The 144,179-nt window shown below is 45.6% G+C and overlaps 1 protein-coding gene across 1 annotated transcript; it reads left to right on the top strand.

The window, feature by feature from the left end:
* The first annotated feature begins 21,937 nt into the window (after positions 1-21,937).
* LOC147991468 (uncharacterized) lies at positions 21,938-22,670 on the top strand. Its single transcript, XM_087538639.1, has 2 exons — positions 21,938-22,100; positions 22,182-22,670. Exons 1-2 carry the CDS (start codon positions 22,019-22,021, stop codon positions 22,664-22,666), a joined length of 567 nt encoding a protein of 188 aa, XP_087394765.1. The 5' UTR covers positions 21,938-22,018; the 3' UTR covers positions 22,667-22,670.
* The last annotated feature ends 121,509 nt before the right edge of the window (positions 22,671-144,179 follow it).

A 144,179-nucleotide genomic window follows, 5' to 3' on the forward strand; every position in this document is an offset into this window, starting at 1 on the left:
TAGATCCCCTATACTTGTGGGTCATCAAGACTCTTTTCTGGCGCCGTTGCCGGGGAGTGAAGTGCCTTTGGTAGGTGGAATTTGGTAAGGAAAAATTTATATAGTGTGCTGAAATTTACTGTCACTTGTTACTATGGAAAGTAACCCTTTGAGGGGCTTCTTCGGGGTATCTTCACCCCGATCGGTAGAGCAAATAGTTGCTCCTCAACCTACTGAAAATGTTTACTTTAAAATTCATTCGGGTATGATAGAGAAACTGCTAGCTAATCCTTTTGCAGGAGATGGAACATTACATCCCGACTTACACTTAATCTATGTGGATGAAGTTTGTGGATTATTTAAGCTTGCAGGTATGCCCGATGATGTTATCAAGAAGAAGGTCTTCCCTTTATCTTTGAAGGGAGATGCATTGACATGGTATAGGCTATGCGATGATATGGGATCATGGGACTATAAGCGATTGAAATTGGAATTTCACCAGAAGTTTTATCCTATGCATCCCGATGATGTTATCAAGAAGAAGGTCTTCCCTTTATCTTTGAAGGGAGATGCATTGACATGGTATAGGCTATGCGATGATATGGGATCATGGGACTATAAGCGATTGAAATTGGAATTTCACCAGAAGTTTTATCCTATGCATCTTGTTCATCGTGATCGTAATTATATATATATAATTTTTGGCCTCGCGAAGGAGAAAGCATCGCTCAAGCTTGGGGGAGGTTTAAGTTAATGTTATATTCATGCCCCAATCATGAGCTCTCAAGAGAAATGATTATTCAAAATTTTTATGCTCGACTTTCTAACAACAATCGCTCCATGCTCGATACTTCTTGTACTAGATATTTTATGATGAGAACTATTGAATTCAAATGGGATTTATTAGAAAGAATTAAACGTAACTCCGAAGATTGGGACCTCGACAAAGGTAAGGAGTCAGGTATAACACCTAAGTTTGATTGTGTTAAATCTTTTATGGATAGCGATGCATTTCGTGAATTTAGCACTAAATATGGACTTGACTCTGAGATAGTAGCTTCCTTTTGTGAATCCTTTGCTACTCATGTTGATATCCCTAAGGATAAGTGGTTTAAATGTAATCCTCCCATTGAAGTAAAAGTAGTTGCACCTATTAAAGTTGAAGAAAAGACTATCACTTATAATGATCCTGTTGTTCCTACTGCTTATGTTGAGAAACCACCTTTCCCTGTTAGAATAAAGGATCATGCTAAAGCTTCAACTATAGTCAACAAAAGTAATATTAAGACACCCAAACCCCCTGAACAAATTAAAGTTGAACCTAATATTGCTATGGTTAAAGATCTCTTGGCTGATAATATTGATGGGCATGTTATTTACTTCTGTGATGAGACTGCTAGAATTGCTAGACCTGATACTAAAAATAAACATAGACCTGTTGTAGGCATGCCTGTTATTTCTGTTAAAATAGGAGATCATTGCTATCATGGCTTATGTGATATGGGTTCTAGTGCAAGTGCAATACCCCATTCCTTATACAAAGAAATTATGCATGATATTGCACCTGCTGAGATAGAAGATATCGATGTTACCATTAAGCTTGCCAATAGAGATACTATTTCACCAATTGGGATTGTTAGAGATGTTGAAGTCTTGTGTGGGAAGGTTAAATATCCTGCTGATTTTCTTGTTCTTGGTTCCCCACAAGATAGCTTTTGTCTCATTATATTTGGTAGACCCTTCTTGAACACTGTTAATGCTAAGATAGACTGCAAGAAGGATATCATTTCTATTGGTTTAGGGGATATGTCTCATGAGTTTAATTTTGCTAAATTTCATAGACAACCCCGTGATGAGGAATTGCCTAGTAAAGATGAAATTATTGGTCTTGCTCCTATTGCCGTGCCTCCTACCGATCCTTTAGAACAATATTTGCTAGACCATGAAAATGATATGTTCATGAATGAAAGAAGGGAAATAAATGAAGTATTCTTTAAATAGGGACCTATTCTGAAACACAACTTGCCTGTTGAAATTCTAGGGGATCCTCCTCCACCCAAGGGTGATCCTGTGTTTGAGCTTAAACCATTGCCTGATACTCTTAAATATGCTTATCTTGATGAAAAGAAGATATATCCTGTTATTATTAGTGCTAACCTTTCAGAGCATGAAGAAGATAAATTATTGAAAACTCTGAAGAAGGACCACGCTGCTATTGGATATACTCTTGATGATCTTAAAGGCATTAGTCTCACTCTATGTCAACACAAAATAAATTTGGAGAAAGACGCCAAACCAGTTATTGATCACCAACGGCGGTTGAATCCTAAGATGAAACAAGTGGTAAGAAAGGAAATATTAAACCTCCTTGAAGCAGGTATAATTTATCCCGTTGCTGATAGTCAGTGGGTAAGTCTTGTCCATTGTGTCCCTAAGAAGGGAGGTATCACCGTTGTTCCTAATGATAAAGATGAATTGATCCCACAAAGAATTATTACAGGTTCTAGGATGGTAATTGATTTCCGCAAATTAAATAAAGCTACTAAAAAGATCATTACCCTTTGCCTTTTATTGAACAAATGCTAAAAAGATTATCCAAACATACACATTTTTGCTTTCCAGATGGTTACTCCGGTTTCTCTCAAATACCTCTGTCAACTGATGATCAAGCAAAGACCACTTTTACTTGCCCTTTCGGTACTTTTTCTTATAGACATATGCCTTTTGGTTTATGTAATGCACCTGCTACCTTTCATAGATGCATGATGGCTATATTCTCTGACTTTTGTGAAAAGATTTGTGAGGTATTCATGGATGATTTCTCCGTTTATGGATCCTCTTTTGATGATTGCTTGAGCAACCTTGATCGAGTTTTGCAGAGATGTGAAGAAACTAATCTTGTTCTGAATTGGGAGAAATGCCACTTTATGGTTAATGAAGGTATTTTCTTGGGGCATAAAATTTCTGAAAGAGGTATTGAAGTTGATAAAGCTAAAGTCGATGCTATTGAAAAGATGCCGTGTCCCAAGGACATCAAAGGTATAAGAAGTTTCCTTGGTCATGCTGGTTTTTATAGGAGGTTCATTAAGGACTTCTCAAAAATTTCTCGGCCTCTGACTAACCTATTACAAAAAGATATTCCTTTTGTCTTTGATGATGATTGTGTAGAAGCATTTGAAATACTTAAGAAAGCCCTGATTTCTGCACCTATTGTTCAGCCACCTGATTGGAATTTACCCTTTGAAATTATGTGTGATGCTAGTGATTATGCTATAGGGGCTGTTCTAGGACAAAAGTTGATAAGAAATTAAATATTATTCAATATGCTAGTAAAACCCTAGACGGTGCCCAAAGAAATTATGGTACTACTGAAAAGGAATTCTTAGCAGCTGTATTTGCTTGTGATAAGTTCAGACCTTATATTGTTGATTCTAAAGTAACTATTCACACTGATCATGCTGCTATTAAATACCTTATGGAAAAGAAAGATGCTAAACTTAGACTTATTAGATGGGTTCTCCTGCTACAAGAATTTGATTTGCATATTATTGATAGAAAGGGAGCTGAGAACCCCGTTGCAGACAACTTGTCTAGGTTAGAAAATGTTCTTGATGACCCACTACCTATTGATGATAGCTTTCCTGATGAACAATTAAATGTCATAAATGCTTCTCAAACTGCTCCATGGTATGATGATTATGCTAATTATATTGTTGCTAAATTTATACCACCTAGTTTCAAATACCAGCAAAAGAAAAAGTTCTTCTATGATTTGAGACATTACTTTTGGGATGACCCACATATTTATAAAGAAGGAGTACATGATATTATTAGACGTTGTGTACCTGAGCATGAACAGGAACAGATCCTACGCAAGTGTCACTCCGAGGCTTATGGAGGACACCATGCTGGAGATAGAACTGCACATAAGGTATCGCAATCCGGTTTTTATTGGCCTACTCTCTTCAAGGATGCCTGTAAGTTTGTCTTGTCTTGTGATGAATGTCAAAGAATTGGTAATATTAGTAGACGTCAAGAAATGCCTATGAATTATTCACTTGTTATTGAACCATTTGATGTTTGGGGCTTTGATTATATGGGACCTTTTCCTTCCTCTAATGGGTATACACATATTTTAGTTGCTGTTGATTACGTTACTAAGTGGGTAGACGCTATTCCAACTAGTAGTGCTGATCATAACACCTCTATTAAGATGCTTAAAGAAGTTATTTTCTGGGGTTTGGAGTCCCTAGATATTTAATGACTGATGGTGGTTCACATTTTATTCATGGTGCCTTTCGTAAAATGCTTGCTAAGTATGATGTTAATCATAGAATTGCATCTCCTTATCACCCACAGTCTAGTGGTCAAGTAGAATTGAGTAACAGAGAGCTCAAATTAATTTTGCAAAAGACTGTTAATAGATCTTGAAAGAATTGGTCCGAGAAACTTGATGATGCATTATGGGCCTATAGAACTGCATATAAAAATCCTATGGGTATGTCTCCATATAAAATGGTTTATGGTAAAGCATGTCACTTACCTCTTGAATTAGAACATAAGGCATATTGGGCTATTAAAGATCTCAACTATGACTTCAAACTTGTTGGTGAGAAGAGGCTTTTTGACATTAGCTCACTTGATGAATGGAGAACCCAGGCTTATGAAAATGCCAAGCTGTTTAAAGAAAAAGTTAAAATATGGTATGATAAAAGGATATAAAAGCGTGAGTCCAATGTAGGTGATTATGTATTGCTATACAACTCTCGTTTAAGATTTTTTGCAGGCAAACTTCTCTCTAAATGGGAAGGTCCTTACGTTATCGAGGAGGTCTATCATTCTGGTGCTATAAAAGTCAACAACTTCGAAGGCACAAATCTGAAGGTGGTGAACGGTCAAAGAATTAAACATTATATCTCAGGTAATCCTATAAATGTTGAAAATAATATTATCGAAACCATAACCCTGGAGGAATACATAAGGGACACTTTCCAGAACGTTTTAGACCCTAAAAAGGAATAAGTATGTGGTACGTTAAGTAAACCGACTCCAAAACAGTTCTAATGGCAATTTTTCTCCGTTTTGGAATATTTAGAAAAATAGGAAAATAAGAAGCAGTCCAGGAAGGACACGAGGCTTCCACAAGGGTGGGAGGCGCGCCCTACCCCCTGGGCACGCCCCCTGCCTCGTGGGCACCTCGTGTGCTCTCCAGACTACACGATACTTCTTTTGGTCGGTAAAAATTCATTATATAATCTCCCGAAGGTTTTGACCACCGTATCACGCAAATATCTCTTGTCTTTGTTTCAAGCTATTTTTTCTGACAGATCCAGGTCGTCATGTGGTCTTCAAGTGCCCCAAGGACAAGTTCTTCGAGAAGGTCATCAACCCCTACTCCGCGGAGGTGCTGCAACACCCTCAAACCATTGAGATGCGTGAGGGGTTGTTGCACATCTGCGATGTTGAGGGGCCAAGGAGGACTGGAAGCACGGAGGCAAGGCTTGAGGCATTGGAGCAACGAGTTTTCAAGTGTCAGGAGATGGTGGAGCGTGGACTCAACTCCAATCACATTATGATCACGGAGTTCACCAACAACCACAAGCTGGACATCAAGGACATTGGGGAGGCCATCTTCAAGCTTCATGAGAAAATCGAGCACCTCCAAGCCCAGATCTATGACTTGCACAATCAAAATTGTGAGTATGGATATAGATTCAAGAGGATGAGTTTGGCTGCAGATTTGAGGATTCAGGAGACTCGATAATCCTTCTATGATGGTGAGCCTATGCCTTGGAAGAGGGACAACAAGCCTACATCATCAGCAACTCCACCTTCTTCACCAAGAAAGAAGAACTGAGTATCTGGTATGGGCACTCCCCTTGGCAACTACCAAGCTTGGTGGAGTGCCCCGGTATCGTATCACCATCAATTTTATCTCTACCGTTTTTCTTAGTTCGATCCTTTTGATAATATATTGATCTAGTAGAATAAAGTTTTAGTATGATCTAGTTGTGAGTTTTGATTTATGATCCTCTTATGTAATCGAGTCCGTGAGCTATATATAATAATTAGTGTTGAGTCAAGGGCTTTATTATTTTGCTATGATCTTTAGGGAATAAAATAAAAGAGAAGAAATAAAAATAAACAAAGAGATCATATGGATCTTATGGAGAGTAATGAGCTCACATATAAAGAGTATGATGAATAAAAGTTGTTGAGAGTTGACAAACATAGTTTTGGTCATCGTTGCAATTAATAGGAAGTAATAAAGAAAGAGAGGTCTTCACATATAAATATACTATCTTGGACATATTTTATAATTGTGAGCACTCATTAAAATATGACATGCTAAAGAGTTGACGTTGGGCAAGGAAGACAACGTAATGGGCTATGTTTTCTTACATCTGAGGTAAATTATATTGTCATGGATCATCCAACATGTTGAGCTTGCCTTTCCCTCTCATGCTAGCCAATTTCTTCGCACCAAGTAGAGATACTACTTGTGCTTCCAAATATCCCTAAACCTAGTTCTACCATAATAGTCCACCATATCTACCTATGGATTGAGTAAGATCCTTCAAATAAGTTGTCATCGGTGCAAGCAATAAAAATTGCCCTCTAAATATGTATGACTTATTAGTGCGGAGAAAATAAGCTTTATACGATCTTGTGATATGGAAGAAATAAAAGCGACGGACTGCATAATAAAGGTCCATATCACAAGTGGCAATATAAAGTGACGTTCTTTTGCATTAAGATTTTGTGCATCCAACCATAAAAGCGCATGACAACCTCTGCTTCCCTTTGCGAAGGGCCTATTTTTTACTTTTATCTTCTACCTTACATAAGAGTCATGGTGATCTTCACCTTTCCTTTTTACATTTTATCCTTTGGCAAGCACAATATGTTGGAAAGATCCTGATATATATAGCTAATTGGATGTGAGTCTTCATGAACTATTGTTGTTGACATTTTCCTTGAGGTAAAACGTTGGGAGGCAAAACTATAAGCCCCTATCTTTCTCTATGTCCGATTAAAACTTCATACCCATACATATTGCGTGAGTGTCAACAATTGTGAAAGACTAAAAGATGGTTGAGTATGTGGTCTTGCTGAAAAGCTCTTATATTGACTCTTTCCTATGATACGATAAATTGCAATTGCCTCAATGACTGAGATTAGAGTTTGTTGGTTCTCAATGAAGTTTACGATTCATACTTAAAATTGTGATTGAATTATTACTTTAGCATAAGAAATCATATGACAATATATATATACACACATATACATATACAGCCCGTCTTTTCTGATAATATTATCAGAATAGTTATTCTGATAACACTTCCGCACTGCATGCTCAATGCGTGGGCTGATGACCCACAAGTATAGGGGATCTATCGTAGTCCTTTCGATAAGTAAGAGTGTCGAACTCAACAAGGAGCAGAAGGAAATGATAAGCGGGTTTTAGCAAGGTATTCTCTGCAAGTACTGAAATAAGTGGTGACAGATAGTTTTGTGATGAGATAATTTGTAACGAGTAACAAGTAACAAAAGTAAATAAAGTGCAGCAAGGTGGCCCAATCCTTTTTGTAGCAAAGGACAAGCCTGGACAAACTCTTGTATAAGGAAAAGCGCTCCCGAGGACACATGGGAATATCGTCAAGCTAGTTTTCATCACGTTCATATGATTCGCGTTCGGTACTTTGATAATTTGACATGTGGGTGGACCGGTGCTTGGGTGCTGTTCTTACTTGAACAAGCATCCCACTTATGATTAACCTCTATTGCAAGCATCAGCAACTACAAAAAAAGTATTAAGGTAAAACTAACCATAGCATGAAACATATGGATCCAAATCAGCCCCTTACGAAGCAACGCATAAACTAGGGTTTAAGCTTCTGTCACTCTAGCAACCCATCATCTACTCATTGCTTCCCAGTGCCTTCCTCTAGGCCCAAATAATGGTGAAGTGTTATGTAGTCGACGTTCACATAACACCACTAGAGGCTAGACAACATACATCTCATCAAAATATCGAACGAATACCAAATTCACATGACTACTAATAGCAAGACTTCTCCCTTGTCCTCAGGAACAAACGGAGCTACTCACAAAGCATATTCATGTTCATAATCAGAGGGGTAATAATATGCATAAAGGATCTGAACATATGATCTTCCACCAATTAAACCAACTAGCATCAACTACAAGGAGTAATTAACACTACTAGCAACCTACTAGCACCAATCCCGGACTTGGAGACAAGAATTGGATACAAGAGATGAACTAGGGTTTTGAGATGAGATGGTGCTGATGAAGATGTTGATGGAGATTGCCCTCTCCCGATGAGAGGAGCGTTGGTGATGACGATGGCGATGATTTCCCCCTCCGGGAGGGAAGTTTCCCCGGCAGAACAGCTCTGTCGGAGCTCTAGATTGGATCCGCCAAGGTTCCACCTCATGGCGGCGGAGTTTCGTCCCGAAAGTTTGCTTCCTATTTTTCTCTCGACGAAAGACTTCATATAGGAGAAGATGGTCAACGGAGAGCCACCAAGGGGCCCACGAGGTAGGGGGCGCGCCCTAGGGGGGGGCGCCCCCCACCCTCGTGGAAAGGGTGTGGGCCCCTTGGTCTTCATCTTTGGCAAGGATTTTTCATTATTTATTATAAGGCATTCCATAGAGTTTCAGGACTTTTGGAGTTGTGCAGAATAGGTCTCTAATATTTTCTCCTTTTGCAGCCCAGAATTCCAGCTGCCGGCATTCTCCCTCCTTATGTAAACCTTGTAAAATAAGAGAGAATAGCCATAAGTATTGTGACATAATGTGAAATAACAACCCGTAATGCAATAAATATCGATATAAAAGCATGATGCAAAATGGACGTATCAACTCCCCCAAGCTTAGACCTCACTTGTCCTCAAGCGAAAGCTGATAACAGTAAATATGTCCCCATGTTTAGAGGTAGAGGCGTCGATAAAAATAAAATACGGGCATGAAGGCATCATGATTATTCTCATAACAACAACATATATAGATATTGTCATATGATTACTTATGTTCAAGTGATGATCTATTCACAATGCAAAAGTATGAATCAGAAACCTTATTGAGAACCAACAAACTATAACCTTAGTCATTGAAGCAATTGCAATTTATCATAACATCAGAAAGAGTCTATGTCAGAGCTAAAAAGCAAGTCCACATACTCAACTATCATCTAGTCCTTCATGATTGCTAACACTCGCACAATACTTGTGGTTACAGAGTTTTAATCGGACACAGAGAAAGGTAGGGGCTTATAGTTTGGCCCCACAACCTTTTACCTCGAGGGTAATGTCAACAATAATAACTCATGCCCCCTACATCCAATTAGATATGTATATCAGGTTCTTTCCAACATGCCGGGCTTGCCAAAGGATAAAATGAAAAAGGGAGAGGTGAAGATCACCATGACACTTGCATAAGGTAGAAGATAATAATAAAAGATAGGCCCTTCACAGAGGGAAGCAGAGGTTGCCATGCGCTTTTATGGTTGGATGCACAAAATCTTAATGCGAAAGAACGTCACTTTATATTGCCCCTTGTGATATGAACCTTTATTATGCAGTCCGTCGCTTTTATTACTTCCACATCACAAGATCGTATAAAGCTTATTTCGCCCACACTAATCATACATATTTAGAGCAATTTTTATTACTTTGCACCGATGACAACTTACTTGAAGGATCTTACTCAATCCATAGGTAGATATGGTGGACTCTCATGGCAAAACTGGTTTAAGGGTATTTGGAAGCACAAGTAGTATCTCTACTTGGTGCTGAGAATTTGGCTAGCATGAGGGGGAAAGGCAAGCTCAACATGTTGGATGATCCATGACAACATACTTTATTTCAGATATAAGAAAACATAACCCATTACGTTGTCTTCCTTGTCCAACATCAACTCTTTAGCATGTCATATTTTGATGAGTGCTCCCAATCATAAAAGATGTCAATAATAGTATATTTATATGTGAAACCTCTCTTTCCTTATTACTTCCTATTAATTGTAACAATGACCAAAGCTATGTCTGCCAACTTACAACAACTTTTAATCATCACACTCTTTCTATGTGAAGTCATCACTATCAATAAGATCAATATGAACTTTTGTTTCTTCTTATTCTTTTTCTCTTTTCTTTTATTCACCCAAGATCATAGCAAGGAAATCAAGCCCTTGACTCAACACTAATCTTTATTATATAGCTCACGGACTCGATTACATAGAGAGATCATAAAGAAAAACTTAAAACTAGATCATGCCATAAACTTTGTTCTACTAAATCAAAATACTACTAATAGGATCGAACTAAGGAAAACTGTAAAGATAAGAGTTGTGATTGTGATACGATACCGGGGCACCTCCCCCAAGCTTGGCAGCTGCCAAGGGGAGTGCCCATACCCATGTGATTATGTCTCCTTCTTTGTTGTTGGTGAAATATTCTTGGTGATGATTCCTCTCAGGATACGGTTCTCCTCCTCGAGCTTGTTGACTTGCTGCTTGAGGTCCATTGTTTCCTTACGAAGCTTTCCTGTGACGGCTAAAGCTCCTTGCACCCAAGGGTGTTTCATAGCTGAGGGAGAACAAGTGACACTCCTCTTCATATTTCCATAAGAAAGAAATCTAACATTGGAAGGGATAACCGAGTTTGGAATAGCTGAGCTCTGTGGTTCCCCCATCATGAACCCAGCTCGGAAGCGAGAGGTGACTTCTTGATCCTCCATGGCATCTATCCTCATTAAGTCAGCCTCCATCTCCTCCTCCGTTGTTGGCCCAAAGTGGTCAGGGTCGCTGTTTGCCCTTGGTTCCGGTGCCGGATTAGATACCCGGCTCTCCCCGACTGACTCTTGAGAAGACATCTTGCTCTAATCTACAGCAGCAACAGCTCAAAACAAAAACAGAGGATATTTGCGTGATACGGGAGTCAAAACCTTCGGGAGAATATATAATGAATTTTTACCGACCAAAATATGTGTCGTGTACGAAAACGGAGTCCGGAGGGCACACGAGGAGCTCACGAGGTAGGGGGCGCGCCCAGGGGGGTAGGGCGCGCCCTCCACCCTCGTGGGGCCCTCGTGTCCTTCCCGTACTGCTACTTAATTTTCTATTTTTCTAAATTTTCCAAAATGGAGAAATATTGCCTTAAAAATTGTTTTGGAGTCGGTTTACTTACTGTGCCACATACCTATTCCTTTTCGGAGTGTGAAACGTTCTGGAAAGTGTCCCTTATGTATTCCTCCGGGGTTACGGTTTCAATAATATTGGTTTCAACATTTATGGGATTACCTGAGATATAATGTTTGATTCTTTGACCGTTTACCACCTTCGGATATGTGCCTTCGAAGTTGTTGATTTTTATGGCACCGGAACGATAGACCTCCCCGATAACATAGGGACCTTCCCATTTAGAGAGAAGTTTTCCTGCAAAAAATCTTAAACGAGAGTTGTATAGCAATACATAATCACCTATATTAAACTCACGCTTTTGTATCCTTTTGTCATGCCATCTTTTAACCTTTTCTTTAAACAACTTGGCATTTTCATAAGCTTGGGTTCTCCATTCATCAAGTGAGCTAATATCAAATAACCTCTTTTCACCGGCAAGTTTGAAATCATAATTGAGCTCTTTAATAGCCCAATATGCCTTATGTTCTAGTTCGAGAGGTAAGTGACATGCTTTTCCATATACCATTTTATACGGAGACATACCCATAGGATTTTTATATGCAGTTCTATAGGCCCATAATGCATCATCAAGTTTCTTGGACCAATTCTTTCTAGACCTATTGACAGTCTTTTGCAAAATTAATTTGAGTTCTCTATTACTCAATTCTACTTGACCACTAGACTGTGGGTGATACAGAGATGCAATTCTATGATTGAGGTCATATTTAGCAAGCATTTTACGGAAAGCACCATGAATAAAATGTGAACCACCATCACTCATTAAATATCCAGGGACTCCAAACCTCGGAAAAATAACTTCTTTAAGCATTTTAATAGAAGTGTTATGATCAACACTACTAGTTGGAATAGCTTCTACCCACTTAGTAACGTAATCAACAGCAACTAAAATATGTGTATATTTATTAGAGGCATGAAAAGGTCCCATATAATCAAAGCGCCAAACATTAAATGGTTCAATAACAAGTGCATAATTCATAGGCATTTCTTGATGTCTACTAATATTACCAATTCTTTGACATTCATCACAAGATAGGACAAACTTACGGGCATCCTGGAAGAGAGTAGGCCAATAAAAACCGGATTGCAATACCTTATGTGCAGTTCTATCTCCCGCGTGGTGTCCTCCATAAGTTTCGGAGTGGCACTTGCGTAGGATCTGTTCCTGTTCACGCTCAGGTACACAACGTCTAATAACACCATCTACTCCTTCTTTATAAAGATGTGGGTCATCCCAAAAGTAATGTCTCAAATCATAGAAGAACTTTTTTTGTTGGTATGTGAAGCTAGGTGGTATAAATTTAGCAACTATGTAATTAGCATAATCAGCATACCAAGGGGTACTACGAGAAGTACTTATGACTTTTAATTGTTCATCAGGGAAACTATCATCAATAGGTAGTGGGTCATCAAGAACATTCTCTAACCTAGATAAGTTGTCTGCTGTTCTCAGCTCCTTTTCTATCAACAATATGCAAATCAAATTCTTGTAGCAAGAGAACCCATCTAATAAGTCTAGGTTTAGCATCTTTCTTCTCCATAAGATATTGAATAGCAGCATGATGAGTGTGGATAGTTACTTTAGAATCAACAATATAAGGTCTGAACTTATCACAAGCAAATACAACTGCTAAAATTTCTTTTTCAGTAGTAGCATAATTTCTTTGAGCATTGTCTAGAGTCTTACTAGCATAATGGATAACATTTAATTTCTTACCAACTCTTTGCCCTAGAACAGCACCTACGGCATAATCGCTAGTATCACACATAATTTCAAAGGTAAATTCCAATCAGGTGGCTGAACAATAGGTGCAGAGACTAATGCTTTCTTAAGTATTTCAAATGCTTCTACACAATCATCATCAAAGACAAATGGTATATCTTTTTGTAATAAATTAGTCAGAGGCCGAGAAATTTTTGAGAAGTCCTTAATGAACCTCCTATAAAATCCGGCGTGACCAAGGAAACTTATTATACCTTTGATGTCCTTGGGACATGGCATCTTTTCAATAGCATCAACCTTGGCTTTATCAACTTCAATACCTCTTTCAGAAACTTTATGCCCCAAGACAATACCTTCATTAACCATAAAGTGGCACTTTTCCCAATTCAAGACAAGATTAGTTTCTTCACATCTCTGCAAAACTCGATCAAGATTGCTCAAGCAATCATCAAAAGAGGAACCATAGACGGAAAAGTCGTCCATGAAAACCTCACAAATCTTTTCACAAAAGTCAGAGAATATAGACATCATGCATCTTTGAAAGGTAGTAGGTGCATTATATAAACCAAAAGGCATACGTCTATAAGAAAAAGTACCAAAAGGGCATGTAAAAGTAGTCTTTGATTGATCTTTAGCCGACACAGGTATTTGAGAGAAACCGGAATAACCATCTAGAAAGCAGTAATGTGTATGTTTGCATAATCTTTCTAGCATTTGATCGATAAAAGGTAAGGGGTAATGATCTTTCTTAGTAGCCTTATTTAATTTGCAGAAATCAATTACCATCCTATAACCTGTAATAATTCTTTGTGGAATCAATTCATCTTTATCATTAGGAACAACAGTAATACCTCCCTTCTTAGGGACACAATGAATAGGACTTACCCACTGACTATCATCAACGGGATAAATTATACCTGCCTCCAGAAGCTTTAGTATTTCTTTTCTTACCACTTCTTTCATTTTAGGATTCAAACAACGTTGAGGATCACGAACTGGTTTGGCATCTGCTTCCAAATTTATTTTATGTTGACATAGAGTGGGACTAATGCCCTTAAGATCATCAAGAGTATATCCAATAGCAGCACGGTGCTTCTTCAGAATTTTCAATAATCTTTCTTCTTCATGCTCTGAAAGGTTAGCACTAATAATAACAGGATATATTTTCTTTTCATCAAGATAAGCATATTTAAGATTATCAGGCAACGATTTAAGCTCAAACACGGTATCACCCTTAGGTGGAGGAGGATCCCCTAGGATTTCAACAGGAAAATTGTGTTTCAGCATAGGTTCGTGTTTAAAGAATACTTCATCTATTTCCCTTCTTTCATTCATAAACATATCATTCTCATGGTCTAGCAAATATTGTTCTAAAGGATCACTAGGGGGTACGGTAATAGAAGCAAGACCAATAATTTCATCCTTACTAGGCAATTCTTCTTCACGGTGTTGTTTACTAAATTTAGAGAGATTAAATTCATGAGTCATATCATCTAAGCCGACAGTAACAACATCCCTTGTGCAATCTATGGTAGCATTAACAGTATTTAAGAAGGGTCTACCAAATATAATGGGACAAAAGCTATCTTGTGGGGAACCAAGAACAAGAAAATCAGCAGGATATTTAGTTTCCCCACACAAGACTTCAACATCTCTAACAATTCCCATTGGTGAAATAGTATATCTATTAGCAAGTTCAATAGTAACATCAATTTCTTCTAACTCAACAGGTGCAATGTCATGCATAATTTCTTTGTATAAGTCAATAGGTATTGCACTAGCACTAGCACCCATATCACATAAGCCATGATAACAATGATCTCCTATTTTAACAGAAATAACATGCATGCCTACCACAGGTCTAGGTTTATCTGTATCACGGGGTTTAGCAATTCTAGCAGTTTCTATTGGAGATATGCCCTAGAGGCAATCATGTATGATGATATTTCCTATGTGTTTATGAATAAAGATAGTCCTTGGACATTATTAATGATGTGTATCAGCAAGTACGTGACTTGTTTGTGGGACTATGCATTGTATGATGACTGTCCTAAAAGATCCCTAGTCGAAAGGGCTGTGTGGACGCGCAGCCAACTAGACTAGCATATGACACGGTCGATGGCTTGGTCTCACTAGCCATGGAACATTGGATGCTAATCGGATAATATGGACTTGGAAGGATTTGGTCGGATTCGACGTAGCCGGATCCGAGTCGAGATAAGGTCCAAGCTGGAGAGACCCAACTATGAGACGCAGCGATATGTCATCTGTGAGTCTCTAGTACAACATATGTTCTATGTCCTAAGACCTGAGCTGACGCATGTACTCGGGATGGTGATAGACTTGCTTTGGGCCGACCAAACGCTACTCCGTAACTGGGTAGTTATAAAGGTAGGTTTCGGGTTTTTCCAGAACCATGCTGCGGGACGTAGTCGAGCAAGATGGGATTTGCCCCTCCAACCAGGAGAGATATACTCTGGGCCCCTCGTGTGATCCGACCAGGATAAGCATGGCCATGCGACAAGGATTATGAGATAATCCAGTTTTGTGGTCGGCATCACTGAAATGAGAAAGAGGTCGGGCTAGCACAAGGATGACAGACTCGCCTTGAGCTTGACAACATATATCGTGTGGCAAAAGGAATGGAAGCGTGATGTACAGGTTCGCTAACCAGCTTCATGAAGGAAATATGCCCTAGAGGCAATAATAAAGTTATTATTTATTTCCTTATATCATGATAAAAGTTTATTATTCATGCTAGAATTGTATTAACCAGAAACATAATACATGTGTGAATACATAGACAAACAGAGTGTCACTAGTATGCCTCTACTTGACTAGCTCATTAATCAAAGATGGTTATGTTTCCTAACCATGGACAAAGAGTTGTTATTTGATTAAACGGGATCACATCATTAGTTGAATGATCTGATTGACATGACCCATTCCATTAGCTTAGCACCCGATCGTTTAGTATGTTGCTATTGCTTTCTTCATGACTTATACATGTTCCTATGACTATGAGATTATGCAACTCCCGTTTGCCAGAGGAACACTTTGTGTGCTACCAAACGTCACAACGTAACTGGGTGATTATAAAGGAGCTCTACAGGTGTCTCCAAAGGTACATGTTGGGTTGGCATATTTCGAGATTAGGATTTGTCACTCCGATTGTCGGAGAGGTATCTCTGGGCCCTCTCGGTAATGCACATCACTTAAGCCTTGCAAGCATTGCGACTAATGAGTTAGTTGCGGGATGATGTATTACAGAACGAGTAAAGAGACTTGCCGGTAACGAGATTGAACTAGGTATAGGATACCGACGATCAAATCTCGGGCAAGTAACATACCGATGACAAAGGGAACAACGTATGTTGTTATGCGGTCTGACCGATCAAAGATCTTCGTAGAATATGTGGGAGCCAATATGAGCATCCAGGTTCCGCTATTGGTTATTGACCGGAGACGTGTCTCGGTCATGTCTACATTGTTCTCGAACCCGTAGGGTCCGCACGCTTAAGGTTACGATGACAGTTATATTATGAGTTTATGCATTTTGATGTACCGAAGGTTGTTCGGAGTCCCGGATGTGATGACGGACATGACGAGGAGTTTTTAAATGGTCGAGACATAAAGATTGATATATTGGAAGCCTATGTTTGGATATCGGAAGTGCTCCGGGTGAAATCGGGATTTTACCGGAGTACCGGGAGGTTACCGGAACCCCCCGGGAGACTATATGGGCCTTAGTGGGCCTTAGTGGAAAAGAGAAGGGGCAGCCCAAGATGGGCCGGGGGCCCCTCCCCTCCCTTGGTCCGAATAGGACAAGGAGAGGGGGCCGGCCACCCTCTCTCTTTTCCCCCCTCCGCGAATCCTATTCCAACTAGGATTGGGGGGGGGGGGAATCCTACTCCCAGAGGGAGTAGGACTCCTCCTGGTGCGCCTCTCCTAGGCCGGCCGCACCCCCCCCTTGATCCTTTATATACGGAGGCAGGGGAACCCCAGATAGACACAAGTTGATCCACGTGATCATACTCTTAGCCGTGTGCGGTGCCCCCTTCCACCATAGTCCTCGATAATATTGTAGCGGTGCTTAGGCGAAGCCCTGCAACAGTAGTACATCAAGATCGTCACCACGCCGTCGTGCTGACGGAACTCTTCCCCGACACTTTGCTGGATTGGAGTCCGGGGATCGTCATCGAGCTGAATGTGTGCTAGAACTCGGAGGTGCCGTAGTTTCGGTGCTTGATCGGTCAGGCCGTGGAGACGTACGACTACATCAACCAAACGCTTCCGTTGTCGATCTACAAGGGTACGTAGATCATACTCTCCCCTCTCGTTGCTATGCATCACCATGATCTTGCGTGAGCGTAGGAATTTTTTTGAAATTACTACGAAACCCAACACTTCATAGTCTGCTTGGTGTTCGGCATGCCTTGCTAGAGGCCGCTACCAACCGTGCAGTTCGGAGGTGATCCGAACTGCGACCAAGCCAACTTGAACCTAAGGGGCCGCGCGCTTAAGGGAAGGAACCTACGAGGTCGGATCCGAGGACACTGGTGGAATGTGATCCGAACTGTATTTGGATTGTGGCCGAGTAGACTTATGGGCTTTAGGGTCTGTGCGAGGCCCAAGAGTGTTGAGCCCGTGACGGACGCCTATATATATATATATAGTGGGGGTGCGGCACACTCTTGGGCTGATCGCTTCGGCACTGTCACTAGGGTTTGCATGTGTTGCGAATAGACACCTCCACTCGCCGCCGGTTGTGTGATCGGACCTAGCAGTCCGCCGCACGACGTTCCTCCTTCACGCGTGGATACCGTTAGAGGCGGTGCACTTGCGCCGCTCCGGCGAACCTGTACGTGGGAACCAACCACCGGTTGTACGAGGGAGATCAGACAAGGAGGAGATGATCTACGCGGGCGCGCTGCCCCAACTCTTCTTCCGCTGCATGACACTGTGCATCTAGTGTCGTGGTTCTAAGTCTGACAGTAGTGTAGGGGGGTAAGTATGGAGAGGCAAGATCTTAGCTATGGAGAAGTTGTAAGCACGCAAGGTTTACGAGTTCAGGCCCTTCTCGGAGGAAGTAATAGCCCTACGTCTTGGAGCCTGGAGGCGGTCGACTGGATTATGTGAGTATGAGTTACAGAGGTGCAAACCCTTGTCTCGGAGGAGGGGGGTGGCTTATATAGAGTGCGCCAGGACCCCGGCCAGCCCACGTTTCAAAGGGTTTAATGTACATTAAGGCAGGGCGTTACTGGTAACGCTAGTAATAAAGTGCTATGATGACCATAAAAGCTATTTAATGACCGACCGTTAGCGTGCGGAGTGACTTCAGGTCTCCTGGCCGTCGAGTGGTTGGATCTTGGTCGAGTGATTGCTTCTTGGTCGAGCGTCTTCGAGTCTGTCGAGTGGAACACCTCCAAGTCGATTGAAAGGCGGTTTCTTCTAGAGATGTCCTTGGGTAGGGCAGTTAGGACAGGTCCATGACCCTACCCTAGGTACATAGCTTCATCATTAGCCCCCGAATGGATCGAGGTTTGAGTGGGGAAGGAGTTGAGAACCTCTTCGAGTCATTTTTCATGCCGTGAGCATACCCTGTTCCGGATCAATGGACCTGAGTGATGACAGCAACTTCCTTTTCAGTCGCCTTGATCCATTCTTAATTCTTCGTCGAGTGAGTTTCTTCACTTGTAAAGCTCCGAGTGACGGTGCGGAGGAGATCTTTTAGTTTGACAAGTTTGTTTGCTGCCCGCAGATTTTGTGGGATCTGAATTTTGGGAAGCGCGCGAGACGGGGGAGGCCGCAGTAATCGTATGGGATAGAGCGGAGACGCCTCGATCCCCATGCCGCCTTTTTTCGCCACGTACCGCGCGCGCGATCGTTACGGGATTTGACAGAGCCACCTGGGCCTACCCATCAGCCACTCGGAAGCGGCCTCATATAAGGCATTGGACCGGGGTCTCCTGAACAGTGCGTTCCCATTTCCTCTTCTCCTCTTCACGCCCCTCCGCTGCGCTCGCTCTCGCCCCAGCATCACCGCTCCGTACGCGTCTCGCCGGCGACAATGGCGAAGGAGAAGACGGCGGCTCTGGAGCGGGCAAAGAAGGCGACGGCGAGGTCGAAGGGGAAGGCGACCAGTCGGGGCGGATCTTCCTCGCGGACCGGCCTGCCGAGGGGCTGGATCCAGGGCGACTGGATCCACTCGAGGATCACCCAAGAAGACCTCGATGACCTGGCCGAAGGGGGGCTGATCCCCTATGACTCAGCACGGCTTCCGGGGAAGGAATCTGAGCCGCAACCTCGGGAGGGTGAGTGTGTTCTTCTTGCCACCCACGTCGACCGTGGATTTTCCTTGCCTCCTCACCCTTTCTTTCGAGGGTTTCTGAACTTCTTTGGGGCACAACTCCACCATTTTACCCCCAACTCGATCGTTTATCTCGCCGCTTTCATTTCTTTGTGTGAGAATTTCCTGGGTTGCCGGCCTCACTGGGGTCTTTTCAAGCATATTTTCACTTGTCGCTCCCAGACAGTGAAAAAGGCTAATCCGAGTGATGAGAGGACCGAAGTGATCCAGATGTGTGGGGGTCTTGGCATCCAGATGAGAGGGAAAAGCTCCTTTTCGGCCATGATTCTTCCTGACTCGGTTCGCGGATGGCCGTCGACCTGGTTTTACTATAAAGACCAGTCGACGCCAGGGCAATCGACTGGCCTCCCTCCCTTTACCATGGACCGAGTGGAGAAACCCTCCCCTTTAAAGGTGCTCCTGGAGGAGAAGGGGCACGTGAAGCTGTTGGTCGATTGAGTGGTTCAGCTTATTCGTGACGGGGTCACTGGTATGGATCTCCTGGAGGTCTTCCTTCAGCGGCGCATCCAACCTCTTCAAGCTCGAGACCATCCGATGTGGATGTATTCGGGTCTTGAAGACTCCACTCGGATCCACCCAGAGGAGGTCGAGGACGACACACTGGAGAAGTGGCTGTCGGGCATTACCGGGAACAAGGACAATCCCAGGGGAGCTAGGAGAGTTCCCCCGTTCGACCAATGTCATGCACCAGAGCAGGTCTGATTCTGAGTTTTTGCTTGTAATCTGAATTCACTCGCGCAGCTGCCTATATTGCGTCGACTGACTTTGTTCTCCCTGCTTCCTTTCAGGCTATTATTGAAATGTATTCAATGCCCAACGGGGAGCAAGAGCAAGCACTGGAAGGTGAGGCGAGTGGCGGCGACAGTGGCGAGTGGACTTCCGATGGTGAAGGGGATGGAGGAAGCGACGGCTCAAGTGATGGAGAAGAAGTCGAGTCGCCCCCTCGCAGGGAGAGGTGATCCAAGCTCGACCAAGAACGGCCGAGTGCCCGCGACAAGGCAACTACTCAGGCTGGTCAGTCTTCGAAGCGTCCTCGGATCTCTTCACCAACCCCGACTGAGAAGGCGCCAAAGCACCCCAAAGTTTCAGAGCCGAGGACTCGGAAGGCATTGCCGAAGATCAAGATTGATATCCCCGTCGCCTCCACGTGAGTGTCTCTCTTTGTATTCACTCGACGCTCCGCGCTGTTTGTTTTTCTTGTTTTGACTGGACGAACTTTGTAATTGTCAGCGCTGCCACTTCCGGGACCTCAGCTTATAGGGATGATGATGAGGTGATGGAGGATGCGGTCACTTCTAATCCGGGTATGATTTCTGCCATACTATCTTTACTCGGTCGATTCAACTGCAATGTGCATCATTGGGTGACGTGATTTTGGCAATTGAACTTTGCACAGCTCCCAACATTATTGACCTCCCTGATGATGATGAAGAGTCCGAGAGGCCTTTGACGAGGAAGAATAGGCGAGCTCCTGTAAGTGAGGCGCTACAGCCGACGTCGAGGGCGGATCCAGTCGTTCAGGACACTTGCGACGTCAATCGGGGTTCTGTTACCTTCGCCGAGCCACTGTCGAGTGCCTTGCCTTCTTCGTCGACTGCTCGAGCCCCTGTCGACCCGCCTTCACTTTTTGCGACCCATCATGTCCCAGAGGACGAGGTGAATGCTGCTAGGGAAGCCATATGCCAGGCGGGCATTATGATGGAGAAGATGAAGATGGTGCGGGACGCCAGCCAAGCCGCCTATGATGCCAGCTCGGCTCTCCAGAGCAACATTCAGGTTAGTTGGTCGCCGCTTGTTCTGTTAGGATATGCTACCTGAAGATTCTTTTCGAAAACCTTTGCACCTGTACACCCACTGGGTGCGTCGATTGAATTTTTGGACTAGTGGGGGCACGCTGAGTGCACCCACTGGGTGTAGTCCCCGAGACTACGGTGGACTGCTGGCAGTCGACTGTAGTCTTTGTATTTTGCCTAATGTATAAACCAAACTGGTAGTTTGTCTCTTCCACTCGGTCTGGTCGAGTGGGATCAGAACCGGTGGGGGCACGCTAAGTGCACCCACTAGGTGTAGTCCCCGAGACTATGGTGGACTGCTGGCAGTCGATTGTAGTCTGAGTTCTACTTTCTCTCTTTCTGCCCCTTTTTTTGAACTCGACTTCGGCGGGCCGGTCGAGTGGGATCAGAACCGGTGGGGGCACGCTAAGTGCACCCACTGGTGTAGTCCCCGAGACTATGGTGGACTGCGGGCAGTTGACACTAGTCTTAGTATTTATTGCCTTTGTTGTTTTTTGTTGTAAAAATAACTTCTCCCCTTTTATTTCAGAAATCTTGTGATCTTGGATCTCGCTTTGCTGACTTGGAGAAGCAGCAGATTCAACTGAACCTTGACTTGGAGCTGGCCAGGACAGAGCTGCAAAAGGTCAGAGACGGTGCCGCAGGTAAGACGAGTTTGTTGACTGGTCAGTTTTAGGCTTGAGTACCCTTCTGCTATTTCTGAATCAATCATCATTTCTTTGCAGAAAAACTGAGAGAAGCTCTAGAGAAGAAGGATCAGGATTTGGCCGCTGCTCGTAAGGAGGCTGACGACAAGACCGCTCTGGCCGAACAGAAGCTGGCTTCGGTCGGCCTGTTGGAAGAAGAGAATACCAGGCTGAAGACCGCTCTGAATGACTCCAACAAGGAGTGCTCACGCTGGAAGAAGGCGAATCTCGTCCAGGGCGAGAAAATGGAAGGCATTGCTCGCAGGAGGGATGATCTGGAGAGCTATCTGAGAAGTCTTGCCAAGAAGTTGTTCATCAAGCTTGAAGGTGCACATTCTGTTCCGACTGATTTTTTTTTGTGTTGACTCAATGTACGAAAATTGACTTATCCTTGGATCATGAATGCAGAGTTTTGCCAGAACTTTGAAGAGGAGACTGGGCGGATTGAACCAGGTTTGGATCCAATCAACTCCCCCGTGAAAGATGAAACTGCCATGAATCTGCTCCGTTTGGAATCTCGCATCGACAGTGCCGTGGACTACTTGGCTCGACTGAAGGTTGCCATGTCGCGGATTGACCCGACGCTTTGGCCAGAGGCTGTGCTCCAAAATGATATTGAGTCCCTGATGACTCGACTAAATGAAATCCCCGACCGAGTGCAGGAGTGGAAGAAGTCTGCTGCTTGGTGTGGCGCTGACGTGGCTCTGTCTTTGGTTCGTGTCCACTGCAAGGAGGTGCGACAGGACAAACTGGCAGCAATCAAGGTCGCCAACACCCAGAAGCATGACTTCCGAACCTTTATGGAGACTTTCATCGCTGCAGCCACTCGGATAGCCGACGATGTCGACCTGGATGAGTTCGTCGAGCCTGCCAGCCCTCCTCCCGCGGAGTGAACAAACTCTTATGTCCACCTTAAATTTGCCTCGGAATGCCGAGTGGTTTTTGTAACCGTTAAACTTTTTCGGGCTGCATGCCCGAGTACTTCGATCTGTGATCTGGAACCTTTGGAATTTACCCGAACTTGGTTTACCGTTGAATATCTTTATGAATCTCCTGCTGAGTGAACCCATTCTTCATTCGAGACAACTTTGCATTCGCAGCGCAGCTCTGAAGGAGAGGGAAGCAGTCGACCCATGTCTTGTATTTGTGGCGAAGCTCCCCAGGGGAAGGCGGCGGTCGACCCACACCCTGTTACTGTAGAGTGGGACGGACGCACATTGTATTTGTGGTGAAGCTCTCCAGGAGAAGGTGGCACTCGACCCGCACTTCATTACTATAGAGCGGGATGAATCGCGCATTGTATTTGTGGCGAAGCTCCCCAGGAGAAGGTGGCAGTCGACCTGCCCCTCGTCGTCCTTGAGGAATGAGATGTGTTTCGTACTTAGGCGAGTTCTGGACTGCAGCTAAGCCCTCGAGTGGGAGGATTGCTCTCCACTCGGTAGGATTTTTTCAAACTTAGGCGAGTGCCGGACTGCAGCTAAGTCTCCAAGTGATAGAACTTAGGCGAGTACTGGACTACAGCTAAGCCCCCGAGTGGGAGGATTGCTCTCCACTCGGTAGGATTTTTTCAAACTTAGGCGAGTGCTGGACTGCAGCTAAGCCCCCGAGTGGGAGAACTTAGGCGAGTACTGGACTGCAGCTAAGCCCCCGAGTGGGAGGATTGCTCTCCACTCGGTAGGATTTTTTCAAACTTAGGCGAGTGCCGGACTGCAGCTAAGTCTCCAAGTGAGAGAACTTAGGCGAGTACTAGACTGCAGCTAAGCCCCCGAGTGGGAGGATTGCTCTCCACTCGGTAGGATTTTTTCAAACTTTGGCGAGTGCTGGACTGCAGCTAAGCCCCCGAGTGGGAGAACTTAGGCGAGTACTGGACTGCAGCTAAGCCCCCGAGTCGGAGGATTGCTCTCCACTCGGTAGGATTTTTTCAAACTTAGGCGAGTGCCGGACTGCAGCTAAGTCTCCAAGTGAGATAACTTAGGCGAGTACTAGACTGCAGCTAAGCCCCCGAGTGGGAGGATTGCTCTCCACTCGGTAGGATTTTTTTCAAACTTAGGCGAGTGCTGGACTGCAGCTAAGCCCTCGAGTGGGAGAACTTAGGCGAGTACTGGACTGCAGCTAAGCCCCCGAGTGGGACGATTGCTCTCCACTCGGTAGGATTTTTTCAAACTTAGGCGAGTGTTGGACTGCAGCTAAGTCCCCGAGTGGGAGAACTTAGGCGAGTACTGGACTGCAGCTAAGCCCCGAGTGGGAGGATTGCTCTCCGCTCGGTAGGATTTTTTCAAACTTAGGCGAGTGCTGGACTGCAGCTAAGCCCCCGAGTGGGAGAACTTAGGCGAGTGCTGGACTGCAGCTAAGCCCCCGAGTGGGAGGATTGCTCTCCACTCGGTAGGATTTTTTCAAACTTAGGCGAGTGCTGGATTGCAGCTAAGCCCCTGAGTGGGAGAACTTAGGCGAGTACTGGACTGCAGCTAAGCCCCCGAGTGGGAGGATTGCTCTCCGCTCGGTAGGATTTTTTCAAACTTTGGCGAAACGGATTCGCAGCTAAGCCCCCAAGTGGGAGGCTGGCTCGCCACTCGGTAGGAAACTGGTTTTACAAACTTAGGCGAAGCGGATTCGCAGCTAAGCCACCCACCGGGGGATTTCTTACGCAAACAAAAACAATAATAATCACTGGGAAAATTATAACGCTCTTGTCTTTGATAAATAAACTACAGGAGTTTTTCTTATTACATCTCATCCGAGTGAGAATTCAAGTATAAAAGGGGCGAAGTAGCTCCGCATTCCAGGCTCGTGACTCATCAATCCGGCGATCGACATTGTAGAGGTGGTATGCTCCATTGTGGAGGACTCTGGTGACTATGAAGGGGCGTTCCCAAGTAGGAGCGAGCTTGTGTGGTTTCTGCTGATCCACTCGGAGGACTAAGTCTCCTTCTTGGAAGGCTTGACTCTTCACGTTTCTGGCATGGAATCGACGCAAGTCTTGCTGATAGATGGTCGATCGAATCAAGGCCATTTCCCTTTCTTCTTCTAAGAGGTCGACTGCGTCCTGCCGGGCTTGTTCTGCTTCATCTTATGAGTAGAGCTCGACTCTGGGAGCGTTGTGAAGCAGGTCACTCGGTAAGACTGCTTCGGCCCCGTAGACTAGAAAGAATGGGGTTCTTCCGGTAGATCGATTCAGGGTTGTCCTCAATCCCCAAAGGACTGATGGAAGCTCGTCGACCCATGCACCTGCTGCATGCTTGAGATCGCGCATCAATCGGGGTTTCAGTCCTTTGAGAATTAGGCCGTTTGCCCTTTCTGCTTGCCCATTCGACTGGGGGTGAGCGACCGAAGCATAGTCGACCCGAGTGCCCTAAGAGGCGCAAAAGGCCCTGAATTTGTCGGAATTGAAGTTTGACCCGTTGTCGGTGATGATGCTGTGTGGAACTCCATATCTGAATATCAACTCTCTGATGAAACTGATAGTGGTGCAAGCATCAAGATTCTTGATAGGCTTGGCTTCAATCCATTTGGTGAACTTGTCGACTGCTACCAGCACATGAGTGAAGCCGCTCCTGCCTGTTCTCAGTGGTCCAACCATGTCCAACCCCAAACAGCAAAAGGCCAGACGAGTGGAATGGTTTTCAGGGCTGACGTGGGCTTGTGTGGCATATTGGAGTAATACTGACATCCTGCACATTTGTCGACTATCTCTTTGGCCATCTCATTGGCTCTTGGCCAGTAGAACCCCGCTCGGTATGCTTTAGCCACAATGGTCCGAGAGGACACATGATGACCACAGGTCCCCGAGTGGATATCGTTAAGGATCATCTGACCTTCTTATGGCATAATACACTTCTGGCCGACCCCCGTCGCGCTTTCTCTATATAACTGTCCCTTTATGACTGTAAAGGCCTTGGATCGACGGACGATCTGTTGAGCCTCTTCTTCGTCTTCTGGGAGTTCTTTCCTTAGGATGCACGTGATGTATGGTTCTGTCTAGACGGGAGTGATAACCAAGACTTCCATGATCAGGTCGACCACAGCTGGAACTTCAACTTCAGTCGGATCCGTGGCACTTTTTGGCTGCGGGGCCTCTTCAGTGAAGGGATCCTCCTGGACTGATGGTGTGTGGATGTGTTCCAAACACACAGTGCTGGGAATGGCTTCTCTTTTGGAACCTATTTTTGCCAGATCATCAGCTGCTTGATTTTTCAGTCGGGGTATGTGATGAAGCTCTAACCCCTCGAATTTCTTCTCCAGCTTTCTCACTGCATTGCAATAACCAGTCATGGCTGGACTTCTGACGTCCCATTCCTTCATCACTTGATTGACCACCAAATCTGAGTCGCCATAGACCATGAGGCGACGGACGCCGAGTGAAATGGCCATGCACAACCCATATAAAAGTGCTTCGTATTCTGCCTCGTTGTTAGAGGAATCAAAGTGGATTTGAAGAACATATCTGAGTTTATCTCCTCTGGGGGAGACCAACACCACTCCGGCTCTGGAACCATTTAGCATCTTGGAACCGTCAAAGAACATGGTCCAATGCTCCGAGTGAACCTGAGTCGGCAGTTGCTGTTCAATCCACTCGGCGACGAAATCCGCGATTGCCTGGGACTTGATAGCTTTCTTTGCCTCAAACTTGATATCTAGAGGAAGGAGTTCAATCGCCCATTTTGCCACTCGACCAGTTGCGTCCCTGTTATGCAAGATCTCTGACAACGGAGCGTCGCTGACGACTGTAATGGAATGATCAGAGAAGTAGTGGGCAACTTTCTTTGTGGTCATATAAATCCCATATATGAGCTTCTAATAATGAGGATATCTTTGCTTCGATGGGGTCAAGACTTCAGAAATATAATACACTGGGCATTGAACTTTGAAGGTTTTCCCTTCTTCTTCCTGCTCGACGGTAAGTACCGTACTGACGACTTGTCCTGTGGCTGCAATGTAAAGCAGCAAAGGCTCCTTGCTGATTGGGGCAGCAAGCACCGGCTGGGTGGAGAGCAGAGCTTTAAGCTCTGCGAACGCTACGTCAGCTTCAGGAGTCCACTCGAACTTGTCAGACTTCTTCATCAATCGATAAAGAGGTAATGCCTTTTCACCGAGACGAGATATGAATCGACTTAGGGCGGCCAAGCAACCAGTAAGCTTCTGAACATCGTGCACTCGCACAGGACATTTCATTCGGAGTATGGTACCGACTTTTTTTGGATTGGCGTCGATTCCCTGTTCGGAAACGAGAAAACCGAGTAACTTTCCACCAGGAACCCCGAATGTGCATTTTGATGGATTAAGCTTGATATCGAACCTTCTGAGGTTGGCAAAGGTTTCAGCAAGGTCAGTCAGCAGGTCGGAACCCTTCCGTGACTTGACCACAATATCATCCATGTACGCCTCCACATTCCGACTGATTTGGGTGAGCAAACACTTCTGAATCATCCTCATGAATGTGGCTCCGACATTCTTGAGGCCGAATGGCATGGTAACATAACAAAAGCACCCGAAAGGAGTGATGAAAGCTGTTTTGATCTCGTCAGGCCCATACAGACGGATCTGATGGTACCCGGAATAAGCGTCTAAAAAAGACAGTCGCTCACATCCCGCAGTCGAGTCGACTATCTGGTCGATGCGGGGGAGAGGAAAATGATCTTTCGGGCAGGCCCGATTGATATGTTTAAAGTCAATGCACATGCGAAGTGACTTGTCCTTCTTGGGGACCATGACAACATTGGCGAGCCACTCGGAGTGGTAGATTTCTCGAATGAATTCCGCCGCTAAGAGCCGAGCTACCTCTTCGCCAATGGCCTTTCTCTTCTGGACGGCGGACCGTCGGAGAAGTTCCTTGACAGGTTTTATTTTTGAGTCGACTCTTAGGCGGTGCTCAGCCAGCTCCCTGGGAACACCCGGCATGTCAGAGGGCTTCCATGCGAAAATGTCTGAGTTCTCATGGAGGAACTGGATGAGCGCTTCTTCCTATTTGGAGTCGAGTGTTGTCGAGATATGAGTTGGACCAGCGCTGGGGTCGGTCGGGTGGATGTGAGCTGTCTTCGTATCGCCAGTCGACTGAAAAGCTGACTCTGTAGCGGGCTTCTTGGCTCACAACAAATCACTCGGGTCTGCAGTATTCTGGTACTCCTGCAACTCCACCACTGCCATCTGAGCATCGGCGATCTTCGAACCTTTTTGAAAACATTCTTCCGCTTTCTTCCGATTGCCCGTAATAGTGATCACGCCTTTGGGGCCAGGCATCTTCAATTTGAGATACACATAACACGGTCGGGCCATGAAGCGTGCATAAGCCGGCCTGCCCACAATAGCGTGGTAGGCACTCTGGAAGTCTACAACTTCAAATGTCAACTTCTCTTTGCGGTAATTCTTGGAATCACCGAAAACCACATCAAGAGAAATCTGTCCGAGTGATTCAGCCTTCTTCCCAGGAATGACTCCATGGAAACTCATGTTGCTGGCACTGAGTCTGGACATCGGAATGCCCATCCCTTTCAACGTCTCAGCATACAATACGTTCAAACCACTGCCACCATCCATCAAGACTTTGGTCAGTCGAGTGCCTTCAACCACTCGGTCGACCACTAGAGCTTGCCTCCCAGGGGTGGCAATATGCGTTGGGTGATTGGATTGGTCGAACGTGATGGCAGTCTAGGACCATTTCAAATAACTTGGTGTCGCCGGAGTAACCATATTCACCTCTCGGTTGATGACTTTCAGTCGACTTTTGCTCTCAACATCAGCAAAAATCATCAAGGTGGAATTGACTTGAGGGTATCTTTCGTCACTGTCCTCTTTGTCCTCGACCTTGTCCGACTCCTTTTCCTTACCTTTGGGCTGTTTGCCCTGGAACTGCTGGATCAAGAGTCGACACTGTCGAGTGGTATGTTTCGGGTAAATGAAATTACCCTCTTCATCTTTCTTTGTGTGGACGAGACATGGCAAGTCCAACACATCATTTCCATCCTGGTCTTTAACCTTTTTGGGGTTCCAAGGCCCTTTAGGTTTCCCTTTAAACTTTCCTTGGGTTAAAGAAAAGGCTTCCCCGGGAGCCGCTGGCTCGGCTTTCCGCTTCTGTTTCCGATTGGAATTGCCTCCGGGCTCTTGGGCGACTGACTTGAGTTTGCCACTCCTGAGTCAATCCTCATCTTCGCCATTAGCGTACTTGGTGGCAATCTCCATCATCCGATTCAGGGACATATCCCCGGTTCAACCGAATTTCAAATTCAGTTCTCTGTACTTGACGCCTTCCTTGAAGGCACAAACTGCTTGGTGGTCAGGCACATTCTCCACCGAGTGATTTAACGTGATCCACCTCTGGATGTAATCCCTCAAAGTTTCATTCGGCTTCTGTACACAAGACCGCAGTTCCGTCAGCCCTGCCGGCCGCTTGCACGTGCCTTCAAATGTGGTGACGAACACTCGGGAGAGATCCTCCCAAGTGTAAATGCTGCTAGGTGCTAACTGGTTCAACCACGCTTTGGCCGAGCCCTCCAACATGAGAGGCAGGTGCTTCATGGCCACTTCATCATTGCCGTCGCCGATCTGGACGGCCACTCGGTAATCTTCAAGCCAAGTATCGGGCTTGGACTTGCCAGTGAACTTACCGACTCCAGTCGCCAACCTGAAGTTGGGAGGAATCACAACGGCCCTGATGGCTCTACTAAAGCACTCTGGCCCCGAAACATGTACTCTGCTGCTGGTAGGTGCATCTCTGTCGTGACCATCTCAGTGAGCCCTGTTCCTGTCGACCAAACCCTGGACGAGAATGGATCTCGCGTCAAAGCCTGGCCCTCTGGGGTCGACTGGAATCCTTCGCCCACCACTATGAGGGCGCCTGTCATCCTCCTGGCGAGGCACATACGACCCGCTCCTCGGGGAAGGCGTGGGCACTCGACGTCGACCGTCACGATCGACTCGGTGATCATACTACTCATGGTTCCCATACTGGTCACACCGGTCTCCACGTCCCTCACACCTCGGGGGCGATCTCGGGCTGTGAGCCGACTGGACTGTGTCTGCGGCAACGGATCTGCTGTGAATCCTGTTCCGCGACTGAGAAACAGCGGAATTCTGATCTCCTGCTGCCCGGAGTAACGCTCTGATCTGTAGCAAGCCTCTGCCAGCCTCCAACTAGGAAGGCTGAATCGACTCCGCTATACGGGCAGCAGCTACTAAATTCTGAATCGGAGTTCGATATACCTGCAGGGGCGGGAAGAGATAACGTCGACTGGATTTGGGAACCCGTTGTCGCGCACGCTCATCGAGTGCTCGCTGGAGGTTCTCCAGTCGAGTGCGCTCGGCCAAGTTTGCCAGGCACGCGTCCTCCAAGGCGTGAGCCTCGGGGGTTTCTCCAACGATAGGAGTGTGCAGTGCATCCATGTTCCGGCGGCGAAGTTCTTCTCTCTACAGCGACGTGAGAGGCTCGGGAAGATACTACTCATGGAGACGCGACGAGTCGCCTCCACCTGCGCCTCCGTCGGTGCGGGGAAAACCGGGAGGACTGGGTGGTCCATCGTCCATCAGAACCTCTGCCGCCGGATCGCTGTTGTCGCACTCGGATGCGGTCTCTGCGGAGCCAGTCGAACAGGCCGTAGAGGGATTTGTCGGGCTCGATTGCCGCGACTTGAGGGGTGGCCGACTGACGTGCCACCGCGTGCCTCACCCACCGCTGAAGTCTCGACCGACCAGAGTGCTTGCGCCGGCGGGAAACAAGGAGGGAGGACAACACAGGAGCCGACCGGTAGGGGGTCGACGGTTGCTGCGGGAGAACGCCGCGGACGCACATGCTAAAGTGCGTTGCCCCGCGAGCAGGGAGTGCGTCCACGTCGAGCAGAGCCTCCTGGAGCCAAGCAGAGTCGTCGACGATGAACGTGAGCGCGCCGAGACGGATCTCGCGGCCCTCCATCGAAACTCCGCCGAAAACCATGATGATTCGGGTCGGAAAAGGTCGCAACTCCTCCAATAAACGCTAAAACACCTGCCCCACGGTGGGCGCCAACTGTCGTGGTTCTAAGTCTGACAGTAGTGTAGGGGGGTAAGTATGGAGAGGCAAGATCTTAGCTATGGAGAAGTTGTAAGCACGCAAGGTTTACGAGTTCAGGCCCTTCTCGGAGGAAGTAATAGCCCTACGTCTCGGAGTCCGGAGGCGGTCGACTGGATTATGTGAGTATGAGTTACAGAGGTGCGAACCCTTGTCTCGGAAGAGGGGGGTGGCTTATATAGAGTGCGCCAGGACCCTGGCCAGCCCACGTTACAAAGGGTTTAATGTACATTAAGGCAGGGCGTTACTAGTAACGCTAGTAATAAAGTGCTATGATGACCATAAAAGCTATTTAATGACCGACCGTTAGCGCGCGGAGTGACTTCAGGTCTCCTGGCCGTCGAGTGGTTGGATCTTGGTCGAGTGATTGCTTCTTGGTCGAGCGTCTTCGAGTCTGTCGAGTGGAACACCTCCAAGTCGATTGAAAGGTGGTTTCTTCTAGAGATGTCCTTGGGTAGGGCAGTTAGGACAGGTCCATGACCCTACCCTAGGTACATAGCTTCATCATCTAGTGGTAACGAACTGTGATCCATCTCCCGTAGCATGTTCTTGGTTGTTCTGCGTGTAGGAAATGTTAAATTTGCTGTCGACGCACCCTACCGTAGATCCCAACAGTGGTATTAGAGCCTCTGCTATAGGATTTGGATTCAGATCGTATGCATATTAGATATGTGGAGGCAATAGATGAGATCTGTTGTCATTGATAAGATTTGCTGTGTGCACGGTTGATGAGATCAACTGCACATGGGGATCGATGTGGCTATGTTTTCTGTTGATTGGGATCGATGAGGTCGTAACACGATCTACCCCTACCGGTCGGTTATCCGCCATCGGGGTTAACAGTGAAACGTAAATCCGAATCGGATTCACGATGATTGATGAGATCGGTCAGATCAGAGAATTTGGCGTGATCGGAGTTCAGATGTGATCTGTAATTTCCGAAAACATCGGGCGCTGCCTGCACCCGCGAGGGGCGCTGCCCCTTGGAACCCCGCCCGCTGACCAGCTAGCGGGACCGCCGTGTGCGTAGCGCCTTGTATTTCGTACATGATCACTCAAACCGGTAGAATACGATTCTATGCATAACTTTATTTTGCAGGGTTTGATGTGAATAGTATGGCTCATGTGTATGTGATGCATGTGTGTAAATTATACATGGCCTGCGTGTCATGTTTGGCAGCCGGCAGGAGCCAAAGTGTTGTCATTATATTGTATAACGACCCGCGTGTCGACTTGTGACTCTATGTAAAATTCGTTACTAGTTATAGTAGTTGGATAATAGAGATCAGGTTGGTGGCTTGGCGTCCCGGCGTGACAAATAAGATGGAGTTTCTAGATGGTCATTGGAGTTGGAGCCGACCTGGAAGAACATCCATGAAGGAGCCATACTATTTCACAATATGTGTTTATTTGTGATTGTTATGCTTCCTTGTTTTCTATGCATGTTAGAACGGTAGAAAGATCCCTCATGAATATGAAGCGAATTGCCATCCTCGATGTTGCACCTTCGCACGTCAAGTACGTTTAGTAGTGGGCTCATAAAATTGGGGTGCTACTAGGTGTCCTTGAACTCAAGGGTTCGTGTCGGACACGGACATGCACTGCATTAGGTTGACTTGACAAGGCTATCAAAACGGTTTTGGGCCTTGTGGCAATAGAGGTCAGGAGCCGGGGTATGAGATACCTACCCGACCGACAGGAATTGTATAGAGATACGATTAGCAAGGAGTTGCTTACCGGATAGGCATGTTGTCTAGCAGTGATGCTAAAGCTCACTAGTCGCATGTGCTAGTCGGATCCTGAATCATTGAGAGTTTGCGGAGGGATGCTGACTTCACTGGGAGTATTTCTGTTTAAGGCTAGAATTACTCTACATAAACACATTGCTTAGTGATTGCATATTTTTCTGATGTAGATCAATGGCACCACCTGCTCAACCCAACTTTGCATTGAAATCAATTCTGGAAAAGGATAAACTGAATGGAACAAACTTTACTACCTGGTATAGAAATTCGAGAATTGTTCTCAAGCATGATAAAAAGGAACATGTTCTAGAGGATCCGCTTCCAGAGGAACCTGCCGATAATGCTAGTACCACAACCAAGAATGCCTACCGGAAATCGTTGATGAATCAAACGAGATCAGCTGCCTCATGCTGGCTTGTATGGAGCCCGATTTGCAGCAGCATTTCAAAGATGTTGGGGCTTTTGATATGATCGAGAGTCTCAAGAGCATGTTTCAGGTGCAGGCTAGGACCGAAAGGTTCAACGTCTGGCGATCCTTGATGGATTGTAAGCTGAAGGAAGGTGATCCACTGAGCCCGCATGTGATCAAGATGATCGGATATGTGCAAGCTTTGCATCGGTTGGGCTTCCCGCTCTTGGATGAGCTGGCTACTGATGCAGTTCTGGGTTCTCTTCTGCCCAGCTATGGGACGTTCATCTCGAACTATCATATGCATGGCATGGATAAGAAGCTCACTGAATAGCATGGGATGCTCAAAGTGGCAGAGCAGGATATTAAGAAAGGCACGCATCAAGTGTTGATGGTGCAGAAATCAGCTAAGTTCAAGAAGAGTTGGTCTAAGAAGAAGGCTAAGGCAAAGGGCACGGAGATGGTAACCTCCGCCGCTGCGCAAAGTCTGGACCGGACTCAAAGACCATTTGCTATCATTGCAAGGAAACTGGTCACTGGAAGAGGAACTGTAGCAAGTGGCTTGGAGAGCATGGCAAGAAGGCCGGGAATGCTGCTTCAGGCAAAGGTACACTTGTTGCATATGTTATAGACATTTACTTTGCTGACATACCCAGTAGCTCTTGGGTATTTGATACTAGATCGGTTGTTCATATTTGCAACTCGATGAAGGGGCTACTAAGAACTAGGCGTGTGGCACAAGGGGAGATTGACATCAGGGTCGGCAACAAAGCAAGAGTTGCTGCGTTGGAGGTCGGCACGATGCAGCTCCAGCTTCCTTCTGGATTTATTTTGGAATTGAATAATTGTTATTACATTCCTGCACTTAGTCGGAACATTATTTCTGCCTCATGCTTGATGAGTCAGGGTTATGAATTCAATTTAAAGGACAATGGTTGTTCGATTTATTTGAATGGTATGTTCCACGGCTATGCACCCATTGTTGATGGGTTATTTATATTGAATCTAGAACAGGAACCGGTCTATAACGTGAATGTCAAGAGGCATAAGCCCAATGAGATAAATCCGACATACTTCTGGCATTGCTGGCTTGGACATATTAGTCTGAAACGCATGAAGAAGCTCCATGATGATGGACTCCTAACTTCGACCGACTTTGGGTCGTTCGAGATATGCGAATCATGCTTGCTCGGCAAGATGACTAAGTCTCCTTTCGCAAAGAGTTGCGAGAGGGCATCCGAGCTATTGGAATTGATACACAGTGACGTGTGTGGACTAATGAGCACAACTGCTAGAGGTGGCTATCAGTACTTCGTGACTTTTACCGACGACTTGAGTAGATATGGATATATCTATTTGATGAGGCACAAGTCAGAGACTTTTGAAAAGTTCAAAGAGTTTCAAAACGAGGTGGAGAATCAGCTCGGCAAGACTATAAAACTTCTACGATCTGATCGTGGAGGTGAGTACATGAGCCAGGAGTTTGATGATCATTGGAAAAGCAGAGGTGTAGTACCTCAGCTCACACCTCCGGGTACGCCACAGAGAAATGGTGTATCAGAATGGAGGAATCGCACCTTGTTGGACATGGTTCGATCTATGATGAGCAAGTCAGATTTACCCTTGTCATTCTGGGGATACGCTCTAGAAACTGCAGCTTTCACACTTAACAGGGTACCATCAAAATCCATATACAGGACACCACATGAGATGTGGACCGAGAAGAGTCCCAGTTTGTCTGTTCTAAAGATTTGGAGTTGTGAAGCATTTGTCAAGAAACTTATGTCAGACAAGCTTACACCCAAGTCAGATAAATGCATATTCGTGGGATATCCGAGCGAAACCTTGGGATATAACTTCTACAACCGGGAAGAGAACAAAGTGTTTGTTGCTCGGAATGGGGTTTTCCTTGAGAAAGAGTTTCTCAGTCAGGAGGCCAGTGGGAGGACGGTCCGACTCGAAGAAATTCGACGACCACTCGGGGACGGCTCGACTGGTGATGAGATCATACCGGAGTCAGTCAGGGAACCCGTAGTGGAAGCAACACCGGAACCACGGAGGTCGGAAAGATTGCGCAGAGTGCGCGATGTATTATTGCTAGAAAGCAACGAGTCGGCTACATATGCGGAAGCGATGGTGAGCCCAGATTCCGAGGCATGGCTGGAGGCCATGAGATCCGAGTTAAAGTCCATGGATGAGAATCAAGTTTGGGACTTGGTTGATCCGCCGCCTGGCGTAACGGCCATTGGTTGCAAATGGGTCTTTAAGAAGAAAACCGATGTGGATGGAAATGTTCAGATCCACAAAGCTCGGCTTGTCGCTAAGGGTTATGGACAAGTTCAAGGAATTGACTACGACGAGACTTACTCGCCGGTAGCGATGCTGAAGTCGGTGAGGATCGTACTAGCTATAGCTGCATATTTCGATTACGAGATATGACAGATGGATGTCAAGACGGCTTTCCTTCATGGAAATTTAACCGAGGACGTGTATATGATACATCCCGAGGGTTTTGTTGATCCGACTAGCACTAGTAAGGTATGCAAGCTCAAGAGATCCATTTATGGGTTGAGTCAAGCATCTCGGAGCTGGAACATTCGTTTTGATGAGGTCGTCACTGGTTTCGTCTTCATCAAAAGCGAAGAGGACTCTTGTTTATACAAGAAGTTAAGTGGGAGCTCGATAGTGTTTTTGATCTTGTATGTGGATGACATACTACTGATCAAAAATGATATTTCGATGCTGAACTCTGTCAAGGAGTCATTGAATGGCAAGTTTTCGATGAAGGACCTTGGTGAGGCAACGTACATTTTAGGCATTAAGATCTATGGAGATAGATCAAGGAGGCTGCTTGGTTTAAGCCAGAGCACGTACATAGATAAAGTGTTGAAGCGGTTCAACATGAGTGAGGCAAAGAAAGGGTTCTTGCCACTCTCACATGTTATAAGGCTAAGCGAGACTCAGAGTCCTTCGACATCTGATGAGCGAAGCAGGATGAGTAGGATTCCATATGCCTCGGCAATCGGATCCATCATGTATGCCATGATATGTACGCGGCCCGATGTTGCTTTTGCAATAAGCCTAACAAGTAGATACCTGGCCAATCCAGGTGAGAGTCACTGGGCAGCGGTAAAGACTATTTTGAAGTACCTGAAAAGGACTAAAGAGATGTTCCTAGTTTATGGAGGTGAGGAAGAGCTCGTCGTAAGGGGTTACGCCGATGCTAGTTTCCAAACCGACAGAGATGATTGTCGATCACAGTCCGGATTCGTGTACGTCATGAATGGAGGAGCAGTGAGCTGGATGAGTTCCAAGCAAGATACGATGGCTGATTCTACTACAGAAGCCGAATATATTGCGGCTTGTGAAGCAGCAAAGGAAGGTGTTTGGATCCAGAACTTTCTGGATGATCTTGGTATTTTCCTAGCCTCGGTAAAACCGTTGGACCTTTATTGTGATAATTCTGGTGCCATCGCACAAGCCAAGGAGCCGAGGAATCACCACAAGGTCAGACACATAGATCGGAAATATCACCTGATACGAACGATCGTAAAGAGTGGTGATGTAGATATATGCAAAATTCACACGGATGCAAATGTTGCGGATCCGTTGACTAAGCCGCTTCCACAACCCAAGCATGAGGGGCACGTTAGAACTATGGGCATTCGATGTCTATTTGATTGACTCTAGTGCAAGTGGGAGACTGTTGGAGATATGCCCTAGAGGCAATCATGTATGATGATATTTCCTATGTGTTTATGAATAAAGATAGTCCTTGGACATTATCAATGATGTGTATCAGCAAGTATGTGACTTGTTTGTGGGACTATGCATTGTATGATGACTGTCCTAAAAGGTCCCTAGTCGAAAGGGCTGTGTGGACGCGCAGCCAACTAGACTAGCATATGACACGGTCGATGGCTTGGTCTCACTAGCCATGGTGCATTGGATGCTAACCGGATAATATGAACTTGGAAGGATCTGGTCGGATTTGACGTAGTCGGATCCGAGTCGAGATAAGGTCCAAGCCGGACAGACCCAACTATGAGACGCAGCGATATGTCATCTGTGAGTCTCTAGTACAACATATGTTCTATGTCCTAAGACATGAGCTGACGCATGTACTCGGGATGGTGATAGACTTGCTTTGGGCCGACCAAACGCTACTCCGTAACTGGGTAGTTATAAAGGTAGGTTTCGGGTTTGTCCAGAACCATGCTGCGAGATGTAGTCGAGCAAGATGGGATTTGCCCCTCTGATCAGGAGAGATATACTCTGGGCCCCTCGTGTGATCCGACCAGGATAAGCATGGCCGTGCGACAAGGATTATGAGATAATCTGGTTTTGTGGTCGGCATCACTGAAACGAGAAAGAGGTCGGGCTAGCACAAGGATGATAGACTTGCCTTGAGCTCGACAACATATATCGTGTGGCAAAAGGAATGGAAGTGTGATGTACAGGTTCGCTAACCAGCTTCATAGTCTGCTTGGTGTTCGGCATGCCTTGCTAGAGGCCGCTACCAACCGTGCAGTTCGGAGGTGATCCGAACTACGACCAAGCCGACTTGAACCTAAGGGGTCGCGCGCTTAAGGGAAGGAACCTACGACGTCGTATCCGAGGACACTGGTCGGATGTGATCTGAACTGTATTCGGATTGTGGCTGAGTAGACTTATGGGCTTTAGGGTCCGTGCAAGGCCCAAGTGTTGAGCCCGTGACGGACGCCTATATATATAGTGGAGGTGCGGCACACTCATGGGATGATCGCTTCGGCGCTGTCACTAGGGTTTGCATGTGTCGCGAATAGACACCTCCACTCGCTGCCGGTTGTGTGATCGGACCTAGCAGTCCGCCGCACGACGTTCCTCCTGTACGCGCGGATACCGTTAGAGGCGGTGCACTTGCGCCGCTCCGGCGAACCTGTACGTGGTAACCGACCACCGGTTGCACGAGGGAGATCAGACGAGGAGGAGACGATCTACGCGGACGCGCTGCCCCAATTCTTCTTCCGCTGCACGACACTGCATGTCTAGTGGTAACGAACTGTGATCCATCTCCCGTAGCATGTTCTTGGTTGTTCTGCGCGTAGGAAATTTTAAATTTGCAGTCGACGCACCCTACCATAGATCCCAACAGTTTCATCACAGAAATAAATAACATGCCAATCTATATTATCAGACAAGAGATCTTTAACAATAGCAATATTAGGTTCAACTTTAACTTGCTCAGGAGGTGTATATGTTTTAATATTCCTTTTACGAACCATAGTTGAAGCTTTAGCATGATCCTTTATCCTAACAGGGAAAGGTGGTTTCTCAACATAATGAGTAGGAACAATAAGATCACTATAAGTGAAAGTCTTTTCTTCAACTTTAATAGGTGCAGCTACTTTTACTTCTATGGGAGGATGATATTTAAACCACTTCTCCTTGGGGAGATCAACATAAGTAGCAAAAGATTCACAGAAAGAAGCTACTATCTCAGAGTCAAGTCCATATTTAGTGCTAAACTTACGGTAAATATTGGTATCCATAAAAGATTTAACACAATCAAACTTAGGTGTCATACCTAACTCCTTACCTTTGTCGAGATCCCAATCTTCAGAGTTGTGTTTAATTCTATCCAATAAATCCCATCTAAATCCAATAGTCTTCATCATAAAAGAGCCAGCACAAGAAGTATCGAGCATGGTGCGATTATTTTCGGAAAGCCGAGCATAAATTTTTTGAATAATCATTTCTCTTGAGAGCTCATGATTGGGGCATGAATATAACATTGATTTAAGCCTCCACCAAGCTTGAGCGATGCTTTCTCCTTCGCGAGGTCAAAAATTATATATATAATTGCGATCACGATGAACAAGATGCATAGGGTAATACTTTTTGATGAAATTCCAATTTCAATCTTCTATAGTTCCATGATCTCGTATCATCACATAGCCTATACCATATCAATGCGTCTCCCTTCAAAGATAAAGGGAAGACCTTCTTCTTAGCACCATCATCGGGTATACCTGCAAGCTTAAATAATCTACAAACTTCATCCACATATATTAGGTGTTCATCAGGATGCTTTGTTCCATCTCCTGTAAAAGGATTAGCTAGAAGTTTTTCTATGACACCCGAAGGATATTCATAAGGAATTTCATCTTCAATAGGTTCACTAGGTTGAGGAGCAACTCTTTGCTCTACTGGTCGGGGTGAACATACCCCGAACAAGCCCATCAGAGGATTACTTTCCATAGTAACAAGTGACAGTAAATTTCAGCACACTATATAAATTTTTCCTTACCAAATTCCACCTACCAAAGGCGCTTCACTCCCTGGCAACGGCGCCAGAAAAGAGTCTTGATGACCCACAATTATAGGGGATCTATCGTAGTCCTTTCGATAAGTAAGAGTGTCGAACCCAACGAGGAGCAGAAGGAAATGATAAGCGGTTTTCAGCAAGGTATTCTCTGCAAGTACTGAAATAAGTGGTAACAGATAGTTTTGTGATGAGATAATTTGTAATGAGCAACAAGTAACAAAAGTAAATAAAGTGCAGCAAGGTGGCCCAATCCTTTTTGTAGCAAAGGACAAGCCTGGACAAACTCTTATATAAGGAAAAGCGCTCCCGAGGACACATGCGAATATCGTCAAGCTAGTTTTCATCACGTTCATATGATTCGTGTTCGGTACTTTGATAATTTGACATGTGGGTGGACCGATGCTTGGGTGCTGTTCTTACTTGAACAAGCATCCCACTTATGATTAACCTCTATTGCAAGCATCCGCAACTACAACAAAAGTATTAAGGTAAACCTAACCATAGCATGAAACATATGGATACAAATCAGCCCCTTACGAAGCAACACATAAACTAGGGTTTAAGCTTCTATCACTCTAGCAACCCATCATCTACTTATTACTTCCAAATGCCTTCCTCTAGGCCCAAATAATGGTGAAGTGTTATGTAGTCGACGTTCACATAACACCACTAGAGGCTAGACAACATACATCTCATCAAAATATCGAACGAATACCAAATTCATATGACTACTAATAGCAAGACTTCTCCCATGTCCTCAGGAACAAAAGTAACTACTCACAAAGAATATTCATGTTCATAATCAGAGGGGTAATAATATGCATAAAGGATCTGAACATATGATTTTCCACCAATTAAACCAACTAGCATCAACTACAAGGAGTAATTAACACTACTAGCAACCTACTACCACCAATCCCGGACTTGGAGACAAGAATTGGATACAAGAGATGAACTAGGGTTTTGAGATGAGATGGTGCTGATGAAGATGTTGATGGAGATTTCCCTCTCCCGATGAGAGGAGTGTTGGTGATGACGATGACGATGATTTCCCCCTCCGGGAGGGAAGTTTCCCCGGTAGAACAGCTCTGCTGGAGCTCTAGATTGGATCCGCCAAGGTTCCGCCTCGTGGCGGTGGAGTTTCGTCCCGAAAGGTTGCTTCCTATTTTTTTCTCGACGAAAGACTTCATATAGGAGAAGATGGTCATCGGTGAGCCACCAAGGGGCCCACGAGGTAGGGGGCGCGCCCTAGGGGGGGGGCGCCCCCACCCTCGTGGAAAGGGTGTGGGCCCCCTGGTCTTCATCTTTGACGAGGATTTTTCATTATTTATTATAAGGCATTCCGTGGAGTTTAAGGACTTTTGAAGTTATGCAGAATAGGTCTCTAATATTTGCTCATTTTCCAGCCCAGAATTCCAGCTGCCGGCATTCTGCCTCCTTATGTAAACCTTGTAAAATAAGAGAGAATAGCCATAAGTATTATGACATAATGTGAAATAATAGTCCATAATGCAATAAATATCGATATAAAAGCATGATGCAAAATGGACGTATCAAGGGCACTGCACTTTCTATAGCAAGAGCACTGCATTACAGAGACTAGTTAACTTCATGTCGGAAAAAACTGCGTGTAGTGTTTTTTTGGTACTGTTTTCGCTCTAATTTTTTAAAAATTTATCGGAAGTAGACGTGTAATATACCGTTGGAAAGCTACGGATTAGGCGCAACTTCGCCATGTTGAACACTTTTCGAGATTCCCCGCGGTTTAAGAGCAGTTTCAAAAATGGTGCGGCCCACAATGAGTGGCAGCGAGCATTTTTTCGCGTTTTTTTCTAAGCCGCTCGTCGGAATGAGGCAAATAATACACTGTTGGATAGATATCGTCGAGGCGCATCTTTTTCATAACTATTGTTTTATCTAATTCGTTACGATTTAAAAGCAGTTTCAAATTTACTAAATTACGGAATTCTGTTTTTTGAAATTTTTCAAATTTTTCGGTACTATTTTCGCTCCAGTTTTTGAACCGTTTGTCGAAACAAGGCATGTGATACGCCATTGGAAAGCTACGGACGAGGCGCAATTTTCATATGTTTAAATGCTTTTGAGATTCCTTATGGTTTTTAGTTAATTTTAAAAATCGTGCGGCGGACGACGAGTGGCAGCGGCCGTTTTTTGCAAAATATTTACAAACCGCTGGTCGGAATGATTCAAACGATACGCCGTTGGAAAGATATCGATGAGGTGCAACTTTTTCATGTAGAACACTCTCTCTAATTCTTTACGGTTTAAGAGGAATTTCGAATTTACCGAAATGCGGACACTCTGTTTTTCGCGACACCCAAATCGACGTGCGTACTTCATCCGACTAAAACCGCACTGCATCGGACGAAAAACCGCACTGACTCAGACGGGTAAGAGAACTGCATGGTTTCTTTTTTGTGGGACGTAATTTTTTGAAGACGAGAAAGAAAACCGCACTACTTTTAGACTGAAAACCGCACTGCATCAGACGGTCAAGTAAGCTTCATGGTTTCTTTTCTCATAAGATTTTTTTCAAACAAGCACTAAAATCGACGTGTGCACTTCATCCGACAGAAGAACGCACTGCTTCAGATGAAAAATTGCACTGGATCAGCTGGCCAAATGAACTTCATGATTTCTTTCATCCTTTTTCTAACTTTTTTTATGAAACACGAAACACCTGGTAACTCGTGGGATGAGTGCAGTGCAAATCAAAGGGAAAGTGAACCGCTACACAAATTAAAGTGCACTAAATGGATTTTTTGTCGTTTTCAAACTACTTTTTTATAAATACGTTCAAACTGAATTATCGAGGCTAGTGTACTGCATTTTTTTGCAAATTATCGAGGCTAGTGTACTGCATTTTCTTTTTGCAAAATGCTTTTGTAAGTTTGCACGGTTGAGGTTAGTGAGCTGCACTATTATTTTTCATTTTCTCTTCTCATTTTTTTAAGAATGCTCCCTGATTGCTGAGACGAGATAAGTGTACTGTATCAATGTTTCTCAGAGCGAACCACAAAGAACTTCGTCTGCCCACGCACCGGACTGCAAGTGCACCACCCCAAACCGCATGAGTGCACCAGAAACATGTACGTAGAAACATGTACACACCCATTGCACAACAAAACGTGCACCAGAGCTCTCCCATAGTGAAGTGCACTTTAAGACTACAAAACAAAACTGAAAACAACCAAATTGCACGCCCAGGTGCTCCGCACTGCGCGAACAGTCGGGTGTACCACTATTTTATCAATAATTTTGCACAGGGACTTTGGGGGCGGAGGCCCTCCTCTCACTCGCCATGGTGTCGTTGCCAGTGAACTGAAAAGTCCCACACCGTGTAGATTTTATTTGAAACAAACAACCTGTTTTTTGGTCCCTCTGAATCACACAAGAGGGAGGCTCAGCGAACTGAATTACATGACGGAAATAAGCAAACCTTCTTTTGCTGCTGAACCGCACGGTGTCTATATAAGAAAACGAGCTACACAAGGAAAATATGAGCACCACCACACCTAGGAAATCACACGCCGACGACAACCGGATTACATTTCCGCGCTCTGCTTCTGGGAACAGCACGCCGGCACCAACCGTACTGCATTGCCACACATTGCTTATGGGAACCGCACTGCATCGCCGTGCAGGGCATACTTCATCACTGAAACAGGGAGTGGACTGCACCCAGTGTCGCGATGTTGGAGATGCTGGGATCCGGCGATGGGAGGAGCGACCGATGCAGGCGTTGACAGGGATCCGGCGGCCGATGCAGGCGTTGACGAGGATCCGGCGATGGCAGGTGAGCCACAGCAACACCGGTGGCCATAGCTTGAACTGGAGGTAGCCGTCGCGTGGTCGGGTGCTGGCCGGCGATAGCGACCCGCCGAGGGGGGGGGGGGGGGGGGGGGGGTTGGTCGCTTGGGCCGCCCTGCCGGAGAGGGAGAGGAAGACCCTGGCCCCGGCGGCGTTGCCATGGTGTGGATCCAGCGGGGAAGGGCAGTAAGGTGTGGATCCGAAGGCGCCGGCGCTGGACTAGCGGAGGTCACTGAGGCAGGGCCGCGGCGGATCTGGGGGTGGGAAGGATGGATCCAGCTATGGTGGCCAGTAGGAGGTCGTCGGTGGTCGGGAACTGAGCCATGGGGTGGGGTGGGACGGCGGTTGGGCACGTGGTGGTGTTGGCCAGGACCGGCGGTAGAACGGGTCCCAGACCAGCGATGGGTGGGTGGGGGCACGGGATTGGAATCGGGATCGGGGCGTGGCTGTTGGGCGCTCTGCAGCTTACGGTTCAATGGCGGTGGGGGAGGAGATGGTGTGGGAAGGGAGGTGGATAGGTGGTGCGGTGGACGCGGTTGGGGGAGGGAGGTGGCATGGTGGAGGTGGTGGGGGAGGGAGGGACTTGGTGTGGTGGGGAAGGAAATGAGCAGCCGAAGAAGGCGGGGAGGGAAGGGGCCGCGGTGCTCAGGTGGGGGTGTTAGCAGAATAAGACTGTTAATAAGGTCTTAAGGGGTGTTATCATAATAGACCCACTTTATATATATATATGTTGCTGTTCTAAGAACGATCATGATGCCCTCATGTCCGTATTTTATTTTTATCGACATCACAATGTCTAAATATGTGGACATATTTTTCGATTTCGGCTTTCGTTTGAGGACAAGCGAGGTCTAAGCTTGGGGGAGTTGATACGTCCATTTTGCATCATGCTTTTATATCGATATTTATTGCATTATGGTCTGTTGTTACACATTATGTCACAATACTTATACCAATTTTTTTGCACCAAGTAGAGATACTACTTGTGCTTCCAAATATCCCTAAACCCAGTTCTGCCATAAGAGTCCACAATATCTATCTATGGATTGAGTAAGATCCTTCAAGTAATTTGTTATCGGTGCAAACAATAAAAATTGCTCTCTAAATATGTATGACTTATTAGTGTGGAGAAAATAAGCTTTATACGATCTTGTGATGTGGAAGAAATAAAAGCGACGGACTGCATAATAAAGGTCCATATCACAAGTGGCAATATAAAGTGACGTTCTTTTGCATTAAGATTTTGTGCATCTAACCATAAAAGCGCATGACAACCTCTGCTTCCCTCTATGAAGGGCCTATCTTTTACTTTTATCTTCTACCTTATATAAAAGTCATGGTGATCTTCACCTTTCCTTTTTACATTTTATCCTTTGGCAAGCACAATGTGTTGGAAAGATCCTGATATATATAGCTAATTGGATGTGAGTCTTCATGAACTATTATTGTTGACATTACCCTTGAGGTAAAACGTTGGGAGACAAAACTATAAGCCCCTATCTTTCTCTGTGTCCTATTAAAACTTCACACCCATAAATATTGCGTGAGTGTTAGCAATTGTGAAAGACTAAAAGATGGTTGAGTATGTGGGCTTGCTAAAAAACTCTTATATTGACTCTTTCCTATGTTATGACTGATATTAGAGTTTGTTGGTTCTCAATGAAGTTTATGATTCATATTTGAAATTGTGATTGAATTGTTACTTTAGCATAAGAGATCATATGATAATATATATATATATATATGTTGCTGTTCTAAGAATGATCATGATGCCCTCATGTCCGTATTTTATTTTTATTGACACCTCTATCTCTAAACATGTGGACATATTTTTCGATTTCGGCTTTCGCTTATGGACAAGCGAGGTCCAAGCTTGGGAGAGTTGATACGTCCATTTTTCATCATGCTTTTATATCGATACTTATTGCATTATGGTCTGTTATTACAAATTATGTCATAATACTTATGCCTATTCTCTCTTATTTTACAAGGTTTACAAGAAGAGGGGGAATGCCGGCAGTTGGAATTCTGGGCTGGAAAAGGAGCAAATATTAGAGACCTATTCTGCACATCTCCAAAAGTCCTGAAACTCCATGGGTGCACTTTTCAGAATATATATAAAATATTGGGCGCAAGAAGTACCAGAGGGGGGCCACACCCTCGCCACGAGTGTGGGGGGCGCGCCCTACCCCCCATGGGCGCGCCCCCTGCCACGTGGGCTCCCTGGTGGTCCTCCGATGCCCATCTTCTGCTATATGAGGTCTTTCGTCCGAGAAAAAATTATAAGCAAGCTTTCGTGACGAGACTCCGCCGCCACGAGGCGGAACCTTGGCGACACCAATCTAGGGCTCCGTCAGAGCTACTCTTCCAGGGAAACTTCCCTCCGGGAGGGGGAAATCATCACCATCGTTATCACCAACGATCCTCTCATCGGGAGGGGGTCAATCTCCATCAACATCTTCACCAGCACCATCTCATCTCAAACCCTAGTTCATCTCTTATATCCAATCTTTGTATCCAAACCTCAGATTGGTACCTATGGGTTGCTAGTAGTGTTGATTACTCCTTGTAGTTGATGCTAGTTGGTTTACTTGGTGGAAGATCATATGCTCAGATCCATTATGCATATTAATACCCCTCTGATTATGAACATGAATATGCTTTGTGAGTAGTTAAGTTTGTTCCTGAGGACATGGGAGAAGTCTTGCTATTAGTAGTCATGTGAATTTGGTATTCGTTCGATATTTTGATGAGATGTATGTTGTCATCCCTCTAGTGGTGTCATGTGAACGTCGACTACATGACACTTCACCATTGTTTGGGCATAGAGGGAGGCATTGGGAAGTAATAAGTAGATGATGGGTTGCTAGAGTGACAGAAGCTTAAACCCTAGTTTATGCGTTGCTTCGTAAGGGGCTGATTTGGATCCATATGTTTCATGCTATGGTTAGGTTTACCTTAATACTTCTGTTGTAGTTGCGGATGCTTGCAATGGGGGTTAATCATAAGTGGGATGCTTGTCCAAGTAAGGACAGTACCCAAGCACCGGTCCACCCACATATCAAATTATCAAAGTACCAAACACGAATCATATGAACATGATGAAAACTAGCTTGACGATAATTCCCATGTGTCCTTGGGAGCGCTTTACTTCATATAAGAGTTTGTCTAGACTTGTCCTTTGCTACAAAAAGGATTGGGCCATCTTGCTGCACCTTATTTACTTTTATTACTTTCTACTCGTTACAAATTACCTTATCACAAAACTATCTGTTACCGATAATTTCAGTGCTTGCAGAGAATACCTTACTGAAAACTGCTTATCATTTCCTTCTGCTCCTCGTTGGGTTCGACACTCTTACTTATTGAAAAGGCTACTATAGATCCCCTATACTTGTGGGTCATCAAGACACTTTTCTGGCGCCATTGCCGGGGAGTGAAGCGCCTTTGGTAGGTAGAATTTGGTGAGGAAAAATTTATATAGTGTGCTGAAATTTACTGTCACTTGTTACTATGGACAGTAATCCTTTGAGGGGCTTGTTCGAGGTATCTTCACCCAGACCGGTAGAGCAAATAGTTGCTCCTCAACCTACTGAACCTACTGAAAATATTTACTTTGAAATTCCTTCGGGTATGATAGAGAAACTGCTAGCTAATCCTTTTGGAGGAGATGGAACATTACATCCCGACTTACACTTAATCTATGTGGATGAAGTTTGTGGACTATTTGAGCTTGCAAGTATGCTCGATGATGTTATCAAGAAGAAGGTCTTCCCTTTATATTTGAAGGGAAATGCATTGACATGGTATAGGCTATGTGATGATATGGGATCATGGGACTATAAGTGATTGAAATTGGAATTTCACCAGAAGTTTTATCCTATTAATCTTGTTCATCGTGATCGTAATTATATATATAATTTTTGGCCTCGCGAAGGAGAAAGCATCGCTCAAGCTTGGGGGAGGCTTAAGTCAATGTTATATTCATGACCCAATCATGAGATCTCAAGAGAAATGATTATTCAAAAATTTTATGCTCGACTTTCGAACAACAATCGCTCCATGCTCGATACTTCTTGTACTGGATCTTTTATGATGAAAACTATTGAATTCAAATGGGATTTATTGGAAAGAATTAAACGCAACTCTGAAGATTGGGACCTCGACAAAGGTAAGGAGTCAGGTATAACACCTAAGTTTGATTGTGTTAAATCTTTTATGGATACCAATGCATTTCGTGAATTTAGCACTAAATATGGACTTGACTCTGAGATAGGAGCTTACTTTTGTGAATCCTTTGCTACTCATGTTGATCTCCCTAAGGAGAAGTGGTTTAAATATAATCCTCCCATTGAAGTAAAAGTAGTTGCACCTATTAAAGTTGAAGAAAAGACTATCACTTATAATGATCCTGTTGTTCCTACTACTTATGTTGAGAAACCACCTTTCCCTGTTAGAATAAAGGATCATGCTAAAGCTCCAACTATAGTCAACAAAAGTAATATTAAGACACCCAAACCCCCTGAACAAATTAAAGTTGAACCTAATAGGCGACCAGAAGATTTGCTAGCGAGTCCAAGCCTGAGATATGGCTAGAAGATTACCGAGTGGCAGTCCAGATTGGCGGCGGCAACGACAATGTGACCATGAAGCATGTGCCGCTGATGCTAGAAGGCTCCGTGATACGTCTCCATCGTATCTACTTTTCCTAACACTTTTCCTCCTGTTTTGGCCTCTAATTTGCATGATTTGAATGAAACTAACCCGGACTGACGTTGTTTTCAGCAAAACTACCATGGTGTTGTTTTTGTGCAGAAATAGAAGTTCTCGGATTGGAACGAAACTTTGCGAGGATTTTTTATACAATAAAAGAAAATTACTGGAGCCAAGAACCACCAAAGGGGGGCACCTGGGTGGGCACAACCCACCAGGGCACGCCCCTTCCTCCTAGCACGCCCAGGTGGGTTGTCCCAACTTGGTGGACCGCAGACCTCAATCTTGATACTATAAAATATCATTTTCGGAGAAAATATCATGGAGAAGGAATTATCGCATTTCATGAGACGGAGCTGCCACCACCTCCTGTTCTTCATCGGGAGGCCAGATCTGAAGTCCGTTTGGGGCTCTGGAAAGGGGGATCTTCGATCTTCATCATCACCAACCCTTCTCCATCGCCAATTCCATGATGCTCCCCACCAGGATTGAGTAATTCCTTCGTGGGCTCGCCGATTGGTGAGGAGTTGGATGAGATTCATCATGTAATCGAGTTAGTTTTGTTAGGGCTTGATCCCTAGTATCCATTATGTTCTGAGATTGATGTTGCTATGACTTTGCCATGCTTAATGCTTGTCACTTTGGGCCCGGGTGCCATGATTTCAGATCTAAACCGTTTATGCTATCACCATTATATCTATGTTCTAGATCCGATCTTGCAAGTTATAGTCACCAATTACATGTTATGATCCGCAAACCCCAGAGTGACAGAAGTCAGGATACTTTTCGGTGATGATCGTAGTTTAAGGAGTTCATGTATTCACTATGTGTTAATGCTTTGTTCCGGTTCTCTATTAAAACGAGGCCTTAATATCCCTTAGTTTCCAATAGGACCCCGCTGCCATGGGAGGATAGGACAAAAGATGTCATGCAAGTTCTTTCCATAAGCACGTATGACAATTTACAGAATACATGCCTACATTATATTTATGAACTAGAGCTAGTGCTGTATCGCCCTAGGTTATGACTATTATATGATGAATATCATCCAACAAATTCACCGATCCAGTGCCTACAAATTTCTCTCATATTGTTCCTGCTAAATTATTACTGCTATTGTTACTGTTACACTTGCTACAAAATCATTGCTATCACTGTTACTGTTATTATTGTTGTTGCTACTACTATCAAAACTATCATACTACTTTGCTACTGATTACGTTACTGTAGATAATTAATCTCAGGGTGTGGTTGAATTGACAACTCAGCTTCTAATACTTGCAAATATTCTTTGGCTCTCCTTGTGTCGAATACTCTACTCTCGAAAACTGTTGCGATCCCCTATACTTGTGGGTTATCAAGACCTTTTTCTGGCACGTTGCCGAGGAGCATAGCTATATTTGTTGAGTCACTTGGGATTATTATCAAATTATCAATATGAAGAATCTGAAGGACACTAAAACCAAGATCGTTCCCTCTAGGGCGAGCGGAGGTAAGGAACTGCCATCACACTCTGCCCTTGATTCACCTTATGTTTTGAGTAGACTTGCAACACTACCACATGTTATTAATCCTATTATGTCGCAAGTCATTGATGATGCTACTTCTGCTATGAATGATACTCATGATGATGCTAGTACCTTGCTTGATGATAATGTGCCACTAGATGAATTTCTTGATGAACAACTTGCTAGAACTAAAGCTTTTGAGAATGTTGAAACTGATGAAATTATTGAAACCGATGAAGAGCTTGAAACTGAAAATCTTGAAGCACCTATTAGATCTTGTTCTCCTATATATGAATAGCCTAAGATATTGGATGGTTATGTTATGGATGAGGAGACAACTAGAGACTTTCTTGCTTGCAATGATAGGGATGATCTTAAGAAATTATTATGCAAACTAAAAGAAAAATCTTTAAATGCTAGAATGAAATGTGATCCTAAGTTTGCTACTTCACCTATCTTTGTTGATGATAAGGATTATGAATTCTCTGTCGACCCAGAGTTGATTACTTTGGTTGAATCTAATCATTTCCATGGTTATGAAACTAAAACTGTTGCGGCACATCTTACTAAGTTGAATGACATAGCCACCCTTTTTGCTCATGATAAGAAAATTCGCTATTATTATATTCTTAAATTATTTCCGTTCTCATTAAAGGGTGATGCTAAGACTTGGTATAATACTCTTGCTCCTGGTTGTGTGCATAGTACCCAGAATATGATTTACTATTTCTCTGAAAAATATTTTCCTGCTCATAAGAAACAACCTTCCTTACAGGAAATATTTAACTTTGTGCAAATTGAAGAAGAGAGTCTCCCACAAGTTTGGGGGAGGCTTCCCAAATTGCTTAATGCTTTGCCTGATCATCCTCTTAAGAAAAACGAAATACTTGATATCTTCTATAATGGACTAACCGATGCTTCTAGGGATTTCCTAGATAGTTGTGCTAGTTGTGTTTTTAGGGAATGTAACACCCCGGATGCGACTTTCCATATTTGTATCCAACTCTTGCCGTTTCCGGTGTTAAGTTATATTTATTTCTTGGGTTCGGGTCTTTGCCTCCGTGTGTTGTTTTCGTTTTTCTTGCATCTCATATCATGCCATCACGTGCATTGCATTTGCATACATGTTCATCTCATGCATTCGAGCATTTTCCCCGTTGTCCGTTTTGCATTCCAGCGCTTCGTTCTCCTCCGGTGGCCATTTCTAGCTTTCTTTCATGTGTGGGGATTAAACATTTCCGGATTGGACCGAGACTTGTCATGCGGCCTTGGTTTACTACCGGTAGACCGCCTGTCAAGTTTCGTATCATTTGGACTTCGTTTGATACTCCAACGGTTAACCGAGGGACCGAAAAGGCCTCGTTTGTGTTGCAGCCCAACACCCCCCAAATTTGGCCCAAAACCCACCAAACTCTTCTCCATGTCCTAGAGCGTTCGATCACGATCGCGTGGGCGAAAACCGCACCTCATTCGGACTCTCCTAGCTCCCTCTATGCCTATATATACACCCCCTATTTCAGATCTCGTCTTCCTCCCCGTCCTCCTCGTTTTTTTAAAAAAAAAACAGCTCCACCGCGCCGACGGACGTGTCCGCCCCGGCCGGACAACGTCCGCCGCCGTCGCCTCCCGTCCAGTCCGCGCGCGCCACGTGGGCCGCGCCCACATCGCCGCCGCCGGGCCCGCCTGGCCCGCGCGCCGGCCCCCTTCCTCCTCCTCCCGGGCCAGAGGTGGCCATCGCCCGACCGCCGCCGCCCGAGGCCACCGGCCTCCGCCGCCGCCCGTAGCTCCGGTGGCCGGAGCCACCACCGCCGCCATCGCCGCCCGTCGCCTCGCCTGGCCCGGCCTCGGGACTCCGCCGCCGAGCCGCCCGCCGCCTCCACCGCCGGCGACCGAGCCGGATCTGGCCGCCCCTCCACCGGCCGGCGAGCCCCTCCTCTCCTCCGGCGTCCTTCTCCGGCGAGCGGGAGCTCCGGCGCCGATCTGCTACAGTGTCGCGAAGTGCTACAGTAAACCCTAGATCTAATCTGGGAGGTTGTTTTTTTTGCTAAGTTCCTAGAATTTTTACTCCATATGCTCCTGTTCGAGGACCCGTATCTCCGCAACCTTAGCTCCGTTTTGGGCGTATGATATATCAAAATCTTCGTCTCGACATGTACATCATTTCCTTCCATTGCATCATTTGCATTTGAGTTCATCTTGATGCCCAAAATGCTGTTAGAAGGAGGCTTCGTGAGTTAAATTGCAGATCCGTTAGTTCATCATGCACTTTTGTCATTTTTTCCATGTTTAATCCGTGCATGATATGCCTGTGCCCCTTTGGGATGATTTGTTAAGCATTTTGTCTTCTTTCCATAGGTTCCACCCATGCATTTTTAGGATGTGTGTGTTGTCTTGTGCAAGCTTGCGAAGAGAGGTACCTGAGATTGCTGATTTCAGGGACTTAGTGGTTTTCACTAAGTCTGGGATATTTTAGTTCGTGATGCTATATGTCCAGCTTATTTCCTAGTGATCCGTGCCTCTTTTGAGGATGATCAGTAAGGGAGTTTTCATATTTATATTATGCTCTATCCATCCATGTCTTTGTTTGCATATGTGGAGTGCTCTAGGTTGACTCAATCGAGCTCAACTTTTGCTTCGTTGTTAATCTGGGAAGATCGTCAACTTGTTTGCGATTTTGCCGATGCTACCGTTAGTGTTCCATGCATGCTATGTCTTTGTTCTTGCCATGTGTAGCTAGCATATTGTGCCTTATTGTTGGTTATATGCTTGCCTTGCCATGACTTGCACCGTAGTGAGTGCATCGAGCTCGTTTACATGCCTTCGTGAGTTATAATTTCAGCATGTCTCAGTTTTCACTAAGTCTGAAAACTGATTGTGTTCGAGCTATGTTCGTGAGCTCGGCAGAGTATTTTGTGAACCCTTTTGGCCCCAGGTCACTTTGGGTGTTTTGTTAAGCTTGTTGAGTAGCTCCATGCCATGTTCTTACTTGTCATGTTCAGGTTATCTATCATGTTGTTTTGCTGCTCCGAAGAGGGCTTCGTGATCTGAAATTTCAGGCTAGTGTTAATTTCGCTTAGTCTGGAATCTGTTTTGCATATTCATTTTTGCCATGCTTGTTTGAACCTCTTAATGGATGAATTTGCCTATGTCTCAGTGCTAGTGTTTTGTTAAACATCTTGTGTACATCACTGCCATGCATTTTGTTTTCATGTTTGGTGGCTGTAGCATGTTCATTTCGTTGCGTTTAGATGCCTACTTGCTGTAAATCGCAGACCGGTGTCATATCTTAAAACGCTTGCCATTTCTAAACCGTAACTCCGATTCCAATGATCTTTATATCGTTTTCAAGCGATTTCATCCCCTCTATCCAGTGGCACCCTTGGAATTCCAAGTTGAGGCCAGGTTCATGCATTTCCTGTCATATCTTGCATTTTGCATCCCGCATCGCATCCCGCATAGCATATCATCATTTCATCTCATTGCTTGGTCTTGCACGTGGTTGATTGTATCCTTGTTGCTTGTTTGTCTTGTTGGGTAGAGCCGGGAGACGAGTTCGCTACCGAGGAGCCCGTTGAGTTTGCTTGTGAGGATCCAGTCAACTCTGACAACTGTGCAGGCAAGATGATCATACCCTCGAAATCACTACTATCTTTGCTATGCTAATTTGCTCGCTCTTTTGCTTTGCCACTGCTACGATGCCTACCACTTGCTTGTTAGCCTCCCAATTGCATGATTGAACCTCTAACCTACCCTTGTCCTAGCAAACCGTTAATTGGCTATGTTACCGCTTTGCTCAGCCCCTCTTATAGCGTTGCTAGTTGCAGGTGAAGATTGGAGCCGTTCCTATTGGAACATCTTTTATTTTGCTTGTCGGGATATCACTATATTGCTATGTTATCTTAATGCATCTATATACTTGGTAAAGGGTGGAAGGCTCGGCCTCTCGCCTAGTGTTTTGTTCCACTCTTGCCGCCCTAGTTTCCGTCATATCGGTGTTATGTTCCCGGATTTTGCGTTCCTTACACGGTTGGGTTATAATGGGAACCCCTTGATATTTCGCCTTGATTAAAGCTTTTCCAGCAATGCCCAACATTGGTTTTACCATTTTCCACCTAGCCTTTTCCTTCCCTTGGGTTCTGCAGACTCAAGGGTCATCTTATTTTAACCCCCCCCGGGCCAGTGCTCCTCTGAGTGTTGGTCCACCTGTCAGCTACCGGTGGCCACCAGGGGCAACTCTGGGCTGGCCTACCCGTACCTAGGACAATCTGAGTGTGCCCTGAGAAAGAGATATGTGCAGCTCCTATCGGGATTTGTCGGCACATTCGGGCGGTGTTGCTGGTCTTGTTTTAACCTGTCGAAGTGTCTTGAGTTACCGAGATACCGAGTCTGATCGGAACGTCTTGGGAGGAGGTCTTTTCCTTCGTTGACCGTGAGAGCTTGTCATGGGCTAAGTTGGGACTCCCCTGCAGGGATTGAACTTTCGAAAGCCGTGCCCGCGGTTATGGGCAGATGGGAATTTGTTAATGTCCGGTTGTAGATAACTTGAATCTTAATTAATTAAATGAATCAACTGCGTGTGTTGCCGTGATGGCCTCTTCTCGGTGGAGTCCGGGAAGTGGACACGGTGTTGGAGTTATGCTTGCGCAGGTTATGCTTCTAGTTTCTCGCTCGTGCTTTGCCCCCTCTTCTCGCTCTCCTTTGCGAATAAGTTAGCCACCATATATGCTAGTCGCTTGCTGCAGCTCCACATATACTTGCCTTATCCTGTCCTATAAGCTTAAATAGTCTTGATAGCGTGGGTGTGAGATTGCTGAGTCCCCATGGCTCACAGATACTACAACTCCAGATGCAGGTCCAGGTGATTCCGCTCCAGGTGTCGAGTACGAGCTCAAGTGGGAGTTCGACGAGGACTCTCAGCGTTATTATGTTTCCTTTCCCGACGATCAGTAGTGGTGCCTAGTTGGGGTTATCGATTCAGGGCCTTGTCGCATGTTGGGGGTCTTTTCTATTTTGGTACCGTAGTCGGGCCATGAGTGATTTGTATGATGGATGTTATTTATGTACTTCGATGTGACGTGGCGAGTGTAAGCCAACTATGTTATCTCCCCCGTTTTATTATGTATTACATGGGATGTTGTAATGATTGCCTGACTTGCGACATTGCTTTCAATGCGGTTATGTCTCTAAGTCGTGCCTCGACACGTGGGAGCTATAGCCGCATCGAGGGCGTTACAGGGAACAAACTGTTTAAGAAGCTAAAGAACTATTGAATAACATATTGAAAAATTATAATGATTGCACTCTTACCGAACCACCGCTTAAACCTACTCCGAAGAAGAGGGGTATCTTATAGCTCAGTCCTGAAGATATGCAAGAGGGAAAGGAATCAATGAAGGAAAAATGTATTAAAGCTAAGGATGTCAAAAATTTACCTCCTATTGAAGAAATACATGGGATCGAATCATTTAAACACCACCACGTAAGGTGGTAGAGGTAAATTCTTTAATGAAATTCAATGACAATGACAATCCTTACAATATGCATCCTAGTCAATGTCTTTATGAGTTTGACAACTACATTAGAAAACAAGATCACTTCAGTGCAAATGTTATGAAACAACTGAAATACAATTCTGATATGATTGCTCGCTTGAGTGACTTGCCATTTAGAATTACCAATGATGTTAGAGGTGTAGGAAAACATGCCTCCATGGTTCAAACTCAACCAAAACAAGTTGCTAAATCTCAAAGAGATTTGTTTGATGAAATGAACAATAATATCAATGACCATGCTATTAGAGTAATGACTAGAGGAGGTAGAATGACTCAGGAACCACTTTACCCTGAGGGACACCCAAAAAGAATTGAACAAGACTCTCAAAAAGTGAACACTGATGCACCTAGTCCACCTAAAAAGAAAAAGAAGAAGAAAAATGATAGGACTTTGCGTGCCTCTAGTGAACCTGAAATAGAAAAACCTTCTGATAATGATAATGATGTTTCTATTTCTGATGTTGAAACTCAATTTGGTAATGAACACTCACCTTCTGATAATGAAAAAGATAATGATGAGGTTCATGAAGACACTCAAGCAAATAATAAAGAACGAGACAATGATGTTGAAATAGAACCAGTTGTTGATCTTGATAACCCACAACCCAAGAATAAAAGATACAAAAAAGAGACTTTGTTTCTAGAAAACATGGTAAGGAAAGAGAACCATGGGTTCAAAAAACTACGCCCTTTCCACCTAAATCAACTAAGAAAGGATGATGAAGAATTTGAACGCTTTGCTGAAATGATTATGCCAGTCTTTTTGCGTACCCGCTTGACTAATATCCTAAAAATGGCCCCTTGTGCAAAGTACATGAAAGACATCATCACCAACTAGAGAAAAATACCGGAAGATGAAATCTCCACCATGCTTGCTAATTATTATTTTAAGGATGGGTTACCTAAAAAACTTGGAGATCCGGGAATACCAACTATACCTTGCTCCATCAAACGAAATTATGTGAAAACTGCTTTATGTGATTTAGGAGCTGGTGTTAGTGTTATGCCTTTCTCTTTATATAAAAGACTTGATTTGAATAAACTCACACCTACCGAAATATCTTTGCAAATGGCTGACAAATCAACTGCCATACCTGTCGGTATTTGTGAGGATGTGCCCGTTGTTGTTGCAAACATTACTATCCGAACTGACTTTATTATACTTGAGATGCCCGAGGATGACAACATGTTGATTATCCTTGGTAGAACCTTTTTGAATACTATAGGGGATGTTATTTTATTGCAATTAAAGCAAGGTAACTTTTCATATCAATGGTAATGTGCATACGGTGCACTTCCCGAAGAAACAATTCCAAGTGAATGGTATAAATGTTATTGAAAAATCTCCAACAATCACTATTGGAAGTTTTCAACTACCTCTACCTACTGCCAAAAAGAAATATAAAATGCTTATTGTTGGGGACATTCATATCCCCATTGAGGTAACTTAGTGTTTTACGAAAGTTCTTCGGTTTCATGCTAATCGAAAGCGGTTGTTAATAAGACTTGATCAACATTATTAATGAATCATTTTTGAGAGGTATGAAGTTGATGAATTTAGTGAGCACTACCTTCTGTCCTTACCTTTTGTTTTATGTTTTTATTAGTTATATAAAATAAAATGCCATGATTTGTCTATTTTCTGAATTTCCCGTGCAATAAAAAATGACCCCAAAATAAAAGTTCTCAGAATGCTCTAAAAATTTAATACGATTTTTTTCTGAATTTTTGATGAAAATAACATTAGAGGGGGTGCACCTGGTGGGTTGTGGTCCCCATGTGGGTCCCCTCACTTATCTCTTTAGCCCATGTCACCACCTACCTCCAGAAAAAATCACCATTGCTCTCTCTCTCTCTCTCTCGTGTTCTTTCTCTCAAACCGCGGATTTCGATCTCTTTGCTCGAAGCCCCATCTCTGAAATTGTTTCGGGCTCTAAAAATTTAATACGATTTTTTTCTTCTGAATTTTTGATGCAAATAACATCAGAGGGGGTGCACCTGGTGGGTTGTGGTCCCCATGTGGGCCCCCTCACTTATCTCTTTAGCCCATGTCACCACCTACCTCCAGAAAAAATCACCATTGCTCTCTCTCTCTCTCTCTCTCTATCTATCTCTTGTGTTCTTGCTCTCAAACCCGCGGATTTCGATCTTTTTTCTCGAAGCCCCGTTTCTGAAATTGTTTCGGGGGATTGCTACTTGGTATGTGACTCCTCCATTGGTCCAATTAGTTTTTGCTTTAGTAGTTTATATTTTGAATAATTAGTTACTCTTGGTGCTGCTGTAGATGAGCTTGCATGTTGAATTCTTAGAGTTCTAAGTAGTTTGAATGCTTGATATGGCCTCTATGCATCCCTATGAGTAGTTGCTATGAATCTTGTGAAGTTCTGTTGAGAAAATTTTGTGGCCTAAAAATTTCAAAATTTTGTTCATAGAAAAAAGATGAGTTTCTTTAGGAAGTTTGCTTCCAAGAAGAACTCCAAGGGAGTTATCAGGGAGTCGTCGGATAATGACCTCCACACCCGGAGAATGGTGCAGGTACGACCGTGCGAATGGCCGCACAACCCATTCATGGATGGAGTTGGAATCCGTCAAGAGTTTGTACAATTCGATGCTAATGCCGGCCTCATCGACTTCATCGCAGCTGAATGTGAACAATATCATCTCCTCACAAATTCCTTTGTGCAAAATTTTCATTTCATGAGTAGGAATAATCCTCCCGAGGTGCAGTTTAATGATATGCTGAAACCCATCAGATACCACTTACTGAATTTTTTGACATATGCTTGATCCCTTCTGTTGGGGATTTAAGGGAGCCTAGGCTTGCAGAGTTCGAGGGCTTTTATCGTACTCGTTTCATGGGAGATGAGAGAGGGGTGTCGAGTGTCACCACCTTCAGTACATTATTTTACTCTATTCATTGCAAAGTGTTTACTTGCTAGAGAGAAGGTTGGTGCACTTAGTGCCCCCAATTTTGCTGTTTTACACCGTGCACTTTACAGTGACAACACTTATAGCTTGGGAGCTATTGTGGCACGTCGCCTACACATTAACATATCCAAGGGTAAAATACATGATGGTATTTATGCTACTCGCTTGGCGAGTCATTTTAATGTTCAGATACGCTAGCATGATTATCCCTTGCCCAATGTTCATTTAGATCGCCAGGCTATGGCACATCATCAATTCATTGATGGCGAGAACACCACTATTGATATTCCTTATAACCTGGTTTTCAGTGTGAACACTCGTGATATTATTCCATTGCCTGCACCTGCTTTGTTTGATCCGATTGCCATGGGCGGATATGGTATCATGCCAGAGGATATCATTGCCTACCGGAATGCCCAGGCAGCAACATAGGAGGAACCTCAAGAGTGGGACCCTCAGGTGCCTGCTCCCCTGACGACTTAGAGGCATAACCGCATTGAAAGCAATGTCGCAAGTAAGATAATCTTCACAACAACCCATGTAAATAGATAATAAGGGGAAATGTACATAGTTGGCTTACACTCGCCACGTCACACAAAGTACATGAATAACATTACAATCATCCAATACACTCATGGTCCGACTACGGTACCAAAATAAAAGATCAGCCCCAACATGCGACATGGTCCCGATCGCCCCAACTGGGCACCACTACTGATCATCAGGGAAAGACACATAGTAACGGCGTGAGTCTTTGTCAAACTCCCACTTTAGCTCAAGCGCATCATCTGGAACGGAGTCATCGGGCCCTGCATCTGTTTTGGAAGTAATCTGTGAGCCACAGGGACTCAGCAATCTCGCACCCTCGCGATCAAGACTATTTAAGCTTATAAGTAAAGCAAGGTAATATGTGGAGCTGCAGCAAGCGACTAGCATATATGGTGGCTAACCTGTTCGCAAAAGAGAGCGAGAAGAGAAGGCAAAGCACGAACATGAACTAAAGAACAACCTACGACAAATATTACTCCAACACCGTGTTCACTTCCCGGACTCCGCCGAGAAGAGACCATCACGGTAACACACGCAGTTGATTCATTTTAATTAAGTTAACGTTCATGTTATCTACAATCGGACATTAACAAATTCCCATCTGCCCATAACCGCGTGCACGGCTTTCGAAAGTTCAAATCCCTGCAGGGGAGTCCCAACTTAGCCCATCACAAGCTCTCATGGTCAATGAAGGATAAACCTTCTCCCGAGACATTCTGATCAGACTCGGTATCCCGGTTCTACAAGACAACTTCGACAAACATAAAACAAGTCTAGCAACACCGCCTGAATATGCCGACAAATCTCGATAGGAGCTACACATATCTCGTTCTCAGGGCACACTCAGATGAGTGCTCCATACAACTAAAACCAAACCTCGAGTTTCCCTGAGGGGGCGCTGCATAGGGCTCTAGTTTGGACCAACACTCAGAGGAGCACTGGCCCGGGGGGGTTTAAATAAGATGACCCTCGGGCTCCGGAAACCCAAGGGAAAAAGAGGCTAGGTGGCAAATGGTAAAACCAAGGTTGGGCATTGCTGGAGGAGTTTATTCAAGGCGAACTGTCAAGGGGTTCCCATTATCACCCAACCGCGTAAGGAACGCAAAATCCGGGAACATAACACCGATATGACGGAAACTAGGGCGGCAAGAGTGGAACAAAACACTAGGCCAAAGGCCGAGCCTTCCACCCTTTACCAAGTATATAGATGCATTAAGATATCAAGATAATATAGTGATATCCCAACAAGAAAATAATGTTCCAACAAGGAACTGTCTCCAATCTTCACCTGCAACTAGCAACGCTATAAGAGGGGCTGAGCAAAGCGGTAACATAGTCAATCAACGGTTTGCTAGGACATGGTGGGTTAGAGGTTTGACATGGCAATTTGGGAGGCATGATAAGCAAGTGGTAGGTATCGTAGCATAGGCATAGCAAAAGAGCGAGCATCTAGCGAAGCAAAGATAGAAGTGATTTCGAGGGTATGATCATCTTGCCTGCAAAGTTGTCAGAGTTGACTTGATCCTCGTAAGCAAACTCAACGGGCTCCTTGTTAGAGAACTCGTCTCCCGGCTTTACCCAAACAAGACAAACAAGCAAAAGGAATACAATCAACCACGTGCGAAGCTCAAACAACATGATGCAAACATGGTATGCTATGCGGGATGCGATATGCGATGCATATGCAAGATTTGACAAGGAATGATTGAACCTGGCCTCAACTTGGAAATCCAAGAGTGCCACTGGAAAGGTGAGGTTATTTCGGTTGAAATCGATATAAAGAACACCGGAATCGGAGGCACGGTTTGGAAATGGCAAGCAAAACAAATATGGCACCGGTCTGCGATAAACAGCAACTAGCCATCTAAATGCATCAAGATAATTATGCTACATCACTCAAACAAGACAACAAAATACATGGCAGGCATCCACTCGTAATGCTTGACAAAAGAGGAACACTGAGCTACAGCCAATTCATCCATTAACAGGTTCAAATAAGCATGGAAAAAGTGAAAATGGTAAACAGGTTTCAGACTTAGTGAAATTAACACAAGCCTGAAATTTCAGATCAGGTAGCACATTTGGGAGCATGAAAACTATATGCTACAGGATCTTAACATGGCAAAGTAAGGCATGACATGAAGCTACTAAAAGCACTTAACAAAAGTCCCTTAGTGACCTTGAGCCAAAAGGGACCAGAAAATACAATTGCAAGCATGTGAACATGGCAAAAACATAATCAGATTACAGACTTAGTGAAAAACTGGAGCATGCAAATATGTGAACGAGTAGGCATGTTCACGAGCTCGATGCACTCACTACAGAGCAAGGCATGACAATCTAAGCATACACCCATCAAGAATACATATCATAGAAGCTAGACATGGCAAGAACAACAACATATCATGCACGGATCAACAACAACATCCTCGGCAAAATCGCTAACAAGTAAACAATCTGCCAGGATTCACGAAATGGCAAAAGTAGAGCTCGATTGACTCAAGCTAGGTTGCTCCATAATTGCAAACAAAGATATCGATGGATAGAACACCACAATATTAACAAATCATCCTTACTGATCATCCTCAAAAGAGGCACGGATCACTAGGAAACAACATGAACATATGGCATATTGATAAAAACAGATCAAGGACTTAGTGAAATTCTAAGTCCCTAAAATCAGCATTAACGAATGCACTACTTTGCAAGCTTGTGCTAGTCACCAAACATGTCACAAAAATACATGGTAAGTACCTCTGTAAAGATGGCATGGCATATAACAAAACTCATGTAGAACTCAGGGGCATATCATGCACACATAAAACATGGTAAAAATGACAAATAGCTATTTGGTGCAGCAGATCTGACAATTATCTCAAATAGCTGTCTTCCAACAGCATTTCGGGCATCAAGATGAGCTCAAATGAAAATGATGCAATGAGATGAAATTATGTACTCTCTGAGACGAACATTTTGATATGCTACACGTGCAAAACGGAGCTACGGATGCAAAGTTACGATGCAATGAAGAGGCCTAAATAATTAGGGTTTCGGGGAGAAAGTCAACCCCAGATCTAGATCCAGATCGGGATCTCGCCGGAGTTTACTGTAGCCGCTGGAGAACTCGAGCTCGCCGGACTTTGTAGTTCACCGGAGAGGGAGAGGCCGGCCGGGGCGGGTCGACGGCGTGGAGGGGGCGGCGCCGGCGCGGCACGGTCACCGGAGCGCGTCGGGTCGGCGACGAGGCGGCTGCAGGCCTCCGGGCGACGCTGCGAGCTGGCGGCCGCGGCGGAGGTCGCCGGAGCCGGGATCCGCGGCGGCGCGGCGAAGGACGAAGGGCGCCGACGAGCGGCGCGGGCGGCTCGCCCGGTAGGTACGGGCGACGGGAGGAGCCGGGCCAGGAGGGCCCCGCCTGGGCCCCTGCGGGCCAGCGCGCGGGCAGGCGCGGCGAAGTGAGCGCGGTGGCGGCGGCGAATCGGAGAGCACCACGTGGCGGCGGCGGCTGGGTCAGACACGTCCGGCCCGATGCGGACACGTCCGGCGGCGAGAGGTGGGAGGAGACTATGGTTAGGGTAGAATGGATCCGGGATTTTCGGGGAGAGACCTATATATAGGCATAGAGGGAGCTAGGAGAGTCCAAATGAGGTGCGTTTTTCGGCCACGTGATCGTGATCGAACGCTCTAGATGATGGAGAGGGTTTAGGTGGGTTTTGGGCCAAAACGGAAGGGTGTTGGGCTGCAACACACACGAGGCCTTCTCGGTCCCTCGGTTAACCGTTGGCGTATCAAACGAAGTCCAAATGGCACGAAACTTGTGAGGCGGTCTACCGGTAGTAAACCAAGGCCGCATGGAAAGTTTCGGTCCAATCCGGAAATGTTTAACCCCCACACACGAAAAGAGGTAGAAAGGACCACCGGAGGAGATAGGAGCGCCGGAATGCAAAACAGACAACGGGGAAGATGCTCGGATGCATGAGACGAACACGTATGCAAATGCAATGCACATGATGACATGATATGAGATGCATGACAACGGCAACAACACACGGAGACAAAAACCCAAACCCTAGGAAATAAAATAACTTAGCGCCGGAAACGGCAAGAGTTGGAGTACATATTAGGTAAATTACATCCGGCGTGTTACAACACTCCACCACTATGAAAGGATCTCATCCCGAGATCTAGGACTGGAAGAACGCCGGGTACTCAGAACAGAGGTGATCCTCACGTTCCCAGGTGGCTTCATGGTCGGAATGGTCTGACCACTTGACTTTGAGGAATTTGATTGACTCATTGCGAGTCTTGCATTCAGTCTCTTCAAGAATAGCAACTGGGTGCTCACAATAAGAGAGGTCTTCTTGGAGATCAATGTCTTCGAAGTTGACAGTGCGGTCAGGAGTCTTGAAGCACTTGCGGAGCTGAGAGACATGGAACACGTCGTGCACATTTGCAAAGTTTGGAGGAAGCTCGAGTTGATAGGCGAGATCGCCTCTCTTGCTGACGCTCTTGAAAGGACCCACATATCTAGGGGCAAGCTTCCCTTTGATACCGAAGCGACGAGTACCTTTCATTGGAGAGACGCGGAGGTACACATGATCTCCGATCTCGAAAGCCAAATCACGGTGCTTACTATCATAGTAGCTCTTCTGGCGCGATTGCGCTGCTTTGAGGTTATCACGAATGACTTTGCACATCTCCTCTGCCTCTGTGATCAAGTCATTTCCAAGAAGTTGACATTCACCGGTTTCTGACCAGTTAAGAGGAGTATGCACTTCCTGCCATACAGGATTTCGAATGGGGCCTTGCCCGAACTGGCTTGAAAACTGTTGTTGTAGGAGAATTCGGCATATGGAAGACAATCCTCCCACTTCATACCGAAGGAGATAACGCAAGCCCTGAGCATATCTTCGAGAATCTGATTGACACGCTCGACTTGACCGCTAGTTTGAGGATGAAAAGTTGTGCTGAAGCGGATTTGGTGCCCATGGCCTTCTGAAAAGAATCCCAAAACTTGGAGGTAAAGATACTGCCACGGTCTGAAGAGATCACCTGTGGAATACCGTGCAGAGAGACAATCCGAGAGGTATAAAGCTCCGCCAATTGAGCTGCAGTGATTGACTCTTTGATAGGCATAAAGTGAGCCACTTTAGTGAGGTTTGTCGGTGACAACGAATATAGCATCACGCTTGGACTTTGGAAACCCAGTCACGAAGTCCATCTCAATGTGGTCAAACTTCCATTCTGGAATGGCAAGAGGTTGGAGGAGTCCAGCTGGTCTTTGGTGTTCTGCCTTCACTCTTCTGTAGACATCACATTCATTCACGAACTGAGCAATCTCGCGCTTCATTCGAGTCCACCAATAAGCCTGCTTGAGGTCCTGATACATCTTCGTACTCCCAGGGTGGATGGAGAGGAGTGAATTGTGAGCCTCATTCATGATAACTTTACGAAGGTCACCTTTGGGCACAACAATACGATCCTCGAAGAAGAGAGTATCCTTGTCATCAAGGCGGTAGCTCTTGTACTTGGGTTGACTCTTGGCAATCCCAATCTTCACCTTCTTCACCATAGCATCAAGAAGTTGAGCCTCGCGAATCTGATCTTCCAAAGTAGGAGAGACCTAAAGGTTGGCGAGGAAACCTTGAGGAACAACTTGCAGATTGAGTTTGCGGAAAGCTTCACAAAGCTCGGGTTGGTAAGGCTTGAGAATCAGACTGTTGCAGTACGCCTTCCTACTCAACGCGTCAGCAATCACATTGGCCTTGCCTGGAGTATAATCGATACTCGGATTATACTCTTGAATCATTTCGACCCAACGAGTCTGCCTGAGGTTGAGAATAGGCTGAGTGAAGATGTACTTGAGACTCTTGTGGTCAGTGAAGATGTCCACTTTTCTCCCCAATAAGAGATGTCTCCAAGTCAAAAGAGCATGCACAACTGCCGCCAACTCGAGGTCATGAGTGGGGTAGTTCTTCTCGTTCGGCTTCAACTGGCGAGAGGTATAAGCCACAACTTTCTTCTCTTGCATTAACACTGCACCAAGACCTTGAAGAGAGGCATCGCAGAAGACCTCGAACAGTTTGGATTCATCAGGAGGAGTAAGAACTGGAGCAGTGACCAATTTCTCTTTCAAAGTGTTGAAAGCGATGTCACATTCCGGAGACCAAACGTACTTGACGTGCTTCTGGAGAAGGTTTGAAAGAGGCTTCATGATCTTTGAAAAGTTCTCAACGAACCTTCGACAGTAGCTTGCGAGACCAAGGAAGCTGCGGAGTTGCTTCATGTTCTGAGGTGGTTCCCAATTCACAATTGCAGACACCTTCTCAGGATTCACCGCTATGCCCTTGGCAGAGATGATATGCCCAAGATAAAGAACCTCATCGAGCCAAAACTCGCACTTTGAGAACTTGGCGTAGAACTGATGTTCCTTGAGCTTATCGAGCACCAAACGCAAGTGCTTGGCATGATCTTCCTTGTTCTTAGAAAAGACCAGAATGTCATCGAGATAGACCAAAACGAAGTCATTTGTGTAGGCGTTGAAGATGAAGTTCATCATGCGAGAGAAAGTCGGAGGAGCGTTGACGAGGCCAAAAGACATGACAGTGTATTCATATGAACCATAGCTTGTTCTGAAAGCCGTCTTGGGAATATCTTGCTCACGGATTCGAATCTGGTGATAGCCCATACGGAGATCAAGCTTGGAGAATACTTGGGCACCTTTGAGTTGTTCGAACAACTCATTGATGTTGGGAAGTGGGTACTTGTTCTTGATAGTCTTCTTGTTCAATGGACGATAGTCAACACAAAGTCGGTCCGTTCCATCCTTCTTCTTCTTCACAAAAAGTACTCCACAACCCCATGGAGAAGAACTAGGTCGGATGAGACCCATGCGCTCTTGAATATCGAGTTGCTTCTTCAGCTCCTTCAACTCTTTAGGTCCGAGCTTGTAAGGACGCTTGCAAACTGGTTCCGTGCCAGGTTCAAGATCGATGACAAATTCAACTGGCTGGTGCAGAGGCATTCCTGGAAGCTCTTCTGGAAAGACGTCTTGATATTCGCAAACGACTGGAATTTGGGAGATGGCATCCAGTTCACCCTTCTCATTGAGAGAAAACAGACGGATGGTATCGTCATGAGCGGCAAAGACAATTACATCCTTAGACGAATGAGTTAATTGAATCTGCCTGGCTGCACAATCAAGATGCGCCTTGTGCTTAGAAAGCCAATCCATTCCGAGAATAAGATCGATATCCGAGTCGCCCAGAACAATAGGAGAAACTAGAAATTTGTAATCGCCCAACGTGATAGTAACATCCGGGACGCAGATATTAGCTGTCATTTGCTTGCCCGGTGACACGATTTGCAAAGAACTTTGCAGATACTGATAATCGCACTCATACTTTGATGCAAAAGGTTTGGAAATGAAACAATGCGATGCACCCATGTCAAAAAGAACTCTTGCAGGAATATCGTTAACAGGAAGGTTACCCATGATGACATCTGACGAGTCCTCTGCCTGAGCTGCATTCATCAAGTTGACCTTGGCGTGCTTGGGGTTATGCTTGACCACAGCTGTACTTGCCGATCTCACAGGAGGAGGAGGAGGGAGGCGCCTCTGATTGAAGCATTTGTTGGCATAGTGACCATTCTGTTGGCACTTGTTGCACGTGAGCTCTGAAAGCGGACGGTGATATGGAGCACTCGATCTTGGAGCTTGAGACGAAGTCTTGTTCTGAAAGCCAGGGTTGAGTGGGTGGGAAGATCCACTGTCACCTTTGCTCTTCTGCTGATAAGGCTGACAGAACGAAGGAGGAGGAAGCCAATACTTCTGCTGCTTAGCCACTTGAGTTGAGGAAGAAGGAGTAGCATCTCTGACTCGCTTCTTGGAAGCATCACACTTCAGTTGAGCAGAGTCTTGCTTCAATGCCATGTTGTAAAACTCATCGTACCTCCTGGGCTCAAAGAGGACAAGAGCTAGCTGGATTTCTTCTCTGAGACCACCCCTGAACTGGTATATCATGCTCTTCTCGTCAGGGACGTCCTGCTTAGCAAAGCGGGCGAGCTTCTGAAACATCTTGTTGTAGTCATAGATAGACATAGAGCCTTGCTTCAGGTTGCGGAATTCCTCATGCTTGCTTTCAACCACGCTCTGAGGAATATGATGAGCTTTGAAGTCTTGACAGAATTCATCCCAGGTAATCACACGACCTCCTCTGGAATCTTTGTACTGCTGAAACCATTCTGCAACTTGGTCTTTGAGTTGGAAGGAAGTGAACTTGACAAAGTCCTCAGGCCTGATGTTACTGCACTCGAAATGCTTGCACAAGTCCACGAGCCAATCATCAGCGTCAGTTGCCTCAACGCAATTGCTGAAGGTCTTTGGCTGGTTAGCAAGGAACTGGTTGAGTGTAGCAAAGTGATTCTGATTGTTGCCTTGGTTGCCTTGGTTCGCTTGGTTGCGCTTTTGAAGAAGTTAAATGATCAGCTGCGTGTTTGCATTGGTAGCGGCCATCACAGCTTGCCATGCCTCCGGAGGTGGAGGTGGTGGTGGCGGATCAGGATTCAGAGTCGTGCGCATTGGAGGAGCCATCCTGAAGAGGTTGACATCCATTAGCACATTGATAGACAAATATTGAAGCTGAATCCAACGGGTATAAATTGCAACATATAGTCATCACATCCGAACAAAATGAACGAATGCATTCCAATTGAAATGGTCACATATCCATAAATTGAGAAGCCACTTAGAATTTAGGTAGAGGAATAAAATCAACAAGGTACGGAGCAAGAATGAATACTCGGTAAGGATCACCCAATCTCAAACCAAATATCCGCGGAAGAAGAACTAGAGCTACAAGAATTCCCACCTATGAAACTCCCGAACCTTTCCGGTTATGCAATCAGGTGTTGGGGATATTGGGGAAGCATAATATCTCACCCAAATCTAGCAAATCCTACATCCAGCTGTATCCATCCTTCAACACATAACCGAGAAAACTTCGGAAATCGTCTACCTCAACCTTTGAAAAGCATCCGTTATACAAGTTATGGCAATACCCCCGAACTCCCGCCCCAGTACTGGGTGGTGTCGAGGTTATCTCACCAACAACTGCATAAAACAGATTTTTGATGTCGGCGAACTAAACTCAGGTATTCCAGAACTGCAATGATAAAATTGTGACGACAACACCTCGGAGCTCAACTCCCCGGGACAATGCCACAACCCCTAAATGACAGGAGGCACCAAGAACAATGTTCTCGTCACAAATCGATCGGAACGATTCCAAGATACCCGCGTGATCCTAAATTTTTTTTAGTGAAATTTGAGAAGAGAAGAGTCAAAACTCTACGTCAGGATGCCTTACCAGAGCGATGAAGGGACTGGGGAGTAAAAAGAATTCCTAAACTCTCCGATACATAATTCCTAAATGACTCAAAACATTTTTCTAGACTCAACTCGTCAGCTAATTCGATCAAGCAGTGGGGGCTCCTAAGGTCGGGGAAGGCTCTAATTACCAACTTGTAACACCCTCGATGCGGCTATAGCTCCTACGTGTCGAAGCATGACTTAGAGGCATAACCGCATTGAAAGCAATGTCGCAAGTAAGGTAATATTCACAACAACCCATGTAAATAGATAATAAGGGGAAAGGTACATAGTTGGCTTACACTCGCCACGTCACACGAAGTACATGAATAACATTACAATCATCCAATACACTCATGGTCCGACTACGGTACCAAAATAAAAGATCAACCCCAACATGTGACACGGTCCCGATCACCCCAACTGGGCACCACTACTGATCATCAGGGAAAGACACATAGTAACAGCGTGAGTCTTCGTTGAACTCCCACTTTAGCTCAAGTGCATCATCTGGAACGGAGTCATCGGGCCCTGCATCTGTTTTGGAAGTAATCTGTGAGCCACGGGGACTCAGCAATCTCGCACCCTCGCGATCAAGACTATTTAAGCTTATAGGTAAAGCAAGGTAATATGTGGAGCTGCAGCAAGCGACTAGCATATATGGTGGCTAATCTGTTCGCAAAAGAGAGCGAGAAGAGAAGGCAAAGCACGAATGATGAACTAAAGAACAACCTACGGCAAATATTAGTCCAACACCGTGTTCACTTCTCGGACTCCGCCGAGAAGAGACCATCACGGTAACACACGCAGTTGATTCATTTTAATTAAGTTAAGGTTCATGTTATCTACAATCAGACACTAAAAATTCCCATCTGCCCATAACCGCGGGCACGACTTTCGAAAGTTCAAATACCTGCAGGGGAGTCCCAACTTAGCCCATCACAAGCTCTCACGGTCAATGAAGGATAAACCTTCTCCCGAGACATTCTGATCAGACTCGGTATCCCGGTTCTACAAGACAACTTCGACAAAGATAAAACAAGTCCAGCAACACCACCCGAATGTGCCGACAAATCCCGATAGGATCTGCACATATCTCGTTCTCAGGGCACACTCAGATGAGAGCTCCATACAACTAAAACCAAACCTCGAGTTTCCCCAAGGGGGCGCTGCACAGGGCTCTAGTTTGGACCAACACTTAGAGGAGCACTGGCCCGGGGGGGGGGGTTTAAATAAGATGACCCTCGGGCTCCGGAAACCCAAGGGAAAAAGAGTCTAGGTGGCAAATGGTAAAACCAAGGTTGGGCATTGCTGGAGGAGTTTATTCAAGGCGAACTGTCAAGGCGTTCCCATTATCACCCAACCGCGTAAGGAACGCAAAATCCGGGAACATAACACCGAAGACGAATACTAGGGCGGCAAGAGTGGAACAAAACACTAGGCCAAAGGCCGAGCCTTCCACCCTTTACCAAGTATATAGATGCATTAAGATAACAAGATAATATAGTGATATCCCAACAAGAAAATAATGTTCCAACAAGGAACTGTCTCCAATCTTCACCTGCAACTAGCAACGCTATAAGAGGGGCTGAGCAAAGCGGTAACATAGTCAATCAACGGTTTGCTAGGACATGGTGGGTTAGAGGTTTGACATGGCAATTTGGGAGGCATGATAAGCAAGTGGTAGGTATCGTAGCATAGGCATAGCAAAAGAGCGAGCATCTAGCGAAGCAAATATAGAAGTGATTTCGAGGGTATGATCATCTTGCCTGCAAAGTTGTCAGAGTTGACTTGATCCTTGTAAGCAAACTCAACGGGCTCCTTGTTAGAGAACTCGTCTCCCGGCTTTACCCAAACAAGACAAACAAGCAAAAGGAATACAATCAACCACGTGCGAAGCTCAAACAACATGATGCAAACATGGTATGCTATGCGGGATGCGATATGCGATGCATATGCAAGATTTGACAAGGAATGATTGAACCTGGCCTCAACTTGGAAATCCAAGAGTGCCACTGGAAAGGTGAGGTGATTTCGGTTGAAATCGATATAAAGAACACCGGAATCGGAGGCATGGTTTGGAAATGGCAAGCAAAACAAATATGGCACCGGTCTGCGATAAACAGCAACTAGCCATCTAAATGCATCAAGATAATTATGCTATAAGAGGGGCTGAGCAAAGCGGTAACATAGCCAATCAATGGTTTGCTAGGACACGGTGGGTTAGAAGTTTGACATGGAAATTTGGGAGGCATGATAAGCACGTGGTAGGTATCATAGCATAGGCATAGCAAAAGAGCGAGCATATAGCAAAGCAAAGATAGAAGTGATTTCGAGGGTATGATCATCTTGCCTGCAAAGTTGTCAGAGTTGACTTGATCCTCGTAAGCAAACTCAACGGGCTCCTCGTTAGATAACTCGTCTTCCGGATCTACCCAAACAAGACAAACAAGCAAAAGGAATACAATCAACCACGTGCAAAGCTCAAACAACATGATGCAAACATGGTATGCTATGCGGGATGCGATATGCGATGCATATGCAAGATTTGACAAGGAATGATTGAACCTGGCCTCAACTTGGAAATCCAAGAGTGCCACTGGAAAGTTGAGGTGATTTCGGTTGAAATCGATATAAAGAACACCGGAATCGGAGGCACGGTTTGGAAATGGCAAGCAAAACAAATATGGCACCGGTCTGCGATAAACAGCAACTAGCCATCTAAATGCATCAGATAATTATGCTATAGCACTCAAACAAGACAACAAAATACATGGCAGGCATCCACTCATAATGCTTGACAAAAGATGAACACTGAGCTACAGCCAATTCATCCATTCACAGGTTCAAACAAGCATGGCAAAAGTGAAAATGGTAAACAGGTTTCAGACTTAGTGAAATTAACACAAGCCTGAAATTTCAGATCAGGTAGCACATTTGGGAGCATGAAAACTATATGCTACAGGAACTTAAAATGGCAAAGTAAGGCATGACATGAAGCTACTCAAAGAACTTAACAAAAGTCCCTTAGTGACCTTGAGCAAAAAGGGATCAGAAAATACAATTGCAAGCATGTGAACATGGCAAAAACATAATCAGATTACAGACTTAGTGAAAAACTGGAGCATGCAAATCTGTTAACGAGTAGGCATGTTCACGAGCTCGATGCACTCACTACAGAGCAAGGAATGACAATCTAAGCATACAACCATCAAGAATACATATCTTAGAATCTCGACATGGCAAGAACAACAACATAGCATACACGGATCAACAACAACATCCTCGGCAAAATCGCTAACAAGCAAACAATCTGCCAGGATTCACGAAATGGCAAAAGTAGAGCTCGATTGACTCAGTCTAGAGTGCTCCATAATTGCACACAAAGACATGGATGGATAGAGCACCACAATAACAAATCATCCTTACTGATCATCCTCAAAAGAGGCATGGATCACTAGGAAACAACATGAACATATGGCATATTGATAAAAACAGATCAAGGACTTTAACGAATGCAGTACTTTGCAAGCTTGTGATAGTCACCACACATGTCACAAAAATACATGGTAAGCACCTCTGTAAAGATGGCATGGCATATAACAAAACTCATGTAGAACTCAGGGGCATATCATGCACCCATAAAACATGGTAAAAATGACAAATAGCTATTTGGTGCAGAAGATCTGACAATTATCTCAAATAGCTCTCTTCCAACAGCATTTTGGTATCAAGATGAGCTCAAATGAAAATGATGCAATGAGATGAAATTATGTACTCTCTGAGACTAACATTTTGATATGCTACACGCGCCAAACAGAGTTACGGATGCAAAGTTACGATGCGATGAAGATGCCTAAATAATTAGAGTTTAGGGGAGAAAGTCAACCCCAGATCTAGATCCAGATCGGGATCTCGCCGGAGTTTACTGTAGCTGCTGGAGAACTCGAGCTCGCCGGACTTTGTAGTTCACCAGAGAGGAAGAGGCTGGCCGGGGCGGGTCGACGGTGTGGAGGGGGCGGCGCCGGCGCGGCACGGTCGCCGGAGCGCGTCGAGTCGGCGATGAGGCGGCTGCAGGCCTCCGGGCGGCGCGGCGAGCTGGGCGGCCGCGGCGGAGGTCGCCGGAGCCGGGATCCGCGGCGGTGCGGCGAAGGACGAAGGGCGCCGGCGAGCGGCGCGGGCGGCTCGCCCGGTAGGTGCGGGCGGCGGGAGGAGCTGGGCCGAGAGGGCCCCGCCTGGGCCCCGGCGGGCCGGCGCGCGGGCAGGCGCGACGAAATGGGCGCAGTGGTGGCGGTGAATCGGAGAGCGCCACATGGCGGCGGCGGCTGGGTCGGACATGTCCGGCCCAAAGCGGACACGTCAGGCCCGAAGCGGACGCGTCCGGCGGCGAGAGGTGGGAGGAGACTAGGGTTAGGGCAGAATGGATCCGGGATTTTCGGGGAGAGACCTATATATAGGCATAGAGGGAGCTAGGATAGTCCAAATGAGGTGCGGTTTTCGGCCACGCAATTGTGATCGAACGCTCTAGATGATGGAGAGGGTTTAGGTGGGTTTTGGGCCAAAATGGAAGGGTGTTGGGCTGCAACACACACGAGGCCTTCTTGGTCCCTCGGTTAACCGTTGGCGTATCAAACGAAGTCCAAATGGCACGAAACTTGACAGGCGGTCTACCGGTAGTAAACCAAGGCCGCATGGCAAGTCTCGGTCCAATCCGGAAATGTTTAACCCCCACACACGAAAAGAGGTAGAAAGGACCACCAGAGGAGATAGGAGCGCCGGAATGCAAAACGGACAACGGGGAAAATGCTAAGATGCATGAGACGAACACGTATGCAAATGCAATGCACATGATGACATGATATGAGATGCATGACAACGGCAACAACACACAGAGACAAAAACCCGAACCCGAGGAAATATAATAACTTAGCGCCGGAAACGGCAAGAGTTGGAGTACATATTATGTAAATTACATCCGGGGTGTTACAGCGTATTTCCGCCGACATTACATTCATGTTCACACATTTCATTCCTGTTGTCAGTATTCATACTTTTTTATTGTATCACCCATGTTAGATTTATTTTCTCGTATTCTTCTTGTGTGTTTGAAAAACTTTGAGAAAACCCAAAAAGATTTCCTTGTTCTTCTTTTTCTTGTTGGGAGCTTTCCCGTGTAAATAGTTTTTCTCGTTTTTGCTTTTCTTTTCTTTTTTTTCTTTCTTCCAGAAAAACCAGAAACTCCAAAAATATTTCAGTGTGTTTCTCTGAATTTCTTTTCTGTTTATTGAGTCGTACCGAAGAGAAGACTGATACGTCCATTTTGCATCATGCTTTTATATCGATATTTATTGCATTATGGGCTGTTATTACACATTATGTCACAATACTTATGCCTATTCTCTCTTATTTTACAAGGTTTACATAAGGAGGGAGAATGCCGGCAGCTGGAATTCTGGGCTGGAAAAGGAGCAAATATTAGAGACCTATTCTGCACAGCACCAAAAGTCCTGAAACTTCACGGAAGTTATTTCCAGAATATATAAAAAATACTGAGCGCAAGAAGTACCAGAGGGGGGCCACCCACCAGCCACGAGGGTGGGGGCGCGCCCTACCCCCAGGGCGCACCCCCTACCTCGTGGGCCCCCTGGTGGCCCACCAATGCCCATCTTCAACTATATATGGAGTCTTTCGTCAAGAAAAAAATCATAAGCAAGCTTTCGGGACGAGACTCCGCCGCCACGAGGCGGAACCTTGGCAGAACCAATCTAGGGCTCCGGCAGAGCTATTCTACCAGGGAAACTTCCCTCCGGGAGGGGGACATCATCACCATCGTCATGACCAACGATCCTCTCATCGAGAGGGGATCAATCTCCATCAACATCTTCACCAGCACCATCTCATCTCAAACCCTAGTTAATCTCTTGTATTCAAACCTCAGATTGGTACCTGTGGGTTACTAGTAGTGTTGATTACTCCTTGTAGTTGATGCTAGTTGGTTTACTTGGTGGAAGATCATATGTTCAGATCCATTATGCATATTAATACCCCTTTGATTATGAACATGAATATGCTTTGTGAGTAGTTACGTTTGTTCCTGAGGACATGGGAGAAGTCTTGCTATTAGTAGTCATGTGAATTTGGTATTCGTTCAATATTTTGATGAGATGTATGTTGTCTTTCCTCTAGTGGTGTTATGTGAACGTAGACTACATGACACTTCACATTGTTTGGGCCTAGAGGAACGCATTGGGAAGTAATAAGTAGATGATGGATTGCTAGAGTGACAGAAGCTTAAACCCTAGTTTATGCGTTGCTTCGTAAGGGGCTGATTTGGATCCATATGTCTCATGCTATGGTTAGGTTTACCTTAATACTTTTGTTGTAGTTGCGGATGCTTGCAATAGTGGTTAATCATAAGTGGGATGCTTGTCCAAGTAAGGACAGCACTCAAGCACCGGTCCACCCACATATCAAATTATCAAAGTACCAAACGCGAATCATATGAACGTGATGAAAACTAGCTTGACGATAATTCCCATGTGTCCTCGGGAGCGCTTTACTTCATATAAGAGTTTGTCCAGGCTTGTCCTTTGCTACAAAAAGGATTGGTCCATCTTGCTGCACCTTATTTACTTTTATTACTTGCAACTCGTTACAAATTACCTTATCACAAAACTACCTATTACCGATAATTTCAGTGCTTGCAGAGAATACCTTGCTGAAAACTGCTTATCATTTCCTTCTGCTCCTCGTTGGGTTCGGCACTCTTACTTATCTAAAGGACTTTGATAGATCCCTATACTTGTGGGTCATCAAGACTCTTTTCTGGCGCTGTTGCCGAGGAGTGAAGCGCCTTTGGTAGGTGGAATTTGGTAAGGTAAAATTTATATAGTGTGCTGAAATTTACTGTCACTTGTTACTATGGAAAGTAATCCTTTGAGGGCCTTGTTAGGGGTATCTTCACCCTGACCAGTAGAGCAAATAGTTTCTCCTCAACCTACTGGACCTACTGAAAATGAAAATGTTTACTTAAAAATTCCTTCGGGTATGATAGAGAAACTGCTAGCTAATCCTTTTGCAGGAGATGGAACATTGCATCCTGACTTACACTTAATCTATGTGGATGAAGTTTGTGGATTATTTAAGCTTGCAGGTATGCCCGGTGATGTTATCAAGAAGAAGGTCTTCCCTTTATCTTTGAAGGGAGATGCATTGACATGGTATAGGCTATGTGATGATATGGGATCATTGGACTATAAGCGATTGAAATTGGAATTTCACAAGAAGTTTTATCCTATACATCTTGTTCATCGTGATCGCAATTATATATATAATTTTTGGCCTCGCAAAGGAGAAAGCATCGCTCAAGCTTGGGGGAGGCTTAAGTCAATGTTATATTCATGCCCCAATCATGAGCTCTCAAGAGAAATGATTATTTAAAAAATTTATGCTCGGCTTTCTGACAACAATCGCTCCATGCTCGATACTTCGTGTACTGGTTCCTTTATGATGAAGACTATTAAATTCAAATGGAATTTATTGGAGAGAATTAAACACAACTCTGAAGATTGGGATCTCGACAAAGGTAAGGAGTCAGGTATAACACCTAAGTTTGATCGTGTGAAATATTTTATGGATACCGATGTTTTCCGTAAATTTAGCACTAAATATGGACTAGACTCCGAGATAATAGCTTCTTTCTGTGAATCCTTTGCTACTCATGTTGATCTCCCTAAGGAGAAGTGGTTTAAATATAATCCTCCCATTGAAACAAAAGTAGTTGCACCTATTAAAGTTGAAGAAAAAACTATCACTTATAATGATCCTATTTTTCCTACTGCTTATGTTGAGAAACCACCTTTCCCTGTTAGAATAAAGGATCATGCTACAGCTTCTACTATGGTTCGTAAAAGTAATATTAGAACTTATACACCTCCTGAGCAAGTTAAAGTTGAACCTAATATTGCTATTGTTAAAGATCTCTTGGCTGATAATATTGATGGGCATGTTATTTACTTCTGTGATGAATCTGCTAGAATTGCTAGGCCTGATGCTAAAAATAAACATAGACCTGTTGTAGGCATGCCTGTTATTTCTGTTAAAATAGGAGATCATTGCTATCATGGCTTATGTGATGTGGGTGCTAGTGCTAGTGCAATACGTATTTCCTTATGTAAATAAATTATGCATGATATTGCACCAGCTGAGATAGAAGATATCGATGTTACCATTAAGCTTGCTAATAGAGATACTATTTCACCAATTGGGATTGTTAGAGACGTTGAAGTATTGTGTGGGAAGGCTAAATATCCTGCTGATTTCCTTGTTCTTGGTTCCCCTCAAGATAGCTTTTTCCCATTATATTTGGTAGACCCTTCTTGAATACTGTTAATGCTAAGATAGATTGCAAGAAGGATGTTGTTACTATTGGTTTGGATGATATGTCTCATAAGTTTACTTTTTTCTAAATTTCGTAGACAACCCCGTGATGAAGAATTGCCTAGCAAAGATGAAATTATTGGTCTTGCTTCTATTGCTGTGCCTCCTAATGATCCTTTAGAACAATATTTGCTAGACCATGAGAATGATATGTTTATGAATGAAATAAGGGAAAAGATGAAGTATTCTTTAAACAAGGACCCATTCTGAAACACAATTTGCCTGTTGAAATCCTAGGGGATCCACCTCCACCCAAGGGTGATCCCATGTTTGAGCTTAAACCATTGCCTGGTACTCTTAAATATGCTTATCTTGATGAAAAGAAGATATACCCTGTTATTATTAGTGCCAACCTTTCAGAGTATGAAGAAGAGAGATTATTGAAAACTCTAAAGAAGCACCATGCTGCTATTGGATATACTCTTGGTTATCTTAAGGGCATTAGTCCCACTGTATGTCAACACAAAATAAATTTGGAGAAAGACACCAAACCAGTTATTGATCACCAACGACGGCTGAATCCTAAGATGAAATAAGTGGTAAGAAAGGAAATATTGAAGCTCCTTGAGGCAGGTATAATTTATCCCGTTGCTGATAGTCAGTGGGTAAGTCCTGTCCATTGTGTCCCTAAGAAGGGATGTATTACTGTTGTTCCTAATGATAAAGATGAATTGATTCCACAAAGAATTATTACAGGTTATAGGATGGTAGCTGATTTCCGCAAATTAAATAAAGCTACTAAAAAAGATCATCACCCCTTACCTTTTATTGATCAAATGCTAGAAAGATTATCCCAATATACACATTTTTGCTTTCTAGATGGTTACTCCGGTTTCTCTCAAATACCCATGTCAGCTGATGATCAAGCAAATACCACTTTTACTTGCCCTTTCGGTACTTTTGCTTATAGACGTATGCCTTTTGGTCTATGTAATGCACCTGCTACCTTTCAAAGATGCATGATGGCTATATTTTCTGACTTTTGTGAAAAGATATGTGAGGTTTTCATGGATGATTTCTCCGTTTATGGACCCTCTTTTGATGATTGCTTGAACAACCTTGATCGAGTTTTGCAGAGATGTGAAGAAACTAATCTTGTTCTGAATTGGGAGAAATGCCACTTTATGGTTAATGAAGGTATTGTTTTGGGGCATAAAATTTCTGAAAGAGGCATTGAAGTTGATAAAGCTAAAGTTGATGCTATTGATAAGAAGCTTCCTCAGTCACGCCGGTTTTTCTAGGAGGTTCATTATGGACTTCTCAAAAATTTCTCGGCCTCTGACTAATCTATTACAAAAAGATATTCCTTTTCTCTTTGATGATGATTGTGTAGAAGCATTTGAAATACTTAAGAAAGCATTGATTTCTGCACCTATTATTTAGCCACCTGATTGGAATTTACCCTTTGAAATTATGTGTGATGCTAGTGATTATGCTGTAGGGGCTGTTCTAGGACAACGAGTTGATAAGAAATTAAATGTTATTAAATATGCTAGTAAGACCCTAGACGGTGCCCAAAGAAACTATGCTACTACTGAAAAAGAATTTTTAGCAGTAGTTTTTGCTTGTGATAAGTTCAGACCTTATATTGTTGATTCTAAAGTAACTATTCACACTGATCATGCTGCTATTAAATACCTTATGGAAAAGAAAGATGCTAAACCTAGACTTATTAGATGGGTTCTCCTGCTACAAGAATTTGATTTGCATATTATTGATAGAAAGGGAGCTGAGAACCCCGTTGCAGACAACTTGTCTAGGTTAGAGAATGTTCTTGATGATCCACTACCTATTGATGATAGCTTTCCCGATGAACAAATAAATGTCATAAATGCTTCTCGTACTGCTCCATGGTATGCTGATTATGCTAATTATATTGTTGCTAAATTTATACCACCTAGTTTCACATACCAGGAAAAGAAAAAGTTCTTCTATGATTTGAGACATTACTTTTGGGATGACCCACATCTTTATAAAGAAGGAGTAGATGGTATTGTTAGACATTGTGTACCTGAGCATGAGCAGGAACAAATCCTATGCAAGTGTCACTCTGAGGCTTATGGAGGACACCATGCTGGAGATAGAACTGCACATAAGGTATTGCAATCCGCTTTTTATTGGCCTACTCTCTTCAAGGATGCCCGTAAGTTTGTCTTGTCTTGTGATGGATGTCAAAGAATTGGTAATATTAGTAGACTTCAAGAAATTCCTATGAATTATTCAATTGTTATTGAACCATTTGATGTTTGGGGTTTTGATTATATGGGACCTTTTCCTTCCTCTAACGGGTATACACATATTTTAGTCGTTGTTGATTATGTTACTAAGTGGGTAGAAGCTATTCCAACTAGTAGTGCTGATCATAACACCTCTATTAAGATGCTTAAAGAAGTTATTTTCCCGAGGTTTGGGGTCCCTAGATATTTAATGACTGATGGTGGTTCACATTTTATTCATGGCGCCTTTCGTAAAATGCTTGCTAAGTATGATGTTAATCATAGAATTGCATCTCCTTATCACCCACAGTCTAGTGATCAAGTAGAATTGAGTAACAGAGAGCTCAAATTAATTTTGCAAAAGACTGTTAATAGATCAAGAAAGAATTGGTCCAAGAAACTTGATGATGCATTATGGGCCTATAGAACTGCATATAAAAATCCTATGGGTATGTCTCTGCATAAAATGGTTTATGGTAAAGCATGTCATTTACCTCTTGAGCTAGAACATAAGGCATATTGGGCCATTGAAGAGCTCAATTATGATTTCAAACTTGCCAGTGAGAAGAGGTTATTTGACATTAGCTCACTTGATGAGTGGAGAACCCAAGCCTATGAGAATGCCAACCTGTTTAAAGAAAAAGTTAAAAGATGGCATGATAAAAGGATACAAAAGCGTGAGTACAATGTAGGTGATTATGTATTGCTATACAACTCTCGTTTAAGATTTTTTGCAGAAAAACTTCTCTCTAAATGGGAAGGTCCTTACGTTATCAAGGAGGTCTATCATTCCGGTGCCATAAAAATCAACAACTTCGAAGGCGCAAATCCGAAGGTGGTGAACGATCAAAGAATTAAACATTATATCTCAGGTAATCCCATAAATGTTGAAACTAATATTATTGAAACCGTAACCCTGGAGGAATACATAAGGGACACTTTCCGGAATGTTTCAGACTCCGAAAAGGAATAGGTATGTGGTACGGTAAGTAAACCGACTCCAAAACAGTTCTAATGGCAATTTTCTCTGTTTTGGAATATTTAGAAAAATAGGAAAATAAGAAGCAGACCAGAAAGGACACGAGGCTTCCACGAGGGTGGAGGGCGCGCCCCCTGCCTCGTGGGCACCTCGTGTGCTCTCCGGACTCTGTTTTCTTGCATGATACTTCTTTTGGTCGGTAAAAAGTCATTATATAATCTCCCGAAGGTTTTGACCACTGTATCACGCAAATATCCTTTGTTCTTGTTTCGAGCTGTTCTCTGTCAGGGTTGTCAAGGCCAGGCATCATGTCGCCCCCTCCTCCAACAATGGTGACAATGATGCTTGGCTAATGAACATAGAACTAAAGAGGGAAGAACCTATGGAGATCAACAAGGATGAAGGCATCAAGAAGGCCACGGAGGACCAAGTTCCGGCAGCCGAAGACATCCTTCAACTTGATCACAATCTTCTTACCCCAACTGAGATCGAAGCTTTGAAGATGATTGAGTTAGCTAGTATACCAAACAAGTATCTCACACATGAAAATATTTTGTTGAAGGAGCATATCATCACACTCAAGGGCATTATCCGCAAGTTGGAGGATCTCCTACGCTCGATGTGCGACTATCCATCGTCACCAACACCCTTTTCGCCGACAAAGAAGGAGATATAAACACATGGGTATGGGCACTCCCCTTGGCAACTGCCAAGCTTGGGGGAGTGCCCCGGTATTGTTATCACCATCACTTTTATCTTTACTATTTTCTTAGTTCGATCCATTTGATAATATCTTGATCTAGTAGAATAAAGTTTTAGTATGATCTAGTTGTGAGTTTTGCTTTATGATCCTTCTATGTAATCGAGTCTGTGAGATATATATAATAAAGATTAGTGTTGAGTCAAGGGCTTTATTATTTTTATATGATCTTGAGGGAGTAAAAATAAAAAAGAAAGAATAAAAAGAAATAAAAAGAGATCATATTGATCTTATGGAGAGTAATGACTTCACATATAAAGAGTATGATGAATAAAAGTTGTTGGGAGTTGACAAACATAGTTTTGGTCATCGTTGCAATTAATAGGAAGTAATAAAGAAAGAGAGGTTTTCACATATAAATATACTATATTGGACATCTTTTATAATTGTGAGCACTCATTAAAATATAACATGCTAAAGAGTTGACGTTGGACAAGGAAGACAACGTAATGGGTTATGTTTTCTTACATCTAAGATAAATTATATTGTCATGGATCATCCAACATGTTGAGCTTGCCTTTCCCTCTCATGCTAGCCAATTTCTTCGCACCAAGTAGAGATACTACTTGTGCTTCCAAATATCCCTAAACCCAGTTCTGCCATGAGAGTCCACCATATCTACCTATGGATTGAGTAAGATACTTCAAGTAAGTTGTCATAGGTGCAAGCAATAAAAATTGCTCTCTAAATATGTATGACTTATTAGTGTGGAGAAAATAAGCTTTATACGATCTTGTGATATGGAAGAAATAAAAGCGACGGACTGCATAATAAAGGTCCATATCACAACTGGCAATATAAAGTGACGTTCTTTTACATTAAGATTTGTGCATCCAACCATAAAAGCGCATGACAACCTCTGCTTCCCTCTGCGAAGGGCCTATCTTTTACTTTTATCTTCTACCTTACATAAGAGTCATGGTGATCTTCACCTTTCCTTTTTACATTTTATCCTTTGGCAAGCACAATATGTTGGAAATATCCTGATATACATTGCTAATTGGATGTGAGTCTTCATGAACTATTATTGTTGACATTACCCTTGAGGTAAAACGTTGGGAGGCAAAACTATAAGCCCCTATCTTTTTCAGTGTTCGATTAAAACTTCATACCCATACATATTGCGTGAGTGTCAGCAATTGTGAAAGACTAAAAGATGGTTGAGTATGTGGACTTGATGAAAAGCTCTTACATTAACTCTTTCCTATGATACGATAAATTGCAATTGCCTCAATGACTGAGATTAGATTTTGTTGGTTCTCAGTGAAGTTTATGATTCATACTTAAAATTGTGATTGAATTGTTACTTTAGCATAAGAGATCATATGAAAATATATATATATATATATATATGTTGCTGTTCTAAGAATGATCATGATGCCCTCATGTCCGTATTTTATTTTTATCGACACCTCTATCTCTAAACATGTGGACATATTTTTCGATTTCGGCTTTCCCTTGAGGACAATACTTATGCCTATTCTCTCTTATTTTACAAGGTTTACATAAAGAGGGAGAATGCCGGCAGCTGGAATTCTGGGCTGGAAAAGGAGCAAATATTAGAGACCTATTCTGCACAGCTCCAAAAGTCCTGAAATTTCACGAAAGTTATTTCCAAAATATCTAAAAAATACTGAGCACAGGAAGTACCAGAGGGGGGCCACCCACCAGCCACGAGGGTGGGGGGCGCGCCCTACCCCCCTGGGCGCGCCCCCTACCTCTGGGCTCCCTGGTGGTCCTCCGATGCCCATCTTCTGCTATATGAGGTCTTTCGTCCGAGAAAAAATTATAAGCAAGCTTTCGGGACGAGACTCCGCCGCCACGAGGCGGAACCTTGGCGGAACCAATCTAGGGCTCCAGTGGAGCTGTTCTGCCGGGAAAACTTCCCTATTTGCGGGCGAAATCATCACCATCGTCATCACCAACGATCCTCTGATCGGGAGGGGGTCAATCTCCATCAACATCTTCACTAGCACCATCTCATCTCAAACCCTAGTTCATCTCTTGTATCCAATCTTTGTATCCAAACCTCAGATTGGTACCTGTGGGTTGCTAGTAGTGTTGATTACTCCTTGTAGTTGATGCTAGTTGGTTTACTTGGTGGAAGATCATATGTTCAGATCCATTATGCATATTAATACCCCTCTGATTATGAACATGAATATGCTTTGTGAGTAGTTACGTTTGTTCCTGAGGACATGGGAGAAGCCTTGCTATTAGTAGTCATGTGAATTTGGTATTCGTTCGATATTTTGATGAGATGTATGTTGTCTTTCCTCTAGTGGTGTTATGTGAACGTCGACTACATGACACTTCACCATTGTTTGGGCCTAGAGGAAGGCATTGGGAAGTAACAAGTAGATGATGGGTTGCTAGAGTGATAGAAGCTTAAACCCTAGTTTATGTGTTGCTTTGTAAGGAGCTGATTTGGATCCATATGTTTCATGCTATGGTTAGGTTTACCTTAATACTTCTGTTGTAGTTGCGGATGCTTGCAATAGTGGTTAATCATAAGTGGGATGCTTGTCCAAGTAAGGACATCAACCAAGCACCGGTCCACCCACATATAAAATTATCAAAGTACTGAACGCGAATCATATGAACATGATGAAAACTAGCTTGACGATAATTCCCGTGTGTCCTCGGGAGCGCTTTACTTCATATAAGAGTTTGTCCAGGCTTGTCCTTTGCTACAAAAAGGATTGGTCCATCTTGCTGCACCTTATTTACTTTTATTACTTGCAACTCGTTATAAATTACCTTATCATAAAACTATCTGTTACCGATAATTTCAGTGCTTGCAGAGAATACCTTGCTGAAAACTGCTTATCATTTCCTTCTGCTACTCATTGGGTTCGACACTCTTACTTATCGAAAGGACTACGATAGATCCCTTATACTTATGGGTCATCAAAGACCATGATGAAAATGTTGTGTGGCTCTTATATGCATTAGTGTTGATCTAACAAAGAGCCCATATTACCTTATCTTCTACTTTTTAATAAAATGTTTGCAGATTCCAGCTTAGTCCACGGCACTCTTGCACTATTGTTATTTTCATATCGTTCGTTCGTGCAAGTGAAAGGAGATAATGACGATATTTGATGAATTGGCGGTGGCAGAGAGAAACGGGTATGAACTCAACTTGTTGTTTAACCTAGTATCCATGATTGAGCCTATTGTGATTAAACATGTTTGCAATGACCATTAGAGATTATAGTTTCTCATGCCATGCTTAAGTAGCTAGGAGTGGATAATGATTTATTTTGGATGTTAACATTGCGTTAAAATGATTGTGATGTAGTACGATGATATGGTATCCTCCTCTGAATGTTCGAGTGGCTTGACTTGGCACATGTTCATGCATGTAGTTGAATCAAAAACAACATAGCCTCTATGATATTTATGTTCATGGTGTTCATATCCTACTCATGCTAGTATCCAATGTTACTTATGCATAATGCATGTTCATGACCGTTTTTGCTCTCTAGCTGGCCGCTTATCAACCTAATTGCTAGCCTTCGCCTGTACTAAGCGGAATTACTACTTGTGCATCAAAATCATGAAACCCAAGTTATTACAGATGAGTCCACCATACCTACCTATATGCAGTATTACCCTGCCGTCCTAAGTAAATTTGCATGTGCTACCTCTAAAAACTTCAAATAAATATCCCTTTTGGTGTGTCTGGATTGTTCATAGAGCGACAGGAGGTAGTTAGTATCTTCCATTCTAAGCGGGTTATTCTCATGATGAGTCACTACAAAAAAAGACACATCTGTGCCATTTTGGGCCGAACGAATTTTTTCTGTCATGCTTATGACACTTCTATGATGATAGTTGTGACAAAACCCGGTATCATCGTAGATGTAGTGGGCTCCTACTTCTATGACAAAAAAATCATGACAAAAAATGGGCTTTTCGTCCTGGGCGGGCTGGAGACTGATAACCCACAAGTATAGGGGATCAATTGTAGCCTCTTTCGATAAGTAAGAGTGTCGAACCCAATGAGGAGCTAAAGGTAGAACAAATATTTCCTCAAGTTCTATCGACCACCGATACAACTCTACGCACGCTTAACGTTTGCTTTACCTAGAACAAGTATAAAACTAGAAGTACTTTGTAGGTGTTCTTGAAAAGGTTTGCAAGATAATAAAGAGAGTGTAAATAAAAAGTAGGGTCTGTTTAGATAAAGAAACAATAAATTTAGTATAGCGAGTGTGGAAAAGTGGTGGTAGGAGTTGCGAAATTGTCCCTAAGCAATTGACTACTTTACTAGACCGATAGCAAGTTTTATGTGGGAGAGGCCACTGCTAGCATGTCATACCTGACTTGGAATTCTATGCACTTATGATTGGAACTATTAGCAAGCATCTGCAACTACTAACATTCATTAAGGTAAAACCCAACCATAGGATTAAGATATATTGGTCCCCCTTCAATCCCGTATGCATCAATTTCTATGCTAGGCCGAAGTTTCTGTCACTCTTGGCCTCCAATACATAGTCCTATCAACATACAACTAACCCTATGGTGTGATCCACACGCGCGCTCATATGATGGGAACCAAAGGACAACAACATAACCACAAGCAAATTAAATCAATCATAGTAATTAATCAACCACCGATAGCACAACGAAAATCTACTTAGACATCATAGGATGGCAACACATCATTGGATAATAATATGAAGCATAAAGCACCATGTTCAAGTAGAGGGTACAACAGGTTGCGAGAGAGTGGACTGCTATAGATAGAGGGGGGGAGGAGGTGATGGAGATGTTGGTGAAGATGGCGGAGGTGTTGGTGTAGATTGCGGTGATGATGATGGCCCCCGATGGCACTCCGGCGCCACCGGAAGCGAGGGGGAGAGAGCCCCCCTCATACTTCTTCCTTGACCTTCTCCCTAGATGGAAGAAGGGTTTCCCCTCTGGTCCATGGTCTCCATGGCGTGGGAGGGGCGAGAGACCCTCCGAGATTGGATCTGTCTCTTTGTCTCTCTCTGTTTCTGCGTTCTGGAATTCTGCCCTTTCACCGTTTCTTATATATCTGGAGATCTGTAACTCCGATTGGATTGAAACCTTCACCCCGATTTTTCTCTCCAAAAATTAGCTTTCTTGCGGCCAAAGAAGAGCATTAATCGCCTTACAGGGGGCGCATGAGGGTCAGGGGCGCACCCAGGGGGGCGCCCCTGCCTCGTGGCCCCCTCGGGCACCATCTCGCGTTGATTTTCTTCCCATATTTCACATATATTCCAAAAATATTCTCCGTCCATTTTTATCCCGTTTGGGCTTCGTTTGATATTGATTTTCTGTGAAACAAAAAACATGCAACAAATAGGAACTGGCACCGGGCACTGGATCAATATGTTAGTCCCAAAAATAGTATAAAAGGTTGCCAAAAGTATATAAAAGTTGTAGAATATTGGCATGGAACAATCAAAAATTATTGATATTACGGAGACGTATCAGCATCCCCAAGCTTAATTCATGCTCGTCCTCGAGTAGGTAAATGATAAAAAAGATAATTTTTGATGTGGAATGCTACCTAGCATAATCTTGATCACGTAATCTAATCATGGCATGAATATTAAGACACGAGTGATTCAAAGCAATAGTCTATCATTTGACATTATGACAATAATACTTCAAGCATACTAACCAAGAAATTATGTCATCAAAATAACATAGCCAAAGAAAGCTCATCCCTACAAAATCATATAGTCTGGCTATGCTCCATCTTCGCCACACAAAGCATTCAAATCATGCACAACCTTGATAACAAGCCGAGCAATTGGTTCATACTTTTTAACGCGCTTCAGCCTTTTCAAGCCTCACGTAATACATGAGCGCAAGCCATGGACATAGCACTATGGGTGTAATAGAATATGATGATGGAGGTTGTGTGGAGAAGACAAAAAGGAGAAAGTCTCACATCGACATGGCTAATCAACGGGCTACGGAGATGCCCATCAATTGATGTCAATGTGAGGAGTAGGGATTGCCATGCAACGGATGAACTAAGAGCTATAAGTGTATGAAAGCTCAAACTGGAAACTAAGTGGGTGTGCATCCAACTTGCTTACTCATGAAGACCTCGGGCATTTGAGGAAGCCCATCATCGGAATATACAAGCCAAGTTCTATAATGAAAATTCCCACAAGTATATAAAATTGATAACTCAAGAGACTCTCTATGTGAAGAACATGGTGCTACTCTGAAGCACAAGTGTGGTAAAAGGATAGTAGCACTGTCCCTTCTCTCTTTTTCTCTCTTCTTCTTTTTTTGGGCCTTCTTCTTATTTTTTGGCCTTTCTCCTTTTTTATATATTTTTTCGTCCGGAGTCTCATCCAGACTTGTGGGGGAATCATATTCTCCATCATCCTTTCCTCACTGGGACAATGCTATAATAATGATGATCATCACACTTTTATTTACTTACAACTCAATATTACAACTCAATATCTAGAACAAAGATATGACTCTATATGAATGCCTCCGATGGTGTTCCGGGATGTGCAATGATCTAGCGTAACAATGACATCAAAGAACGGACAAGCCATGAAAACATCATGCTAGCTATCTTATGATCATGCAAAGCAATATGACAATAAATGCTCAAGTCATGTATATGATGATGATGGAAGTTGCATGGAAATATATCTCGGAATGGCTATGGAAATGCCATGATAGGTAGGTATGGTGGTTGTTTTGAGGAAGATATAAGGAGGTTTATGTGTGATAGAGCGTATCGTATCATGGGGTTTGGATGCACCGGTGAAGTTTGCACCAACTCTCGAGGTGAGAAAGGGCAATGCACGGTACCGAAGAGGCTAGCAATGATGGAAGGGTGAGAGTGCGTATAATCCATGGACTCACATTAGTCATAAAGAACTCATATACTTATTGCATAATTTTATTAGCCCTTGAAGAAAAGTACTACTACGCATGCCCCTAGGGGGATAGATTGGTAGGAAAAGACCATCGCTCGTCCCCGACCTCCACTCATAAGGAAGACAATCAATAAATACCTCATGCTCCAACTTCGTTACATAACGGTTCACCATACGTGCATGCTACGGGACTTGCAAACCTCAACCCAAGTATTTCTCAATTTCACAATTACTCAACTAGCATGACTCTAATATCACTACCTTTATATCACAAAACTATTGCAAGGAATCAAACATATCATATTGAGTGATCTACAAGTTTTATGTAAGATTTTATGACTAACCATGTGAATGACCAATTCCTGTCATCTCTCTAAATGGATATAAGTGAAGCAAGAGAGTTTAATTATTTCTACAAAAGATATGCCCACACTCTAACAAATATAAGTGAAGCAAAAGAGCATTCTACAAATGGTGGTTTTCTATGTGAAGAGAAACAGGCAATCCAAACTTCAAATGATATAAGGGAAGCACATGAAGCATTCTATAAAGCTATACTCAAAAGATATAAGTGAAGTGCAAAGAGAATTCTATAAATCAACCATGGACTATCTCATACCAGCATGGTGCATCTAATAAAAGTGAAAAATAAATGCAAAAGACGCTGCAAGATTGCACATATCGCATGAACGAAACGAATCCGAAAACATACCGATACTTGTTGAAGAAAGATGGGATGCCTTCCGGGGCATCCCAAGCTTAGACACTTGAGTCTCCTTGAATATTTACTTGGGGTGCCTTGTGAATCCCCAATATTGATCTCTTGCCTCTCCTCCTTCTACTCACATCGAGACCTCCTCAATCTTCGAACACTTCATCCACACAAAACTCAATAGAAAGCTCGGTAAGATCCCTTAGTATAATAAAGCAAATCACTACTCTAATTACTGTTGCAAACCAATTCATATTTTTTTGCATTATATCTACTGTAATATAAATTTTCCATGGCTTAATCCACTGATATAAATTGATAGTTTCATCAAAACAAGCAAACTATGCATCAAAAACAGAATCTGTCTAAAACAGAATAGTCTGTAATAATCTGAACATTCACCAGACCTCTGGTACTTCAAAACTTCTACCAAAATTAGGAAAAATAAAAAATTTGTATATTAATATAGTGCAAAAGGTTTCAGAACCGTTTTATGTTCCAGTAAAAAATGTAAAATCTCTCACTACAGCCAAAGTTTCTGTCCTGCACAGTACAAACCAACAAGCATCTAAAACATCCTAAAGGAAAACCTTGGCACATTATTTTTATTTTTAAACCTTATAAAAGCAAACAACAGAAATAAATGACTCTCTAAAACTTCCGAGTTGTCTCCCTGTCAGCACTTTCTTTAAAGCCATTAAGCTAGGCATATAGTGCTCAAGTAATGGATCCACCCGGATCCCAAGGTATATCAAAGCCAATTTTAATTAACAATGATTTGTGATTTAGTAGTGAGCACAAAGTAACATATATCATGTAATGACGAAGCCTAACTCTCTTCCTATGCATCTTCATGTCATAAAAGAACAATTCATGCACACAAAGTAAAGGCCAATGCATATTATAAACAGTTTCTTGCAATTTTATCATACTGGAAACATAAAGAGGTGGAGATATAGTTCCTCTCTCATAATAATTGCAAGTAGGAGAAGCAAGCACATGCATATTATATTTATCAAAATCATCATGTGCAACGGTAAAAGGCAACCCATCAATATAATCCTTAATAAGGGCAAACTTCTCCGATATAGTGTAGTCGGGAGAATTCAAAAAGATAATAGGACTATCATGCGTGGGTGCAATAGCAACAATTTCATGTTTAACATAAGGAACTATAGCAAGTTCATCTCCATAAGCATAATTCATATTGGCATCTTGGCCACAAGCATAACAAGCATCATCAAAAAGGGATATTTCAAGAGAATCAACGGGATCATAACAGTCATCATAGCAATCATCCTTCGGTAAGCATGAAGGGAAATTAAACAATGTATGAGTTGAAGAGTTACTCTCATTAGAAGGTGGGCACGGGTGATCAATCCGCTCTTCCTCCTTTTGTTCTTCGCTCTCCTCCTCATCTTTTTCATCCAATGAGCTCATAGTTTCATTAACTTCTTCCATAGACTCCTGCAAAATATTAGTCTCTTCTTGGACAGCGGAGACCCTCTCAATAAAATCATCAATATCGGAATTGAATTCATAATTCTCATAGCAATGTTTAAGGATAGCTAAATTTTCAGGTCTATAAACTGAATCATCAAAATTTTCACACTCTTTAAACAAAGATTCAATTTCATAAGCACCCATAAAAGCAACAAATTCTTCTATTTGTTCCACATCATAGTAATCATATATACCATTATCATAAGAAGCCAAGGTTTTATCATCATTAAATTTGCATGAAAAGGGAAGGTGTGGAGCCTTCATCCTAGAACAACAAGTATAATCATATCTCAAGCATAGTTCCCGAGCATACCAATGCAACATATGAATTTGATCACATAATAGTTTCCCTTTTTGAGTCAAGCGATAATCCCTAAAGTATTCACGTTGATCCAACAGGTCTCCCATAACATAATTGAATGAGGTTTTCTCAGGATTATCAAAGTAGTACATAATCTCTTTCACACAATGAGCATTGAGGGTTTTAGGAGGTTCCCCATCTCCATGAATAGCATGTACACCTAATTTTTTTGGTATCTCGGGCTCCATATCCATAACCAAAGATAGAGAATAACCTAGTACAGCAAATAAAAATTACTTAGTGAGCAAACAAGCACACACAAGAATATTCACACCCAATGAGGAGCTAAAGGTAGAACAAATATTCCCTCAAGTTCTATCGACCACCGATACAACTCTACGCATGCTTAACATTTGCTTTACCTAGAATAATTATAAAACTAGAAGTACTTTGTAGGTTGTCGGTGTCAAAAACGGCGGATCTCTGGTAGGGGGTCCCGAACTGTGCGTCTAGGCTGGATGGTAACAGGAGACAGGGGACACTTTGTTTTACCCAGGTTCGGGCCCTCTCGATGGAGGTAATACCCTACTCCTGCTTGATTAATATTGATGATATGGGTAGTACAAGAGTAGATCTACCACGAGATCAAGGAGGCTAAACCCTAGAAGCTAGCCTATGGTATGATTGTTGTGTATGGAGTTGATTGCCTACGGACTACAACCCTCTGGTTTCTATAGACATCGGATAGGGTTAGGGTTACACAGAGTCGGTTACAATGGTGGGAGATCTTGAATATCCGCATCGCCAAGCTTGCCTTCCACGCCAAGGAAAGTCCCATCCAGACACGGGACGAAGTCTTCAATCTTGTATCTTCATAGTCTAGGAGTCTGGCCGAAGGTATAGTCCGGCTACCCGAACACCCCCTAATCCAGGACTCCCTCAGTAGCCCCCGAACCAGGCTTCAATGACGATGAGTCCGGCGCGCAGATTGTTTGGCATTGCAAGGCGGGTTCCTCTCCAAATCTTGTGTACCTGTAGGAATAATGTCCGATTTTTGTAATGTAGTCCTCCTCGGCTTCCATGCCCAATAATGGCCGTCTTCCACGTGTTCAAACAAATGCGAAAAGCCGGGGCGTTTTTACATCCACACCCCTAGCCGTATAAACAAGCCGCCTATTTAACAGGATGGGGATTTAGGTCCAAACCACATCTTCTCCTTTCCGCGAGTTATCATCAGAGTGCTTCCAGCAAAGGTCCATTCAACCATGACCAGCCGTCGCAGCTCCTCCCCTCGCCCCTCCGGTCCCAAACCCGGGGACTGGGAGAGTTGCACCATCCCGCATAGCAAGTTAGCGTCACTTCAGGCCCAGGGATTCCTCCCTCAGGCATGCATGGTCCCGGTCCGAGCCGGTCTCGCCACCTATAATGGCGGAAAACAAGCGGAGAACACCCCCAATCCGTATTGCATATTGCGGGTTTCGTCGCCCTCTACGAGCTATTTTTAGGTGTTGAGGCTCATTTCGCGCTGTGGAAGAGGTTATTCTGCCTGGTGCCCCGTTCTGAAAAGGGGTCTATATATCAAGTGGGCGGAGCCGAAGTATGGCGCATCGCCGGGACCGGATACGTATCCGGAACCCCAAAGAAGGCATCCGAGGACTGGCCTTCGGAATGGTTTTACATAGATGACGTCCCGCTACCGGACCCTATCCGGGTCGGTCTCCCTGAGTTCAACAGTGCTCCATTGAAGAAACGCTTGAGCTGGCGTCCGCGGAGCTCTCAGAGAGAAAGTGAGAGAGACGTCCTTTACCTGATGGGCCGGATAAGACTGTTGGCTCATTCCGGACTAACCATGATTGGAGTCATGGCCGCATGCATTATGCGGGGGGTGCAGCTGCTTCAATAGAGAGGCCACCCCATGTGGGATTTCAACGGGGAGGATGACACCACACGTTACGGTCGTAAGGGGCCGGACTCAGCCGCCGCCTTAATAAAGATCTTATCCTCTTTGTATAAGGGAGAAATGGAGGAATTCCTCCGCGTCAATCCGCAGGCCGGATTCAGTATGTACAATCCTCCAAGTTGGGTAAGTGAACAATTGCACTTGCTCGTTTGTTTTATACTCCCATGGTTAGATAGGTAGTCTAACGACTTCAATGCAGGAACTATGACAGGAGGTAAAGGACATAAGCAGCCGCCCTCCACAGCCCGAGGACCCAGAACGGTCCCTCAATCCGGACTCCAAAGAGGATCCGGACATATCGGTGGATCTTATCGACGGGGTGTTCCATCAGCTAAGCAAGGACAATACCTTGGTAGCCATCATGGCTGATTACCCAGGGTTAATTCCGGCCTCCCAGGTGACAGAAACCGGAGTCTCATTCCCTTGAGAGAGATTGCACTCTCGCGTATTCCGGTGTTTCTGACGACAACCGTGTTTTGTAGGGGAGTTTTCCGAGGCAGGAGGCCGAACCTGCGGCGGCTAGCTAACGAGGGGCCGCAGGGCCCCGTGGGGCAAAAAGGAATGAAGTCCGGACTGAGGTGCCGGCGCAAAGGTATAGCGCACCCTCTGTTTCCCTGGTGTTATTCTGTGAGGGCATATTAACGTTCGTGCTATCTTCAGAAGGAAGAGACCTCGCCGGACTACATCCGGAGAGGTTGCCAATCGCGCCTCCACCAGCCAGGCTCCAACGGCTCGCCAGGAAGCGGAGGCGAGCACAAGGCGCGTACCGGACGCTCCTCCGACAGAGGATGAGGACAGGCTGTCTGCCACAAATTCGGAAGTGGAGAGTGCCATGAACCACAGGCGTCGCCGGACAGTTCTACGCGACGCTTGTTTCTCCCAAGAGGCTTTAGATGCCTTTTTGGGAGATGCGTACCTCCGTGCCGCTCAAAATGGTTTAGCCAGAGCCATGGAGCAGTATGTAAAAGACATACGGGTAAGAAAATTTTGGTCAAGTATATATATACCAGTAGCCCCCGAGACTTGAAACAGTTAGAGCAACTGATTTAAGGATCATTTAATATGCAGGCTCTTACAGAGAAGAATACTGTACTGTCCCAGGAGCTGGAAAAGTGCAAGGCCCAACTAGAGGCCGCACTAACCGCAACAGGGGAGCCCAAAGAGACCCCCTCAGGTAAGATACACTTCGAAAGATTAGTATTGTGCGGTGTGGGTGCAAATCTAACAAATCGTATTGCAGATGGCGCCGGACTCGATCCGGACAAGCAACAACTCTTACGCCAGCTAAGGGCCGGTGAGAGTATGTTGACAAGGGTGAGGCGAGAGAAGAATGATCTTCAGGATGCCAACACCAAGCTGGACGTCGAACTTAAAGATGTTCGTGGCCAGCTGTCGGACTCCATGAAGGAGAATCAGCGGCTTCGACGCGGCATTTTTAGTAAGTGCTTGAACGAACTTTGAAAAAAGAGTTCGGCGAGGAAGTCGACTAACAGAGTAATGTCTGTAGGTATGCTCACAGGTCTTCCTGAAGAGGAGATGCCCGGTTTTACGGGTGACCTTCTTCCCGAACTCACGCAACTGCACGAGCGAATTCGGCAGGCGATGCGAGGTGTTGCCCAAGCCTTATGGCCTGCCCACTCCGTGCCCGAGGGCCTTGGAGAGCTTGCGGAGAAGCTGAAGGGAGCTCGGCGGCGCTTCCAGTTGTGGAAGATATCGGCCTGTCGACAAGGCGCTAGGGAAGCCTGGGCCATGGTGAAGACCCGTTTTACGAAGTCTGACCCGAACCACATGGCCGAGGTCGGACCAGTGGGGCCTGACGGGAAGGAGATCCCTGTGAGCTTAGTATACGGCCAAGTAGAGTTGGCCACGAAGTATTCCCAGCAGGACTGTAAATTAGACAGCCTGTTAGATGGTATAGAAGAGGAATACAATCAGTCAGAATGACTATGTAATTTTGAATTGACATGTATAATGCCTTCTGGCCGGATTGTAGATCGTTTGTCGTTACCGACCGTTTCGCTTCAACCTCGGGACCTGACGGTCCGGAGTGTGTCCGAATACCATAGCGGTTATATAAGAACCGTGGTATGCGTGGAGACCAAGCGTAGGGGTCATTAGTGCTTTATCAGACAAGTGCCCAACTAGTTATGTTATATTACATGGTTAGTAAAAAACATCTTCCAGAGAGAATAGTTCTGTTAGGGGTTCCTTTCGCTGGGAGGCATGCCCTAAAGTGCATGTCCGGACTGTGTAAAAAGATGCAGAAAAAGCATCTGGGGGCGCATAAAATGAGTAAAAAGATCATCTTTTATCTCACCGACCAAATATTCCCTTAAGAACGCTAGCTTTCGGCTTCACCCAGTCTGAGGTACACATCCGGCTGACCCGGCAGTAACAATCGCAGAGGTGCTCCCTTTACCACCTAGCCGAACAATCGGGAACGTAGGGGTAAGCACAGGAGCCAGGCAACCTAGCTTGGCCAAAACTTAAGTCATATCGATGCATATAATGGTGAAGAAAAAGGTACATGCGGAAGTTTGACGCATGTGTTGGGCATGAAGCCCGTATAAATAAGCTTCTGTTAAAGAAGCCCCCAGGTTTAATGAGCGTGAGTAGCGCGTCACTAGATGAGCCTTTAAGGGCTATAAAAGAAAAGAGGGGAATGAGAGAAATGTAAGACAAAAAAATGCAAAAAATGGACAAAGGAAGGAGACGAACACAGAGTCCGGCGCTAGGCATAGAATCTTCGGAGACGGGTGGCGTTCCACGGGTTCGGCTCGAGTCGGTTATCCGACGCATCTCACAGGCGGTACGCCCTGCCAGTCAGGACTTGGTCGATTATGAATGGACCTTCCCACTTGGGCTTGAGTTTGTCCTTTTTCTTATCCGACAGGCATAGAACTAGTTCGCCAACATTGTAATTTTTGGCCCGTACTTCTCTGCTTTGATATCTTCGGGCCTGCTGTTGATAAAATGCGGAACGGGCTTTTGCCACGTCACGCTCCTCCTCCAGGGCGTCCAAGTTGTCCTGCTGATCGAGCTCGGCTTCTCTTTCTTCATACATGCGCACTCTAGGTGAGTCATGAATTATGTCGCAGGGCAGAACTGCCTCTGTGCCGTACACCATAAAAAATGGTGTATATCCGGTGGTGCGATTTGGCATGGTCCGCAGCCCCCATAGCACGGAGTCGAGCTCCTCTACCCAGTGCGTGTTAGATTCCTTGAGGGACCGCACTAGTCTGGGTTTAATGCCGCTCATGATAAGACCATTTGCACATTCGACCTGGCCGTTGGTTTGTGGGTGATAGACGGAAGCATAATCAAGCTTGATGCCCATGTTTTTGCACCAGAGTTTTACCTTGTCGGCGGTAAAGTTTGTACCGTTATCGGTTATGATGCTGTGAGGGACGCCATAACGGTGTACAACCCCGGATATGAAGTCTATCACAGGTCCGGATTCGGCCGTTTTAACAGGCTTGGCTTCTATCCATTTGGTGAATTTATCCACCATGACTAGTAAGTATTTTTTCCTATCGGTCCCACCTTTAAGGGGTCCGACCATGTCAAGCCCCCAGACCGCGAAAGGCCAGGTGATGGGTATAGTTTGGAGTGCAGTGGGTGGCATATGGCTTTGGTTGGCAAAAAGTTGGCAACCAGCGCATCTTGGACTAAGTCCTGAGCGTCTGCCCGGGCCGTCGGCCAATAAAAGCCTGTACGAAAAGCCTTGCTAACAAGGGACCGAGCCGCGGCGTGGTGACCACCGAGTCCGGCATGAATTTCAGCCAGAAGGTTCTGCTTCCTCTCCGGAGATGCACCTTTGAAGGACTCCGGTAGTGCTTTTCTTATAAAGCTCTCCCTCATGGACTCTATAGGCTTTAGATCGCCGCACTATGCAGCGGGCCTCGTTTTGGTCCTCCGGGAGTTCCTGCCTAGTAAGGTAAGCTAGGAATGGTTCTGTCCATGGGGCGATGACCGCCATTATTACGTGGGCTGAAGGTGTAATTTCATTGGCAAAGCCTCCGATTGTGTCAGATTGTTCAGCGTCGAGTGGTGCGGCTGGGTTCGGGCTGTTATTTGCGGGTTCCCCCTCCCATGCTACGGATGGCTTGAACAATCTTTCCAAAAAGATGTTGGGGGGGACTGCATCGCGTTTTGCCCCGATGCGTGCCAAGACGTCCGCTGCTCGATTGTTTTCTCGGGCTATATGGTGAAACTCCAGCCCTTCGAACCGAGCTGACATTTTTAGGACGGCGTTGCGGTAAGCTGCCATTTTTGGGTCCTTGGCGTCGAAGTCTCCATTTATTGGGATATCGCGAGGTTTGAATCCCCGCGTACCTCTAGGCGCTGGATACCCATGGATACTGCTATCCGGAGACCATGTAGGAGGGCCTCATATTCGGCTGCATTGTTGGAATCCATGTACATGATCTGGAGCACATATTGGACTGTGTCTCCTGTGGGGGACGTCAGGACGACGCCAGCCCCCAGTCCGGCCAACATTTTGGAGCCGTCGAAATGCATAATCCAGTTTGAATATGTGCCGTACTCTTTAGGGAGCTCGGCCTCCGTCCATTCTGCGACGAAGTCGGCCAAAACTTGCGATTTAATAGCTCGCCGTGGCTTATAGGTTATATCGAATGGGAGAAGCTCGATGGCCCATTTTGCAATCCGGCCCGTTGTGTCGCGGTTGTTGATAATATCGTTGAGTGGTACTTCCGAGGCTACTGTTATGGAACACTCTTGAAAGTAGTGTCGTAGCTTCTGGGGTGCCATGACTACCGCGTATGCAATCTTTTGATAATGCGGGTACCGTGATTTGCATGGAGTGAGGACAGTGGATACATAGTAGACTGGCCTTTGAAGGGGGAATTTGTGTCCGTCCGTTTCCCGCTCGACAACGAGCACTGCGCTGACAACTTGATGTGTTGCTACAATGTACAATAACATTGGTTCGCCGGTGTTCGGCGCGGCCAGGACTGGGTTTGTTGCCAATATGGCTTTTATTTCATCAAGTCCGGCCGTGGCGGCCTCCGTCCACTCAAAGTGTTTGGTGTGCCGAAGGAGGCGATAGAGGGGTAGTGCCTTTTCTCCCAAGCGGGAGATGAAGCGGCTTAAAGCCGCCATGCATCCAGTTAATTTTTGTATTTGTTTGAGGTCCTTTGGGATATCCAATTGTGACAAATCTCGGATCTTGGCTGGATTAGCTTCAATTCCTCTACCGGATACAATGAAGCCCAAGAGCTTTCCAGCTGGAACACCGAAGACGCATTTTTCCGGGTTGAGCTTGATGTCGTATTTTCGGAGGTTATCGAAAGTAAGCCTCAAGTCGTCTATTAGAGATTCGACATGTCTTGATTTGACGACCACATCATCCACGTACGCCTCCACTGTTTTGCCGATCTGATTTGCCAGACATGTCTGGATCATGCGCTGATATGTTGCGCCAGCGTTTTTCAGCCCGAAGGGCATTGTGTTGAAGCAGAATGGGCCGTATGGTGTGCTGAATGCTGTTGCAGCTTGGTCTGATTCTGCCATCTTGATTTGATGGTAACCGGAGTATGCGTCGAGGAAACACAACGAGTCGTGTCCTGCGGTGGCATCGATAATTTGATCAATACGGGGGAGGGGGAAGGGATCCTTTGGGCAAGCCTTGTTAAGGTCTTTAAAATCGACACACAGGCGCGAGGATTTGTCCTTCTTTGGTACCATCACCAAGTTTGCTAGCTAGTCCGGATGTTTTATGTCTCTAATGAATCCAGCCTCCAATAGCTTGGCTAGCTCCTCTCCCATAGCCTGTCTCTTGGGTTCGGAAAAATGCCGAAGGGCTTGTTTGACAGGTTTGAATCCCTTTAGGATATTTAAGCTGTGTTCTGCCAGCTTGCATGGGATCCCTGGCATGTCTGAAGGGTGCCAGGCGAAAATGTCCCAGTTCTCTCGTAGGAACTCTCGCAGTGCGGCGTTTACATCAGGGTTCAGTCGTGCCCCGATGGAAGCTGTTTTATTGGGGTCCGTTGGATGGACTTGGAATTTGACTATTTCGTCAGCTGGCTTGAAGGATGTGGATTTGGATCTCTTATCGAGTATCACATCATCCCTGTTAACCGTGGAGCACAACGCAGTCAGTTCCTCGGCCGCTAAGGCTTCGGATAGTGCCTCAAGGGCTAATGCGGCTGTCTTGTTTTCGGCGCCGAGTGCTATGTCTGGATCACTAGCTAGAGTGATAATTCCATTCGGCCCGGGCATCTTAAGCTTCATGTACCCATAATGGGGTATTGCTTGGAAGATTGTGAATGCTTCCCGCCCTAGTAAAGCGTGATGTCCGCTCTTAAACGGGGCCACCTGAAACGTGACTTCTTCGGACCTGTAATTATCCGGCATGCCGAACACCACATCTAGTGTGATTTTTCCTGTGCAGCGCGCTTCCTGACTGGGGATTATTCCTCTTAAGGTTGTGCTACTTCGCTTGATGAGGTTCCAGTCTATTTCCATTTTTGAAGGGTTTCCTCATAAATGAGGTTCAGTCCGCTGCCTCCATTCATGAGCACCTTGGTGAGGCGAAAGCCGTCCACTATGGGACTGAGGACCAATGCGGCTGGTGCTCGGGCTGTTCGGAATCTAGGTTCATCACTTGCGTTGAAGGTAATAGCAGTGTCGCTCCATGGATTTATTGTTGCAACTTGATAGACTTCGGTGAGGCTGCGGAGTGTTCTTTTTCGCCTATTATTTGATGCGAAAGTCTCGAAGACTGTGAGAACGGTAGTGGTGTCCTCGGGCTGGCTTTCTGCGGCCTCCAAAATTAAGAGGTCCTCGCCAATTTTGGCCACCTGCCGGAGTATCCAACATGCTCTAAGGCTGTGAGTTGGTGTGGCGTCCTCTGTACTGTGAATTCTACAGGGTCCATCAAGCCACCTTTCCACTACGGTTCCATGCCCTGTAGAGGGTTTTGGCTTTTTGGTGTTTATCCCGGGTGTCCTATGATGATGCACCCTCTTAGTTCGGACGGGATTACTATTCAAGGCCGGATTATCCCAAAATTTTATTTCGGTTTTCCAGGCACTTTCCATCGCATGGTATTTTTGTACTATGGACGCCAAGTCAGCGAAGCGTGTGATATCACGACGACTTACGGCGTTAACGATTCCCTCGTCCGTGCAATTACTGCAGAAAATAGAGATTGCGTCTCCCTCGCGGCAATCCTTTATCCTGTTCATAACCAGGAGGAATCTGGCCCAGTAATGATGTACTGTTTCCTCGGGCCTCTGCCTGATTCGGGAGAGATCGGTTATGTTCGGGTGGGCGGGTGTCATTGAATCTGAAACCTAACCCAATCCAAGATTCGGAGGCCGAAGAGTTTCCGAACTCTGAAGTTCGGATTCTTGGATGTTGTCCAAAGAATCTAGTCCGTTGCCTGATCCTAAGCTCAGGTCTTGAGTTACATCCTCCTCTCCGCGGGTATCCGGCTTGGAGGAGTCGAGAATTCGGACGTAGCTAGTCCTTAGAATAGATGAAGGGTCGCCGCACTGCGCCTCTACCACGGCAACGTGGTGGGTGACTTGGGGAGAGTTAATTTCTCTTAGATCGGGTTTAAGCCCAACCTGGTCATAATCCGTAGCGACCCCCAGGGCGGCGATGCGATCCAAGAGCTCGTTTACGGAACAGAGCTCCATTGGATCTAGCTGCTCGACGAGCTCCGAGCTGACGTGTAGGTTGCTTTTGATGACCCAAGAGGTCACCGTCCGCGCAACAGCCGAACAGGCGGTCATGAGGAAACCACCTAGCCGGAGGGTTTGGCCGACAGCCAAGGCTCCCTTAGCAACGGCGCCGTCTCTAAAGACGGGAGAAGGCATCCTTCCTGATTGTGACGGCACAGAGGGACTCTCAATGAAAGCACCAATGTCGGTGTCAAAACCGGCGGATCTCGGGTAGGGGGTCCCGAACTGTGCTTCTAGGCCGGATGGTAACAGGAGACAGGGGACACTTTGTTTTACCCAGGTTCGGGCCCTCTCGATGGAGGTAATACCCTACTCCTGCTTGATTACTATTGATGATATGGGTAGTACAAGAGTAGATCTACCACGAGATCAAGGAGGCTAAACCCTAGAAGCTAGCCTATGGTATGATTGTTGTGTATGGAGTTGATTGCCTACGGACTACAACCCTCTGGTTTATATAGACACCGGATGGGGTTAGGGTTACACAGAGTCGGTTACAATGGTGGGAGATCTTGAATATCCGCATCGCCAAGCTTGCCTTCCACGCCAAGGAAAGTCCCATCCGGACATGGGACGAAGTCTTCAATCTTGTATCTTCATAGTCCAGGAGTCCGGCCGAAGGTATAGTCCGGCTACCCGAACACCCCCTAATCCAGGACTCCCTCATAGGTGTTCTTGGAAAGGTTTGCAAGATAATAAAGAGAGCGTAAATAAAAAGTAGGGGCTGTTTAGATAAAGAAACAATAAAGTTAGTATAGCGAGTGTGGAAAAGTGGTGGTAGGAGTTGCCAAATTGTCCCTAAGCAATTGACTACTTTACTAGACCGATAGCAAGTTTTATGTGGGAGAGGCCACTGCTAGCATGTCATCCCTGACTTGGAATTCTATGCACTTATGATTGGAACTATTAGCAAGCATCCGCAACTACTAACCTTCATTAAGGTAAAACTCAACCATAGCATTAAGATATATTGGTTCCCCTTCAATCCCGTATTGTAACATCCCAAATTTTCAATTTGGAATGTTATACATAGGTCATTCATGCATATCATATTTTATTGCATCTTCGTTCCTGTCGGTGTACTAGAGTAGGGGTACCCTAGTATCCCGAACTTGTGCACGGGCAGTCGCAGCATCCCGCGGCAAGGCTTGCCGGGTGACCGCCAAGGTCCTCCGTGGTTCTTTTGGAGCCATTCAAGGACAAAGTATCCAAACCAAGGCACCTCAAGACCCCGGCAAGAGGAGCTTGCCGGGAAGGCCAACCAAGGCACCTCAAGACCCCGGCAAGAGGAGCTTGCCAGGAAGGCCAACCAAGGCATCTCAAGGAGCTTGCCGCGATGCGCCACGCGTCCCGGCAAGGCCCGGTGAGCGACAAGCTCCCGGGCGTGACAAGACAACAACCGCGGCAAGGCGCTTGCCGCGGCAAGCCACCACTCTGCCCGCGCTCCAGCACATCCACCAACGTGTCACTCTGGGACCCTTCCAGGCGTACGTGGCGGGAGGCTGTGCAGCCTGCGGTGCGCGGTGGCAAGCGGCACTGACAAGATCGCCATCGTGGCGAGCGGTGGCGTCCCTGACGGTCCCTTTTGCACTATTTAGGCGACGCAGACGGGCATTTAATGCCCTTGTCCCCTGCCGTCAGGGTTAGGTATGATACACTGTAGCAGGTAGCTGTACCAACCGCAGCACCTTTCCATTTTTACCCTTTGTCTCCGTTGCCACCTGTCGGTGACCCCTTGAGCATATAAAAGGAGGCCCGTGCGCAACGTGGGGGGGGGGGACAGAACACTCACGCTCGGTCTCGTTAGCTGCTGGTGTGTACTATAGCACTCCGCGCTCCCGAGCAAGAACTCAATACAAACCACAAAGCAGGAGTAGGGTTTTACGCATCCGTGCGGCCCGAACCTGGGTAAACTGCTCGTGTGTTTTGCCTTGATCTACTCTTCGTGCGACCTCCGCCCCCGCCGAACCAAAAGGGACTCGGCCCGCCGGTCCCATAGGTGTTCGTGGATCAGTCCCCCGACATCTTTGGCGCGCCAGGTAGGGGGGCGTCGAGGTTGTGTGAACCAGATCCGGCGTTCACGCGAGCTAGATCTTCATCATCTTCATCGACATGCCGCCGAAGAAGAAGGCTTCGGAGGCGGCTGTTCCGTCCGCCCCGCTACCACCGGAGCAAACGGCTGATGGGGTGGACGCCGGCGGAAGAACGGGCGTCGACGAGGGAGCTCACGGTGCTGCCAGGTCCAAGGATAAGGCTGCGCTGCCCATCGGTGGCGTAGCCGGCTCCCACAACGACCAGGCGCACTCCAAGACCTCGGCGTCCATACATGCACCGCGCCCATCTCATGAGGCACGGGACCGGCAGCGTCATGGTGCTCACAGTACCATGCGTTTGCTGGACCAAGATCGAGCTGGTGGATCTCGGAGTGCTCAAGACCGCCATGCACGCCAACCTACTGGCGCGAGCGAGACACGGTCGCCTGGACGGGATACTGCTCCTTCCAACATAGTTAGAAGTCCGAGCATATCCCGCTCCTCGCACCGTTCGCCACCGCCACCCGCCACTGCAGCAGAAGCTTTGGCGCGAGCTCAACTGCTCCTGGACTACCCTCCGACGGCAGACAAGATCGACGACTGGAGGGCCGCCATCCAGAGTCTCATCGGCTTCGCCAACAGCGACACTCAACAGCAGCTGAGCACGTCGCAGCCGCGGCAAGTCAGCCAGGCACGAGCCGGTGGCGACAAGACCGGTGGGGGTGCAACTACTGTGCACTCTCCGCCCCAAAGGCCAAGATCGCCGACTCGCCGGATTCACCTCGACAGCGACTCCACCGCGTCATCAGATCCACGAGCTCGTCGCGATCAGCGCCAAGTTCTTCACGAACGACAGAAAGAAGACGCTCGTACTCGCATCGAGCGCCAAAGAGAAGCGCGACGTCAATCAGACCAGCGCGCTGGGCCCTCTGTCGACATGCATGCGCCAGGGGAACCAGGCGACTTGCCGTACGCTGTAGGTTGCCCTGCGTTCACTCGTGAGCTGCGGCAAGTCCAGTGGGCCAGCATGAAGAATTTCAAGCCAGACGTACCAGAGAAGTACGACGGCAAGTCGCATCTGTCGGAGTTCCTCAACATCTACACCATCGCGGTGCAGGCTGCCGGGGGGCGGGACGACAAGATCCTTGCCAACTACTTCCCGCTGGTGCTCAAGCCCAACGTCAGGTCCTGGCTCATGCACTTGCCGGACAACTCCATATCCTCCTGGGCAGACCTATGCCATCATTTTGTCGGCGCCTTTATAGGCGGCCACAAACCTCATGGCCAAGAGAGTGACCTTCATCTGCTCGCCCAGAAGGAAGGAGAGCCCCTGCGCAAGTACATTCAGAGATTCAGCCATGTACAGCACAACATCCCGGATGTCCACCCTGCCGCGGTCATCAGCGCGTTCCATCAGAACGTGCGTAACCGCAGGATGCGGGACGAGATGGCGATGTGCAAGATCAGAGACGTCAGTGAGCTGTATGCCCTGGCCGACAAGTGTGCACGTGCTGAGGAAGGGAGGAAACTCCCCGGAGAGAATGCAGGAGCAGGAGGATCTGACAGCGAGGATGCTGCCCCGGCAAAGAAAAACCGGCGGCGGAACAGGAAGAAGAAAAGCAAAGATGTGCTAGTCGTTGAGCAGTCCGACAACGAAGGTGGCGCCAAGAAAGCCAAAGTTGGTACCTCCGGCAAGGAGATTGCCGCATGCACCAACTGCCAGGCTGTGGCGGTCGCCGACAAGCAGGACGGCACCGACAAGCAGTACTGCAAGATCCACCGCACCAAGGGCCATGACCTCCAGAGCTGCAAGAAGGTCGAGCAGCTTGTCCAGCAACAAAAGGCTGAGTACAAGCGACGAGACAAGGAGAGGGCCCAAGGAGGCGCTGGAGAATCTGGCAAGAAGCGCGCCGGCCGGGGAGGACGCCACGGCAAGGCCAAGCAGCGGCAAGGAGATAGACCTCCCCGCGGCCGCGACAAGGATGAAGATGACGACGACGATGAAGACATGGATGATGTTGAGACCAGTGAGCAGGAGTTCCAGAAAGCCACGGAGGTCTTGTGCGTTGACGGCGGTGCTTCTCTGCATACTTCACACCGCCAACTCAAGCAGTGGGTGCGGGAAGTCAATGCGGCGGAACCACCTGTCGAGTCACGCAAGCTTCTGAAATGGTCCAGCACGCCTATCATATTTGACATTGAGGACCACCCTGATCGCACAACTGCGGTCGGGTGCTTGCCGATGTTGGTTTCACCAACCATCCGCAACCTCAAGGTCACTAAGATGCTAGTTGACGGCGGGGCCGGCTTGAACCTGATCTCCTCCGCTGTACTCCAGAAACTCCAGATCCCTGACAGCGAGCTTGAAGAGACCGGCACATTCCAAGGAATCAACCCGGGAAGAAGCAAGCCGAAGGGGAAGGTCACGTTGCCAGTAACATTTGGAAGCGAGCTGAACTTCAGGACTGAGAGGGTCACTTTTGACGTTGCCGATTTTCCATTGCCTTACAATGGGATACTTGGCCGTCCAGCACTCGCCAAGTTCATGGCAGCCTCTCACTATGCATACAACATGCTGAAGATGCCAGGCCCGATAAGCGTCATCTCGGTTCCTGGCGACAAGAAGGATGCTCTTATCTGCGCCGACAAGATCTACCGGGAAGCGGCAGCCGCAGCAGATCACAAGTCACCTGCCGTTGAAGCTCCCGGGGGGAAGAAGAAGACCAAGTCCGGCAAGAGTTCTGATGCCCACTCCGGCAAGCGCACCTCTTTGGAGTGCTGCGCTGCCGTCGAGGACGCACCATCGAGCTCCACCGACAAGTGTAAGAAGACAATGGCAGCTCCGCCAGAGACGAAGAAGGTGTCCGCCAAGGAGGACGGCACTGGTGGTACCTTCACCATCAGTGCCACTCTCGACCCTAAATAGGAAAGCGCGCTCATTGCTTTCCTGCGGGCGAATGTCAACGTGTTTGCGTGGCAACCGTCTGACATCCCCGGTGTTCCCAGGAAAAGTAATTGAGCACCACCTTGCCGTTTGTCCTCATGCGCGGCCCGTCAAGCAGAAAGTCAGGAAGCAAGCAGTGGAGCGCCAAGAATTCATTGCAGAAGAGATCAAGAAGTTGGAAGCAGCACGCCTTGTCAGAGGAGTGCTCCATCCTACGTGGTTGGCCAATCCTGTAGTCGTGCGCAAGGCGAACGGGAAATGGAGACATTGTATCGATTTTACCGATGTTAACAAAGCTTGTCCCAAAGACCCATTTCCTTTGCCGCGCATTGACCAGATTGTTGACTCCACAGCCGGATGTGATTTGCTTTCATTTCTTGACGCATACAGAGGATACCATCAGATCTTCATGGCAGAAGAGGATGAGGAGAAGACCGCATTCATTACTCCATGTGGCACGTACTGTTTCATACGGATGCCTTTCGGATTAAAAAATACTGGCTCAACATTTGCAAGAGTAGTCCATGTCGCTCTTGAGCCACAAATACACAGAAATGTGGAAGCCTACATGGATGACATAGTGGTCAAGAGCAAGGACAAGGCAACTCGGATTCAAGATTTAGACGAGACCTTTGCAAATCTGCGCAAGATCAACCTCAAGCTCAACCCCGAGAAGTGTGTGTTTGGAGTCCCCTCCGGCAAGCTCCTCGGGTTCTTCGTCTCTCAGCGGGGAATCGAAGCCAATCCCGACAAGATCAAGGCCATTGAGCAGATTGAAGCACCAAAGCGCGTCAAGGATGTACGAAGACTTGCCGGTTGCGTGGCTGCTCTCAGCAGGTTTATCTCTAGGTCTGCTGAGCGCGCCCTGCCATTTTTCAAAATATTGAAAAAGGCAGGTCCAATGAAATGGACTCCGGAAGCGGAGGCTGCGCTGCAAGACTTGAAGAGATACCTGTCCTCCACTCCAATACTTGTCGCACCTAAGCCACAAGAGAAGTTGCTGCTGTATATAGCGGCAACCGATCAAGTGGTTAGTGCTGCGTTAGTAGCAGAGAGGGAGGCAGATGACGAGCCAGCAACCACGGCAGGCACATCCAGCGACAAGCAGGGGGCTTCCCCGACAAGCTCTGGTCCCGACAAGGAAGGATCTGTGCAGACGCGCGAGGAGATACAGAAGAAAATGGTGCAGCGCCCAGTTTACTTTGTCAGTTCCCTTCTGCAGGGGGCTAGGTCAAGGTACTCTGGCGTGCAGAAATTGCTTTTCGACCTTCTCATGGCCTCGAGAAAGCTGCGCCATTACTTCCAAGCACATGAGATCACAGTTGTCACTCGCTTTCCGCTGAAGAGGATACTATAGAATCCAGAAGCGACAGGCAGGATTGTTGAGTGGGCACTGGAACTATCAAGCTTTGGCCTTAAGTTTGAGAGTACTTCAACTATCCAAAGCAGAGCATTGGCAGAATTCATAGCAGAATGGACGCCAACACCAGATGAAGAAATTCCAGAAACGAGCATCCCCGTCAAGGAAGCAAGCAAAGAGTGGCTGATGTACTTTGATGGTGCCTTTTCGCTGCAAGGCGCCGGCGCTGGCGTACTGCTTGTCGCACCCACCGGAGAGCACCTCAAGTACGTAGTCCAGATGCACTTCCCCAAGGAGCAAGCAACAAACAATACTGCAGAGTATGAAGGCTTGCTTGCCAGTCTCAGGATTGCGGCAGACCTTGGGATCAAGAAGCTCATTGTCAGGGGTGACTCGCAGCTTGTCGTCCGCCAAGTGAACAAGAGCTATCAGAGTCCGTTGATGGAAGCCTACGTCGACGAAGTGAGAAAGCTAGAAGAGCACTTTGACGGCCTACAGATGGAGCATGTTCCAAGAGCTCAGAACGACGTTGCTGATGGCCTGTCAAAGTGCGCCGCACTTAAGTTACCTGTGGAACCAGGGATCTTTGTGCTCAAGCTGACTCAACCGTCCGTAACGCCATCAACTGGATAGAGCAAGAACAGGAAGTTGATTTTCGGTGACTATTTTCCGGCAGAGCTTCCCGAAGCCGCCGCCAAGAAGGTCCCCAAGATCAACGCCAAGAGCGCTGAGGAGCAATATGCTCCGGCAAGCCCTAGGGTTTGTTCCCTTGAAGCAGAAGATCCCGACAAGTTTTGCTCCGACAAGCTTGCCGGGGAACGTCAAGCTCCGGCAGAGTCGCAGGTTCTCGCCGTAGAAGCGGATGTTCCCGCAGCAGCAGATTTGCCTTTAGTCCTTGTTGTCGAGCCACAAGCTCCGGCATGGGCACAGCAGATTGTCCGTTTCCTTCAGACAGGAGAACTTCCCGAAGAGCAGGAAGAAGCGGAAAGAATAGCCCGGCAGTCAAGTATGTACCAGTTTGTCGACAAGACACTGTACAGAAGAAGACTCAACGGTGTGAAATTGAAGTGTATTCACCGGGAAGACGGACAAAAGCTGTTGGCAGAGATACATGGAGGCATATGTGGACACCACATTGGCGCAAGAGCACTTGTCGGCAAAGCATTCCGGCAAGGTTTCTTTTGGCCGACAGCCCTCCAGGATGCAACTGCACAAGTAACCAAGTGTGAAGCATGCCAGTTCCATTCCAAGCAGATACACCAACCAGCTCAAGCTCTCCAGACGATCCCTTTATCCTGGCCATTTTTGGTCTGGGGGCTCGACATCCTCGGCCCCTTTCCCCGAGCAGTCGGGGGCTTTGAGTACTTGTATGTTGCAATCGACAAGTTCACAAAGTGGCCGGAAGTGGAACCAGTGAGGAAGGTGACAGCACAGTCAGCAGTCAAGTTCTTCAGGTCGATTGTTTGCCGCTTCGGGATCCCTAACAGGATAATCACCGACAACGGTACGCAATTCACGAGCCGCACCTTCATGCAGTACGTCCAAGATCTTGGCGCCAAGGTCTGCTTCACTTCTGTTGCTCACCCGAGAAGCAACGGTCAAGCGGAGAGGGCAAATGCTGAAGTGCTGCGTGGGCTCAAGACCAGAACTTTCGACAGGCTGCACAAGTGCGGAAAAAACTGGATCGAGGAGCTGCCGGTGGTTCTTTGGTCGATCAGGACGATGCCAAATCGAGCCACTGGCCAGACACCTTTCGCTCTAGTCTATGGAGCAGAGGTAGTTCTCCCCACGGAACTCGTATACGGGTCACCTCGAGTGCTCGCTTATGATGAGCTTGAGCAAGAGCAGCTGCGACAAGATGACGCGCTACTCCTTGAGGAAGACCGTCTTCAGGCTGCTGTGCGAGCTGCTCGCTACCAGCAAGCTTTGCACCGCTACCATAGCCGCAAAGTTAATGCCAGAAGTCTGGAGGAAGGCGACCTTGTTCTTCGGCGTGTTCAGTCCGCCAAGAATTCCAACAAGTTGACGCCGAAGTGGGAAGGCCCTTACCGGGTGAAACGAGTCACTAGGCCTGGCGCTGTCCGCCTTGAGACCGAAGTTGCCATTCCGGTGAGCAACTCCTGGAATATTGAGCATCTTCGTAAGTTTTACCCGTAAGGCGCGGTTGCCGGAACCTGTTCCGGCAACCACCTTTTGTACAAGTCTTGCCGCTGTTGCATGTAATCCTTTGTACAAAGCCGGGCGCAGACCCCGTGCATAAGTAAAGCTCATGTGCACCGCACATCTTGTCAATTTCATGCTTTCTATTTTTTGCATGTGTTATCTGACACTTTGTGCAACACCTACTCCCCGGTAAGCAATAACGAGCCGTAAGGCTCCATATCTTTATTTTCTCTTCTTTCTTTTTTCTCAAGGAAAGGAAGGTTCCCTCGCCCACAAGTTTGCTGGGGGGGGGGGGGGAAAGGAGAAGATAATGGTATGGACCAGGCGTCGTTCAAGAAAGTTTCGCCTTGCCGGGAAGCAAACAACAGAAAAGCTAAGTTGCCAAAGTTTGAGCAATCAGATTTAAAAAAAAAAATTAAGTTATCTCCCTTGAACGACTGCACTTTGTATGGAAAACCTGTGCGCGGAGGAACCAACTCGTAGCTAGTTGCGCCCTTATTTTGTTTCGAGTCCGCTCAACAATTTAAGTGAGCTGCAACTAGTTGCGACAAGGTTTCTTGTCGGTAGCGGCACCGCCAGCAGGCTGCTGACGTCCCGCACTCAGCGCTCGCGGCTCAGGTGCCTGCACCGGCAAGTTCCCTAAAAGCGTAGGGTAAAAAAACATACAAAGGGAGGAATCAAGTAAAGGGAATAACAATGCAATCATTACCCGGAATAGAGTTATATTACAAAGATAGCTTGTCGCGGCTCTAACAGATTGTGTTCATAACATGACAAACAGCGACAAGAAAAGAAGAAACAGGCGGCCTAGTCTACGCGATCGCCCTCGATCCTCTTGATCCCGCTCACCTTGTCCACAATGGGTGCGACAAGGGTCTTGAGCGCCTCCAGATCAGCATCCGGAGGCAGGGTCTTGAGGACGTTGGTGAGGTTGAGGCCCGGATTGCGGAAGGCCACCTTCACCAACACTTTCTGAAGAGCTCCCGCGCAGATCTTGCGCGACTCGTCGGCCAGCTGCTTTGGGATCTTCTCCCGGAGCCGCTGAAGGGCCGTCACCACGCCTTTGAAGGACAAGGTGAGCTTGGCGCTGGCTCGGAGGTTCTCATCAGAGGGATACCCAAAATCCTCCACCCCCAGCTGCGCCAGCTCCCTGTCAATATCTGCGGTAGCACTCACGAGACTCTCCGTCCAGTGCTCCACAGTCTCCCTGAAAGCATTCTGGGTGGCGGCAGCGCTCTCCAGCAGCGCCTTGTCGGCCTTGATCTCCTCCTTCAAGGCCGCCTCCTGCTCCTTGGCGCCGTCCAGCGTCTTGGTCAAAGTGGTCAGCTTCAACTCAAGATCCGCATTGGAGTCCTTGGCGGCGCTGAGCTCTTTGCCCTTCTCGGCGAGATCGGCCTCCAGCTGCGCCACCTTCGTCTCCAGCTCCTTCTTGGAGGCCTCGGCGGCTGCGGCAACATCCTCCGCTTGCTTGAGGGCTTCGCCGAATGTTCGTTTTTCGCGCGGCAAGCTCCTCCTCGTGGGCGTCAAGGTTGACCTTCCGCTGCCCCAGCTCGCCCTCCTGCGCAGACAGCTTTTCAGCGGCAAGCCGCTGTTGCTCTTCAACTTCAGCCTTCTCGAGGAAGAAGGCCTTCTGCGCTTCGGCGAGTTGCTCCCGCTCCTCTGCCAGGGACCGGAGAGCTTCCTGGTGGAGACCCCGGAGCTCCTCCACGCGCTTCTCGATGTCTGCTCCCGCCTTCACGACAAGCACCTCGCGGGATTCCAGCTTGGCTTGCCGCGCGCGGTAGAGCGACAACAACTTCCGCAGCAGCCGCTCTTCCTCAGGCTCGTTGCTGCTGCTGCTCGGCGCGTCAACCAGCGTCAGCCCTGCGGAAGGAAGCACCTCCCCGTCGAAGATCTCTCCCTCGACCGGCGCCCTGGAGCTTGATGCCCAGGGGAGGTTGATGAAGACGCCATCGCCGGCCTTCAAGTAGACGCCTGGCTGGGGCTCTTCGGAGCCTGGCGCTGCGGCAGCGGTGGACGGGTCGGCGGTCGATGTAGCGCCTGGCGCTCCTGCGGCCTCAGGGCCGTCACTACGATCACTAGACCCCTCGCCAGCTGCTGCGGCGGTAGCTTTGGCGGCCTTTGCGCCAGCGGGATCGTCAGCACCGGCTGCTCCCTCGGTGGCAGCGGCGTCGTCGGCGGCAACCTCGGTCTCCATCCGCTGCGCAGCAGATGGGTCTGACGGCCGGAAAAGGGAGAAGAGTCAAGCAAATACCCAAGAAGATCAAAAGAAGAAGAACCCTAGGGAAGTTTTGAAGTGAGAGGAGTACCTGTTCCGGGCTCAGCAGTCGTGGTCTCCGCCGCCGGGGGGCCGCTGGTGCTGTCCCTTGCCGGAGAACTCCCCCTTGCCGGAGACCTCTCCCTTACCGGATAACTCTCCCTTGCCGGAGGATTCTCCCTTGGCGTTTCGGGGGCGGCCTCCGGGCGCTCCTGGTGAGGTTGCTCTGCTCCTACACAAACCAACAGTCAGATATCAGCAAAGACAGAGTATCCATGCGCGCCTGACAGCGGAAAGTGAACCATATACTTACGCTAGGGGCTGCTCTGGAGAAAAGTTGCCGGGTCCGGCAAGGTTGTCTCGGGTGCACCCCCTGCTGTTGCAGTGGGTTCGTCCTCGATGAAGATCAGCGGGACCTTGGCTCTCTTTGCTGCTCTCTGGGCCAGAGTCCTAAAAAGGAACAAGTTCATAGTAAAGCAAATGAGATACAAGACAAAACAGCAAGAATTGAAGAACTACAAGTACAACAAGAGAATCTTACTCTTCTTCTTCCTCGTCGGAGCTGAACGCGGAGAAGTCGAAGTCCGGCTCGCGACCGGCGTGAGGAGGCGGAGGAGTAGGTTCCCTTGGCCGCTTGGCGGGAGCAGTGGCGGTGGTCTGAGACGACCCCGCTCCGGCTGTCGCCGCGGCGTGAGAAGCGGCAGGAGTAGAAGCGGTGGTCTGGGAGGGCCCCGCTCCAGTTGCCGCAGCAGCGTGAGATGCTCCCGCGGCGATAGTACTTGCCGCAGTGGAGCGTGTCGCGCGGTGCGGTGGCTGTTGACTCGCTTGCCGCTCCGGTACGTCCCCGGCCTTGCGGAGACGCCTTCTTGGTGGAGATGGAGGCTCTGCTTGCGGCGAGCTATCTGAAGACGGGGTGGAAGACGAGTTGATCTCCAGCGAGCCGCTCGTATCCTTAGCGGGCTCGCTCGACTCGACGCCACGACCGGCAAGCTCTTTCTTGCCGGCGGGCTCCTCTCGCTCGGCACGGCTTCCCGCCTCTGCTACATCTGCCTCCTCCATGGTGAATCCAAATTCGCCCGCAGCTGCGGTTGCTGCCGCCTCTTCCAACCTAGTGGCGATGCGTGTCATTTCCGCGTCGGTGGTGTCGCGGGTGAGGCTGTCCTTCTCGTCGGGGCGGATCGCCACTTCTACCAAGCCATCGAAGAATTGCTGCACGACGTCGTCCGCAGGCTCTTGCCAAGTTGGGACAATTCCATGCGAGTCGCACAGTGGCATCATTGCACGGATGCGGTCGAGCGCGGAGTTGTTGCACAGCGGAACGACGCCCCCCGGCAACCTGAACACTTCGGGATGTTGGGGGTCATACTTGAACTGCTCCTGGAGCATCGCGTTGAGCTCCAGAACAGTGAAGTTGAAGTTGAGGCCCGGCCGCAGCCTCATGATATCCGCCACGTTCTTGAACTCCCAGGCGGGTCTCCCTCGTTCCTGCAGGGGGGCGATGCGGCGACGAAGAAAATCTGCGCCAACGACGCCTACAGTGAGCCCGGCAAGCCTGAGGCGTAGGATCCGGGTGACAGCAATCTTCAGCCTGTCGTCTTCCGGGGCCACGTCACTCCAGTCGCTGCCGCGTGCTAGTGGGGTTTGGCGCCGGGTGGTAAACGACTGCGGGTTCTCCTCGTCAATCCAGCACCAGTCTGTTCTCCATTCCTCCCACTTGCCGCGGAACTCTCCCTCCAGATAAGTATCCTTCTTGCCGGCCCTCGAGATACAGGCGATTCCGCCGGATAAAGGCTCTCCTCTCTCTACTCGGGGCATAAAGAAGTGTTGAAAAAGGGCTACATTGGGATGGACTCCGACAAAGTTTTCGTAGAGATGTGCGAAAACTGCCATGGTCAGAATGGCATTGGGGGTGAAGTCAAGGAGGTGGAACCCGTAGGTGTTCATGATATCGCAGAAGAACTCAGAGAAGGGCGGGCAGAGCCCGCAGTAGAAGAACAAGGCGAAGAAAGGGTATCCGTTTGGAGCCGTCTTCCAAGCGGCGGCGGGAAGTACCTTCGTGCGCGGATGCGCTCGCGTCTCCGTCGACCAGAAGAGATAGTAGTTCTCCCTCAGCTCCCTCGCGGCAAGCTTGGGGGGGAAGACCGCCCGCTCCTTTCGCAGCGCCGCAAGCCGCTGCGCCTCGGTCGACTTCACGACCTTCCCCTTGTCGGCTTTTGGAGCCATGGCGGAAGTGGTGGAGGAGGTCGACGGTGTTGGTGGTGCTGGTGGCGATGGGGGGCGGAGCGCTGCTCTTTTTCGGCTTTGGGAAGACAAGGGAGCGGCGGAGATTTCCGAGATTGAAGCAGCAACTGGCGAATGGGCGGACTACCCCTGTTTCCCCTGCTTATAAAGGGGGAGGGGGCGGACGTTCCGCATTTCCGAATAAAGAAACCACCCACGATCTCTCCCACGACGCCGCATTCAACGCGTGCCGTTCGGGGAGGGCGCGGTGGATACGGAGAGAGATACGGCGTAACCTAGGCCGCCCGTGCCCGTGCCCTGTTTTGGGCCTGGCCCAACAGCGCTCGGCACCGTGTATGGCCCAGACCCGGGGGCTCCTGTCGGTGTACTAGAGTAGGGGTACCCTAGTATCCCGAACTTGTGCATGGGCAGTCGCAGCATCCCGCGGCAAGGCTTGCCGGTGACCGCCAAGGTCCTCCGTGGTTCTTTTGGAGCCATTCAAGGACAAAGTATCCAAACCAAGGCACCTCAAGACCCCGACAAGAGGAGCTTGCCGGGAAGGCCAACCAAGGCACCTCAAGACCCCGGCAAGAGGAGCTTGCCGGGAAGGCCGACCAAGGCATCTCAAGGAGCTTGCCGCGACGCTCCACGCGTCCCGGCAAGGCCCGGTGAGAGACAAGCTCCCGGGCGCGACAAGACAACAACCGCGGCAAGGCGCTTGACGTGGCAAGCCACGACTCTGCCCGCGCTCCAGCACATCCACCAACGTGTCACTCTGGGACCCTTCCAGGCGTACGTGGCGGGAGGCTGTGCAGCCTGCGGTGCGCGGTGGCAAGTGGCGCTGACAAGATCGCCATCGTGGCGAGCGGTGGCGTCCCTGACGGTCCCTTTTGCACTATTTAGGCGACGCAGACGGGCATTTAATGCCCTTGTCCCCTGCCGTCAGGGTTAGGTATGATACACTCTAGCAGGTAGCTGTACCAACCGCAGCACCTTTCCATTTTTACCCTTTGTCTCCGTTGCCACCTGTCGGTGACCCCTTGAGCATATAAAAGGAGGCCCGTGCGCAACGTGGGGGGGGGGACAGAACACTCATGCTCGGTCTCGTTAGCTGCTGGTGTGTACTATAGCACTCCGCGCTCCCGATCAAGAACTCAATACAAACCACAAAGCAGGAGTAGGGTTTTACGCATCCGTGCGGCCCAAACCTGGGTAAACTGCTCGTGTGTTTCGCCTCGATCTACTCTTCGTGCGACCTCCGCCCCCGCCAAACCAAAAGGGACTCGGCCCGCCGGTCCCATAGGTGTTCATGGATCAGTCCCCCAACAGTTCCGCAATCATTGAAATCCTAAGCAACTCAAGGACCCTCGGAGAGAGTTGGGGATTTCCCGGTTTTCATATTTGATTTTTATCAAATAATGAAACGAGGATTTTTGATTTTAATAATTTTTTCTCTCCGAAAATTATTTCATTTTAAAATAAATGAGAGGAGATAATATGACTTCTCCAAAATAATTGAAATATTGGAGGAAAAATATTAAAAATCATTTATTTGATTTTATTTGGATTTTATTTGCAATTAGAAAAATTGCACGTTTTTTCAAAGTTGCATCTTAGGGCCACGAAAATGTTCATCTTGTTCTAAATATTTTATTTGGACGGTGAAATTTTGTTTTGGCATTTTTAGATTTTTATATTATTTTCTAGGATTTTATTTCTCTCGGTGAAATTGTTTTAAAAAAAATCTCTCCAGCCGACTGGGCCGAAACCCAGCCGGGCCGCCGGCCCAAGTCGCCGCCGCCTTCCTCGCGCGCGTGTGCCACCGCCGCCGCCGACTCAGACAAGGAGTCCGAGCCGGACTCCTTCGCCGCCGTGCCTTGCCCCCTACTCCAAGTCGCCGCCCCCATTTAAAGCCGCCGCCAAACCCCCCACCACCACACCACCACTGCGCCCCGAGCCGCCACCGCAGCCCCGCCGCCTGCTGCGCCCGTGCCGCCTGCCGCCCGCAGCCGCCGCCGAGCCCCGCCGCACAACCCCGTCTCGCTGGAGGTACCGCACCGGATTCTGAGCCACCGTTTTTTTAAAAAACTATTCGGTTTTTTAGAAAACCCTAGTTCGTTTTTTAGATCGGTTCGCTGGGTTTTCTTGGTTCTTCTAATTAGCGGACGTTCGTCCGTACATTCATTTCAATGAACGGTTTTTGCCCGTTAGTTACAGTTAACGAACGCTCGTTCGTTAGTCTGTTTGTCAGTTTTCTTTTTATCAGATTAATCTACGATTATTTTCGATCGTGATTTCTGATCCGATCTTAGTTTCCATTTATCTTTTCGCTCGTTAGTCGGAAACAGGCGATTCAAGCGCCTAGATCTTCGTCTCGAGACCCTCTTTCTGTTTAACCAACTTGCACAAGTGTTTGATACTATAAAATTTGACCTAAGTCCAGATTAGTAAACGGATCTTGTTTGTTTCGCCGTTTGAGTTTCGTTGCTCTGTTCAATTTGATTCTTTTTGCTACCGGATTATTAAGTTGAACTTTCTGGTCAACCTCTCTTATTTGAGTTTTTCTTGCACATATTTGCTTGTTGCTTATGTATGTTATTGTTTGTTTGCGATAGAACACCCGCAGTGCGAAGCGTGTTACTACGAGTCTCTAGATTTCGTGGATTGTCAGCAAGGTAAGTAACACATTGATCATACCCATTTCATACCCAGTTTTTATGCATTAGTTCCAATCCTCAAACATTGCATGATTAGGATGTCATTAACTTGTGGGTTGGGAAGTAGTTGTTGAGGTAGAACCTATTGCCCTGTTACTATCAAACCCTTGGGAGTTACTTCTACGCGTTGTTTATATTTCTATGCTATGCTCGTAGACGTGGTTTGGGTTTGAGTGAAATCCATGACAGATGTGAGATTGTTAATTAATGGTTCAACTTAAGGTGGCAACTTAAATTAACATCTGGGTGGATTGAGGCACGTGGGGAACCTAGTGTTGTCTGTTTTTTTGGAAATCCCGGGGTACCCGTGTGATCTTCCTATGGACCGCCACCCAGGCTCAAAGGGAACTGGGATGATTCATGATAGAAACTTCCGTGTGCAGCCACAAGCTATTATGGGCTCTAGCATAGTTGAGTAAGTTACGTGAAGCTCTTGAAGAGGTAGATCAGCAGGTAGTGGGTTTTGTAGGTTTGGTATGGTCTACTCGGAGTAAAGAGTTAATGTTTCTGAAAGACTGTGTCTCGGTCATCCGTTTCTCAAACACTGTGTAGTGCAAGAAATCCAATGGAGGCGATCGGGTCTTGTGGGGAAAAGTGCGCAAACCTCTGCAGAGTGTACAATCTAATCATGGTTAGCTGTGTCCCCGGTTATGGACAAATTTGAGTATCTAGTACTTGGGTTATCACATGTATCTCATCACTTTTAATTAATATTGTCGGGTTGTTAACTACTTTAATTTGGGATTGAGTTGGGGTTACCTTCTCAATATTGTTCAACCACCATGATAGTTAAATTAAAATCTATTCCTTTGTTGTAGGAAAAAATTGGCTTTACGCAAAACTATAAACATAGAGCTTTCCACCAGCCAAATATGCATGTAGTGATAGCATTATTCTGTTCTTGCTCTACTGTGTTATTGCCAGCATATTCCATGTGCTGACCCGTTTTCGGGCTGCAACGTATTATGTTGCAGACTTTTCAGACGAGGAGTAAGGTTCGTTAGGCCGTTGCCGTGCAGCTCAGCTATGCCGTTGGAGTTGATGGACTCACTTTATCTTTCAAGCCTTCCGCTGTTATCGCATTAGATGGCCTTAAGCCATATTATTGTAATAAGTTCTCTCTTGATATTTTTCGATGTAATAAGTGTGTGATTGCTACTCTGTTATAAATCCTTCGAGTACTGTGTGTGTCAGCATTACCGATCCAGGGATGACACTGAAGAACAGAGACTTGACCATCTAAGGTCGGGTCGCTAAAAGATGGTATCAGAGCACACGCTGAGTGTAGGACACGACCACTAAGATAAACCATAGGTCACTCTTCTCTACTCATTTCTGACTCCTCTCCATTTTCTACTCTTTAGGATGACAGAGATGATGAACAAGTTTGCACAACCGGATGAAGACACACCTTTTGGACATCACTTGAAGGAAGTCACTAGGTACTTGAACATTGGAATACCAAGCTTCACCGGGACATACAACGCCACCCTACCAGAAGAGGAGCGCTGGATGATTCAAGTACAAGTTCCAGGAAGGACGTTCTCGCCAACCTCTAAACCCATAGAATTTTCCTTCGACGCACCAACCTGGAGTTTAGGAAAGAGTATGGCAGCTCACATCACCATGGGACGCATTGGAGAAGTGTATCACAGGGATCTCAAGGACACTATTTACCAAATATGTGGGCGCCGAGACGAGCAATGGGAAGTGATCAACACTAAGAAGGATAGATCCATTGCTGCTTTCATCCAGGAGTTAAACCAGCACATTCGACGTCAGGAGAACCAGATGTGCGCAGACATGATGGACTTGAAGAAGGCGAAGACTAGGATCATTGAGCTGGAGGAACAACTCAAGTTTACACGCGATGGATATGAGGAGGAAATCAAGACACTACTGGAGAAGAATGACGACCTAGTTAAGAAGATTGGAGTATTCATGGGAGACCCCACACCAGTAGAAGAAGACGAAGAACCCAAGGAGATTCGCCCCGAGGACTACATCATCATCGACGACACCAATTCAGATCCTAGTGAGGATGACTTTGAAGACGAAGCTGGAGCAGACATCATGGAGTCTTCCACCGATCAAAATTTCTAGATGACAACCATATATTATTAGTATTCCCGCATGTAAGCAGTAGTAGTTGAGCACTTTTGCGATAGTTCTAGACCGCTTGTATGCCCTTGCTTGATTGATTGAGTGAAACGATTGTGTTTGTCTCATGCGCATATGGGTAGTACTTTCTCATTAGACCCCTTTTCTATTCTGATCTCTTCCATCTAAACCCATCAGATGCCTCCGAGACGTGACACCGGTTTTGCTTTCCTGCCGGAACTCACCGAGTTGATCTAGCAGCAGAATACCCTGATGTAGTTGTTAGTTCAGACCCAAGGCAACAACAACAACAACAATCCACCACCACCACTAGTTGACAACCTAGCCCGTTTTCTGAGGTTACAGCCGCCGGTGTTTTCCAGTAGCACCGAGCCTATAGTTGCTGATGATTGGCTACGCCGTATTGGAAGGGAGTTGACCACCACAGGTTGCACAGATGCTGTGAAGGTGCGCTTTGCCGCACACCAGTTGGATGGACCAGCAGCCTCATGGTGGGAGAATTATACGACCACTTTTCCTGTAGCCAATGTCACTTGGGACCAGTTTCAGCAAGCTTTCCGCACAACCCATGTATCAACTGGAGCTATGTAGATGAAGAAGTGGGAGTTCCGCAACTTACGCCAGGGGAACTGTACTGTGGCTCAGTACGTGGATGAGTTTAGCAAGTTATCTCGCTATGCCCCTGATGATGTGGCCACAGATGCCGCGAAGCATGGGAAGTTTATGGAAGGGCTAAATGATGAGATGAGCATGCAGTTGATGGTAGCAACCTTCAACAACTACCAGGAGTTGGTAGATAAGGCTCTTATGATTGAAGGGAAGCAGCAGCAGATTGAGAGCCGTAAGAGGAAGTACAGACAAGGGAAGTATAACTCAGGAGCTCAGCAGAAGCCTCGCCTAACCCCGAACTCGGGAGGACTTGTTCATAACCATGGAGGTCACAACCACACTGGAGGAGGATCGCATAATCACAATGGTGCTAAGAATGGAAATGGGAACCGAGCTAACAACAACCAGAACCGCTCCAACCCAGCCACACCCGCCAAAAGAGACCTAAGTCAAGTTACTTGCTTTAAGTGCGGGAAGACAGGGCACTATGCTAATGATTGTCCCAAAGGAAGGAATTGAAACGGAAATGGGAGCACTGGCAAGAAGCCTAATCCATTCAACAAAGGACAAGTTAACCACGTTAACGTGGAGGAGGTTGAAGAGCAGCCGGACGCGGTAATAGGTAAGTTTTTGGTTAAGTCATTTACCGCTCTTGTTCTTTTCAATACTGGTGCATCGCATTCATACATATCAAGGGGATTCGTGGAAAAGTTTAAACTACCAACCCAAACCCTTAGGACCCCTCTCCTAATGAGTTCACCCGGAGCAAAGTACATGGCTAGACGATGGTGCGACCAGATACCCCTAACCATTGGCACACATGTTTTTCCGTCCGACCTAATTATCTTGGAGTCACAAGGATTGGATGTGTGCTTATGCAGGATGGAAGAGTTGTTTCGTATGCCTCACGACAACTAAATCCTCATGAGTTGAACTATGCCACACATGATTTGGAGCTAGCAGCCGTAGTGCATGCGTTGAAGACTTGGAGACATTACCTTATTGGAAACCGTTGTGATGTGTACACGGATCATAAGAGTTTGAAGTACATCTTCACACAGAAGGAGCTGAACCTTAGGCGGAGGACATGGTTGGAGCTTATGTCGTAGCAGACGCTTTGAGCCGGAAGAGTTATGCCAATATCCTTGAAAGTAAGGGATTGCGAAGGAGTTAGCAGAGGATATCATGGAACTTTGATTGGAGATAGTTCCAAGAGGTTTCATTGCAACAATGGAGGTTCAGTCGACATTATTAGGCAAGATTCGAGAAGCTCAGAATGATGACAAAGAGATTGCCAAGATAAAGGAGAAGATGAGCAAAGGAAAGGCCAAAGGTTTTCGTGAGGATGAGCACGATAGCTTGTGGTTTGAGGATCGAGTTTATGTGCCCAACAACCCAGAGATCAGGAAGTTAATACTTCAGGAGGCTCATGACTCACCATACTCGATACACCCAGAAACACCAAGATGTATTTGGATTTGAAGGAACGTTTCTGGTGGACTGGTATGAAGAAGGATATCGCCGAGTATGTAGCCGTATGTGATGTATGTCAAAGAGTAAAAGCAGAGCATCAGAAGCCAGCATGACTGTTACAGCCTATGCCTATACTCGAATGGAAGTGGGATAAACTTGGCATGGATTTTATCACTGGATTGCCTAGAACCAAAGCAGGATATGATTCTATATGGGTAGTAGTCGATCGCTTGACCAAAGTGGCTCACTTTATCCCAGTGAAAACCACATATACAAGTGCGAAGTTGGACAAGATATATATGTCCAGGATCGTATGTCTGATGCAGTTCCGAGGACCATCGTATCAGATAGAGGAACACAGTTTACCTCAAAGTTTTGGCATCAGTTACATCAGACTTTGGGAACAATATTGGAGTTCAGTACAGCATTCCACCCGTAGACGGATGGACAGACGGAGAGAGTCAACCAGATACTAGAAGATATGTTGAGAGCCTTTGCGCTAGATTATGGATCTAGTTGGGATGACAATTTGCCTTACGCAGAGTTCTCGTACAACAATAGCTACCAAGCCAGTTTGAAGATGGCACCGTTTGAAGCCCTGTATGGACGCATGTGCAGAACGCCGTTGATGTGGGATGAGGTAGGAGACCGGCAGTTGTTTGGACAAGACTTGATTAAGGAGTCTGAGGAGAAGGTTAAACTGATTCATGATAGACTGAAGATTGCTCAGTCCAGGCAGAAGAGTTACGCAGATTCGAAATGCAAGGAGGTAACCTATGAAATTGGAGATAGAGCATATTTGCGAGTATCACCTTTACGAGGAGTGAAACATTTTGGAGTTAAGGGAAAGTTAGCCCCAAGATTTGTAGGACCGTATCGTGTTTTGGAACGGATGGGAGAAGTTGCCTACAAGTTGAAGTTACCTGAGGGATTGTCAGGAGTTCACGATGTGTTTCATGTTTCACAGTTGAAGAAGTGTCATGTTGAGATGGCCGATATACCGTTAAGAGATACAGTACCCTTGGAGGCGATTCAGTTGGACAGTGATTTGACTTATGAGGAGAAGCCAGTTAAGATTCTTGAGTTTGCCAGCCGAGTCACCCGCAGCAAGGTTATCAAGTTTTGCAAAGTTCAGTGGAGCCACCATACCGAGGATGAAGCCACCTGGGAACAAGAGGATGATCTCCACAAAGACCACCCACACCTATTTTCTAGCCAACCCGAATCTCGAGGGCGAGATTCATCTTAAGGGGGGTAGGTTTGTAACATCCCAAAATTTCAATTTGGAATGTTATACATAAGTCATTCATGCATATCATATTTTATTGCATCTTCGTTCTGCAATCCTTGAAATCCTAAGCAACTCAAGGACCCTCGGAGAGAGTTGGGGATTTCCCGGTTTTCATATTTGATTTTTATCAAATAATGAAACAAGGATTTTTGATTTTAATAATTTTTTATCTCCAAAAAATATTTCATTTTAAAATAAATGAGAGGAGATAATATGCCTTCTCCAAAATAATTGAAATATTGGAGGAAAAATATTAAAAATCATTTATTTGATTTTATTGGGATTTTATTTGCAATTAGAAAAATTACAGTTTTTTCAAAGTTGCATTTTAGTGCCAAGAAAATGTTCATCTTGTTCTAAATATTTTATTTAGACGGTGAAAATTTGTTTTGGCATTTTTAGATTTTTATTTTATTTTCTAGGATTTTATTTCTATCGGCGAAATTGTTTTTTTAAATCTCTCCAGCCGATTGGGCCGAAACCCAGCCGGGCCGCCGGCCCAAGTCACCGCCGCCGCCGACTCGGACGACGAGTCCAAGCCGGATTCCTCCGCCGCCGCGCCTTGCCCCCTACCCCAAGTCACCGCCCCGGCTTTAAAGCCGTCGCCAAGCCCCCACCGCCGCCCCGAGCCGCCACCGCAGCCCCGCCGCCTGCCGCGCCCACGCCGCCCGCAGCTGCCGCCTGCCGCCGAGCCCCGCCGCCCAACCCCGCCTCGCCGGAGCCCCTCGCCGGAGGTACCGCGCCGGATTCCGAGCCGCCGTTTTTTTAAAACCGTTCGGTTTTTTTTAGAAAACCCTAGTTCGTTTTTTTAGATCGGTTCGACGGGTTTTCTCGGTTCTTCTAATTGGCGGACGTTCGTCCGTACGTTCGTTTTAACGAACGGTTTTCACCTGTTAGTTACAGTTAATGAATGCACGTTCGTTAGTCTGTTGGTCAGTTTTCTTTTTATCGGATTAATCTGTGATTATTTTCGATCGCGATTTCTGATCCGATCTTAGTTTCTGTTTATCTTTTTGCTCTTTAGTCGGAATCAGGCGATTCAAGCGCCTAGATCTTCGTCTCGAGACCCTCTTTCTATTTAACCAACTTGCACAAGTTTTTGCTACTGTAAAATTTGGCCTAAGTCCAGATTAGTAAACGGATCTTGTTTCTTTCGCCGTTTGAGTTTCGTTGCTCCGTTCGATTTATTCTTTTTGCGTATCGGAGTTCTTAAGTTGAACTTTCTGGTCAACCTCTCTTATTTGAGTTTTGCTTGCACATCTTTGCTTGTTTCTTAAGTATGTTATTGTTTGTTTGCGATAGAACACCCGAAGTGCGAAGCGTGTTACTACGAGTCTCTAGGTTTTGCGGATCGTCAGCAAGGCAAGTAACACATTGATCATACCCTTTTCATACGCAGTTTTTATGCATTAGTTCCAATCCTCAAACATTGCATGATTAGGATGTCATTAACTTGTGGGTTGGGAAGTAGTTGTTGAGGTAGAACCTATTGCCCTGTTACTATCAAACCCTTGGGAGTTACTTCTACGTGTTGTTTATATTGCTATGCTATGCTATGCTCGTAGACGTGGTTTGGGTTTGAGTGAAATCCATGACAGATGTGAGATTGTTAATTAATGGTTCAACTTAAGGTGGCAACTTAAATTAACATCTGGGTGGATTGAGGCACCTGGGGAACCCAGTGTTGTCTGTTTTTTGGAAATCCCGGGGTACCCGTGTGATCTTCCTATGGACCGCCACCCAGGCTCAAAGCGAACTGGGATGATTCATGCTAGAAACTTCTGTGTACAGCCACAAGCTATTATGGGCTCTAGCATAGTTGAGTAAGTTACGTGAAGCTCTTGAAGAGGTAGATCAGTAGGTAGTGGGTTTTGTAGGTTTGGTATGGTCTACCCAGAGTAAAGAGTTAATGTTTCTGAAAGACTGTGTCTCGGTCATCCATTTCTCAAACACCGTGTAGTGCGAGAAATCCAACGGCGGCGATCGGGTCTTGTGGGAAAAGTGCGCAAACCTCTGCAGAGTGTACAATCTAATCATGGTTAGCCGTGTCCCCGGTTATGGACAAATTTGAGTATCTAGTACTTGGGTTATCACATGTATCTCATCACTTTTAATTAATATTATTGGGTTGTTAACTACTTTAATTTGGGATTGAGTTGGGGTTACCTTCTCAATATTGTTCAACCACCATGATAGTTAAATTAAAATCTATTCCTTTGTTGTAGGGAAAAATTGGCTTTACGCAAAACTATAAACATAGAGCTTTCCACCAGCCAAATATGCATGTAGTGATAGCATTATTCTGTTCTTGCTCTACTGTGCTATTTTGCCACCATATTCCATGTGCTGACCCGTTTTCGGGCTGCAACATATTATGTTGTAGACTTTTCAGACGAGGAGTAAGGTTTGTTAGGTCGTTGTCGTGCAACTCAGCTATGCCGTTGGAGTTGATGGACTCACTTTATCTTCCAAGCCTTCCGCTGTTATCGCATTAGGTGGCCTTAAGCCATATTATTGTAATAAGTTCTCTCTTGAGATTTTTTGATGTAATAAGTGTGTGATTGCTACTCTATTATAAATCCTTCGAGTACTATGTGTGTCAGCATTACCGATCCAGGGATGACACTGAAGCACAGAGACTTGACCATCTGAGGTCGGGTCGCTACACGTATGCATCAATTTCTATGTTAGGCTGAAGTTTCTGTCACTCTTGCCCTCCAATACATAGTTCTATGAACATACAACTAACCCTATGGTGTGATCCACGCACGCACTCATATGATGGGCACCAAACGAAAGCAACATAACCACAAGCAAACTAAATCAATCATAGCAATTCATCAACCACCGATAGGACAACGAAAATCTACTCAGACATCATAGGATGGCAACACAACATTGGATAATAATATGAAGCATAAAGCACCATGTTCAAGTAGAGGGCACAATGGGTTGCGGGAGAGTGGACCGCTATAGATAGAGGGGGGAAGGTGATGGAGATGTTGGTGAAGATGGCGGAGGTGTTGGTGTAGATTGCGGTGATGATGATGGACCCCGGTGGCACTCCGGCGCCACCGGAAGCTAGGGGGAGAGAGCCCCCCTCCTTCTTCTTCTTCCTTGACCTTCTCCCTAGATGCGAGAAGGGTTTCCCCTCTGGTCCATGGTATCCATGGCGTGGGAGGGCCGAGAGCCCCTTTGAGATTGGATCTGTCTCTCTGTCTCTCTCTGTTTCTGCATTCTGGAATTCCGCCCTTTCACCGTTTCTTATATATCCGGAGATCCGTAACTCCGATTGGATTGAAACCTTCGCCCCAATTTTTTCCCCGAAAATTAGCTTTCTTTCCGCCAAATAAGAGCAGTAACCGCCTTACGGGGGCCCATGAGGGTCAGGGGCGCACCGGGGGGGGCACCTCATGCCCCCCTCAGGCACCGTCTCGCGTTCCCATTTGGACTCCGTCTGATATGGATTTTCTGTGAAACAAAAAACATGCAACAAACAGGAACTGGCACTGGGCACTGGATCAATATGTTAGTCCCAAAAGTAGTATAAATTTTTTCCAAAAGTATATCAAAGTTGTAGAATATTGGCATGGAACAATAAAAAAATATAGATACGACGGAGACGTATCAGCACTCCGGCGCCACCGAAAGCGAGGGGGGAGAGCCCCCCTCCTTCTTCCTTGGCCTCCCCCCCTAGATGGGGGAGAGTTCCCCCTCTGGTCCTTGGTCTCCATGGAGGCGGAGGGGCGGGAGCCCCTCCGAGATTAGATCTCCCTCTCTGTTCTCTTCTGTTTCGCGTTCCCAGATCTGGCTGAAAACCGTTTCTTATATTCCTGGAGATCTGTAACCCCGATTGCGCTGAGATTTTAACACGATTTTTTCCGGATATAAGCTTCCTTGCGCCTGAAGTAGAGGTCCAACCAACGTACGAGGTGGGCACAACCCACCATCGCGCCAGGGGCCTCTGGCGCGCCCTGGTTTCTTGTGCCCTGTGTGGGCCTCCATTTGCGGTGATTCCAACTCCCAAAAATCACATATATTCCAAATAATTCTCTGCAAAATTTTATTGCATTTGGACTTAGTTTGATATGGATATTCTGCGATACAAAAAACATGCAAAAACAGGAAGTGGCACTTGATCAATAGGTTAGTCCAATAAATCATATAAAAAGTTGCCAAAACTGTATAAAAGTTGTATAATATTGGCATGAAACAATCAAAAAATATAGATATGACGGAGACGTATCAGCATCCCCAAGCATAATTCATGCTCGTCCTCGAGCAGCTAAATGATAAAAAAAATAATTTTTGATGTGGAATGCTACCTAGTATAAACTTGATCATATATCTAATCATGGCATGAATATTGAGACATAAGTGATTCAAAGCAATAGTCTATGATTTGACATAGAGATATCAATACTCAGGCATCCCAACAAACAATCATGTCTTTCAAAATATCAATGCTAAAGAAAGCTATTGATACGTCTGCAACGTATCTATAATTTTTGATTGTTCCATGCTATTATATATTTTGTTTTGGATGTTTAATGGGCTTATTTATACACTTTATATTATTTTTTGGACTAACCTATTAACCGGAGGCCCAGCCCAAATTGCTGTTTTTTTGCCTATTTCAGTGTTTTGCAGAAAAGGAATATCAAACGGAGTCCAAACGGAATGAAAAGTTCGGGAGCGTGATTTTTGGAACAAACGTGATCCAGAGGACTTTGAGTGGACGTCAAGCAACCAACAAGGAGGCCACGAGGCAGGGGAGCATGCCTACCCCCTGGGTGGGCCTCGTGGGCCCCTTGTGGCTCCACCGACCTACTTCTTCCTCCTATATATACCTACGTACACTGAAAACATCCAGGAGCACCACGAAACCCTATTTCCACCGCCGTAACCTTCTCCCAAGAGATCCCATCTTGGGGCTTTTTCCGGAGCTCCCGGAGGGGGCATTGATCACGGAGGGCCTCTACATCAACTCCATGGCCCCTCCAATGATGTGTGAGTAGTTTACCTCAGACCTTCGGGTCCATAGTTCTTAGCTAGATGGCCTCTTCTCTCTCTTTGGATCTCAATACAAAGTTCTCCTCGATTCTCTTGGAGATCTATTCGATGTAATCTTCTTTTACGGTGTGTTTGTCGAGATCCCATGAATTGTGGGTTTATGATCAAAACTATCAATGAACAATATTTGAATCTTCTCTGAATTATTTTATGTATGATTGGTTATCTTTGCAAGTCTCTTCGAATTATCAATTTAGTTTGTCCTACTAGATTGATCTTTCTTGCAATGGGAGAAGTGCTTAGCTTTGGGTTCAATCTTGCGATAATCGATCCCAGTGACAGTAGGGAAACGACACGTATTGTATTGTTGCCAGTGAGGATAAAAAGATGGGGTTTATATCATATTGCATGAGTTTATCCCTCTACATCATGTCATCTTGCTTAAAGCGTTACTCCGTTCTTATGAACTTAATACTCTAGATGCATGCTGGATAGCGGTCGATGTGTGGAGTAATAGTAGTAGATGGAGGCAGGAGTCGGTCTACTTGTCACAGATGTGATGCCTATATACATGATCATACCTAGATATCCTCATAATTATCCGTTTTTCTACCAATTGCTCGACAGTGATTTTTTCACCCACCGTAATACTTATGCTATCTTGAGAGAAGCCACTAGTGAAACCTATGGCCCCGGGGTCTATTTTCCATCATACAAGTTTCCAATCTATTTTATTTTGCAATCTTTACTCTCAATTTATATCATAAAAATACCAAAAATATTTATCTTATTATCATTATCTCTATCAGATCTCACTCTTGCAAGTGGCCGTGAAGGGATTGACAACCCCACTATCGTGTTGGTTGCGAGGTTCTTATTTGTTTGTGTAGGTACGAGGTGACTTGCGTGTGGTCTCATACTGGATTGATACCTTGGTTCTCAAAAACCGAGGGAAATACTTACGCTGCTTTACTGCATCACCCTTTCCTCTTCAAGGGAAAACCAACGCATGCTCAAGAGGTAGCAAGAAGGATTTTTGGCGCCGTTGCCGGGGAGATCTACGCCAAGTCAAGACATACCAAGTACCCATCACAACTCTTATCCTTCGCATTACATTATTTGCCATTTTCCTCTCGCTTTCCTCTCCCCCACTTCACCCTTGCCATTTTATTCGCCCTCTTTTCCTTCCGCTCTCTCTTTCCATTCGCTTTTTCCTTGCTTGTTTGCTTGTGTGCTGGATTGCTTGCTTGTCACGATGGCTCAAGATAATACTAAATTGTGTGACTTTGCCAATACCAACAATAATGATTTTAATAGCACTCCGATTGCTCCTCTTACTGACGCCGAATCTTGTGAGATTAATACTGCTTTGCTGAATCTTGTCATGAAAGATCCGTTTTTTGGCCTTCCTAGTGAAGATGCCGCTACCCATCTAAACAACTTTGTTGATTTGTGTGATATGCAAAATAAGAAAGATGTGGATAATGATATTGTTAAACTTAAGCTATTTCCGTTTTCGCTTAGAGATCGTGCTAAAGCTTGGTTTTCGTCTTTGCCTAAAAATAGTATTGATTCATGGAATAAGTGCAAAGATGCTTTTATATCTAAGTATTTTCCTCCCACTAAGATCATCTCTCTTAGAAACGATATTATGAATTTTAAGCAACTTGATCATGAGCATGTTGCAAAATCTTGGGAGAGGATGAAATTAATGATACGTAATTGCCCTACACATGGTTTGAATTTATGGATGATTATACAAAAAATTTATGCCGGATTGAATTTTGCTTCTAGAAATCTTTTAGATTCGGCCGCGGGAGGCACTTTTATGGAAATCACTTTAGGAGAAGCTATCAAACTACTAGATAATATTATGGTCAATTATTCTCAATGGCACACTGAAAGATCTACTAGTAAAAAGGTGCATGCAATTGAAGAGATTAATGTTTTGTGTGGAAAGATGGATGAACTTATGAAATTGTTTGCTAATAACAGACTCCTAATGATCCCAATGATATGCCTTTGTCTACTTTGATTGAGAATAATAACGAATCTATGGATGTGAATTTTGTTGGTAGGAACAATTTTGGTAATAACGCGTATAGAGGTAATCCTAGGCCGTTTCCTAGTAATTCCTCTAATAATTATGGTAATTCCTACAACAATTCTTATGGAAATTATAATAAGATGCCCTCTGATTTTGAATCTAATATTACAGAATTTATTAGTTCGCAAAATAGTTTCAATTCTTTAATTGAAGAAAAATTGTCTAAGATTGATGAGTTGGCTAGGAACGTGGATAGAATTTCTCTTGATGTTGATTCTTTGAAACTTAGAGCTATTCCACCTAAGCATGATATCAATGAGTGTCTCAAAGCTATGAGAATTTTCATTGATGAGTGCAAAGAAAGAACCGCTAGGATGCGTGTAAAAAAGATTGCTTTGTGAAAGTGTGTTCTTCTAGTTTCCATGATAATAATGATGAAGATCTAAAAGTTATTGATGTGTCCCCTATTAAATCTTTGTTTTGCAATATGAATCTTGATAATGATGGTACTGCAGATGAGTCAACTTTAGTTAGAAGGCGTCCCAAAAATTCAGAGTTTTCATATCTTGATGCTAAAATTGATAAAAGTGGGATTGGAGAGGTCAAAACTTTAAATAGCAATGAACCACTATCTTAGATTTCAAGGAATTTAATTATGATAATTACTCTTTGATAGATTGTATTTCCTTGTTGCAATCCATGCTAAATTCTCCTCATGCTTATAGTCAAAATAAAGCTTTTACTAAACATATCGTTGAGTCTTTAATGCAATCTTACGAAGAAAAACTTGATTTGGAAGTTTCTATCCCCAGAAAACTTTATGATGTGTGGGAACCTACAATTAAAATAAAAATTAAAGATCGTGAATGCTATGCTTTGTGTGATTTGGGTGCTAGTGTTTCCACGATCCCAAAAACTTTGTGTGATTTGCTAGGTTTCCATGAATTTGATGATTGTTCTTTAAACTTGCACCTTGCGGATTCCACCATTAAGAAACCTATGGGAAGAATTAATGATGTTCTTATTGTTGCAAATAGGAATTATGTGCCCATAGATTTCATTGTTCTTGATACAGATTGCAATCCTTCATGTCCTATTATTCTTGGTAGACCTTTCCTTAGAACGATTGGTGCAATTATTGATATGAAGGAAGGGAATATTAGACACCAATTTCCGTTAAGGAAATGCATGAAACACTTCCCTAGAAATAAAATTAAATTACCATATGAATCTATTATGAGAGCCACTTATGGATTGCCTACCAAAGATGGCAATACCTAGATCTATCCTCGCTTTTATGCCTAGCTAGGGGCGTTAAACGATAACACTTGTTGGGAGGCAACCCAATTCTATTTTTGTTACTTGCTTTTTTTTCCTGTTTAGTAATAAATAATTTAGCTAGCCTATGTTTTGGTTGTGTTTTTCGTGTTTAATTAGTGTTTGTGCCAAGTAGAACCGTTGGGAAGACTTGGGGAAAGTCTTTTTGTTCTTGCTGTAAAAAACAGAAACTTTAGTGCTCACGAGAATTGCTGCCATTTTTTACTGGAGAGTTCTATTTAGTTAATTATTTTTGCAGATGATTAATAGATAAATTCCTCACGTCCATAAATTTATTTTAGAGTTTTTGGGGTTCCAGAAGTATTCTACACCTACAGATTACTACAGACTGTTCTGTTTTGACAGATTCTGTTTTTCGTGTGTTGTTTGCTTATTTTGATGAATCTATGGCTAGTAATAGAGTTTATGAACCATAGAAAAGTTGGAATACATTAGGTTTAACACCAATATAAATAAGTAATGAGTTCATTACAGTACCTTGAAGTGGTGGTTTGTTTTCTTTTACTAACGGAGCTCACGAAGATTTTCTTTTAAGTTTTGTGTTGTGAAGTTTTCAAGTTTTGGGTAAAGATTTGATGGATTATGGAACAAGGAGTGGAAAGATCCTAAGCTTGGGGATGCCCAAGGCACCCCAAGGTAAAATACAAGTACAACCAAAATCCTAAGCTTGGGGATACCCCGGAAGGCATCCCCTCTTTCGTCTTCGTCCATCGGTAACTTTACTTGGAGCTTTTCACCACATGATATGTGTTTTGCTTGGAGCGTCTTGTATGATTTGAGTCTTTTCTTGTTAGTTTACCACAATCATCCTTGCTGTACACCTTTCTAGAGAGACACATATGAATCGGAATTTATTATAATACTCTATGTGCTTAACTTATATCTTTTGAGCTATATAGTTTTTGCTCTAGTGCTTCACTTATATCTTTTAGAGCACGGTGGTGGTTTCATTTTATAGAAATAATTGATCTCACATGATTCAATTATATTATTTTGAGAGTCCTTTAGAACAGCGTGGTAATTCACTTTGGTTATAAATTTTAAATGCTACGAGAAGTTGGATGCTTGATAGATTGTTTTGAGATATAAAGGTGGTAATATTAGAGGTGTGCTAGTTGAGTAATTGTGAAATTGATGAATACTTCTGTTGAAGTTGGCAAGTCCTGTAGCATGCACGCATGGTAAATTTTATGTGACAAATTTGAAGCATGGGGTGTTCTTTGATTGCTTTCCTTATGAGTGGCGGTCGGGGACGAGCGATGGTCTTTTGCTACCAATCTATCCCCTAGGAGCATGCGCGTAGTGCTTGGTTTTGATGACTTGTAGATTTTTGCAATAAGTATGTGAGTTCTTTATGACTAATGTTGAGTCCATGGATTATACGCACTCTCACCCTTCCATCATTGCTAGCCTCTTGGGTACCGTGCATTGCCCTTTCTCACCTTGAGAGTTGGTGCAAACTTCGCCGCTGCATCCAAACCCCGTGATATGATACGCTCTATCACACATAAGCCTCCTTATATCTTCCTCAAAACAGCCACCATACCTACCTATTATGGCATTTCCATAGCCATTCCGAGATATATTGCCATGCAACTTTCCACCATTCCATTTATTATGACACGCTTCATCATTGTCATATTGCCATGCATGATCATGTAGTTGACATCATATTTGTGGCAAAGCCACCGTTCATAAATTTTCATACATGTCACTCTTGATTCATTGCATATCCCGGTACATCACCGGAGGCATTCACATAGAGTCATATTTTTTTCTAAGTATTGAGTTGTAATTCTTGAGTTGTAAGTAAAAAGAAGTGGGATGATCATCATTATTAGAGCATTATCCCAGTGAGGAAAGGATGATGGAGACTATGATTCCCCCACAAGTCGGGATGACACTCCGGACGAAAAAAAGAGAAAAGAGGCCAAAAAAAGAAAGAAGGCCCAAATAAAAAAAATATAAGAGAGAAAAAGAGAGAAGGGACAATGTTATCCTTTTTCCACACTTGTGCTTCAAAGTAGCACCATGATCTTCATGATAGAGAGTCTCCTATGTTGTCACTTTCATAAACTAGTGGGAATATTTCATTATAGAACTTGGCTTGTATATTCCAATGATTGGCTTCCTCAAATGCCCTTGGTCTTCGTGAGAAAGCGAGTTGGATGCACACCCACTTAGTTTCTTTGATGAGCTTTTATATATTTATAGCTCTAGTGCATCCTTTGCATGGCAATCCCTACTCCTTGCATTGCCATCAATCGTTGGGCATCTCCATAGCCCATTGATTAGCCGTGTCAATGTGATACTTTCTCCCTTTTTGTCTTCTCACACAACCTCAATCATCATATTCTATTCCACCCATAGTGCTATGTCCATGGCTCGCGCTCATATATTGTGTAAAAGTTGAAAGAGTTTGAAAAGGCTAAGTATGAAACAATTGTTTGGCTTGTCATCGGGGTTGTGCATGATGAGAGCGTTTTGTGTGACGAAAATGAAACATGGCCAAACTATATGACTTTGTAGGGATAAGTTTTCTTTGGCTATGGTATTTTGATAAGACATAATTGCTTGATTAGCATACTTGGAGTATTACTATTTTCATGTCAACAATAAACTTTTATCTTGAATCTTTCGGATCTGAACATTCATACCACAATAGAGAAAAATACATTGAAGTATATTCTAGAAAGCATTGCACATCAAAAATTCTATTTTTATCATTTACCTACTCGAGGACGAGCAGGAATTAAGCTTGGGGATGCTTGATACGTCTCCAACGTATCTATAATTTTTGATTGTTCCATGCTATTATATATTCTGTTTTGTATATTTAATGGGCTTATTTATACACTTTTATATTATTTTTGGGACTAACCTATTAACCGAGGCCCAGCCCAAATTGCTGTTTTTTTTGCCTATTTTGGTGTTTTGCAGCAAAGGAATATCAAACGGAGTCCAAACGGAATTAAACCTTCGGGAGCGTGATTTTTGGAACAAACGTGATCCAGAGGACTTGGAGTGGACGTCATTGTGACGCCCCAAGACCGGAGCTTCAGATGCCTTCCAGGGTTTCCGAGTTCCATCATGTGACTTGTTTGGTTCTTTGCATTCATCATTGCATCATGTTCATTGCATCATGTCATCATGCCATCATGCCATTAATCTTTGCATCTCAAGTCGACTAAATAAATCGTATGGATCTTCGGTCCATTTAAATTGAGGGAATTCACATGGTGAGTTCTCTTTATAACAAATCCGCCCGATATTAGGGAGCTATATTAAATATTCCATTTTCGGAATCACCCATGAACACACTTGCAAATATTTCCCCATGCCTTCGTCCCATGCATCATCTCTTTCTCCTTTCCTTCTATTTCCTGTCTTTTGATAGTTCCATTTTCCCCTTCTCTATTAATGTCCATTCTTTTCCTATAAATTCTAGACCGTGCCAGGAACACCTCCTCCAATTTTCAGATCCTTTGGACTTGTTTTGGTTGGATTCAAAAATGGCTCAAGCTTGAATCTAATTCAAACTTGAATTATTTTTCTATCTCTAAAATAGTGCCAAACCATTTTATTCTATTTGTGCAAAGTTCTGGCGCTCCAAGAATATTTTTTTTTCTGAAATATTCTTTCCCTAACCCTCTCTTTATTTATTTTTCTTCTCTCTATTTGTTTTTTTGTTAAAGCAAATCAGAGAGGAGTGAGAGAGAGCAGCAGGCCCATTCTCCTTCTAGGCCCAGCCGGCGCCCTCCCCTAGGCGCATCCCTCTATACTGGGCCGGCCTCTAAGGCCCAGCCTGCTCTAACCCTAGCTGCCCCGATCCCCTCCACTCGATCCCCATCTCTCCCTCTTGTTCTTGTCCACCGCCGCCACTCTCACCACGCACGCACAGAGGAGCGAAGCCCGACTCCCCCATCTCCCTCGCAGCCCCGCTCGATCCCCTCAGCCTCCCTCCTCCTTCGATCCAGGGATCCAGGCTGGACCCCCGTCGGCCTCCTCGCCGCCATCGCGCCCACGGGGCCACCAGCTAGGCCCTGCGCCCGCAGACGTCGTCCTTCGGTGCCCCAAGTCCCGCACGACGCGCCAAGTCTCCATGGCCGCGCCTCCTTCGCCGCCCGGACCAGTCGTCCTCAACCCCGCCGAGCTCCATCGCGCCCCGCACCCTTAAGTGTCTTCCGCACCTCCACCGTCCATCTTCTCAGCTGTGCCGCCGTCGTTTTGCAGGAGCTCCGCCTCCCTAGCGAGAACAGCCACCACCGGAGTTGTTCTTCCTCCGTGTGCCGTCGTCGAGTTGCCATGGTCTCGACCTCTTGTGCCTCCTCCCTCCAGCGACGCCTTGCTGCTCCCTCCCATGCACAAGCCCCTCCTCTGCCATGGCCTTCCTCTTCCTGTGTCTGCAACAATGATGTGCTGCTGCAGCTGCTCTTCCTGCGCGCCGCCTCCCTCGCTGAGCCCCGTGGCGTGGCCCTTCTGCGGCAACTAGCGCCCCTCCATGGATGACCTCCACCACAGTTGCAACACCCGGAGCAAGACGACTACAACCCTGTGGCTTTCAGATGTATTGTTTTGGCCTTTGCATATCACTGTTGAACCGAGGAGACTAGCACCGCCAAGTCCAACGACAAACCTCGAAGATTTTTGAACGCGCCAAGTTTCCTCTCGAAAGTACATCTACATGATGACCCGCCAAGTACTACTACAAACCCGAAGAATTCGGATGCATCAAGTTCCCGAGGAGACCCGTTTTTCATCAAGTTCGACTACCCGTATCATCAAGTACCACTACGGCCGGAGACCTCGGACACGCCAAGTACCCCTTCGAGCTATCAATGCCGCAAGTGCCAAGTTCCACGACGACCCAAGTACCACGAGAACGTTTGTACCTCTACCATCGTCGAAGACCCGTGTAACACAAACATCAAGTTCAACTACCGTCGCATGAACCGCTACTTCCCACAACGAACCGTGAACAACTACTTCCCCTTCGACACGTGTACCCCTACCACCGAACTCGATCCATTCTGATAATGCACGCTTCAAAGGTATAACCCCGAGACACGTCCGTGAACGAATGCTTGCGATGTTTGAGATGCTCGTGTTTGCACCATGTCCAAATTGTCACTCGTTTCCTTGTCGCCAACTCGTGGGACACCCGGAATCCGGCAACGCCCCACCATCTTTTTCACGCATCCGCACACTTCTCCTTTGCATCGGTATCTCAATCGAGTTACCGGAATCGGAACGCTGCCATGGCACCGTTTTCGTATCGTTGCCGTGGCACCCCTTTCCTTTCCACCACGGGGACAAATGCTTCATAATGCTCTTGTCAACTTTTAATAAGAATTGCATAAACTTGTTCATGTCATCTGCATCATGATAACAACAATTAAAATGTTCAAATTGTTGTTGCATTAAATTGCTAAATGCATATGGGGATTTACCGGATTTGTTGTTTGTTATATCCGGCCCCATTTAAATTGTTTAGATAGTATAGTTTTGTTATGCTTCACCTCTTGCCTTGTTAACTAACTTTTAATATTGTTGAGTACCTAACCGAGAGTGAACTAAATAATTGATGTGGTGTTCCGTCAATATGCAACGGAGTTGCATATTGAGCTCCACTTAATTTGTAGGATTGCTTGTGCACTTTGCCATGCCAGGCCTCATTAATCCGGACATGCATCATATTTGGTTGTGCATCATGTCATGCTTATGTGGTGGTTGTTTACTATGTTGTGTGCTTCTTTCCGATGTTTTCTTCTTCGGGTTGGTTCCGGTAACGTCGCGTTTGTGAGGACCCGTTCGTCTACGTCCGTTTGTCTTCTTCATGGACTCGTTCTTCTTCCTTGCGGGATTTCAGGCAAGATGACCATACCCTCGAAATCACTTCTATCTTTGCTTGCTAGTTGCTCGCTCTTTTGATATGCCTATGCTATGATACCTACCACTTGCTTATCATGCCTCCCATATTGTTGAACCAAGCCTCTAACCCACCTTGTCCTAGCAAATCATTGTTTGGCTATGTTACCGCTTTGCTCAGCCCCTCTTATAGCGTTGTTAGTTGCAGGTGAAGATTGAAGTTTGTTCCTCGTTGGAACATGGAGATGATGTTCCTTGTTGGAACATGTTTACCTGTTGGGATATCACAATATATCTTATTTAATTAATGCATCTATATACTTGGTAAAGGGTGGAAGGCTCGGCCTTATGCCTGGTGTTTTGTTCCACTCTTGCCGCCCTAGTTTCCGTCATATCGGTGTTATGTTCCCGGATTTTGCGTTCCTTACGCGGTTGGGCTATTATGGGAACCGCTTGACAGTTCGCCTTGAGTAAAACTCCTCCAGCAATGCCCAACATTGGTTTTACCATTTGCCACCTAGCCTTTTCCTTTCCCTTGGGAGTCGCGCTCCTGAGGGTCATCATTATTTTAACCCCCCCGGGCCAGTGCTCCTCTGAGTGTTGGTCCAAACTGTCAGCCGCCGGTGGCCACCAGGGGCAACTCTGGGCTGGCCTACGGGAAGTTTGGACAATCTGAGTGTGCCCTGAGAAAGAGATATGTGCAGCTCCTATTGGGATTTGTCGGTACATTCGGGGCGGTGTTGCTGGTTTAGTTTTACCCTGTCGAAATGTCTTGTAACCGGGATTCCGAGTCTGATCGGGACTTCCCGCTAGAAGGTCTATTCCTTCGTTGACCGTGAGAGCTTGTGATGGGCTAAGTTGGGACACCCCTGCAGGGATTTGAACTTTTGAAAGCCGTGCCCGCGGTTATGGGCAGATGGGAATTTGTTAATGTCCGGTTGTAGAAAACCTGAAGTTGACCTTATTTAAAATGCATCAACCGCGTGTGTAGCCATGATGGTCTCTTTCCGACGGAGTCCGGGAAGTGAACACGGTTGTTGGAATTATGCTTGACGTAGGTTGTTCTAGGATCACTTCTTGATCATAGTTGTATCGACCGTGCTTTGCCTTCTCTTCTCGCTCTCATTTGCGTACGTTAGCCACCATATATGCTAGTCGCTTGCTGCAGCTCCACCTCATATCTTGCCTTACCTATAAGCTTAAATAGTCTTGATCGCGAGGGTGCGAGATTGCTGAGTCCCCATGACTCACAGATACTTCCAAAACAAGCTTGCAGGTGCCGATGAGTCCGTGCAGATGACGCAACCAAGCTTAGGAGGAGCTCGATGAAGATCTTGTCCTTTATGTTGTTTCGTTCTAGTCGATCAGTAGTGGAGCCCACTTGGGGTCGATCGGGGATCTGTGTAGCATTTGGGGTAGTCTTCTTTTATTTTGGCTCCGTAGTCGGGCCTTGTTTGTAACTGGTTGATGTAATGCTTTATTTATGTATTTGTGTGAAGTGGTGATTGTAAGCCAACTACGTATCTGAAAGTGCAACTATCCCTAGGTGGTTTTGGTAATTCATAACAACATATAGCTCATTGAGCTAATGCTATTCCAAGATGATTATTTCAGGAAAGCTCAATGATTGGCATGGCATGGATGTGAAAGTGGAACCCTCAAAATGCTAAGGACAAAGGATTGGCTCAAGCTCAAAAGCTCAAGACTCTTCATTTTATATTTTAGTGATCCAAGATCACATTGAGTCTTTAGGAAAAGCCAATACTATCAAGGAGGGATGAGGTGTTGCTTAATGAGCCTCTTGCTTCATGTGCTTAGTGATATGCTCCAAAACCCTCAACTACTTTCCCATATCCACATATGACCTAAACCCTAAGCCAAACTCGGTCCTACCGATTCTTCCTATCCGGCGCCACCGAGTTTCACTTGTCATTAGCCACTGCCAAACCCTAGCAATTCGTTCCTACCGATAGGGATCTCGGTCTCACCGAGATGGGGTTGCAAACTCTCTGTTTCCCTTTCATAACTTTTCGGTCTCACCGAAAGAGCGAATCGGTCCCACCGAGATTGCAATGTAAACTCAGTGTTTCCCCTTTGTAACTTTTCGGTCTCACCGAGTTCCACTCGTTCTCACCGAAAGAGCAAATCGGTCCCACCGAGTTTGCCTGACCAACTCTCTGGTTAGCTGATTACCAAATTCGGTCTCACCGAGTTTGTGTAATCGGTCTCACCGAGATTAGGTTATGCCCAAACCCTAACCATATCGGTCCTACCGAGTTGCATGTCAGTCCCACCGAAAATCACTAACGGTCACAAGGTTTACATTTTTGGTCCGACCGAGCTTATTGATTCGGTCCCACCGAGATTGGAAAACTGTGTAACGGTTGGATTTTGTGTGGAGGCTATATATACCCCTCCACCTTCTTCTCATTCGAGGAGAGAGCCATCAGAACACACACACCATTCCAACTCATATGTTCTGAGAGAGAACCACCTACTCATGTGTTGAGACCAAGACATTCCATTCCTACCATATGAATCTTGATCTCTAGCCTTCCCAAGTTGCTTTCCACTCAAATCCTCTTTCAACCAAATCCAAATCCTATGAGAGAGAGTTGAGTGTTGGGGAGACTATCATTTGAAGCACAAGAGCAAGGAGTTCATTACCTACACACCATTTGTTACTTCTTGGAGAGTGGTGTCTCCTATATTGGCTAGGTGTCACTTGGGAGCCTCCGACAAGATTGTGGAGTTGAACCAAGGAGTTTGTAAGGGCAAGGAGATCGCCTACTTCGTGAAGATCTACCGCTAGTGAGGCAAGTCCTGTGTGGGCGATGGCCATGGTGGGATAGACAAGGTTGCTTCTTCGTGGACCCTTTGTGGGTGGTTGCTTCTTCGTGGACCCTTCGTGTGTGGAGCCCTGTGTGGACTCGCGCAACCGTTACCCTTGGGTGGAGCCCTGTGTGGACTCGCGCAACCGTTACCCTTCATGGGTTGAAGTCTCCATCAACGTGGATGTAGGATAGCACCACCTATCCGAACCACGGGAAAAACATCCGTGTCTCCAATAGCGTTTGAATTCTCCAAACCCTTCCCTTTACATTCTTGCAAGTTCCATGCTTTACTTTCCGCTGCCTATATACTCTTTGCATGCTTGCTTGAATTATGTGATGATTGCTTGACTTGTCCCAAATTAGCTAAAATCTGCCAAGAACTAAAATTGGGAAAAGGCTAAGTTTTTATTTGGTCAAGTAGTCTAATCACCCCCCTCTAGACATACTTTCTATCCTACAAGTGGTATCAGAGCTTTGGTCTCCATTTGCTTTGATCTCCATAGCTTTTTGTGGTCATAGCCTTGGTTTCACAACCTAGGAGAGTATGGCGTCTAGCGAGGGAAATTATCACCGTAGAGGTCCTTACTTTGATGGTACTAATTTTGCTAGTTGGAAGCATAAAATGAAAATGCATATTCTTGGACATAACCCCGCCGTTTGGGCTATTGTGTGTGTTGGTTTGCAAGGTGACTTCTTTGATGGGAGAGAACCGAACCGTGAAGCTACCGCGGATGAGTTGAAGATGTTGCAATACAATGCACAAGCTTGTGATATTCTCTTCAACGGATTGTGCCCCGAAGAATTCAACAAAATCAGCCGCCTTGAGAATGCAAAGGAAATTTGGGACACTTTGATTGATATGCACGAAGGTACCGACTCCGTCAAGGAATCCAAGTTGGATGTGCTTCAAAGCCAACTTGACAAGTTCAAGATGAAGGATGGTGAAGGTGTCGCTGAAATGTACTCTAGGCTTGCTCTCATCACAAATGAGATTGCCGGCTTAGGAAGTGAAGAGATGACCGATAAATTCATCATCAAGAAGATTCTAAGAGCCTTGGATGGAAAATATGATACCGTGTGCACATTGATCCAAATGATGCCCAATTACAAAGATCTCAAGCCAACGGAGGTGATTGGAAGAATTGTTGCTCATGAGATGTCACTTAAGGATAAAGAGGAACTTCACAACAAATCAAGTGGTGCCTATAAAGCCTCATGTGAAGCCCCTACATCATCAAGTGAGAAACAAGACTTCAATGAAGAATTGAGCTTAATGGTGAAGAACTTCAACAAGTTCTACAAGAGTAGAAGCAAAGATAGAAGCTCCAAGTCAAGGTCCTACAATGACAAAAGATCTTCTAGTAGAGAGCGAAACTGCTACAATTGTGGAAGACCCGGACACTATTCCAATGAGTGTACGGCTCCCTACAAGAGAAGAGAAGATTCTCCAAAAAGAAGAAGCAAAGGATCACCACCAAGAGAGAGAAGGAGTAGAGATGATCGTTATGAACGAAGATACTCACGAAGAAGCAAGGATTCGGAAAGGAAGGAAAAATCATCAAGGAGCTACACAAGACGAAGACATCAAGCTCATGTTGGTGAATGGGTATCCGGCTCCGACTCCGACAGCCACTCCGAGAGAAGTTATTACTCCGGCTCCGAAGATACTCAAGATGAAGGTGTTGCCGGTCTAGCACTTGTGTCAACCAACTCCTATGACATATTTAACTCACCAAATGAAGGAATTGGAAGATGCTTCATGGCCAAAGGTCCTAAGGTAACACATCCCGAGTATGTTTATTTCAATAGTGATGAAGATGACTTGTTAGGTGATGATTTGCTTGGTGACAACTCTAGTGATGAATACTATGATGAAATGTCAATTAAACATGCTAATCAAGATAAAACGAATGACAATGATAAGGAGAAGATTGAGGCCCTAACTAAAGAACTAAACACTCTTAAGTTAGCTCATGAAACCCTCTTCGAAGATCATCGAGAACTTTTAAGAGCTCATGAGAAATTACGCTTTGAGAAGCTCAATCTTGAGCAAGAGCATGAGTTCTTAAAAGCAATCAATGATGATCTCCGCAAGAAAAGTTCTTCTTACATTGCCAAGCGTTTACTCTTATCTACTTACATGCCTCAAGTCAAGTCTAGTAACAAGAAAGATTCTTCCTCTAGCAGTAACAATGATCATGCTAAATCCAATATTGTTGCTTCTAGTAGTTCTCTTGATTCCACTAATGATTCTCTTAGCCAAGTTACACTTGAGCAAGAAAATAGCTTATTGAAGGGAATCATAGAGAAAGGAGTGTACAAAAGCCTTGCCGGGAGTAAGCAATTCGAGGAAATTGTGCGCAAGCAAGGAATGCACTGGAAGAATCAAGGTGTTGGTTTTGAACGAAATTTCAATGCCAATGGAGTTGAGTGGGAAGAAGATCAATACCCTAAGACAAAGTTTGTCCCTCAACAAGAGAAGTATGCTTCTTTCAAGGGGACACAAGCTCAAGATGATCTTCCACCACAAGACTACGAGCAAAAAGGCAAGGACAAGCTTCAAGAGGAAATTGATGCATTTGAAGAAGCTCCTAAGACCTTAGTCAAGTGGATTCCCAAGACTACTTCAAGTTCCACTTCATCAAGTACGACTACAACTCCAAGGATTCCCATCAAGATGATGTGGATCCAAAAGAAGAAGAACTAGAGAGTTCTTGAGGGTGACTCCGCCAACATACTTCACTCTTATCATTTTGGCAAGAACAAGTGCAATCAACTTCCACATCTTGCACTAGTTCAAGGAGTCACAAACCCTCTTGTTTGTAAGACAAGGGACAAGGTAACCTAAAAAGTTTTCATGGACATCTTTTTTTGTGCATCACTGTATGTCTATGGATATCCTTGCTTGTTCCTTGTGGGACTAACCCATGTAGGTATTGAAAGTGCAATTCACTCAAATGGATAGCTCCAAGAGATCTACATCAACATTGAGCATCCACATCTTCAATATCTACATGAAGTCATCATCGACAAAACCCAAGGTTAGTTCATCCCTCTTAGGGGGGATATCACATCTAGGGGGAGCTTTACTCTAAGACTTGAGCTAAAGCAACTCTAAAGATGTGAACAAAACAATGCTTTATGTAAAAGTGGTAACCCCACTTGAGCTTAAACGATGAGTATGACCTATGATCAAGTGTTCTCACTTGACTCCTAAGTCAATATACTCATATATAGATGACCTAGTCATCGCAAATTGCTTGATAGATGCTAGAATTGGTTGTGCATGCCTTGCCACATATTTCATTTGCCATCTTATTGTGTGAGCATGCTGGTTGCATATTTTACTCATTCGAGGACATCCACTTGTTGTTTTGATTGTTTGGTTTTATCTTCTTTTGCCAAGTGGATGGACAAGAATGCCTAAGAACCTCCTCTAGCTATCTATGCTTTTCTTGTCTCAAACTCTATTCATGCTGCATCACAAAATTTGATCAAGTCAGATTCGAACCACTCTGTGTGAGGAGCGCTCGGAGTCCCCGATTCGTCATAGACTTAAACTTCCAAAACCTCTTTATGATTCTCGGTCTGACCGATACTCCACCTTCGGTCCTACCGAGATCATTAAGTTGATCTAGGTTTCGATCTCGGTGCAACCGATTTGAACCTTTCGGTCACACCGAGTTTCAGTAACTGCTTGCAGTTATGAATCTCGGTGCCACCGAGTTGTTCCACTCGGTCACACCGACAGGGTCGGGCTATATATAGTCACGGGCAAAATTTTGGAAATTTCTCCGAATCCCTTCGCCCGCGCGATAGCCTGCTCTGCCCTCGTGGTCTCCGAATCGTCTTCTCGCCGCCAGCAGCCTCCAGTCGCTGGTCTCCGTCGCCGTCAACGGGAATTCTGCCCCGCCGTTGCCGCCATAGCAAGTCCCCACCGAACTAGGGTATGGACTTGATCTTTGTGCTATTCCTCAATCTGATTCCTAGCATATTGTGATCATATTGATTCTAGCCACGTTTGATAAACTTCTATCCAGTCAAAACGCCCATAGATTAGGTTTGATTCGAAAATTCTAGGTTTAGGTTTCCGCCAAAACCATCTCAGACCCACCGAGTTGAAAAACTCGGTCCCACCGAGTTGGCTTATGCCATTGCACAAGTGAGACTCGGTCTGACCGAGAATTACTTATCGGTGTGACCGATTTTTGAACTCAGTGAAACCCTAGCAGTCTTGGTGCCACCGAACTGTGACTCGGTCCTACCGAGTTCACTAGTTTAGGTTCCAAAACTGCTTCGGTATCACCGAGTTTGAAAATCGGTAGATCCGAGATGATTTCAGTGGGAAACTAAAACTAAGTTTTTGGATCATTCTTTTGCAAAAATCTCTGCATTTTGTGATGCTCATCTTTTCTATCTCATCTATAATCTATTCACAGGGTCAGCAGTCAGTTTGCAGCATGTCTGATCAAAGTGATAGCCAAAATATGTCAGAGCAGCAAGTGGTGATGAGTGAGGGCACTAGTCCCTCCAGTTCATCTGATGAAGGCAGCAGGAGCACTCCTAGCAATTTGCCAAAGGCTGCCACGAGACAAAGGAAGAAGAGGACTTCAGATTCCGAAGATGAGGACTATGTGGCAGAGGAAGAGGCCACTTCCAAGAGAGTTGAGCCAGCTCAAGGCACTAAGCCAGGTCTGAAAATCAAAAGGCCAGCAGGCAGGCAGCCCATGTCAAAGGCAAGAGCCTCAACTGAGAAGCCCACTCCCCAAGAGCCAGTTGCAGCTGAGGGAAAGAAAAGAAAGGAAAGGGTGAAGAAGACTGTGGCTAGAGTGCTTGGCAAAGCTTCCATCATGGAAGAAGAAGAGGAAGAAGAGGTAGCTGCACCAGCGCCCAAGGCACCCAAGCTAATGGGAGATGCCATAAAATCAGGGGGAGCTGCTTCCAAGGCCAAGCCAGCTCCAAAGCCAAAGCCCAAGAGGAACACATGGAGCATTCCTGCAGCTGAGAAGAACAAGGCCCCAGTGCCTGAGACTGTTGCTGAAGAAGAGGAAGAGAATGTCCTAAGGAAGCTAAAGCCCAAGATCCCAGACCACAACGATGCTCATCCTGTGGCTGAGGATATGAACCTCAGGAGAGATTCAGGGCTGAGGAAGTGGAGAGAAGCAGACCCATATGCTTCAAGGAGAAGGACAACAGTGGACTACATGTTTCACACCAAGGAGCAGCAGGATTTCTATGAGACAGTGCTGCTCGATAAGAAGCCAATTGTCTGTGACATGAGATGGGTTGACTGGACCTACATCAAGGAGAAGGAGGAACACTACCCAGGAGTATATGACAGCTTTAATGCTTGTGGAGTAGCTGAATTTGTTGGGCAGAAGCTCACAAAGTGGAACGAGGAACTGATCATGCAATTCTACTCCACGGCACACTTTTATCCAGATGGGAGGATCACATGGATGTCTGAGGGTACAAGGTACCAATCTACAGTGGCTGAGTGGGCACAGATCATTAATGCCCCAGAGGAGCAAGATGATGACTTGGATATCTATGCCAAGAAGAAGATGGACCATAACTCCATGTCCAATATGTACAAGGAAATTCCCAATGAAGCTCTTGACACCTTCAAATTTGGGTCTGTGCATTACCTTCTGTCAGGACTGCCTACGATCAATTGGATACTAAGGCACACCTTACTGCCCAAGTCTGGAGATCACAAGATGATCAGAGGCCATGCTATCAACTTGCTACATGTGTTTGATGTGCCTCAGAAGTTCAAGGTGATGAGACTCATAGTGGAAACAATCAAGAGGACTGCAGCAGATCAGAAGAGGAGCTGCGGATATGCCCCTCAAATTCAGGAGCTCATCAACTCCAAGATGGGCACGGGCATATATCTATTGGACAAGGAACACCTGCCCATCCGTCCAGATTTCGAGGACAATGAAGTTGTGATGACTGAGAACGAGCCATCATCTGCCCAAGCATACGCGAAGAAGGAGAAGGCGAGGAAGGAGAAAGCTGCCAAGATGCCTACTCAAGAGGAGGCATCTGAGTATTTCTTGAAGACTAAATAAGAGCAGCTTGGTTACTTGATTGCATCCACGCTAAGGATTGAGCAAAGTCTGGCCACCCTCACTCAGAATCAGCAGAGCCTAGAGAGAATCATGGAACAGAAGTTCTATGACTTGGATGTCAAGGTAACGGAAGTTCAGTCTGCAGTGGAGCAGCTCCAGGAGGACATGCAGGACAGGAGAGGCAGGACTACCACTCATGCCTTTGCCAGAGTGCCACGAGGCCCGATGTCATCTGCCGTGCCAGTTGCTGACACAAGAGCCACCACCTCAGCACCAGCCACAGCCTCAGTTCCACCAGCTCCAGCATCCACTTCAGCTCCAACTCCAGCGTCTACTTCAGCATCTACCGAAGCCTTCGTCCTTGGAGTGATCCGGACTCCACCACCACCTGAAGATCAAGCCTGAGCGTCGATCTAGTGCTATGCATTTTCTAGGAACTTTTTGGTAACTTGTTGCCAAAGGGGGAGAAGATGTATAGATCATAGGCTTCGAGAGAGAGAGTGTTGCTTTTCTCTCTTGCTTTATTTGGTGGTTTTTCGAACTTGTTTGCTTTTGAGTGCCTGAGATACTACGTCATTATTTGTGAGACATTGATGATCATGTGTTTGATCATAAGCTACACT

The sequence above is a fragment of the Triticum urartu genome, chromosome 1A (genome assembly GCF_056163025.1).
Source record: "Triticum urartu cultivar PI428250 chromosome 1A, HENAU_Tu73, whole genome shotgun sequence".
In the NCBI taxonomy this organism is placed as follows: Eukaryota; Viridiplantae; Streptophyta; class Magnoliopsida; order Poales; family Poaceae; genus Triticum; species Triticum urartu.

Bases quoted from the DNA above. Each gene is read 5' to 3' on its own strand.
- LOC147991468 (XM_087538639.1), top strand. From the start codon at position 22,019: ATGGAAGGCATTGCTCGCAGGAGGGATGATCTGGAGAGCTATCTGAGA. The intron at 22,101-22,181 runs GTGCACATTCTG...TCATGAATGCAG, and splicing joins GTTGTTCATCAAGCTTGAAG to AGTTTTGCCAGAACTTTGAA.